This window comes from Delphinapterus leucas, chromosome 9, assembly GCF_059928025.1.
Source record: "Delphinapterus leucas isolate spDelLeu-1000000601 "Yukka" chromosome 9, BTC_Dleu_Yukka2, whole genome shotgun sequence".
NCBI lineage: Eukaryota > Metazoa > Chordata > Mammalia > Artiodactyla > Monodontidae > Delphinapterus > Delphinapterus leucas.
In genome coordinates, this window is record NC_143137.1 from 6,095,519 (window position 1) to 6,228,200 (window position 132,682).

Genomic DNA, 132,682 nt, shown 5'->3' on the forward strand with positions numbered 1-132,682 from the left:
CTAGTTCCTCTGCATCCCCATTGCTAAAGCTGTATGCAGTTCTGCTAGCCACCGCCCCCAACTTTTCTGAACGCCATAAGAGGGGGCATTTGCAGAGCACTGGTCCCAGCCAATCAGCCTGCCAGGGCTACACCCCGATGTCCTCTGGCACAGTCATCCCTTTTACATATCCTTCCACTTCCCAGGCCAAGCTGGGTCTTTTCCCAGCAAAAAGTTGCCCACCATTCAGCTACCTACACAACTCTACCCCAGTACCAACCCAGTCACCATTCCTAAGTTTCTTGTACCTTCCAAAGAAGCTGGTGCGAGCTAATCAACACCGGGGGCCTCCCAAACTCCTGAGGGATGTGGGTTCTACGTACCTGCTTGACCTTCAGAATGTCTTGCACCCTCTCTGGGCTTCATCTGCAAAATATAGTGGTTGAACAAATCACCTACCCTATGTTCTGTAAGTCTAAGAGCAATATCTAACATATCTTTTAGAAGCTTAATTAGAATTGACAGCAAGAAGTTGCACCAGGTACCTCCCAGTAGAGCTGTTGAGGGTAAAGAGTCCCTCAAAAATGTTGCCCCGGCAGCCAGCACATACCTGTTTTGGCACTGGGGGGCTACTTGTCTCCTTTATTAGTATATGAGCCACATGAGGGCAGGGATAGAGTCTGATTCACTGTACCCCCAGCATCTCACCCAGTGCCCAGCACACAGTATACACTTAAAAAATATTTCTAGAATAAATGAATAAATGGGAAGGAAGGAACTAGAAATAAGTTAGTTCTTTATATTATAAATCTAAACTGACTGTCCCAAGGCAACATTTGGAGTGCTTGCTCCCACAAGTAAGCATTTGCTATCAGAACACTAGGGTGCATTACTTTTAATCAAGACTGGTCTATACAATCTAGGATGTAAGATCTCTGTGCCTCTCTGTGGCTATAGAAGCCCAGAGGGAGGGAAAACCCATGGAAATTAACTGGCCCGGGCCAGGCCGAGGCTCAACATCCCCTGTACAGCAATACTCTAGGGACCTAATTTCTGAGGCCAGATTTGGGTGGAGGAAGTGTTCTAATACCAAGTGAACAAATACCTGCTGTGTGACAGATCCCCTACATAGTTTTCACGCTTGTTTAATAAAACACCTAATTTTTTCCTTACAATTGTCTTATGAGGTATGTTTTAGGAACGAAGAAATTTAGGTTCAAAGAGATTCAATAACGCACACAAGGTCATATAGTTGATAAGCACGGGATAAGGGATCAGCATTTGTGCCAGGTTCCAAAGCCCATGCTTCTTGCACAGTCTTACAGGGGCAAAGTGGAGAAGGGGACCAGGTAAATAAGGCAGCCCAAGCTGCGGTGGCCAGCCCTGAAGATGGATATCCTCAGCCAGCCTGGTGGGGCAGCCCAAGGCTACTGGGCTCTGGGCTGAAGAGTCAATTTGGAGGGTCCAGGATGCCTTCCGGCGTCCACTCTGACTTAAGAGTAGGCCGGGGTAGGATCCACCTGAGCTCCCCAAAGGCTGCATCTCGAAACACCGGTGCTCTGACACGCTCCAGCTGACGTTAGTTTCTGGAGTGATACATGCCCTGGCTGCCCGAGGGGGAGGGGGAGGATGCTGCTGCCGCCGAAACCTCTGCGGGCTGGAACAACCCCCAGATACGCCCCCACCAGCCCCTCAGCGATTTGCGGGCACCGAGACCGGGCAGCCGAGCCCGCACGTGGGTCCGCAGGGCGGAGGGCGGGGACTGCTCACCGCGCCGGACTACAAGACCCACAATACTCCGGGCTGCGGCGGCGGCGCAGCGGCAGCGGGGAAGGCGTGGGGGGGGGTGCCTTCAGGTGTCTGCGACCTCGCCACCTCCCGCCCGGAAGTGCCTGAGGGTCCGCTATGGGGCTGGCGGAGCCAGGCGGTGAGTCCCTGCGCCTTGACCGTACCCACCCCGCCGCCACCTCAGCTGGCCTCCGCTCGCCCCGCCCCGGGATCGCCCTCGCCCTCCCGCCACCCGGGGGTGGGTGTGGGGGGCGGGAAGATGGGAGGGGTGATAGAGGATCAGGGTGGGGAGGGCGAAGTCTCGGATTCCCGGCCGAGATCTGGGGTCCTGCAGCAGGCTGAGTTTGGAGAGGCTTCCAGAGGAGGCGCGGGGTCGGGCCGCCTCGGGGTGGGGTTTGAGTGCACCAGGAGGGGCCGAGTTGGGTGGGGGGTGGCAGCCCTCGGAGGTTCCAGTTTGCCAAAGGGCGCAATCTGACTTTTGGCGTGGAGAAGCCTTGGGAAGCGGTCCCGTGCCGCGGGTCGGGGTTTGGGTAAATGGTAACCGGGAGGTGTGTGTGTGGAGAGACCTTTTTCTTCCCCCTTGGAGAAACTTCAGCGACTGAAGAGTAGATAAGCTTTGGGTGAAATAGACGAAGGAGTAGATAAACTTTGGGATGACCTAGACGGGAAGAATAGGTAAGCTTTGGGGTGAAGTTTGGTGGAGGTTGAATTTAGGGGAGAGTCGCTTAGAAGGTCAAGGCCCTGACCTCGGAATAGGGTTTGGGTGAATTGGGCAGCTGGTTGAAGACCTGATCTCAGGTTACAAAAAGTTAGGACTTGGGATTTGGTGATGGGAAGGGGTACGTGGGGCAAGTTTGGGGTAACTGGGTGTCAGAGCGGTCCGTGTCCCACGGTGGGGCTCGGGTATGTGGGCAGAGGTCTGAGGACTGTGGGAGAGTTGTGGTGGGGTGGGGTCAGGAGCCCCCCCCCACGAAGTTCAGAGAGCTCTTGGCGGGTGAGCCAGCCCCTCATGGGTTCTTTGTGCCTCTCCAGCTCGGTAGCGCAGCGGGCAAGGCAGGTGCCATGGCCCTGATCGAAGGGGTGGGTGATGAGGTGACCATCCTTTTCGCGGTGCTTGCCTGCCTTCTGGTGCTGGCTCTCGCCTGGGTCTCAACACACACTGCCGAGGGCGCTGATCCACTGCCCCAGCCGTCAGGGACCCCAGCACCGACACAGCCCAGCGAAGCCATGGCGGTCACCGACAGCATCAGAGGGGAGGCCCCAGGAGCTGAGACCCCCAGCCTGAGACACAGAGGTCAGGCTGCACAGCCAGAACCTGGCGTGGGGCTCCCAGCAACACCACCACCTCCAGACTCCCCCCAGGAGCCCCTAGTACTTCGGCTGAAATTCCTCAACGATTCAGAGCAGGTGGCCAGGGCCTGGCCCCATGACACCATTGGCTCCCTGAAAAGGTAAGCCGGGAAGAGAGGACAGGAATAAAGTGCTAAAGAATAGGGTGGGAATGATCACAGACCTAGAAGGGCCACTGAGGATATCAATATCTGAGACTTATCCCTCCGTTTATAGATGAGGGAACTGAGGCCCCCAAATCACACACCGTATTGTTCCCCTGAAGCAGGAGGGGCCCCCTTAGAGGCCCTGACTTGGGTGGTAGGTGGAGGACAGAGGTGAGGGTGGGAGAGTTATTCCGGGCAAGGGGCCAGGATTGCCTGAGACCTGCTCTATTACCCAGGTCGCTCTCTCCTCAGGACCCAATTTCCTGGCCGGGAACAGCACGTGCGACTCATCTACCAAGGGCAACTGTTAGGAGACGACACCCAGACCCTGGGCAGCCTTCACCTCCCTCCCAACTGTGTTCTCCACTGCCACGTGTCCACTCGGGTGGGTCCCTCACACCCACCGTGCCCACCGGGGTCAGAGCCAGGCCCCTCCGGGCTGGAAGTAGGCAGCCTGCTGCTGCCCCTGCTGCTTCTGCTGCTGCTGCTGCTCTGGTACTGCCAGATCCAGTACCGGCCCTTCTTTCCCCTGACCGCCACTCTGGGTCTGGCCGGCTTCACCCTGCTCCTCAGTCTCCTGGCCTTTGCCATGTACCGCCCGTAGTGCCTCCACGGGCTCTTGGCAGTGTTGCTGGCCCCTCCGGACCTTGCTCCCCACGACACGGTGGGAGTTGCTGTCTGCCCAGGCCTGCCTCTCCGACCTGCCTCTTCCCACTACCCTGGAGCCCAGCCCTGCGCCGCAGAGCACTCCGGGGGCCAGCGGAGGCCCCTCCCTGCGACCTCCACGGCTCTGGGCCGCCCCCCGGGGCAGCTGGCCCTCAGCACCCACTAACAGTCGGCTCCTCCGGGTCAGACAGCTGCTGTCGCTGCCTGGGCCCTGGGCAGAGCCGGGCCACGCCCCTGGGCCCTTCTTAGTGTTCTGCCTGAGAATCCAGCCACCTCTAGTCCCTGACAGCTCCTTGGGCTGATTTAGGGACTCAAAGACTGAGGGGCTGGAGAAGGGGAGCTGGGAGGGGTGGAGGGGGTTCTCTGGAACATGTGCAGATTAAATGTGAAGTTTTCACCCTTGGTGTATGTCTGCGTGTGCGGGCCCGGGGGCCGGGGAGCTCTTGCCCACTGGGAGACAAGGCATGAAGGGCGCCGACCGGGCACTTCGCTCTGCCCAACCTGCCCAGCCCGGCCGCTGACTCCCCGTCACCTTTTCATCCCAGCCTCAGCCCCTAGCCCTTTGGCCCCGCCTCGGCCCCGCCCCATCGCCGCGCGCGCAGCTTCCCGGAAGCAAGGGGCGGGGCGCGCGGCGACCTGGCGCGCGGGGGCTGACGGGAGCCACGTCTTTGCCGGCCGAGGACTGTGCCGCGGTTGGCGTCTGGGCGGCGATCCGGGGGCTGCTGGGAAGATGGCGGACTCGGTGGCCCCCCGATGAGGAGGCCGCGGGGGGAGCTCGGCCCCCGGGCCCCGAGACCGACCGAGGGAGCGATCTGCGCGGGGCCTGGGGAGCCATGTAGGGGTGGTGCCTGCGGGGCGGGCCGCGGGAGGGCGGCGGGAGTTGGTGTTGGCGACCGTGCCCACGGTCTCCTGGCATCCCCGGGCCGGGTGGGCGTTGGGGGAGGGCCCTGACACCGCCGACTCCGCGCCATAGCAAAGCTGAGCCCTCGGGCTCCACGGGCGCCCTCCAAGGTGGGCCCTGCGTTCTCGTTTCACGGGCGAGGAGACTTGGGCAGAGAGACGAAGCCACTTGTCCAAGGTCACGCAGCTGGTAAGTGGGAGCACCCAGCATGGAACCCAGGACCGTCCGGCTGCGGAGCCCGCGCTCCACCCTCTGTGCCGCCGCCGCCTCCTGCGGGAGGGGGAGGTGGTCGGGAGGGCGTATCGTCGCGGCGAGCTGGGCTCCAGGCTGGGCGCGACCACTAACCAGATTCGTGACCTCGGGCTTAACGTAACCCCCTCGCCTCTCTGGGCCTTGGTTTCTCCACCTGTGAAATCGAGGTAATGCCAGCCCTGCCTCCCTCCTCATAGGCCTGTAAGGAGGACGAGAGGGGATAATGCATGTGGAATTGCTTTGTAAATAGCCCTACGCTGAGCACACTGAAGGATTACGATTGCTGTTTCAGAGGATGGAAGAAGGCAGAGAGGGGCGGGTTGGGAAGTGGAGCAGAGCAGTCACAAAGAAGGGTGAACATGAGTCAGGGTTGCTCTGACCCCAGGCTCCACCGGATGGGGAGCGAGGTGAAGAGTAGATAGCTGGTCTTTCTCACCGTTGGAGAATACCTCACCCCCTTTTCTGGGCCACCCCTCAGGGTCTCCATCACCCAACTCCATGCTTCGAGTCCTGCTCTCTGCCCAGGCCTCCAGTGCTCGGCTGTCTGGCCTGCTGCTGCTCCCACCAGTACAGCCCTACTGTCTGGGGCCCAACAAATGGGGAGACCGGCCTCCTGGAGGAGCCCTCCATGCAGGCCCTGTGCAGGGGTTGCAGCGGCTTCTGGAACAGGCGAGGAGCCCTGGGGAGCTGCTGCGCTGGCTGGGCCAGAACCCCACCAAGGTGCGCGCCCACCACTACCCTGTGGCACTTCGTCGCCTGGGCCAGCTCTTGGGGTCTCAGCCACGACCCCCTCCTGTGGAGCAGGCCACACTTCAGGACTTGAGTCAGCTCATCATCCGAAACTGCCCCTCCTTTGACATTCACACCATCCACGTGTGTCTGCACCTTGCAGTCTTACTTGGTGAGGACGGTGTCTGGCGGGGGGGTGGGCGTTAACGGAAGAATAGAGAAACAGCAGAGGACCCGAGATCGCTGACAGAACGCACCCCTCGGGCTTGCCGGGAACGGCACATACGCCGCCACACTTGCTGCTGCTCCCCTGTATCCGTGGCAGACACCGCGAGTCAAGCAGCAGGTGTTGCGCTTAGCTAGGGCGCCACCCCAGGTCCCTTCTAATACAGCGCTCTAGGAAGCCCCTGCAATTTGTTACCACTGGCAAGAGATGAGAACTCACTTGCCTTCTTTGTAAAAGGCCGTCCCCACAGACTGTTCTGATACCTTAGTGCACGTGATATCTCACATTTCTCTAGTGTTTCCACGTGCTCTGTAGCAAACCTTCCAGCCCAGAAAACAGAGATGAGAAGGATTGGGGATTCATTAACTAAACCAGGACTGGAGCAGAGCAGAGCGACTCCCTGTTGCTAGGACTGCCTCCTCTGACCCTCTCCTCCTCAGGCTTCCCATCAGATGGGCCCCTGGTGTGTGCCCTGGAGCAGGAGCAAAGGTTTCGCCTCCCTCCGAAGCCACCTCCCCCTCTGCAGCCTGTCCTTCGCGGTGGGCTAAGGTTGGAAGCTGCTCTCAGCTGCCCCCGCTTCCAGCGGCATCCACAGCATCACCTCATCCGCAGCCTGGCAGGTGCTGGAGGGGGTTAAGGTTCATGGGAGGAGGGGGAGCTGAGGCGGAGGCAGGTGGTGTCTGGTGGAATCTAGTTGAGGTCTGACCTGAGGGTCCGGTGTGATGAGCTGTTCTTCGCAGAGGCCAGGCCAGAGGAACTGACGCCCCACGTGATGGTGCTCCTGGCCCAGCACTTGGCCCGCCACCGGTTGCGGGAGCCCCAGCTTCTGGAAGCCATTGCCCACTTCCTGGTGGCCCAGGAAGCCCAGCTCAACAGCAAGGTGGGATTACCTCCCACCTTCCCATGCTCCTCTCCTACTCATCCCATCCTAAGACACCTGGCAGGCCTAACCCCCACCCAGCCTGATTGGCTGCTTCTATTTGCAGCAGACAACCCAGTTAGGCTCTCTGCTCTTTCCCGTGGGGTTCCACCTTTGCTCACACCCTCGCTGGCTTGTCCAGCTCCCCAGCATGTATGCCTGGGTTGTCTGCACTTCTCCAAACACTTTTTTTTTTTTTAAAGATGTTGGGGGTAGGAGTTTATTAAGTTATTTAATTATTTTTGGCTGTGTTGGGTCTTCGTTTCTGTGCGAGGGCTTTCTCTAGTTGTGGCAGGCGGGGGCCACTCTTCATCACGGTGCGCGGGCCTCTCACTGTGGCGGCCTCTCTTGTTGCGGAGCACAGGCTCCAGACGCGCAGGCTCAGTAGTTGTGGCTCACGGGCCTCGTTGCCCCGCGGCATGTGGGATCCTCCCAGACCAGGGCTCGAACCCGTGTCCCCTGCATCGGCAGGCAGATGCTCAACCACTGTGCCGCCAGGGAAGCCCTGCAAACACTCTCAGCCCGTCTTAGCTTGGTTGATCCCACTCTGCTAAGTCTTCAGGGACAGAACCCACAGCCATGTCTCCTCTGCTTGTTTGAAGACTAATCGCGTGGAGCTCAAGCAGTGCTTACACTGTTGAGCTTCTGGTGTGTGTGTAGAGGGATTGTTCTGCCTTTATGGTGATGCTGTAAGCTTGCAGGCCAAGCCTCCCTGAGGTCCAGCTTGTAAAGGATACTGGAGAACTGCTTCGCGCTGGGTGATGGGCTGCCCTTGCTCCGCAGGTGGTACAGAAGTTGGTCCTGCCCTTTGGGCGACTGAACTACCTGCCTCTGGAAGAGCAGTTCATGCCCTGCCTTGAGAGGATCCTGGCTCGGGAAGCAGGGGTGGCCCCCCTGGCAACTGTCAACATCTTGATGTCACTGTGCCAGCTGCGGTGCCTGCCCTTCCGAGCCCTGCACTTTGTTTTTTCCCCAGGTTTCATCAGCCACATCAGTGGTGCGCAGACTGGAGGGCTGGCTGGGTCCCGGGGAGCCAGTGGGCAGGGGAAGCAGGGTGGGGGTCTGCACCCCAGTAAGCCTTGTCCTGCTTCCCTGCAGGCACCCCTCATGCCCCGATTGTGCGGCGCTACCTCTCCCTGCTAGACACGGCCGTGGAGCTGGAGCTCCCGGGATATCGGGGTCCCCGCCTTCCCCGAAGGCAACAAGTGCCCATCTTCCCCCAGCCACTCATCACCGACCGTGCCCGTTGCAAGTACAGGTGGCTGGGGCAGCTTTGGGGAGGGGAGGGGAGGGGAGCGGCCCGCAAGCAGCACAGGGTAGGCCAAGCCGGGGGACCACGTTCTGTGCGTGCTGCTGCGCCCTAGGCAGTCAGAAAGAGCGGAGCAGCAAAGGCATTTCCCAGGACCGTGGAACTAGGCAGGAGGGAGCTAGAACAAGTGTCTTGGGGGCTTTCCTGATACCGGTGTTCCTCTCCCCCCTCAGTCACAAGGATATAGTAGCCGAGGGGCTGCGCCAGCTGCTGGGGGAGGAGAAGTATCGGCAGGACCTGACCGTGCCTCCAGGCTACTGCACAGGTGAGCTCCGGGTGGGCCAGCGGCTCGCCAGGACACGGAGCCTCCGCTGAAGGCCAGCAGCTCTCTCTCTCCATGCCCTGCAGACTTCCTGCTCTGTGTCAGCAGCTCTGGTGCTGTGCTCCCCGTGAGAACCCAGGACCCCTTCCTACCGTATCCTCCCCGGTCCTGTCCCTACACAACCCGTGACCCTGCCCAGAGGTAAGGGAAGAGGGTGGGAGAGCCTTGTCTGCCTTCATAGACAGCAGCTCTGAGCCAGTCACTTCTCCTCCAGGGTGGTACTGATGCTGCGGGAACGGTGGCATTTCTGCCGGGATGGCAGAGTGCTGCTGGGCTCACGGGCTCTGCGGGAGCGGCATCTGGGCCTGATGGGCTACCAGCTCCTGCCGGTGAGAGCCCTCCCCACGCCCACACACTCAGCTAGTACCCCTCCCCTGGCCGGCCAGGCCCTGGGGTAACCTGCTACCCTCTCCCCCTGCAGCTACCCTTCGAGGAACTGGAGTCACAGAGAGGCCTGTCCCAGCTCAAGAGCTACCTGAGGCAGAAGCTTCAGGCCCTGGGCCTCCGCTGGGGCCCTGAAGGGGGGTGAGGGTGTGCACATGGGTTCAGGATGGCCCCCCCCCCACCATTGGGGGATGGACAGTTTGCACTTTGGCTCCCTCTGCTTTGATTTGTCATTAAAGTTCCTTTCCTTCCCCATTGCACATCTCGTTTCTGGGACAGAGCGGGCTGGAATCCGTCACCTCTCTTCCATTCATACCCGGCTCACACACACACGCGGCCGGGGATAGGTGGGGGCCGAAGCACTTTATTGCGGGGGCGCTGGTAAGGGGACTTTAAATTATTCACTTAAATAAAAATGAGGAGGGAGGAGGACGGGGCGAGCACCCCCCAGCCCCTGTTCCCTCTGTCCATCTGTCCCTCGGCTGTCCATCCAGGTAGCAGCTACACAGGCATGGGCATCTCGTTGTACTCGTCCACGCCCTCCCGCTCATCGAACACCGGCTCTGCCTCGTTAGCATCCAGCTGTGGTAGGGGCAGAGTCGGAAGGTTGGTGCTGAGCGCGACCTCTTGGCAAGACCAAGGTGGGGGCCGGTGGGGAGGGGCGCGGGAGCCTTACGCATTTCATCTCTCGCTCGGTGAAGATGCGGGTGAGCACCAGCATGCGGAGCGGCACCGTGAGGATGAGGATGAAGGGGAAGGCCAAGGAGGCAGCCGTGGACATGACGGCCCAGAGCACGGCCAGGCAGAGCAGCTGCAGGGCTGTGAACAGGTGCATACGGAGGGTCCGAACCTGGGTGGGGGGGTGCAGGGCAAGACAGGTGAGCCCAGGCTTCTCTCCAGCCTCCGAGCGCCCCGGTCCCCGGAGGGCCATCAGGCCTGCCACATCCAGAGGACGATGACCCCTCTCCCCTCCACAGGGGTGGGACGGAAGCGCCTCCTTGGGTGCTTACCGGAGATGGGTCTGCACGGGCTGAATGGTGGCTGGCCAGGGTGGGCAGATGGGGGGCTGGAGGGTGACCCACACAGACCAGGAGGGGGCAGAGGCACAGGGCCCTTCCGAGCCGGGTCTCACCTTCTTGACATAGGTGACGTCTGGGTGGTGTTTGGGTGGCATGAGAAGCAGGTGCAGCCGCTCATAGAACTGGATCCCGTTAAGGGAGGTAACTCCCATGTACAGAAAAATTCCGAAGAGCACAGCCAGGGGGATCTGCCGGAGCAGATCCCCGATGACCAAGGAGAGGCCTGGGGGAGGAGGAGAAGAAACAGCTGGCCCCAGGGCTCTCTACCCCAGTGGCCCCAAGACCCCTCCGAGAAGGCTGGGCGCGAGAGGTGGACGTACCCACAAGCAGGGCAACCAGCAGCCCCGTCACCCGCTGCTCCTTGACTTCCTGGATCTTGGGCTTGTCCCCGGGCGCCACAGCCTTGCTCATGACAGTAAGCGCGTTGGCATGCGTGACGGAGCGGACGGTGGCAGCAGCCAACCAGGGCAAGCCAAAGAGGGCACAGATGCCGCCCATGGCCACGATGAGCAGCAGGTCCAGGTGGAAGCCGGAGCCCTTCTGCAGCATGCGCTCCTTCTTGGAGATGATCAGCCTGGGCGGAGACAGGCACGCACTGAGCCCCGGGCCCAGCCTGGCAGACAACTGTGTCTTTCCAGAGTGCCGAGTCAGTCACCTCTGTCTGTTTCTGGAACCTGATGGTCCCTGCCTCTTCCGTCAGGGCGAGGGTCCCATCATGGAACTGAGTCCTATCTGGCCCTCCCTACCCTCCTGGACAGCTCCCAGCCCGTACTGTGCCCATCCGAGCAAACGTCAGTGGGATTTTCTGCTGCCTACAAAGTCAACTCCAGCAGCCAGCCTGCCGGGGGCTCCAGCCCCTCCACGCAGCAGGCGGTCGCCGTCTGCATGGCACCCCGCCTCTGCCAGGACCACTCACGTGGTGATCTGTGTCTCCATGAAGATAAGGATGAAGACCAAGATGGCGGGCAGCAGGCTGGCGACCATCATCCACACGGGGAAGGAGCTGCGCTCCCCCAGGGGGTTGATGACCCAGCCCCGCTTCTCTGGGGCTGTCACTGAGAATCCACTGGGCACGCTCAGCTTCTGCAGGGCAGAGGGTGGGGCCGGGGGCGGGTGAACCTTGGAGGGAGTGCCCTGAGCTGCACTGGGCAGGGTGGACGCCGAAGGCGTGCCGTGGGAAAGGCCTGGTGTCTGCCCACTTTAGAGGCAGCTCTGGACTTGGGGGCCTGAAGGGGAATGTCCAGAGTCCAACACCGCCTCACTGCTGCGCGCGCTCCGCCGTACCTGGGTGTAGGTGTCCTCAATACTGTAATCCACAAGCACCATGATGAGGATCGCGATGGGTACCCCAAAGTCCCCGATCACTCGCCGCACCTGCGGGCGAGCGCCATGCTCAGAGGCCCCACACCTCGCTGCAGCCCTGACTCCGAGTCGCCCCCTTCCTGCCCCCAGATCTCGCCTCCCTCGGGCCCGCCAGCCCACACACCCGGCCAGGGAAGAACCGGCTGTTCTTGAATTTGCGCAGGAAGAAGGCGATGAAGAAGGTGCCAGCCATGAGCACCAGCGACAACAGGGCCGTGTTGGGCTGGCCACGGGGCCTCCCCTGCCTGGACGGCCCGGCTGAGCTCTCATTCCTCGGCCCCGGCGTGGCTGCTTCTGCCCCAGCCCACGTGGTGTTCTCGCTACCGTCTGCCTCGGAGCTGTTGGAGGCCGAACAGCCATGGAGGGGATGTTCCTGGAAGATCTGGGGAGAGGACAAAGGATTCTATCAGCTTAACTGGTGAGACATCCGGGACTCAGCTGTATGCTGAGTGGGACAGGTAGGGCTGGGGGTGGCTGGCCCGCCCTCAAGGAGCTTGTCTTGATTAAAAAAATGACCAAGGTGACCAGATGTGAGCACAAGACAACTAGGAATTAAGAGAGGGGCTGGTCTGGGACTTCCCTGGCGGTCCAGTGGTTAAGACTGAGCTTCCAATGCAGGGGGTGTGTGGGTTTGATCCCTGGTCAGGGAACTAAGATCCCACATGCCACCCAGCGTGGCCAAAAAATTAAATAAAAAAAAAAAAAAGAGGGGTTGATCTAATTCGGGAAAGCAGCTGCAAACGAGGCTCCAGCCAGGCCTGGAGGAGCAACACAGGGAGTGTGGTGGGCCTTGGGGGCACATCTCCTGATCCTGACACAGACACAGACGTGGGTCTGATGCCCAGACCGTGACCCTGTCTGTCATCTTGGGGGCCTTTCCCTTTGACATTCTGGATTGTTCGCCGCTTTAACAAAAGCACAGGGGCTTCCCTGGTGGCACGGTGGTTAAGAATCCGCCTGCCAGTGCAGGGGACACGGGTTCAAGCCCCGGTCCAGGAAGATCCCACATCGTGGAGCAACTAAGCCCGTGAGCCACAACTACTGAGCCTGTGCTCTACAGCCCATAAGCCACAACTACTGAGCCCGTTCACCTAGAGCCGGTACTCTGCAACAAGAGAAGCCACCGCAATGAGAAGCCCGCACAACACAGCAAAGAGTAGCTCCCCGCCCCCCCAAAAAAAAGAGTAGCCCCCACTTGCCGCAACTAGAGAAAGCCCGCACGCAGCAACAAAGACCCAATGCAGCCAAATAAATAAATATATTAAAAAAAAAAAAAAAAATCCACCTGCCAATGCAGGGGACATGGGTTCAAGCCCTGATCTGGGAAGATCCCACATGCCGCAGAGCAACTAAGCCCATGCGCCACTACTGAGCCTGCGCTCTAGAGCCCGCGAGCCACAACTACTGAAGCCCGCGCGCCTAGAGCCTGTGCTCCGCAGCAAGAGAAGCCACGCAGTGAGAAGCCCGCGCACCGCAACGAAGAATAGCCCCTGCTCGCCGCAACTAGAGAAACCCGCGCGTAGCAACAAAGACCCAACGTGGCCAAAAATAAATAAAGTTATTAAAAAAAAACCAAAAGCACATATTACCTTCGTTATTAAAGATATGTGAGTCATCCACCTAGATATTCAGCCTCACAGGTAATGGAATAATTGCAGAGTAAGCTCATAAGGATCCCCCTTTTCACATCTTAAATTTTTGAAAATTTATTTCACAGAAGATACTGTGAAATATACGTCTTATATGCTGTGAAGCATGTATACTACTTTTGCAAGAATATATTTGCAAGTTTAAAAAAAAAACAAAAACATGAGTCTTTAAGACTGATCTGAAGCTCTGGTGTATATGTTGGTGACAGGGAGGGAGGGTGGGCGGGGAAGGGGTGGGGGCAGCAGGAAGGACCAGCCTAGGTTCCGTGGCTCCATGGGGCAGCCCGGCCTCACGCTCAGAGAACAAAGGGGCAGGACGCCCCCGGCTCCCTCCAGTCCCAAAGCCCGGCCCCTCCTGGGCCAGGTTCCGTCAGGCCCACCCACCTTAACCAGCTTGTAGAAGGTCTCGTAGATGAAGATGAGGGAGATGAGGAAGGCGAAGATCTCCTGGGTGAAGCGGGAGACGAAGCGCACCAGGAAGCTCCCCTCCAGGGCCACCATGAGCAGGGCCAGCAGCACCAGCCAGAAGCCAATCCACACGCGGCCCACCAGGTACTCCAGGTCGTTGCTGCTGCAGAACTGGGGCGCGGTGGGCAGTCAGGCTCGGAGCCCGGGGGGGCTAACGGGGCGGGAGTGCTCGGGGAAGAGGACGGGGAGTTGAGCTGGGCAGGGAGGACGAGCCCGGGTAGCCCGTGGCCCCTCACCGAGAAGAAGGCTTCCTCGAAGACCAGCAGGGGCCCCGAGAAGCCGATCACCAGCAGTGGCTGGGCCCCCAGCAGGCAGAAGATCACGCCCTGGACTGCCGTGGACATGATCAGCTCCGATACTCCAATCAGGTCATGCGTCTTCTCTCCTAGGGCGGCAAGAGCCAGCTCAGCGGCTGGCGGCCGGGGGGACCCGTGCGCTCCCCACCACGACCTGAAGCCTCTCCTTACCCAGCAGCCCCCCGAAGGTGATGGCAGGAGACAGGGCCGCGAAGTAGATGAAGATGACGGCGGCCAGGCACTGGGGGTTGAGCGCGTCTCGGAAGTCGCTCAGGTAGTGGGGATAGCGGCGCCGCACATCTCGGATCAAGCCCCCAAAAGGCCGGCCCGTCCGCCGAAGGGGATCGTCTTCCACCACACCTGCCACCTCTACCATCTGCAGGAGCGCTGCAACCCGGGCCTCCATCAGGGCGCCCGTCACAGCCCTCTTCCTCCCGTCCCGCTCTCCTCCGCGTGCAACAGACCACCCTCCAGCCTAACCCCCAAGCCCCCAGCCGGCAGCCCAGACCTGGCCCCCGGCCTGCACTGGCCCGTACCCTTATCTTGGGCTGACTTGGGCTCCAGCCCAGCCCCCGGAGGCAACAGCCGGACCTGCTCCTCTCGCTTCTTGAGCATCTGCCGCTGGAAGTGAGCGACGGATCGTAGCAGCTCCTCGCCCTGCACCTCCGAGGGCGGCAGCACCACGCTGCAGTCCAGGAAGGCGTTGATGGCCGTCAGCAGGTCCTCCCGTTCGTCTGCCAGGTAGGCTGCCTCGTGGAATTGCTGCCAAAGCGGGACAGGGCTAGTGAGGACACGGGACGAGGGCCGGGGGCCTGGGGCCAGGCTCGGTGAGCTGGGTGGGGGCATCCCAAGTGGGCTCTGGGGCGCGAGGCCCGGCCGGGCGGCGGCTGACCTTGTCGGACATGAGGGTGGAGATGGAGCGGCCGATCTCATGGTAGTCCATGTTGGCACTGCTCGGGCCCAGCAGCAGGAAGAGGAAGCGCACGGGCACCGGCACCTCCAGCACCGCGTCCAGCTCCGCTGCCTCCCGTAGCCGCACGAAGGCCATGGTGGGGCGGGAGAGGAACTCCACGCAGCCTGGGGGCGTGCAGCCGGCATGGGCGCGGGAGCAGCAGTTGCCTCCCGGCCCCCAGCGCAGGGGTGCCCCCGAGGCAGGCCCGGCCACCCGCACCCTGCCCCCCGAGCTCGCCCCACATACCCACAAGGACCACCGTAGCCTCGGCGTTCTCAGGGATCTTCTCCAGAAGCTTCAGCTCATGCTTGGACTTGGAGCGGGTGATCCCAGCCGGAGGAGCTGCAGGAGGCAGCTCACGCTGGGGATGCAGAAGAGCAGAGCTCAGCCTGGCTACCCCCCACCCCCGGCCCCGCCCGTTCCCGCCCGACTCGCTCGGCGGTCCCGCAGCCCGAGCCGCAGTGGCGGCCGGACCTGACCCAGGCAGGGTCACTTTCTCCCCTCACCTCTCGCTCCACCTCCAGCCGGGTCTCGGGAACACCTCCAATGAGAGGCTCGGTGACGTGGGGGTCGCTCTCGACCCCCTGGCCGTGGTGATGCCCCAGCAGGGAGCCCAGGGAGCCGGCCGAGATGTTGCGGGGAAAGGAGAAGTCCTTCTCATCACTCGGGTGGCTGGTGGGGCAGTAGGCAGGAGGTGAGGAGGGCCGGCGGCCGGCGCTGGGCACGGGCGGGCGCTGGGCACGGGCGGGCGGGCGGGCAGGGTGTGGCGGGCGGTGCCTCACCTGTGTTTCAGCAGCAGGGCCCTCAGCACGTTGGCTCTGTCCTCGGCCTTGATCTGGTCAGAGATGACCATCTGCTCCACCACCTGGTGGGCCACGCCAGGCAGGGTCTGCTGGTCCAGGTCCAAGAGCACAGCCCCTGGAATAAGGACCACCGCGAGGGGCCCTCATCCCCAGGCAAGATGCAAGGGCGGGGATGGGAGGGAGGGAGAGCGGGAGCGAGGGCAACCAAGTAAATGCGGCCCAGGGATCAGTGAGCAGGGCCCAGCTCTGCCCGAGGCCCAAGTCCCACGGCCTCTCTGACCCATTTCTTCCAGCCCCCCTCTCCCCGCAGGAATGCTGTGGGGCTCAGCAGAGGCCAGGGAACCCCTGCCATCAGAGAGGCCACCGGGGCCGGGTCCTGCCCAGATGCCCCTTCCGGGAAGCACGCAGCAGGAAGTGCCCCGGGCCACCCCCTCGGCCTAGACTGCTCTTCACTGCCAGCAAGTGCCTCCTCTGACTTCACTCTAGGGTCCTAGTTCTGCCCTCTGGAGCACGACACAGCCGGTCTGCGTCCCCGTGGCAGCCCTGGAGCCATCTGAAGACGTCCCCCTCCAAGTCCAGCAGCTGCTCAAGGACAGTTTCTAGATCTCTCCACCCCGTCACTGCTCTGAGCTGCCATTTCATATAGAAATGAAGGTCCTTTCAAAAGTCACCAGGTCATTTTTCCGTCAAGGTCAACTCACAGGAACACAGAACTAAAGACCCAACAGAACCGAAGGCCCCCCGAGCAGCCGAAACCAAGATCGCAAAGCCCGGCGATAAAGCACCCGCACTTTGGCGCCTTACCCCAAGCCCTCAAGCCTCACTCAGAGCCTAGTTAGTTTCTGCTAGTTTGGAAATAATTCTGACAGCAGGTTTCTGAGTCCTCAGCTGCTTAGAAGCAGGCCTGCTGACAGCAGCTGGGAGCGATTCCCCAACAGGAAGGAGGAAACGAGCAAACAGCAGAACATCAGACACAGCGCTCGCGAATCCTGCATCCGTGCTCATGCAGTCGTTTACACAGCCCTACTACACGTTAGGTCACATTCCCCAGAGTCTCTAGAATTTCCCAAAGCGTTCCACTAAAACTGTTTGACAACACTGCAGCACCCGAAACATACCAGCTTCCGTTATCTGAAAATATCACTTAGAGAAGCTGTTTGCTGAAGATGCCAGACAAGAGGAGAGGGTCAGTCCTGCCCCGCAGTCACCCAATGACAGAGCCCGAGGAATGGCAGGCATCGTGAGAGGTGATATCATGACAGGAGATGCTCCTTCCTGGGCTCTGGTGACATTACACACCCTGCTGCTCAAGACAAATGTGGGACCGTGTGGTCCTCAGAGAACGGGCTCGGCGGGCGAAGGGAACTCCTGGGGCGATGATGGGCAGGGGGTGGGGCATGGATTACCGTGGGCCAGGGTCCGGCGCAGCTCCAGGAGGCTGCGGAACGAGAGGGAGGCCACGTGGGGCTTCCCCCAGCGCTCCGTCTCTTCCTCTACATCCTCCTCGAATTTGATCCAGCGCGCCGTCTCCCGCCACTGAGGCTCCTGGTTTTTGTCCAGCAGCAACTCATTCAGTTCCACAAACACCTTGGGGTGAGATGAGAGGGCATGGCAGGACGGAGGGCACAGGCATGGAGGCTGGGCGAGTTATTAACCCATCTGAGACTGTCCCTCGTCTGTGAAATGGGAGTAATACCACCCCCATTACTAGTGTACAACAGTGACCTAATGTATAGCACAGGGATCTATACTCAATATTTTATAATAACCTATGAGGGAAAAGTATCTGAAAAAAATAGATATATATGTACGTTTAACTGAATCACTTTACTGTACACCTGAAACTAACACAACATTGTAAATCAACTATACTACAATAATGATAATAATAAAAGGGCTCTAATGGGGGCTAAAAGGAAAAGTATACAAAACATTTAGCACAGTATATGACTCCTAGTAACCGTCTGATGAATGGTCACTACACACACACACACACACACACACACACACACACACACACACAAACTGGAATTTTTTTTTTTTTTTTTTGGCCTCGCCACGCAGCATGCGGAACTTCCCTGACCAGGGATCGAACCGATGGGAAGTGAGGAGTATTAACCACTGGACCACCAGGGAAGTCCTACATTGGAATTCTGTAGGATTCATTTATATGCGTTCAAGAACTGGCAAAACTAATTGAGAGTGACCGCCGAGCGGTCACCTCTGAGGGTGGTGACTAGGCAGAGGCCCGAAGGAACTCCCTGAGTGTGGGAAATGTCCTATATCCAGGTAGGGTCGGCCAGGTATTTACACGCGCAGAGTGTGTCACAGAGCTGTTTGCTTAACCCGAGTGTGCTTTACTGTCTGTTCGACCGCAATAAAAAGGTTACCAAAAATAGCCACTGGGAGGGTCAGGGTTCAGGACCAGAGCCCTGAAGTCTAAGGTGGGCAACATCACTACGTAACTGAGTGGCCTTGACCAGTCACTGCCCCTGATGTATGGCTGATGCCGCCTGGGCCGTCATCCTCACAGGTTACGGGAGGACTGGATGAGCACAGAGGTGACTGGATTCTGAAAAATGAAATGCGCTGCTCCACGGAGTTGCCTCTGGCCCAAACGGTCCTCAAACACCTCGCTGCCAGCTGCCAGAAAACGGGCATGAAAGGGAAGCCGACCTGTCTAAGATGTGAGCCAGAACCGTAAGGCCCACACCAGCAACAGCAGGTAATACCGTAATAACTGTCTGGGGGCAGACAGCTACTAGACTTACCGTAGTACACGTGTCGTAATATGTTTAAATGTTGAATCGTTATGTTGTACACCTGAGGCTAACATAATATTGTGTATCAACTATATTTCAATTAAAAAAAATCAGTGCTCTTTGAAGATGTGTATATTGCACTCTTGTGCAGTGTACAACCTTCAAAACCATACATGGCAACCCTGGTGCTCGAGATGACCGCAGGTCTGAGAAGCGACAGGGGCTGTGGTGAGAAGACGGATGGGGAGATGCTGCAAGACCGTGAAGCGGAGAAATTACCTCGTGGGGCTTGTGGGGGGCCCGGGGCCGAGACCGAGGGGTGGGGCCAGGCTCTCGCCCTTCCCGGCCACTCTGCACAGACGCTTTGGCATTCTTCCGCACCAAATGTCGCCGTACCCCAGGAACGTCCTCAAACCGGTGACCTGTGGGCGGGGGGTGGAGGGACAGGGTCAAGCGCCCCTTCCTCTTACCCCCACCCTCGTTCCCAGCAGCTCCGGGCTTGGCCCAGGCCCAGCACTCACTCTTCATGAGGTCTAGGTCGGCCGTGGCCAGCGTCTGGGCCTCGCTCTCGTCCGTCGGGACCCGGGGCAGCAGTGCCTGCTCAGCCCCAGTCATGCTGCCGATGCGTCTCCTCTCCTGCAGATTGTAGCTGCGGTGCCCAGGCTGCGCTTTGGCCAGGGGGCGCCCAGAGGCACCCCCATCATCACCTCCCGCTGTGACACTGGCCACAGCCGCCACCTCTTCCACCAGGGCTCTGGACAGACAAAGCAGCCGTGAGCCTGAGAAGGCTGGCCCCTCTCCCTCGGCCGGGAGCCACGCAGGAGGGACCCAGGAAGGGGACCCCGCTGGACCTCACCCCTCCTCGCTCCCCACTCTCGGTAGGTGCGGATGTGAAAGAGTGAGGATTCTGGAAGCAGACCGCCGCATCTAAATCCGGCTCGACCATTTACTGGCTGTGCCCCCCCCCAAGCAATCACACAAGCCACCCGGAACATCAGCTCAGCAGCAAAATGGAGCTGAGGGCAGCCTTCCCAGGTGTGGGGAGAGTGAAGTCCGGAAAAGTACCCAGAGTGGGACCTGCTTCCCCTCCCAGGCACACCCCTAACAATGGACTCGAGGTTCACAGGGTCCCGTGTTTCTAACCAAATGGAGTAAAGTACATGGAAATGGGCCTTTGAAACTGTAGACACCCCACCCCTACCCAACAGTCAAGGAGGATATGAACCCCTGTCCCTTACAGATTCCAGCTTCTGCTCCCGTCCCCCAAGCTGCGATGCCTCCTTTCTCTCTGCCACTGCCAGTGGGTCCCTGTCCCTGCCGCACCATTCCAAACCGTTCTCCCGGCATCTCACCTCCCACAGCTCCCAGCCCCCATCCCCTGCCCATGACCAGTCCCTCCTCTGCCAGGCTTTCTCCACCTACACCTACCTTCCGTGCCCTCGCTTCTGCTCACACCCCTGCCCACAAATCTGACCCACTTTTCCAGTGCAACGCCGTGCTCTCTCTGGGGCTCCGCCACCTCCTCCTGGCCGTCCAGCCACCTGCAGGCCTGCGTCCCCAGTGCAGACAGCCAGCGCGGACCCAGCTCCATCCACATTGTCCTATCTCCCCAGCGAGCCTGTACCGCCCTGGAGGGGCGATCCGCCCTTCACTTCCCCGGGTCCTTCACACTGCCTGGCACCCAGAAACCAACAGGGAGGTGACAGTAGTGACCTTGAGACCCAGTTCAAAGTGATTTCTTCCAAGAAGGCTTCTCTGGCTAACAACCCCAAACTCCTATCACCTACTGGTACCGACACTACACCTGAACCAGGTCGTCTGGCACAGAACTTGTTCTGATACCATTTCGTGAGACCACAAGCAGGGTAGACTGGCAGCTAGCTCCCCAAGAGCAAGAGGGGGTCTCCTGTTGCTCTCATACCCTTGGGGTCCCGGGGGTGCGTGGAGGTCACCCGTCCAGTCCCTGATCCGGGGTTTGACGCTGCTCCACCTGAAGCCACGGGCAGGGGGGGATGGCAGGGGGTGGGAGGAGACGGCTTAGACCACACATCTCTTCCGTGCCAGGCCGACCCATACTTAAACTTCCGTTCACACCACCCTTTAACCCCTACTACCACCTTGCAAGAAAAGTTCTATTATTCTTGGTTTATAGATGGGAAAACAGGCTCACAGACACTGTGACTAGTCCAAAGTCAAATCCCAGCGGCAGGATTGGGATTTCTGAACCTGTCTGAGAACCTCAAGGCTCCTGCTTTGTTCCCCACCTCAACTGGCTGGTGCCGGCCCGGGAGGTCCCTGTCTGGGGACACTTACCCAGTCTGGGCCCCTTTGGTGGCCTGGGGAGCTGCCTCGTGGTGGGGCAGCACTGGAGGGGGAGACGGACTGGTTGTTTCCGCCTTCCGGTCCGCACCTTCATCCTCCTGGAGAAAGAACTAGAACAGGGACCCGTGTGAGCAGGTGAGGCCAGGCCAGGGGTACCGCAGACATCCCCAGGAGCCCTGCCCCCGCTCACCTGCACGGAAGAGGGTGTGGACGCAGGGGGCTGGCTGAGTGCCCGGGCCCCCTCGGCCTCACTGGCCTCATCCTCCTCTTCCTCGCCCTCCTCGATGGTGGGGGTCTCCCCGGTCGGGGAGGCTGCAGGGCGCCTGCGCGGCTTCCGTCCTGAGCCCTGGGGTACCTTTCGGCGCCTGGCGTCGGGAGGCAGGTGGGTGGACAGCGGGTGGTGGATGTGGTGGGAGGACTGCCGGTGGTCTGCAGGGAGGAGGGCGCTTAGCTGCCGGCGGGCACGGCTCCCCGCTCAGCTGGCCGGCCTCCAGCGCCCCCCACCCAGGCCCCCGGCTCCATCCTGGCTCCATCCTGGCAGCCAGAGCACCCCTGCCCCCCGCTCACTCCGCCTCCCCGAGCCCCCTCACATTCAAAGTCTGCCTCCCCGTAGCTTCGGCCCGGCTCCTCCCCTCCTCGGGACCCGGCCTCCTGCAGGATCTCCTCAAACCGCTCCACGCCCAGGGTGCGGTGAAGTTCATCCTCGTCCTGCTCAGGGAAGCCTGGCGTCACAGGGCCCAGGCTCTCTGGCTCCGGCTGTGGAGAAGAAGGGGAGGTGAGAACGCACGCACGCACGCACGCACGCACACACAGGAGACGCTCCTCGAAACCCCACCCCGCCTAGCGGCTGAGTCCAGTACCACCCCCCGCCCCGGCTGCCCTCCCCTCGAGTGCCAGGGCCTCGGGACTCAGCACCCACCGCCCAGCGGCCCGTCCCCCGGGTTCCGGGCTCTCAGGACCCTGGCTGGGCGCATTCCAGTCAGTTCTAGGGCCTGTGGAAAGCGTCTGCCCTGGAAGCCTGAGCAGAAATCCTGTGTGTCCAGCCCGCAGGTCGAGGTCGGGTGTGTGATCTGGGCCGTTCACCTGGCTGATAGTAGTGAACGCAGCCCCTGTGCTCGGGGATGGCGACTGAGCCTGAAAAGTAACTTCTGCAGGCGCCTGCGCTACCTGACCCGGGCTTGGTCTGAATCGAACTAGAGCCCAGCTCCTGGACAGGGATGCAGCGCTTCCCCTTGGGAGTCCGGAGCCCGGGGCCTCAGCCGCTGCGGTGCCCCGCCCTGCCCCCACCCTCACTCCCCCCACCTGAGTCATACTGCAGGAGCGGCGGGACTGCGGTGGCCTGGCGCTTTGGAGAGCTCAGCCTAGCTAAGCAGCCGGCCGCCCAGCCCACGGCCTTGGTCCAACCCCCCCCACACCCCCTCCCCCTCCCCCCGCCGGGCGTCTCAGCTCCAGGCACCGCTAAATATTTGCTCGAGAGCTTCTGGACTTGAAGGGCATCGAGATCTCCAAGGGCAGGGGTACCAGAGCAAGGAAGAGCAAGGGGGAGGTAGGCTGGGAAGAAGGGCGGGCCTTGGAGAGTCTCGGAGGTGGGGTCACGAGCAGCTGGGGGTGGCAGGGATACTGGGCAGGAGAAGATGCAGGGGTGAGGAGTCTGCTTCTCCCCAGCCCACCTCCGCAGCTCTAGCCCGGCTCCCCCCGCACTGGGCCTCACTCTCACCAGAATTAGCACGCGGGCTAGCCCGGGGTGGGGGGAGGAGGGTCAAGAACCCCTTGCACCTGAGGCTGAAGGAGGAAGTCCATGGCCGGCAGGGGTGAACCCGGGAGGGAGGGGGAGGGGACCAGCCGGCGCCTCTTCCTGGTCACGTGCCCCGCTGGGCCAAGGTGACCAATAACGGGCTGATTAGGGCACTGGGGTTAATCATTAGCCTTCCCAGGAAGATGGGAGGGGGACACGTGGGGCGGTGGCCACGTGGGGGCCAGGAGGGGCGGGGCTGAGTGGCACGTGGGGCCGGGGGTGCAGCGGTCTGCCCAGAGCTACCTTGCAGCAGACGGGCGCCGCCTCTGAGACCCAGTCAGAGGGGGGTCGCTGGCTTAGAGACCCAGGCTTCCCAAAGTTCCTCTCTTGCTGAGGCTAAACAACAACCCGGGTCTTCAGGACACAGAGCCTCAACTCCCTCCCTGGGACCAGAAGCTGTCTGACACCCACCCCCGCAACCGATACCTGTCCCAGACCCAGTGCCCCACGCAAGGCCCGGAGCGGGGATGGCGGTGCCCCTCCCAAGTCCCTCCCAGGCTCCCCTCCCAGGCCTCTTCGGACACACACGCCCCTGCTTGACACAGACCCGCACCCTGGCCAGAGCCCCGGGGGTGATGGTGGAGAGGGACAGAGGGGCAGTGGGCAATACTCACAGTGCGGAAGGAATCTGCGCCCGAGGCGGGGCGCCGGGGGGCGCTGCTCATGGCCAAATCCTAGCCCTTCTCGCTGTAGCTGCGGCTTTCAGGGCAACAAGGCGGCGGCATAACCTGGGGGTGGGGGGTGGGGGAGGAGCAATCACTGCATGAGAGAGGTGCCAGGCCTGCAGGGGCACCCCAACATTGCACAGCCAGGGGAGGGCAGGGCACGGGGCTTCACGGAAGCCCGCCGGCCACGAGGGGTCTCCTGGTTGCACAGGAGACTATGAAAGGCCTTAGAGTGGCCCTTGGAGGGTGGGGGGAGAAAAGAGAGTTATTTATGGGAAGAAAAGAGAGGAACAAAGAGAGACAGAGGCAAGGACTGAGGCACAGGAGGCCACAGAGGGCCAAGGGACTAAGCGGAGTGAGGGGGAGAGAGCCGGGGGTGGGAGATGCTGGCGGGAAAAAAAGGCAGACAGGAGTCAAGGCCCAGACCCGGAGAGAAAGCAGCGGAGATCAGGGAGGGGAGACAGAGGAAGCAGGGAGGAGAGGCCGAGCCAGAAACGGGAGCGGTGGGAGCGGTGACCCAGCGGTGGCACGGCACACTGAGGCGGGCTGAGACCAGAGAGGGCTGTGCTGGGGGGAGTGAGACACCCCTTGAGGCAGAGACGACGGGTGGATGAAGGAAGGGAGAAAGAGAGCTCTGGAGAGAGCCCAAAACAGCAAGCAACGGGGCTGTTCATGGGCCCCCTCCTCTGAAAAAAGCCCAGCCCCGAAGTGGGGGGGGGGAGGCTCCCTGGGGGAGGGGCAGGAGCCGAACTCCACTCACTCAGTGGGAGGGAGGAAGGGAGGCTGGCAGGCACAGGCCGGGCACGACTTTATAATGGGGGAGGGGCACGTGACGACCAGAAGGAGGGTGGGCACAGAAACTCCGAGGTTCTGCCCTCAGGAACGGTCCAATCCCTCCCCTCCCCAAGCCTGGGGCCAGGAAAATCTGAGTGGCAGGGCTGACGCCCTCCTGACCGTGACTGTAGGGGTGTCTGGGGAGGACACCGTGCGGGGGGAGGGCAGAGAAAGAGCTGCGGTTAGGGAACCCGACCAGTGCCAACTGGGGTACCTATTCCTAGTGGGGGCAGTGCTGGGGACACCCAAGGCTCTGCGACGGCAAAAGTACCGAAGCTCCCCAGTGTGTCACTGGGGGGTCAGGGTTACCGGATTTAGGGCCAACTCGGGGGTAAGACAGGTCAGTGCAGGGTCAAACAATGTAGGTCTGGGGGTCAGTCCGGGGTGGGGAGCCGGGAGCGACACATTCCTGGCCGGCCTTCCAACTCAGCTGACTGCCCTCTTCACCTCCCCCTAGCAGGCCCTCCGCCAGGGCAAGTCTGGTGCGGGGGAGAGGGGTGCTGGGGGAGGAAACCCGGTCTGGGAAGGAGTGCCGGCACCTGCCGGCGCCACACGCCCCGCTCCAGGCTGTGCCCTCAGTGCGCTCCTCCATCCTCCCCTCCTCCCTTTACCTCCGCCCCCCCCTTCGCCCCCGCCCCCACCATCCCAGAACACAAAGCAGCCTCTGTCCAGAGCATCGATGCCGATAATCCGGGCTGGGGGCACATTCCGGGGACCAGCCCCGACCAGCCCGGAGGATTAGCAACTCTCCCCTGCCCAAGGGATTAGCACTCCGGACCCCCTTGGGGGGCATTAACCACCCCCCAGGTGAATTCGCACATTCCACAGCTCTTCGATGTGCGCCTGGCGGGAGTGGGGAGCGAAGGGAGGAGGGAAAAGTGGACCCTGGATTTCAGGCGGCGCCGCCCCCCACACCCAGCACAGAGCTCCCCACCCAGACAAGCCAGCCCCCCAGGAGCTAGGTCGAACTCTCCGCGCTCGCCTTTCCCATCCCCACCCAGCTGCTCCCTCTTCTGCCTGACCCCTTGTCCTGACCTGACCCGCCAACCCCTTCCCGGCTCCGCCTCCCAACCCCGAGATCGGGGGCAGAGGCTTGGGGCAACCCCTAGGCAGGGCACCCTGGACGGGCATGAAGGATAGAGTAGGGGACCAAAGGGGAGGGGTGTCGTCTTGGAGTCCATCCAGGAGTTGGGAGGGCCGGCGGCGCCTCCCAGAGAGTACCCCCTCCTGGTGGCAGGGGGCGCGGCACCCTCGCTTTAGGGAACTCTAAGAAGCGGACCCTGGATCCCGCTTCCTACCAGCAATCACTCCTCTCGCCTCCCCATCCTTCTCCCCAAGACCTCGCTTCCCCGCGCCCCAGTCTCCGCCCTTTCCTGCACTTCCACTCCCTCCCAGCTCCGAGTGCCGAGTTCCCCCCTTTCCTTTCCCCTCCCTTCCTCCCTCCGCGGCCCTGGCCCTCCCCCTCCGCCACCTCTCCGCTTACCCGCTTCCTCTGAACTTCGTGCTGCAGGGGTCTCGGGGTCTCTCCCCCTTCTCTGGAGCCCTCGCGCGCTCCCGACGACTCCCCCGTGCCCACCTTGGGGCGCGCCCCCGTCGCTCCCAACTTCTCCCAACTCAACTTTCCCCCGCGCCACAGGCAGGCCAGCCCCCTGCGTGCGCGCCCCCTGGCGCACCGTGCGCGGCCCCGCCGCAGCGGGCTGGGAGGCGCGGAGTGGGGGCCGAGACCTGGGGGCGGAGGCGCGCTCCCAGGCACGGCCCGGCACTGGGAGCCCAGCGCCGAGGAGGCAGCCCCGGCTGCCTCCTCGGCGCGGCCCAGCGAGGTTGCCGCCCCGGGCTTCCCCGCACGGACGCCCCGGGGACGTCGTTTCTTGGCCCCATTAGGCACCTCTGGGCGGAAAGGGGCCTGCCTCATGCTGGGGATCCCAGGCAGGAAAAAGGAGGCACAAAGATGATCAGGAAATTCGAGGCGGAGGAAGTTGAAATATAAATGCATCGGGGTCAAGCTTCTCTCGCGGCCGCGGGCGTCCCCCGCCTCCCACCCGCAGTTTCCCCAGTGCCTCCAAGAAAGCCCCTGTCTTTGCCTGGAGGACAGGGACGGGGGGTGGGGGGAGGGCGAGAGGGGTGATGGCGGGGATGGATGCCCATTACCCTGAACTTAGACTTTACGAACCGGGGAAATTCTGCCTCGGAGAGATTCCCTGCGGTGACCTTCCTTCTCAAACCCTATTCATAGTCATCACCTGTCATTTAAAGATCTCTGTGTGTACTTCTGGTTTTCTAATAAATTATAACTTGTTCCAGATAAGGAATATACGTTTCGCTTCTTTAGTCTGCCACCGGCTGAAGCACTGCAATGTGCATGCAGAAAACGTTCAGATATAAACGAGTTAATTAACCAATGTTTAGCACCAACTTTGGTTCCGGCGCTGAGGAGTGCTGTTTGGGGCAGTTATCATCCAGGTCACATCCCTCAAGAATGCAGTCATGAGACAGAGAGAAGCCGCAAGAAAAATCTACAATCAACTCCTTAAGGGATGAGGTCAAGGCTGCTTCAAGTGTAGCTTCTGTCTGTCCTTCTGTCTGTGGAGGGCAGTAACCAACCTGCCAGCCCTCGGCCACACCCTGGCCGACTCCAGTGGGCCCGGGCTCTGCAGGGGGTGGGGACACCCTCCCAGTGTCCAGCCAGCTTGCCTCGGGATATCAGAGTGCAGCGAAAGGCTGGAGTTGGGTGGGCTCCGAGACGACAAACGGGGCTCACAGGAGAGAGGAGTCTCTGGCGTTTGGTGAATCCAGTCTCCACTGGGGCACACCTGCCTCTCTTTCCAGCCCTGCGGTCAGCTGGTTCCTGTGAAGTCATCGTCAGCAAGATATGGCTCAGAGCCATTCCCCAATCAATCCTGAGGTCACCAGATGGCCTAGGGAGAGGTGGAAACCCGTGCTGGGATTGTCAGGGAGTCGATGGAACCTCAGTATCATCAACCGGGGCAGAGCAGGGCCACCTGGGCTCAGGATGCAGGCCGCCAAAACCCAAACCTTAGAAATTGCCCTACCCCCACCCCTGCTGCCTTCTGGAATGTGTAGTCCCGGAGAGGTCCTTCTCAGAAGAAGGTTGTAAGCGCTGAAAAGGAATAACACTAGCAGGGAACACTGGGAGCCGCGCGCGACGGCGGGGAGCCGGGAAAACGGACACGCGATGCTTTCTGGGACTTGAAGTCCAAGGGTTGACTCCGCGGTCGAACAGGAGTCCCGGGAGGCAAGCGCTGCAGAGAGCCTGAGCGCGGCCTGCTGGGGGTTGTAGTCTTCTTGTTGCCTAAGGCCCCGGACATTACTGGGAAACCTGGCACCCTAGGACTACAAGCCCGAGAAGCCCATGCGCAGGCAGTGGGGCGGGGCAGGACCGGAGGCTGGGGTGCCGCCTCCTCTGCAACGCCGGGCCCGGAGTCTTAGAACCCAGGGCCCGCAAGGGTCCTCGCGCGGCTGCCGCGATGCAGAAATACGAGAAGCTGGAGAAGATTGGGGAAGGTAATGGGACCACGAGATGTTCCTGCAAGATCTCTTTCTGCAGACCCTTTAGCATTCCTTGCATCCCGGGCTGCTGTACCGTCAGCAATACCCACAGACTCCAACCTCAGCACTTGCTGCAGCCCTGGCCCTGAGCTCAACACTCCTTGCAGACACCAATCCTCCCCCGTTAGCATTTCCCATAGACGCCCCCCTCCCAACCTTAGCACCCCTGTAGACCCACCTGCGACCTCTGCACGTGCTGCATTTCCTACCCTTGTCCTCAGCGCCACTTGCAGAACCTCACCCACAGTTCTCGCAGCAGACCTCCAACCTCAGCGTTCCTGCCGGCCCTCATTCCTCTCCCAGACCCCTGCTCCCTATTCTCAGACCCTCCAGAAGCTCGGCCTTTATTGTAGACCTCCTCACCCAGCAGCTGCAGCCTCTCCCTGTTGCAGACGCCCTTGAGCCATCTGCAGGCTCCTCCCTGCCACATCCCCCACTCCTCCAGGCGTCAGAAGTAACACACCCCCACGCTGCTTGCTCTCCCGGCAGGGACCGCCTGGGTTGGGGAAGGGTGCCCCATCCTTTCCCTCAGCCCTGACCTCCTTCCTCTAGGCACCTACGGAACAGTGTTCAAGGCCAAAAACCGGGAGACTCATGAGATCGTGGCTCTGAAACGGGTGAGGCTGGATGACGATGATGAGGTAGGACGGGGGCACTGGGGCCACGGAGGGGTTGAGGGCCTAGGCTGGGCGGGACGTGACTGTGGCCCACCGGGCCCCCTCCAATGTGTAGGGAGTGCCGAGTTCTGCCCTTCGGGAAATCTGCCTACTCAAGGAGCTGAAGCACAAAAACATCGTCAGGTGTGTAGATGGGTGGGGTCCTCCTTGCCTGTGTGGTCTGGTGGTGGGGGCTTCAGAGATGGGCTGGGCTGACACTGGGATAGTAGGTGCAGACTTGCGGCGCTGCCCGGCTGAGCACTCGCTTCTCCCTAGGCTCCACGACGTCCTGCACAGCGACAAGAAGCTGACTTTGGTTTTTGAGTTCTGTGACCAGGTGAAAGGGGGACTTGAGGGACAGTAGCCTTGGGAGGATATAGGGACCCAGACTGAGGTTAAACTCTATCCCATCCCCCACCCCATCCCTTTTTTAGGACCTTAAGAAGTATTTCGACAGCTGCAATGGTGACCTAGATCCTGAAATTGTGAAGGTGAGGATACTGGTTTCCTGGGAGCTCACTGGGGCTGGGGTTGGCGTCCGGATTCAATGGACATGCTCTCAGGCCCTGCACGGGGACACTCGGGGCACGAGGGGAGGAGAAAACCCTGGTTCTGTCTCCGAGAGCTTCCATCTTAGCAAAAGCACTTTCACGTGATCGCTTTGACCTGAAGGGAACACTCTGATGTCAGTGATAGGATTTACATTTGAGAGGCAGGAAAATGAGGTTCAGAGAGATTCATTCATTCAACAAATACGTACTGAATGCTTTGCAGTGTGCCAAGCACTGTTCTAGGCCCAGGTTCCAGGGCAAAGAAGTGCTGAATGATAATACAGCACAGCATATGCGTTGTTGGTTATGATGTTCGTGTTCAAACGAGGCCAGGTAGGGGGGAGATCAGTGTGGGCTGGAAAGGTAGGAAGGCCCACCAAGTTGTCAGTTCTGGAAAGGTGGGGACGGGGGCCCCCGTTCACCTTTCGAGTACCCAGCAAAGAACGAAGTAGATCCTCGATAATGAAGGGGTGATGCTGGGCCGAGCTTGGTGCTGAAAGACTGCTGGGGTTTCAAGGCAAAGCAGAGGGGAGCGTGACCCATCGTTGGGCCCGCTTCCAGACGGTTCGATGAACTCCTCCCTGCCCCTCCCCCAGTCGTTCCTCTTCCAGCTGCTAAAAGGCCTGGGATTCTGTCACAGCCGAAACGTGCTACACAGGGACCTGAAGCCTCAGAACCTGCTCATAAACAGGGTACCTCTGGGCGAGAGGACGGGACCTCAGGGAGGCTGGCGTGGGATGAGGGGAGCTGGACGGGAAGGCGGGAGCGGGGGGGGGCTGCCCTCAGACTGTGGAAGAGCCCCTCTCCGTGCCCCTCCCCCTCCCCCTCAGAATGGGGAGCTGAAATTGGCTGATTTCGGCTTGGCTCGCGCCTTTGGGATCCCTGTTCGCTGTTACTCAGCTGAGGTGAGCTGCGGGGCCGGAAGTGGGGGTGAGGGAGGAAGTCCCCAGCCAGCATCCCTCAGCTCCTCCGGGACTCCTCTCTGAGCGCTCTCCTCCCCAGCCCTCAAACTGGGGGTCCCTGTGGTGGGGTCCTTTCCAGGTGGTCACGCTGTGGTACCGCCCACCGGATGTCCTCTTTGGGGCCAAGCTGTACTCCACGTCCATTGACATGTGGTCGGCGGGCTGCATCTTCGCAGGTGACACGCCGGGATCTGCGGGGGCAACTCCGTCTCCCGTTTGAGTGAACAAAGAGGGTCTGGAGGGTCCCCTCTGGGGAAGGGAGTGGGGCCCCTGGGTGGGGAGGAGGCAGGGCAGGGCTGTGGGGGGGGCTTCTTCGCCTGTCACCCCCGCCCCCCGCCTCTCTCCCAGAGCTGGCCAACGCGGGGCGGCCCCTGTTTCCTGGCAACGACGTAGATGACCAGCTGAAGAGGATCTTCCGATATTCTTCCATCTCCCTTCACCTCAGGCCCCCTGGGAGGGGATCTGGAAGGCCCTGGAGCTCAGAGTGCAGGCAGGGAGGGCGGCGGTGGGCTGGGCTAGGCCTGGGGGTGCCTCAGGGCTTCTCCTGAGGGCAGAGGGTGCCCGCCGCCAGCTGGAGAGCGCGCAGCCTGTAGGCAAGGAGGGCTCACTCCTCCAACTGAGAGCCGAATCCTTAGGCTGAAGGAGCCGAAAGGAGCAGGGGGACGATTAGTGAGAGTGGGGGACTGCTGACCGCTTCATCAGGACCACGGACCTCAGGGTTTAGGTCAAAGTCGTTAACGGCTATACAGAACCTGGCCTGCAGAAAACGGCACGCAGCTGGGACTGCGTATGAGGGTCGCGTGGGCCGGGGGCCGCCTTCTGTCGTGAGCTGGGGGATAAAGTGAGGGGGGCAGGGGTGGGTATGAGGAATCCCCCTTCCCCAGGGGAAGAGCCCCTCACCTGCCCCTTTCCACCTGAGTGATCCTTGACCCCGTGGACACGCTGCTGGGGACACCGACCGAGGAGCAGTGGCCCGCCATGACCAAGCTGCCGGACTATAAGGTGTGACGGGTAATGGGCTCATGCGTGGTTCGTCAGTGGCGCCCCTTAGGTCCTGGCCCTAGCAGCCTCCAGGCCCCCGCACCCCTGGCTGACTCACCCTGCCCCCCACAGCCCTACCCGATGTACCCAGCCACAACGTCCCTGGTGAACGTCGTGCCCAAGCTCAGTGCCACAGGGAGGGACCTGCTGCAGGTGACCAAGGGCAGGGTACGGGGGCTGGGGCTGGGGCACTTGTCGGGAGGGACCCGGGGAGCGCGGGGCTCTGGGCGTGAACCTGCCTCGCCTTCTTCTGTGCGTCCAGAACCTCCTGAAGTGTAACCCGGTCCAGCGCATCTCAGCAGAAGAGGCCCTGCAGCACCCCTACTTCTCCGACTTCTGCCCCCCCTAGGCTCCAGGCCCCCGGCAGCCAGGCTGGGGCCTGGCCTATTTAAGCCCCCTCTGGGGAGGGGAGGAAAGGCAGGGATGCACGGTGTGCCAAGCTCCAGCTGTGCTGGGCCCAACCAGGGTGGAGGCGCCCTAACCCGTGTTCTTCACTCCCTCCGTGGACTTTATTTAATTTCATAAATTGGCTCGTTTCCCACAGTCTGGCTGATGTGCTGGAAAAGTGGCTCTGGGTGGGGGGGGCGTGGTGCTGGGGGGGCCTGAGGCTCTGTTTCCTTCCCCACCCTCTGCAACCCTGCTTCCAGCTCCAACACAACCCAGCTGTCCAGCCCTGGCTCTGCTACTCTGAGTGGCTGGAGGCTGGGGGTTGGAGGCTATGACCCTTACCCTTAGGTCTGCACCAGACCCTTACCCTTAGGCGCTGCCACCACACGTGTGCGTATGTGCTCGTGCCCTTCCCTTTCTCTGCCCAGGAGGCGTTAGGCTCCCAGTGTCTGAGAGCAAGGATGGGCTTCCACCAGAATGGGGAGAAAAGAGCCGGGCCTTTCTTTATGGTTCTTGTCCCACGTGTACCCGCCCTGCCACTTCTCTCTTCATGCCCCCCACACCCAGGCCCTCAGGCTGGGACAGGAGGCACCCAAAGCAGTGGTTGGGAGCGCCCCCTCCCCGGTTCCCTTATTTGTCATTTTCCAGTATTTAGGGTGCCGAGAAGGAGCTGAGAAAGCGGGCCTGGGCGTGTGCTTACTGGCAGGGGTGGGAAGGGAGGGCCTGGGCTCCCCCCCCCCCAAGCTGGGGCCTGCAATTCTTGTGCAAAGGCTGCGGAAGCAGGAGCGGTTCCTGTGCGGGGCGGGCAGGCTGACACTCGGTCCCAAGTGTGAGAAAGTCACAAATGCCTAAGACAGGACAGCAGCTTGTGTTCTTGGAAGCGGGCTAGCCACGCCAGCTTCTCCCCACCTGCTCCGCCGCTTCTTGCCGGGCTCTGGATCAGAGCCTTCTGCCAGCCCTTCCCTGATCGGACCCCAAGTGCGGCTGTCCTAGCACCGCCGCCTCTGCCTTCACACCCAGCTTTGGGCTGCGTTCACTCTGAGATGTCGGTTTGACAAACTCATTCACACTGAGGTTCAAGTGACCCATGCCCGCTTACTATTCTTCTCTCGTCGAGAGATTTCTGGAGGTTAACGTTTCAGACATCACGTCTGCTGGGTGATGGCTGGCAGAGGTCTTGTGCCCGAGTAGGGCTGATTGTGGCCTGGCTGGTCTGCCTGTAAGTGGAACAGCTGAGGCTGAGGCACTAGAACTTTATTTGGGGTGAAGGTGGAAAGACACGTGCGGGCTGGCCACGTCCAGGATGTCAGGGTGCGGCCGTGAAGACGCAGACGCCCCATCTAGAGCTGGGTGACGAGGTAGCAGGTGCGTTGAGAGGAAGAGAGCGTCTTGGTGACGGCACAGGGAGGGGTGGGAGGCCTGGGGAGACACGGACCATGGCCCTGGGATGGGAGGCCTCTCACCCACTGCCCTGCCCCTGCCCTCCAGACTGGAACTGCCCCATCTCCCTTGACCTTAGGGGGCCATTTCTTGTTACCTGGAGCCCAGGCTGAGGTGGGGAACTGGGGTTCGTTGGCTGCCCAGCCCTTCCTGAAGCTGTGGGAGGAGGGTCAGAGATTGGGGGTGGTGGCGACGGGGATCCTCCCTCCCAGAGAGCAGCCAAGGTCACTGCACGCCCCTCCCCCATCACTTTTTCTCAGCTGGGTGGGGGGGTGTTCTACACTTAGGAGGAGAGGCTCAGCACCCACAGTGGAGACGGCAGGGGAGGAGGAGGGGGCTATTACCAGGTTGGCACTGGAGTGCCTTTGGGAGCGCTTTCGGTTCCAGAAGTATCCCAGGACTCTGTCCCGGAACACCTGGGGGAAGCAGTGCTGGAGGTGGCCAGCGCATACCTGACCCCTGGATCCTGCGGCTTGACTCTGCCCGCCTCCCACAGCTGGAGCCCAGGCCCACCCACCTCACAGAGGTAGTCCAGGATCTCAAGGACAGTGAGCAGGCTGGCACCGATGAACAGCCCCATCTGGCCCCCAATGTCACCTGTGGAGACCGGGTCACCTGTCAGCTCACCGCTACCTGCTCTGCCCACACCTCCCCAGGCCGCAGGTTGCCTGCACGCGCACGCACACACGCACGCACACACGCACCGAGCAGCTCCGACATTTCGTAGGCCTTCTTCTGCTCCACCATCTCGTAGTTGAGGGCCTCAAAGAAGATGTCCAGCATCAGCACATTCTCCCTGGAGGAAGAGAGACCAAGAGTGTTCGCTGGACGCCCCCAGTGCCAGCTGCTGGCAGGAACAGGTGCCCCATTCTCTGGTCTCTGAGTCCTTTGATGAGCCTTGGGGAGGGGTGTCACCGTCCCCATTTTCAGAAGAGCTGGCGTCAGAAAGGTTAAGCAGCTTGCCCAGAGTCCCCGAGCCTGGTAATGATGTGTAGCTTGGTGTCCCATCCCTGGGCGCTGCACACGGAGGCTCGGCCCGGAGGCTCGGTGCTCGCCTTAACCCCGGGCCCCCGGCCCCCTGCGGGGCTCACGCGATGTAGGCCTCGCTGCGGTTGTGTTTCCGGGCCAGGTAGCGGGCGGCGGCGCGGCTCGGCATCCGCACCATGGAGAGCTCCTTGGCGTAGCGCGTGCTGGCGCACGGGTTGGGACAGGTGCACGCGTCCTTCTGCAGCATGGCGTCTGCGGGCCACAGGCGCCTGGGTCAGGGCCGCCCGCCCCACGGGGTCGGGGTCGCGGGTAGAGCGGGGTGGGGACGGGATGCGGGAGAGGCTTGCCCCTTACCCAGCGCCGGGTGGGCACAGTCCTTGTACTGCGGGGGGCTGCACACTGGCGCGCCGCCTGCACGGGGCGGAGGAGACAGCTTCAGGAGCGGCACCCCCCAGGCCTCCCCGCCTCCCCGGACCCCCTCCTCCGCTGCCCCCAGCCCCTTACCTGGCATATGCATCATTCGGCAGCCGCACTTCCGAGCCACATAGCGGCTCTCGCAGGCCAGGCGACACCCTATTAGACTATAGGGAGGGCTGGGGCCTAGGCTGGGCCTGGGGGGATCCAGAGGACCAGAGGGTTCTGGCTCAAAGTCAGGGTCCAAAGAGACAGAGCTGCAGTCACCCCAGGGTGGCGGCAGGAAGCTCAGCTGTAGGCAGACAAGTTAAGGAGGCTCTGGGAGAAGTGGAGGCCTGCGTAGAACGCGAGATCACTGGGACAGTTCTGAGGAGCTGGGGCTGGGGTCTGAGGTGGCGTGGGCTCAGGAGGGAGTCGGAGCCCGGTTTCGGAGGCACCAGAGAGGATGCTTGCTGCTTCTGGCAGGACACAAAAGTCTGGTAGCCAGGGGCTGCCCCAAAGCCCAGCTGGTCAATGAGCGGCGGCTCCTCCTGGCTGTGGATCTGCACTCGGATCCCCACCTCAAACGGCGTCTCCTCTGTAGGGAAGGGGGGACCCTGAGTCCCAAGAGGCCCCCTCCTGCAGCCCCCTCTCCCCAGGGCTGTGACCAACTAAACCCACCCACTTCCCACGGGAAAGGACAGGCCTGGGCCCCCACACACACACACCTCCACTTCTTCCCAGGGCCTTCTGCACCCCACCTGCCACTCCCCGGCCTCGCCCGTGTGCCCCCGCACCCGTGTCCCTCCACACGGGCAGGTACTCATCCTGCTGCACGTCCAGCAGCACCTCCAGCCCGTTGCCCATGCCGCCCTTGGGAGTGGTGAGCAGCTCTGCCCCTTCGGCGCCAGAGTTAAAGGTGTAGCACTGCCCCATGCGGGTGAAAACCTGGGGCAGGGCAGACAGATGGCAGACTTCACCAGGGAACCAGGAGCTCAGGCGGCCCTTTCCCCTGGGCCAGTGCGAGGACCGTGGGACCCCTCCCCCCCATCCTCTATCTGGGTCTCTTCTTTGAACACTGAAGCCCACATCTTAATGCCCCGAGACCCTCCCTCAACCGGCACATGTAGCTGGACCCTCGCTGCACTGTGACCAGCTAACCCTGCCCCTCTCTCACAGGAAAGGACAGGCTTGGACCCTCCAGTTCCTCGCTCCCACCTCCGCCCCCAGCCCAGGGCACAGCCTGCAGGGCAAGTGTTTCTTTGGAGACTGGCATGAGGAAGAGGGGCCCAGCTGCCCCCCTTCAGGTCTGGCAGCATGTGGAAGAGGCAGCGGGGAAACCAGCACCCTCCCCCTGGCAGAGAGGAGGGTCTCCTGCCCTAGAACACCAGATCCCCCCACCCCCCAGGAGCAGGCTCTCCACAGACCAGACCTTGGGCCCAGAGCCAGCCTGGGTGAGTGCCCCTGGCTGGGAGGCGTGACCTTGCATGCTGCAGTCCAGCTGAGCAGCAGGGAGGGGCCCAAGGAGGACAGCTTCCTGGCTGAACAGAAAGGCACTGGTGGGGTGGGGAAGGAAAGGATCCCCCAGCATGGCTGTTAAGGTTCCCTGGCTCTGGGGGAGTGTGGGTCGGCAAGGCCCGGCAGGGACCGCCTGGCGCTCCCGGGCCCCTGGCTGGACGGATCGGGCGGCCGGCTCACCGTGGTGAAGTTCTCGGGCCCGCACAGCCAGCCTCGGTAGCGGCAGGCCAGCAGCATGTCCTCGAGGGCGTGCCCGGCCCGGGCGTAGAGCCTGGCCACGTCGAAGGTGGGGCTGGGCATGAAGCCGGGCGGCGCAGGGGGCTGGCCCAGGGCACGCAGGTAGGCAGCGTGCTCCGTGGGCTCCAGGCCCAGCAGTGCGGGCCCGGCCCAGTGCAGGTCATTGGGCGTGAGGCGTGAGCGGCGCAGCGGGTTGATGTTGCACAGGGTGACGGCCGGGAAGGTGAGCCGGCGGCTCTCACGCTCCTCCAGGGCCGTCTCGTGGTGGAACTCCCCGTAGTAGCGCACCCTCCCAGCCACCTGGTAGAGGAGGGTGGCCAGTGCCAGGAGCACGGCTGTGGTCCACAGCCCCCGGCGCGCCATCGGGCCCCCCGGGCCGAAGACGTGGCCCAGGCCGTGCATCGAGCAGCTGCTGGCAAACACGCGGATGTCTGAGGCCGGCGACTGGGCCTCCTCCAGCCCTGAGGGGCGCTTCATGGCCGGAGCCCAGGGTGTGGGGGAGAACCAAGCTACAGAGGCTTAGGAGGAGGAGAGAGGGTTGGTCCGAGGACTGGGGGGGCTGAGAAGGGGGTTCAGAGGGTCAGGCAGGGGTCACGCGGGTGTTGGGCCAGGAGAGGAGAGGGTGGGGAGGTACTGGCCTGGCCGGTCCAGCTCGGCCTCCTCCAGGACCTGGCTGTGGCTCTGCTGGGCGCGGTGCTGGGCTGGGGGCTCCGAGGCAGAGACCAGGTAGGGTGCAGCCGACAAGGCCAGCAGGGCGGCTCTGCTGGAGGCGGTTCTGCTGAGCCGGAGCTGCAGAGGATCGGCTTTCAGCGGCCTGGGGGGCGGGGAGGTCCCTGGGGCCCCAGGCGGAGCCATTAGTGCAGCGTTGGGGGGAGGCCTGGCTGTGGAGACCAGAGGCGCCAGCAGGAAACCACAGCAATCCCGGGTAGGCTTGAGGGGAGCCGAGAGAGAACTTGGGGCTGGGGGTGCCCTCGGGGCCCTCTAGGTCCCCAACTGCAGCCCCCGTATGTCGGGCCTGAGGGTCAGTCGCTGACCCTTGGCCCCGTCCCCGTCCTCTGCCCTCTCCTCCCTTCCCCTAACCTCACGCGAGACCATCTGCCCTTTCGCAGAGCGGAGCTGGCTCCTGACCAGGCTGGAAGGTGGTGGGGAGTTGGTATCAGCAGACTCTTCTGAGCCCCCAGCGGCCCGGCCTGCTCTGGGTGCCAGGTCTCCTCCGGCCCCACGTGCAGAGGTGGTCTGTCCCCAGCGACCCTGTCTCCCAGCTCCCCATGCTCAGGCCCTCGTGTCTGGGCGGCTGGCCTGTGCCACAATGACTGTGGGCTCACCTGCCGTCCTTCAAGTATAACACGGGTGCCCGTGTGACGCCCTCCCAGGTAACGTGGATGCCCTATGATTTCACATCTTTTTTCACTTGACAACATATTCTGGAGACCATGTGGTATCCAGTACCTGGAAAACGTCCTCAATTTTTAAATGGCTGCGTAGCATTTCATTTATGTGGATGTACCATCATTTATACAACCACACCCCTGTTGATGGACACTGGGGGTTTCCAGTCTTCCATTGCAAACAGTGGAGCTCTCAGTAGCATCGTACAGACATAAACTCCTAGAAATAGAACTGCTGGGTCAAGAAGAGGCAACTGCACGGGTAATTCGATAGCAGAAAATTCCCCACCGTAGGCGTTATTACACCAGTGTGCGCTCCCGTCAGTAAGTCAGTAACATGGAGTGTGCTGGTTTTGCATGGGGGCTTTTCTAAAGGAGGAGAGACGCTGCCCCCAAACCGGCTGGAGTGCCCTGGGCCACAGTGCCTAGCACAGCATGGCGACGCTGGCCTTGAGGGGGCGGAGCCGGGGCATTTGACTGAGATGCCGAGGAGACGCTGGGCCGGGCTGGGGCAGACTCCCAGGGGCTAGAGAGGACATCTCCGAAAGGCAGAGCTGCAGTGTGCAAGGCCTCAAGCGGGACTCGGGGGTCTTGCTAATCCAAGGCACAAGGGACGGGAGGTAGCTGCTGATCGCTGCCGCTGTCGCGGAGGACTGTCAGGGCTGCTCCCCGCTGGCGTCAAGCCCTGCGTTTGGTTAAACGCTCACCTGCCCCCGTGGAGCTGGGAGTTGCACTGCAGGCCTGAGAGAAAGCAGATTTAGCTCCACTAATTTATTTACTGCAATTTATCTCTACTCCATGCCCCTCCACAAAGCATTAGAGGCGAGGGTCCACGGGCTCTCGGCAGTGAGTGGAACGTAGTTCGCCAACTGAACGTGATCACGTCGCGCTGTGATCGCCTGGCCTCCTGTCCGTCCTCCTGATGAGACCGCCGCAGGTCTCACGGGGGCAGGGATGTCCTCACCGCCCCCACCCCGGCAGACAGGGCGGCACATAGCAGGTGCTTAATGAACACACACCTTGAAGGAGTGAATAACATGGTTTATTGCACAGATGTAACCAGCTTCTGAGGCTAAGTACTTTACCACAGATTATTCTAATTAAACTCTTAAAAGAAGCTCGCGAAATTAAGTGCAGCTAGGTTTACGGTCTGCGTGGAATAGCTGCAGGAGCCAAGGCTGAGGTTAAGGCTACACAGCGAGTGTGCAGTTGACCGCAGGGCCTTCCAGCTCAGGGCTCGCCATGGATCTCACCACTTCCCTAAAGAGGGGATGCGGCGGCGGGGGCAGGATTTGGAGAGGCCACCCTGCAGAGGTAAGGAGAGACCTAGAATCTGGTGTTAGAAGACGTCTGGGTGGCTGGAGGCTGCGGCTGGTGCTGGTAGAGCACAAGCTGGCCTCGGCCGGGAGGGGCCAGGCAGGCCAGTGTGGACTCGGCCGGGGAGTTGAGGCCTGCCCTTGGCTGCCCTCACTAGGGAGGTGTTTAGTGGCAAAGCGACCTGGAGCTAGCCCGTGCTCTGCTTCCCGGGCCAGGCCTGCCCTGGGGTGCGACCTCTCAACATTAAGAAAGCAGCGCATGAAATCTGGGTGGCTTTGGCCCTGGGATATTTCCCTAAAGTAGCACCTGGTCCTAAACCACACCCAGAAGAGGCTGTGGGCACTTTCACCCTGGCTCCTGCACTCACACCTGAGCCGCTGCAGCCTCCTCCAGGCTGGCCTCCAGCCACAGCTGCCCCTGCTGGTCCTGCCCCTGCTGCCAAGCCCTGAAACATGGCATCGTCCTTCTATGCCACGGGATAAATCCAAAAGGTCTGGCTGGCCTTGAAGGTCCAGCATGGGCGGCCCCTCTTCCTCAAGCCAGGGCGCAGGACTCATGATGGAATCCTCAGCCCAGATGTGGCTGTGAAGGGGGAAGGTTTCCTGGTGGGATGTGACACGAGCAGAACCAAGGCAGGAGGGGTGCCCAGTTCTAGGAGCTGACCAGGGCTGGGGGCAAACCCTGGCTGCTCTTAGGTCCCCAGAAGCGGACAAGAGTCCAGCCCCACCCCATTCACAGCTTTGGGGTCACAGGGCTTGTGCCACCTGGGCAGCTGGCCTATCCTCTTTCAAAGTGAGGCTCTGGTCCCACCTGCTCCAGAGACCCTGTCTGACCATGCCAGGGAGGCCGGTCGGGCAGTGACCGCTCCTTGTCGGACGGATTTTGTATTCTGTCAGCCCAAGGGGCTTAGCATCAACCGCTCCTCAGTGCTGTGGTGACTGTTAGCACCGGACGTCCCCCGTGGCTGGAGTCTGGGGTGCATGTCCTCTTCTGTCCCTTTCAGAGGTAAGTGTCCTCACATAGAGGGTGGCGGTCCACAATCTCACCGGGTGACGGGCTCAAGGCGCACGGGGCTGGGGCAGAACCTCTTGTGGATCAGACCACAGCTGCCCGCCCCTCCTCGCCCTCCCCAAGAGCCAGGGGGCCTGTTAGGCCCCCGTCCTGTTTAGATGGGGGGAGGGCAAAATCTAGAGAAAGGACTGTGTAAAGGCACAAGGAGAAGGAAGGGAAGTTGTTCCCAAGATGTGGGCTGAGAGTTTGAAGGGCTGGCTCAGTGGGTGGGCGCCTTCTCGCAGGGCCCTGAGAGGCCTGTCGGGATTCCGCAGAGGAGGCCGAGGTCCTGGTACGGGTGTGGGATGAATCCTGGGGCAAGTCCCTACTCCCACCCCCAGTGCTGACTTGTGAAAATTCCCTGCAGCTGCGGCCTGCACACCTTTAGCCTGTCGGGTACAGGGGGAGGCTCGGCAGGGCTGGGAGAGGGGTCGGGGAGGCCTTGGCAAAGGGAGGGGACCGAGCAGGGGCCCGCCGTGCAGCCAAGGGCTCTCAGCTCTGGCAGGAGGAGTGCGCCCAACCTCCCCCAGCCCGGCGCCTGGCCCAGGTTTCGCTGCGAGCAGGGGAGCGATGGCAGTAGCCCCCACCCCAGCATGCTGGCCCTCCTGGGGGCTCGGTGCCCGGGATCCCCCCCCCCGAGCTGAGCCCTGGCCCTGGGCACGGATGCACGGCGGTGACCAGACCTCTCAGGACTTGGAGTGCTGCTTCCCATGGCCCCTGGGCGTCTCAGGAGGCGGGGCATCTAGGGCCTGTCTCCGGATGAGCTCCGAATAGAGCCTGCCCTTCTTTAGGAGCTCCTCATGGGTCCCCACCTGGAGAGAGGAAGAGGGGCAGACGGTCACCCCAACCCAGCTCAGAGTTCAGAGCCCTTGGAGGGCCAGCTTCTTATGAGCCGTTGGGCACGGCTTCACCTAAGCCAGCGTCAATCCTGAGGCGAGTATGAAACCAAAGCACAGCTGATTACGGATTGCCGCTGGCGCAGCTGTATTTGTCAACTGAGCTAGATCGTGGAAGAGCATCTGGGTCCCTCTGTCTTTCTTACAGGGCCCAGTGCCCCTCGCCCAGCGCGAGTGGCCAGGGGGCTGTGAGCCGGGCCCCATACAGCCCCCAAGCCCTGCTGCAGACACAGCCTCTGGGCTGCTCCTGCCTGGGCCCTGATCAGGGTCCCTGGTGCGGCCTCTTCTGTGCCTCAGCCCCTGGGCCCCTCCCCCAGCAGCGAACGCTTCTCTGAGAACTTTCCCCTTTGATCCTGGGAGCCACGCTGCAGCTCTACTCACTGCCCCACCCCAGGGGACAGAGGAAGAAGCTGGGGCCCCGAGAGGCCAGGGCTTATCAAAGGGCAGGAACTCCTGAATCCACACGGGTGCTGCTTTCAGACTATGAGCCCAAGGCCCCAGGGCCAGGCCAGACCCTCACACAGCTCAGCTGAGCCGCCCGTTCCACTGTGTCCGTGGCTGAAGCCGTGCCAGCCCCCTGACCTGCTCCCCAGGCCCCAGCTGACCTCGCAGACCCGGCCGTGGGCCATGACGACGATCTGGTGGGCCCCACGCACGGTGCTGAGCCGGTGGGCGATGACCAGTACGGTGCGGCCAGCGCTGGCGCGGTCCAGGGCCTCCTGCACCAGCCTCTCAGACTCCGAGTCCAGTGCGCTGGTTGCCTCATCCAAGATCAGCACTAAGGGCTGCTTGATGAGGGCTCGGGCGATGGCCAGGCGCTGCTTCTGGCCACCAGACAGGGTTGCGCCCCGCTCGCCTGGGAAGGGAGGGGATAGGGCGGAGGCCTGAAGTGGCGCTCAGCTCTGCACTCGAGGGCGGCCCTGCAGATGGTCACCGGGGCCGTCTGGCACTTCCCACCTGGCCCCTCAGGGCCCTGCCCTGGCCCTGTGCGCATTCGTCCTGCCTCTCTGAGGGTAGGGGTGATGCCTGGCGGCAACACAATCCCACATCCCCGTGCAAACGTGCACAGGCACTCACACGATGACGGGTCGTGAACGCAGCGGGGCTCAGTGATGCCCAGAGGTGTCGCTGAGCTCCACCCACACACCAGGGCAGGGGCTCAGAGCCATAACGGGCCTGGGTCCCACCCCCTGCCCTGGCCCTGCAGCGCTAGCTGCCTTCTCCTGGCCTCCTGGCTCTCTGCTGCTGTGGGGACATCCAGGATCCAGATGTGACTCCTGCGGTGGGGTAGGGGGTGGCAGAACAGTGGGATTCAAAACCCACCTGGGCATTCTGGGAAGACCATATTGGGGTCCAAAATGCCCACAGAGAACAGCAGAGGTGGCAGCCTGGTTGCCAAAGAGAGCCTCAGGTGACTCTGCAGTCACAGAGCAGGGGGGCAGGCTGCAGCCCCGGGCAGCCCGCGAGTGCACGGGGTCAGGGGTACAAGGCGCGTGCGCGAGAGAGGAGTGGGCCCGGCTCCTCCCGTCAGGGCGGGGTCCGCAGGAATCTGAGCAGTGAGTAACATGGAGCACAAAGGACGGCTACCCACAGAGGGGGCGCCACTTGGAAGGCTAAGCTCAGCCAGGCTCAGGACTAGGTTTCGAGAGGAGTTGGGAACCTTGGATATGCCTGTGCTGTGAGATACGCTGGAACATTCTGCAACAGAGCCAAGAGACCCTGGACGATAAACATGAGCCCAAAGCCTGAAAAAAAGGCCTCTGAGAGGAGCACACGAAGCGCAGGCCGCACTGCGAAGACTCCAGTGCGGTGCTGCAACACTGCAACGGTCCAGAACCACCAGAGCCCTCTTCTGGGTAAGTCAGCAGACAGACTGGCTCAACCAAACCCACCCCTACGGAGAGCCAGGGGGAGCACCTTTCGTTGAAGAATAAACAATTACAAGGAGGTAACACCCCCTTGCTTCTGGTCAGGTCTTGGGAGCTGACGTGGCGAGCTCTGAAGAGTCCCCACGTCACGGATCACTTGTGCCCCTGCCCTCCGTCACGCTCCTGTCCCCGCAGCCTGCCTGTGCCTCGTCTCCCCTGTCCCCACAGAGTCGCCTCTGTCCCACTCGGCCATGGTTGTTGTCTGGTCTTCCCCGATGCTGTGACTATGTTCCTGCCCCCCGGATCCCAGCCTCGCATGTGGGCCCCGCGGACCCCAGCAGGATGCTGTCTCTGAACTCACCCACGACGGTGTTGTATCCCTCGGGGAAGCTGGTGATGAACTCATGTGCGTTGGCTTCCCGGGCAGCTGCGTAAACCTCTTCGTCGGAGGCGTCCAGCTTCCCGAAACGGATGTTCTCCATGATTGTTGTTCCGAACAGGACTGGCTCCTGGGGGTGGGAGGTGGAGGGTCCACCGGAAACATTCTGATTTTGCCCTGAACCTCTGAGGGGCGCATCAGGAGAAGCTGTTTCGGCCAGAACAGGACCACTTGGAGGGCAGGTAGGGGCAGTTCAAAGTTACAGGTCAAACACAGAGAGGTCCATCAAAGGGGGGAGAAGCCGAGCTCCTGCGTGGCACGGAGCCCCTCGGGAAAGGGAGCGGGAAGGCGGCTGGGAGAGCAAGGCCAGCTGGCCCGGCAGGGTCCCCCCTCTCTGGGGAGATGGGTAGGGAAGGGTTTTACAATTTGGCTTTCTCCTGCCAAAAGGGCGCCCTCTATCCACATGTGGGGGGTGGGGGGAGGTGGACCCTCGCTGGGAAAGCAGTGGGGCTGAGAGCTTCAGAGCGGGGCTGCAGGGCCTCGCTTGGTGGGTTAGCCACCAGCAGTGCCCGGCAACACCGTGTGGGTGTCCAGACCTTCTGGACACCACAGAACCCAGGGATCCTAAAACGGCCACCCCATTTCCACCTGCTTGGGCCTTTTACATCGAGGAACAGAGTTCCAAGGGCAGAGCTGCAGTCGCTGGGACTCCAGTGAATGCTGGGGACTGGTGAAGAGAGCCAGCTCGCCCCCAGTGCCCCCAGGAGGGCAGCAGGTGACGGGGCTGGGAAGGGGGAGGGGCCCAGGCCGCAGGGACTGAGAGAAGCAGGCACCTGGCTGATGAAGCCGATGACCTGACCCCGGAGCCAGGAGGGGTCGAGGGTACGCAGGTCCTGCCCATCCAGCGTCACCATGCCCGCCGTGGGGTCGTAGAAGCGCTCAAGCAGGGAAGCCACAGTGGTCTTTCCTGGGGGTTCGGGAGGGGGGCATCGGTTTCTGGAGCATGTCCGGGACAGGGACGCCCCCGGTGGCAGTGGGGGCCCCTCCTTCCACACTGAGTGGCTCCCACAGGGAGAAGTCACAGGTGGGACGGTGGCAGGCTCCTCTTACCTCCCCCGGACTGGCCCACCAGGGCCACAATCTTGCCCGGGGGCAGCGTGAGGGTGAAGTCTCTGAGCACCTGGAAGCCGGGACGGCAGGGGTAACTGGGAGGAACCAAGAGACCCTCAGTCAGACCGGGTTCCTGGCCCCTTGTTGCCCGGGTCCCTCCCAAAGTCTCCCTGTACCCGCAAGGGGGGCTTACTTAGAGGGAGACATTGACCCACAGGTCCCCAGACAGGCTCCCTCTCCTGCCCTCAACCCGCAGAGAAATACCCCTGCGCCCACCACTGATGCTGACCTGAAGCAGACGTTGTGAAAGGTGATGGAGCCGCGCAGGTGCTCCCTGGGGATGCAGTGGCCCCCGGACAGTGGGATGCACGGGCTCAGGGTCATGTACTCGAAGACCCGGGTGCCTGCACTGAGCCCCCGCACCACCTGGGGAGGGGGGTTAAAGTCTGTGTGAGGGAGGCATGGGGTCCCAGGGAATGGGCAGCACCTCCTGGACTCCCACTTGGCGGCGGGGTAGGGGCTCGTCGTATCCCCTCCGCCGGACACCCAATTCCCACGGCACACAAGTGACATCAGTGGCTGACGGGACTCCAGCCCAGGTACCGCGTCCACATCCTTGGACCCACCCACCTCTGCCACTCACCTGACCAAACAGGACAGAGAGGTTGGCCATGGACCTGCGAGTAAAAGAGGAGGGTTGAAAGAGGGGGACGAGGAGGGCCTGAGAGAAGGTGGGCCGGCGCCAGAGGGGCAGGTCTGGGTCTCAGCCGCGTGGGGGACGTGTTGGGTGAGGCGAGGAAACAGGCAGCCGGAAGCCAAACGCAGAGGTAGTTCCCGAAACCTGGGGCCCTAGGTGCCCTGGAATCCGGCACCACCGGGGAGGTCTCCTGGCAAGTAACTTCTCCTTTCAGGGCCACGCTCCCTCCTGGCCCGGATGGGCTGACAGTCATCAGTACCTGAGGGCCGGGCTCCAGGGAGGAAACAGGGAAGGCAGGCGCAGAGCGCAGTGGGGCTGGACTCCACGCTGCCCGCAGCCTGCAGGGAGGGGCTGTGAGGCCCACCAAGGGGGTCAGACCTAGCGCTGTCCACTCCCGGGGGAAGCAAGGGCTAAGGAAGATGGAAAAAACCATGTTACTCCTTCTAGAGAAAGAAGGAAACAGAAGACATTAGACCACAGGGGGAACTCAAAATTCCCTGAAGACATGTCATCACGGGCTCCGCCCTGTGTGAGCAGAGGGGTAAGTGTCCATCTGTCCAGACGGTGGGTCACCTCCTCATCGTCGTGCGGGGCTGCCGGCTGCTAGGAGGACGGTGAGTCACTACTCCTGAGTCACCGGCCCCCGGCTTAGTCACGGGCCAGGCCAGCCCGTGACTGTGCGTCTCCGATTGTGCATGCGGGTTCTTCTCGAAGAGAAGAGGAGGCAAGACTGACTCCCCAGGATCTCACTTCTCCCAGCACCGGGGGTGGGGGAGGGGGGGAGCCCGCAAGGAAACGCCCGGAGAACTTCCCAAGAAGAGCCAGGACAGCAAGTTAGTCCGCGCCTAAGGCCTGTGGCTGGGGAAGCCGCCCCACCTAGCACCTAGCAGCCTGCGAGAGAGGCTTTCTGAAGTCTGTGACACAGCTCTGCCAACTGGCTAGGCAGTGCAGCGGGGAGGAAAGGAAAGGGTCTGGACGCAGGCCATAAAGGCGGGGGGGCCCAGGGCAAGGCGAGTCTGAGGGAGCGGGGCCAGGCCTGGGACAGGTGGCTGCCATCGGCCGGGGGAGACTTTCTGCCCCTGCCCCGTGGAGCACGGTGGGGTGACCGTGAAGGGAGCCAGCGGTGCTCGTCCGGGTCAGCACCGGGGGAGGGGCAGCAGGGGGCGGCCCAAGTTCCACCTCAGAACAGCCAGACCTTCTTAGTCCCAAGGCCACCAGGGATTAGTTCCTGGGCCTGCGGGAAGGAGGGGTGAGGCTGCCCAGGACAAGAGAGGGTCTGAATGGGCCCAGATTAGGAAGCACTGAGCAGAAATGGGTGGTATCTGGTCTTTGTGGAATGCTGGGTCTGGGGCTGAGAAAGGGAGTCTTTTCTACCTGCCTGCCTCCAGCTTAGCTCCATTCTGCCCAGGACAATATTAATAAGGCCGATGGTGAGGGATTCTGGAAGAAACGGCTGACACTCGCACAGGTGGTAAGACACGGGGCAGAGCCATGACACAAGGACCGTCGGCATCGGGAATAACGAGGAAGGGACCCAGAGGGGCGTCTGAGCTGATGTTCTATTTTCTGGACGTGGCTGGTTGGTAACACAGGTCTTCACTCTTCAATTATTTATTCCACCATATTTACTGTAATTGTTTATCTAACGTGTCTTTTTTTTTTTTTTTTTTTTGCGGTACGCAGGCCTCTCACTGTCGTGGCCTCTCCCGTTGCAGAGCACAGGCTCCGGACGTGCAGGCCCAGTGGCCATGGCTCACGGGCCCAGCTGCTCCACGGCATGTGGGATCTTCCCGGACCGGGGCACGAACCCATGTCCCCTGCATCGGTAGGCGGACTCTCAACCACTGTGCCACCAGGGAAGCCCCCCACTTTTCAATTATTTATTTTATCATATTTACTGTAATTGTTTATCTAACGTGTATTTATGTTTTATGTGTTTTGGTATACGTGGTATATGGTGGGGAAACAGTGAGGAGAAACAGCAGAAGGAGCTGCTAGGAACTTAGCTTGGAAGGGACAGGAGAGGGGAGGAGGCCCACCCTGGGCACTCTTGTGGCAGAGCCAGCGGGGAGCTCTGGTGCCTGCAGGCATATGGGATCTGCGGAGCCGCGGACACAGTGAGCCAGCAGGGTGGGACCTGCAGGGGAAGGTCAGGCAGAGGGTGGGAGGCCAGCTCTTAAAAAGCGTGTCGGGCTTCCCTGGTGGCGCAGTGGTTGAGAGTCTGCCTGCCGATGCAGGGAGCACGGATTCGTGCCCCGGTCTGGGAGGATCCCACATGCCGCGGAGCAGCTGGGCCCGTGAGCCATGGCTGCTGAGCCTGTGCGTCTGGAGCCTGCGCGTCCAGAGCCTGTGCTCCGCAACGAGAGAGGCCACAACAGTGAGAGGCCTGCATACAGCAAAAAAAAAAAAAAAAAAAAAAAAGAATCCTCCTGCCAATGCAGGGGACATGGGTTCGAGCCCTGGTCCGGGAAGATCCCACATGCCGCGGAGCAACTAAGCCCGTGCGCCACAACTACTGAGTCTGCGCTCTAGAGCTCGCGAGCCACAACTACTGGAGCCTGTGTGCCTAGAGCCCGTGCTCCGCAACGAGAAGCCACCACAATGAGAAGCCTGTGCACTGCAACTAAGGGTAGCTCCCACTCAGCAACGAAAACCCAACACAGCCACGAAAAAAAAAAGAAAGAAAGAAAAAGGCTTGGGACTTCCCGGTGGTCCAGTGGTTAAGACTCCGTGCTTCCACCGCAGGGAGCACGGGTTCGATCCCTGGTCGGGGGACTAGGATCTCACATGTCACGCGGTGTGGCCAAAGAAAAAGAAAAGAATAAAGGACAAAAAAAAAGACTCATTGAAGAATTGTCTGGAAGGTGAAGATGGCAACTGCGTTTCTGAGTGTACGGTCAGCGAGTTAGGCTGCAGGGGCTGCTGGGAGCCCCGAGCGGGCTCTGGACGAAGGCAGGGGCTCCCCATCCCCAGCCCTGAGCTTCTCCAGGGGACCTGGTAGCTGTCCCCGCAGCAGACTGGCACCCCCGGCCCCTGGCCCAGCTGGGCCCCTTAGGAAAGGGAACGGCCCCACACTCACCTCTGCACTGTCTGGGAGGCCACCAGGAAGGACATGAGGTCTCCCCCCGTCAGCTGCTGTCCGGCCACGAGGGAGCCCCCAATAAACAGGGTGCCCAAGACCATGCCTGAGTGGGGCAAGGACAGGGTTCAAGGAGGAAGCAGAGGAGGGCAGAGGACAGAGCCTGGCCCACGTGCTGGTCCCCAGTGCCAGTCCCTGCTGTGCTCCCAGCTGACTGGCATTTGGGTAAGTCACTTGAGTGGCCTCCGCCTCTGTCTCGTCATCTGGCAATGAGTGGGTTGGAGGCACCTCCACGGCTCCCTTGGGGGCGGCCCAGCAGCGCGCTGTACACGGCTCGGCTGTGACACTGGGCCTCCCTGCCCACTGCCTGCCGGAGGCAGCAGCCTCCAGAGGCCGGCTGACTGGCCCTCGAGAGACATGCGAAGGACCTCGAGCAGGTGGAGAGCCGCCCGTCGCCCGCCCTGCTGGGACCCGTCCTTCGCTCCTCCGAGCTCAGCCCAAGCCACAGCCCAGGTCCCCCGGCGGGGCCTCGCTCACTCACAGTTGAAGGCGATACTGGAGAGCCCCTGGAACAAGGCGATGCCTCTGCCCAGCTCCTCTGCCTTAGAGCGGGACCCCCCCAGCTCCGCTCCATAGCGTCTGTGACAGAAGCCGAGCCCAGCCCTCAGGAAGCAGGCAGGCTGGGACGCGGGGTGGGGGGAGGTGCATCTGGGGAGGCCGCCCCCCTGCCACCGCTTTGGGCTCCACCCCCGCCCGGCACTCACTCCTCTTCCCGCTGCTCCATGGCGAAGGCTCGCACAGTCCGGACGTTGCCCAGGGCCTCATCTGCCACACCCGTTGCCCTGGCGACCTGCGGGGAGTCCAGGAGTCAGGGAGCCGGGATGGAGACACGGAGGGGTGACAGAGGAGTACAGGGCAGAGAGGAGGATGGGTGGGAATGCTGGTACCTGCTCCTGACACTGGCGAGACAATTTTCTGAGAGCTGAGCCCATCAGGGTGCCAGCACCCATCAGGGCAGGCGTGGCCACCATCAGCAGCAGGGTGAGGCGCGTGGAGAGCATGGACAGGGACACCAGGCAGCCAGCCACCTGCGTGAAGCTTCGCAGCCCCTGGGGAGCGGACGGGAGGGCTGTCTGGCATCAGCAACATGATGTGGGGAACTCAGCAAGAGTCAGCTGGCTACAGCTAGCTCTCTACTCACAAGGCCAAGGCCATAGGTCTGACCCCGGGGAGGCCAACCGACAGTCCACTGGTCACAGAGCATAACCCCTTCCTGATGAGCAGGCGTGAAGAGAATGCCTGCGGACCGAGGCATCCTCCCCCGGGACAAATCCCACTTTCATTCTCTTCTGCTCTAGAAACTGAACAGAAGGAGAATCGCCTGGGGAATTCCCTGGCCGTCCAGTGGTCAGGACTTGGTGCTTTCACTGCGGGGCCCGGGTTTAATCCCTGGTCCGGGAACTAAGATCCCACAAGCTACGAGGTGAGGCCAAAAAATAAAAAAAGAGAGAATTGCCTGGTGATGCCGCCCAGGGACGGCTAGGGGTCAGTGACAACGTGGGGGGAAGAGAAGAGGACATCAGGCACAGAGCAGAAAGCCATCACTCCCCCTCCTGTCAGCGTGCCCGGCATTCTGGGGGCAAGGTGGTGATTCTGCTCTGGGCAAGCTGGGCCAGGAAAGGCTCTTGTCTGAGCCTTCCTTCTTGGGACGGTTTTCCGGGGAGGTAGGATTTCAGAACGGGAGAGAAACAGCCTGTCCCGACCCCGGACGCTGCCGTGGCACCTCCTGCTGTGAACGTCCCTCTTCCCTCACCCGCACCCTCACCACACAGCAGGCTTCTCGCTTCGGCATGAGCCTGGGTGCAGGGCCCAAGGGTGGCGGGGGGTGGGGTGGGGTGGGCAGGACTGGCCTGCTGCATCCGCACTAGGGAGCGTGCACGTGTGAGTGAGCGTGGGGGGACCTGGGCGCTGACCTGGGAGATGACGAGTTTGAAGGATGATTTAAACTCCTGCACGTCAGTCGTCAATCGGCTTACCAGCTGCCCTGTCTTTTTAGCATCGAAGAAAGCAATGTCTTGTCTGGCGGTGGGACACGGGGGCAGCGGGTGGGGGAGAAGAGGGAGACACGACCTCAGGATGAGGCCCCGCCCCTAGACATTCACCAGCCCCCACCCCCCGCCCCGTGGGCCGCTTGGTCCCCGCCACCACTGCACCCCACAGCCCGAGGCTGGCAGTACCGGAGCAGGTTGCTGAAGAGGGCCCTCCGCATGTCCGCAGCCATGCGCTCGCCGATGCGGGACAGAAGCACCAGGTACCCGAAGGTCAGCAGGCCCTGGGAGAGAGGCCAGGACCTCAGGGGCGCCCGCGCGGTTCCGCTGGCGGCCCCCGGGCCCTCCCTTCTGCTGTACCTGGAGGCCGTAAAGGATGAGCAGGTGGGTGCTGAGGTTCCGGGACTCAGTCAGGAAGCTGCCCACGTGGTCCCTCGTGTACTTGGCCACGATCTCCACCAGCTGACCCAGAAGCAGGGGGATCTGCACATTCACCAGTGCTGTGCCCAGTGCCAGCTTGGGGGGTGGGAGACAGACGTTTACAGGGGGACCACGCTCTTCCCTAACCCCTGGCCCTTCGTCTCCCAGTACTGCCCACGCTTTGGGGGCTCCTGTGTCTCTCGGAGAGTTAAAGCCCAGCTGCCAGCCCCAGGGGACCCCTGGACCCTGTTCACCCAGCTGCCCTGTGCAGGTTCTCCTGGTGACCCCCAGCCCCGCTGCTTCCCGAGGTCTCTTCTGAGATTTGGCCAGGCAGGAAAGCTGTCCCTAGGCGGCTCTGGCGGGGGCTTCCGCGAACCCCTGGCTGGGCTCTTCCCTGTCCCTGGCGTGGGGTGGGGCGGGAGAAGACCTCACCACGACGGCTGCCCCCAGGACCAGTAGATGGGGGCGTAGAAACTGACAGAAGAGCTTCCAGTTGAAGCGGGGCTCCACGGCACCGGGTCCAGAGCGGGCCGGAGGGGCCGCCTCTGCCTCACAGAGGGCCACAAGGCCGCGGCGGGGGCACTTACTCAGGATCACGGGGCCCAGGAGGACTCCCCCAACCCAGAGCCAGGCAGAGGGTCTGCGACCGGGAGCTGCGGGGGCTCGAGGGAGGCCGGCCCGGAGCTGGGGCTGCAGCCGGGCCACGGCCCCAAGGAGGCAGGAGCTGGGGCGGCCATCGCGGGACCTGCAGGGAGAGAACGGCACTGAGGGCTCGAGGGCCCAGCTGACCCCCAGCTGAACAACAAAGCGGCCGAGCTCTCGGCTCAGCCCTCTGGAGAGCAGCAGCTCCTCTCCCAACGGCCCACCCTGCCCTTCTCAGGGCGGCTCTTAAGCAACCTTGGTTTCTGAGATGAACACGCCCAGTGGAAAGCAATCGAGTGGTAAAGGTGTTCTCCCTGGCTCGTCTCTCAGACGGCGGGCCCCAGCCAGTAACCATCTCCAACCCCTGCTCTCTCAGAATCACAGGACATCAGAGCTGGACGGCGCTCCTCTTACAGTGGAGAACACAGAAGTTCCCAGTGAATGCAGCTCAGAGAGGGACAGTGCCCCCCCACCTCACCAAGTCATCAGTCCGCTCTGTTTGATCCTCACATCCCTGGGAGGCAGAGGCCAGTATTCTCACTTGATAGATGACAAAATCCTGCAGGGCTGAGAGCTGAAATCATTTGTCCCCAGGCAGCAGAACTAGGACAAGAGAGGAGCCCTGCTGTCTGACTCCAGAATCCAGGCTCATCCTATACTGCCATGTGTGATGAGCCCAAGGATATGTGTGGCAGGGCCAGGCCTGCACCCGAGTCTCTGACCACTGGTCGGAAGCTTATTATATACCCCATCGCCCTGTCTCCTTCCTGGCCTTGAGTGCTTACGTGACAAGGCAAGGAAGGAAAGGGTGACAGACTCCCTCTCTGTCAGCTGAAGGAAGAAAAAGAAATAAAATCCAAATAACGTATCTTGTCATCTTGGGATAGGCCAAGATCACCCCTTTCCTGCAGTTTCGGTACCTGCAGATGGCAACGTAGGGCCGCAGCCTACTGTGCATCAAGTGCTCTGCTCTGAGGAACAGGAAGAGGGGGTGAACGGTACAGACCGAGTAACTACGCTGCGGTAGTTAAGCTTTAGTGTGAGTGTGGATACAAACGACTAACGACAAAGCTTGCCGAGGCTGGAGGCTGGGGGTGGGGGTGGGGTGGGGGGAGCCATTACTGTCCTTTTAAAACACCTGGACTTGAGAGGGCAACGAGGACCATAATCATAATTGCATTTTTTTAATAAAAAAATTTTTTTTTAATTTATTTATTTTTGGCTGTGTTGGGTCTTCACTGCTGCGAGCGGGGGCTACTCTTCCTTGCAGTGCACAGGCTTCTCATTGCAGTGGCTTCTCTTGTTGCAGAACACGGGCTCTAGGTGCGCGGGCTTCAGTAGTTGTGGCTCGCGGGCTTAGCTGCTCCGCAGCATGTGGGATCTTCCCGGACCAGGGATTGAACCCGTGTCCCCTGCATTGGCAGGCGGATTCTTAACCATTGCGCCACTAGGGAAGTCCCCATAATTGCATTTTAAAGATCACTGCAGAGGGGAGTGAGCTGGAGAATGACAGGAGTGGCTATAGGGAGGCCTGTTAGAAGCATAAGTTATCTGGCCAAGAGTATATGGTAGGACGATCAAAGATCCAAATGAGATTATTGATGAGGAGAGGCTTTTAAAAAACAAACAGATGAAAGGTTTCTTCTTTACTATGATGGCCTTTCATATTTCCAGACCCTCCTAACTACACACTCCATCTCATCCTTCCCTTGTTTCAGGGAGGCCTGGGCTTCTTGCCAACTCTATATTACACCTCCCCCGACCCCATCCACCTGCCTGTCTTCCACTGTGTACTTTATATCTATCCAAAATATAAACGGAGAAGCTCAATGTCCTTCTGCCCTGTGTAAATGCCCCTCTTCCTCATTAGACCATATATTCCTTGATGGCGGGAAGCCCTATCTTATTCACCACTGTATCCCCAGCACTTGGCAGAGCTCTGGTACATAACAGTGTTCAGCAAATGGTTATGTTTCTTGAGCACATGCTCTCATTAGAAATGCAGAACGAGCTGCCCTGACTCGCTGCTGCAGTGTTTGCAAAGCTTTAGACTTACTGTGGATAACAGTAACAAATATGTTTTACTTTGCGATCCGGCACAATGTCACAGAAAACTGAAATGCTTCACAAAACAGTACTTCCCCTCATTTTTTTTTGGCTGTCCTGTGCGGCTCGCAGGTTCTTAGTCTCCCCACCAAGGATTAAACCCGGACCCCAGCAGTGAAAGCACCAAGTCCTAACCACTGGACCACCAGGGAATTCCCTCCCTAATTTTTAAAATTAATATATTTATTTTTGGCTGCATTGGGTCTTTGTTGCTGTGCGTGGGCTTTCTCTAGTTGCGGCGAGCGGGGGCTGCTCTTGGTTGCGGTGCGCAGGCTTCTCATTGCGGTGGCTTCTCTTGTTGGGGAGCATGGGCTCTAGGCATGTGGGCTTTAGGGCTCTAGGCATGTGGGCTTTCTCTTGTTGTAGAGCATGGGCTCTAGGCATGTGGGCTCAGTAGTTGTGGCTCACGGGTTCTAGAGCGCAGGCTCAGTAGTTGTGGTGCAGGGGCTTAGTTGCTCCACGGCATGTAGGATCATTCCGGACCAGGGATCGAACCCATATCCCCTGCATTGGCAGACGGATTCTTAACCACTGCGCCACCAGAGAAGTCCCCCTACTTTGTTTTTAACACGTATTCCATTATATTAACTTTTAAATGATTCAGACTCACTAAATTCACTTTATGAACTATTGTGTTGTGACCTGACGTTTTAAAAACACTACACTATGAACACACAAATGGTAAAACGTTGTTTGATGTCTTTTCTGGAGTTTCGCTCTGGTTAAAAAACATCGACACCCTTACTCTTTTCCTAAGGACTGTTTTCAAGCCTTTTAATAATTTACCATGGCCACTTTCCAGCTTTTCTCATCTTCTCCAAACTAAGGTCTAAGCAGTGCTTGGTCACTGCCAAGAACTGGCAGATTACTTCCCAGCACCGGTACTTCTAGCTGCAGCTCCGCCCATCTCGCCCTCCATCAGTCAGACGGGCTTTCCAAAGGACACAAGTCCACATCCACCCGCCCCTACGAATCTGCTGCCTGCCTGGCTCTCGGGTTCTTCACTCCAGGATTAGAAAGGCATCAGTCTCTTCTCATAAAGCATTTACAGCGGAGTGGCAGTTTCAGGGTACATGTTCGTTTCCCACCTGTGTCTTTCTCTCTTGAGACGAACGTGTATAGAGCATACAAGAACACATACATACGCGTTACCAAATTGACTATCTCTGCTGAAACTATCCCGATTTAGTAACCATTTTTGTTCAGTTCACACTGAATTTTTGGAACGACAGCAATACTAAATGTCTCCGGACACTAATAATTTTTGTCCACATCGCCAGACCAATTCCAAGAACGAGGACTGGGGCCGGAAACGGGGGCCCGACACCTGTGCAGCACGGCGCCCGCTGGTGGGAAGAGACCTAGCGTGGTCACCGGCCAGAGCGCCCCCTCCGTCCAGCACACATGCAGATACAGACGCGCCGAGCCTCCTGCTGGCACCTAGGTCTCGCTCTAAATAATTGAGGCCAATCCCCGGGGGAGTGACATTCAACCCCGGGCCGGGCCGGCCTACAACTCCCAGCAGGCGTTGCGCGAGCCCGGGACTCCATCTCCCGGCGGTCCCCACGCCCTGCCGGCAGGTCAATGGCCCGCGCTCCCAGTAGGTTTGTCCCTTTTTACCTGACGGCCGAGAATGTCTGGAAGCGGAGGGATAGTAGTGGCTTGCCTGCGACGGGGCTACCCCGAATCCCGACCCGAAATAAGTGCACCAACATGGTGGGGGTAGAAAAGGAGCAGCCGGCAACAGCACCTTCACCTTTACTCCACTGAGGGCTCCATGTTGGCTCCGGCCCCCATCCCGACAACCCCCTCGCGACTCGGCGATGATTGGTGGAAAGAAGCATCAATTTCATTGCAAGCTGTGATTGGAGAAAACCTTGTTAGCCCCCCTTCTGGGACTGTGATTGCAGAGAGTCGCCTGTCTCCCGCCCCCAGTTCCGGGCGGGCCCTGCCCTGTGCACGCCGTCCGAGTCGGCTCTGGGGTGACGTTTTGAGGGTGTGCAGAGTGCGTCCCCCCGCCCTGGGGTATCCATAGTAACGCGTCAGCTGCTGACCTCCGGGTCATTCTCTTATGGGCGCTCCTGGCGGACTCTAGATGTTCCGGAGTCTCCAGGGAGTGTAGACCGCTGGTTCTGGGAGACTAAGGGACAAAAACCGTTTGGAGTTTTTTCAAAACATGTGCACGTGCTTTGCCACCCACCCCGCTCTCCTAGGCGAGTCAGAGCTCCGGGGACGGCAGCCACATATATTTTGGGGAAAAAAACCCCTGGTGATTCTGATAAGCTGCCCCTACTCAATGGTTTAGAACCGCTGGCGCGACCCTAAATCCATCTCCCCCACAGATGCCTTCCTACCGCAGTTAGGCTGACTGCCTGAAGCTGCCACCGCACAGCTCTTACACCTCTGTTTCACTCTTAGTTATTTCTTCTGTGTAATTACTTGTTTGCATAGCTGCCTCCCCACTGGGCTGTGACTTCCTTTTGGGTAGTGGCTCTGTCTCATTCATCCGTCCCCTCCTTCCCCTCCAAATGCCTGGCAGGGAAAAGTGTCCTTAATAATAAATTGACGTGAATTGGGGCCGGTGGTAGGGAGGCTGTTCATCGATGAATCTGGAGTGAAACTGGGTAGGAAAACGTGTCAGGATTAGTCTGATGTTGGGCTGGGTGAGGAGGCTGTATGGGAGGGTCCTAAAGTGAGTATGGTGGAATATCAGGGTGAGTGAGGCTGGGGAGAGACCAGAGGAAACCCCACATATCTGATTTTGACAGGTGTCTCAGAGAGATCATGGGAATTTCCTAGCCCCTCTGCAGTGTGGGATTCCATTTTGGGCACCAGGAGTCTTGTTTTCATAGCTCTGCCTCCTGCTCGGGGATAAAACTATGCAAGTCCTGAGCTACCATGACAATTCCCCTCCCAGGAAGGAAGCACAGGTTCCTGCTCTAAGTTCCTCCAGTGGGCAATCTGGGATGTACTCTGTTCCTCTGTTTCCATGTCTTGGACACTGGTCCCTACATCAGCGCTTGGGCTTAAGCCCTGGAGGCCCTGACACATGGGTGGCTGAGTCAGCACCTCAGGAATGGACTTCAGTAGGAAACCTGATGATTCAGGGCCTCAAGAATGGCATTGGACAAGCTACCATACCAGCTGCCTGGGCCTCCGCCTCCTCCTTGAGGTGGCAACAAGGAACTCAACTCAGTCAGCTCATCCCTGGGGCACCCAAATTACCTGCCCTTCCAAATTCCTGACCTTCAGCTGCCCTCTGCTGGGTCAGCCCTGATGCATCTCAGGGGGCTCCCAAAACTGGATCAGAACTTGGTAGAGAGGGTTTCAAGAGGATAAGTAAGCAAACATACTGGAGCTTCCAAGGAACCCCACTTTCCTACTGTAAAAGCTCCGAGAACCACCTCTCATCCAAAATAATTGCCTCTCCTCTCTTCACTTGCTCCCTCTCAGTTTCCCCCACCCTGGCTGCAAAGTCAGACGGTCTCCCCTTTTCCATTCCTTAGCACTGTCATACAAGCAAAACATGCAGCCGTTTTCTTTTTCTTTTTTTCTTTTTGTGTTTGGTCTTAAAGTGTTTCTCTGTGGATCACTCTGTGTGTGTGTATATATAGGGAGGGGAGATAAGTTGTTTTGTTTTATTCTGAGATAAGGTTTTAAGAAACTAAAGATGTATATCTTGGCCCCATAGCCCTATAATCCTAACTAGGATTCTTTCTGTCTTTGTTCTTGGCTTCTGCTCTCTGGCCTCCCGCTTTAAGTCCGCTGGGGGTCTGAAGGTGGGACCGTGGGGATCTCCTTCCATCTGCTGCTAGTCTGCTCCTGCCTCTCCAGGTATTGCCCTGCCAGGCATGGAGGCGGGGCCCTAAGAGGTCTGGCCGCGGGTTGTCCTGGAAGGGGTGTGGGTGGTCGGGCTGGTGACTGCGAGTTGGGACGCCTGAGGCCTGCCCCAACTGAGTCACCGGGCTGTTGTTGTCACCGTCCTGGTTGCTGAAGTCCCTGCTCAGCAACGCAGACCTCTTCGGAAACAGCAGCAGCTCCCATCTTTCCAAGCTTTCAGGAGATGCCGCTGGCCTGATGGTGAGGCAGATGGGCGGGGGGTGGGGACCAGGGGACAGCTGGGGCGTGGATCCGTGCCCCTCCTCCCCGTGCCACTGCCTCCTCTTTCTCCTCCTCTGGGTCGGGGACCTGGGGGAGGGAGGGTCTCCAACTTCTCTCTGGCCCCTGCACCTCACACAAAAAGCACCCCTTCCTCAGCTCCTCCTTCAACCCCGGGGCCCCCCTACCCAGCGGTGCAGGCCCTAGCGGCTTCTCAGCCTCGCTATAGTACCCTCCCCACTCCCGCTACCCCCACCACGCAGCCCCGGTCCGCGATGATGCCCATCTCTGCTCCCCATTCCTGGGGTTCCCACTCTGCCCCTGCCCCACGCCGATGCCCCCAGGACCCTCCTGGGCTGCGGATAGGCCCTCTGATCCCTGAGCAGGATTATGAGAGGCTGGAGGACTGTGACCCTGGGGGGTCCCAAGATTCAGCCCTCCATGGGGAGGGGCAGCAGCCCCTGCTTCGTGTGCCTGAAGGGCTCCGAGGTGAGGGGCTGGGGAGGGCCTCAGGGCTCCGGAGTGTCCCCCGGGCTGGGCCTCTGGCAGAGGCTTGAGGGCACGGAGGCAGGTGAGTCCCAACGCTCTCCCCTCTGTGCCCAGCCTCCTGGCACCACGTCCAGAACCCGGACAGCTTCTTCACCAAGATATCCTTTTGTGCTCTGCCTGGCAGAAGGGGCACGGGAGGCAGGGAGACAGGGATGCAGTGGGCTGGGGACTTGGGGGCTGAGGAGTCGGCGTCCTCAGGAAAGGCCCATGATGCGTCAGGCTTAATTCTTGACGCCCTGCCGCATGTACAGCTACCACCAGAGGAGTGGCTTTGCCTGTATCCTGCTGGAGGATGGCTTCCAGCTGGGGTGAGATGCTTGTCCCAGACCCCAAGCTCTTCCCCTTGCTTGCTCAGTAGTGCCTGCTGCTTCTGGGCCTCCAGCGCCTTCCCAGGCAACCCAGGGGCTCAGCAGGATGGGTTAATCCGGGGCGGGGGGGTGCCCGGAGGCTGGGGCAGGAGCCCTCCCAGCCCGCAGGCCTCATCACTGCACTCCCTCCTGTCCCAGACGATTCATTTTCATTGTCACCTTCACAACCTTCCTTCTCCGCTGTGTGGATTACAGCGTTCTCTTTGCCAACCAACCAAAAAACCGAACAAGACCTGGGTCGCTCCACAGCAAAGTGACCTTGTCAGATGCTATCCTACCCTCATCCCAGTGTGCCCAGCGGTGAGTGACAGCTGGTGGGGGAGGTGATGGGGGAGAGCAACCGACAAAGACAAAAGCCTCCCCTCCTTTTGTTCCTTGGTTTAGATCAGCCATTCTCCAAGTTTTTAGTCTCAGGCCACCTTTGATACACTTAAAATTGATTGAGAACCCAACTCCCAAGACCTTTTGTTGATGAGAATCCTATCTAGATTCACCTTGTTAGAGATTAAAGCTGAGGACAGCTTAAAGCTGTTCCTAAGAACGTACAAACATACATTCCATCGACTGTGACCGTGAGGTCACATAGCCTCTGGAAAAGGCCACTGCATACTCTTGGGAGAAGGAGAATGAAAATGGCAGAAAACCTTAACTTTATATGAAAACTTTTGACTTTGCAGACACTCACAAGGGTCTGGGGACCCCTAGGGCCCACATTTTGAGAATCACTGGTCTGGCTGGGTCCCCTCTCCAGGACCCCCATCGCTCCCCAAGCCTGGTCTCCCTTGCTATGGGGCCGCTACTTTCTCTCTTCCGTCTGTCCCACCCGGCACAGGATCTGCTCCAGCTGGTCTTCCTGCTGATCCTGGCGGCTGCCTTTTGGCTCTTCCAGCTGCTTCGCTCGGTCTGCAAACTCTTCAGCTACTGGGACATCCAGGTGTTTTGCAGGGAGGCCCTGCACATCCCCCCCAGTGAGTTGGGTGAGCGTGTCTGTGGAGGCATGCCATGTCAACGGGTGGAGGGTGGGAAGGAGTAGGGAGCTGTACAGACAGAAGGATCCACTGGGAAGAGGGGAGAAGCCCTTAGAGACACCTACCCTTGACCCCGAATAATGTTAGGAGGTGAGGTACCACCCCTTAGAACACAAGGTCCTTCCTGTTGTGGAGCTTAGTTGATGTGGATGGTTATGGAAGATGACGCACACTCACGTGCTTGTGGTCCAAACAATGGGTCTTTAGAGGAAGGGCAGTCACCTGACTTTCCAGAGCAGGAGGAACTGGGCTTGGGCTGGGGAGGCATTCCAAACCCCAGGCAGGAAGGGGGCAGGGGAAGCGATGCGCATCTTTGGGCAGCAGTAAGGAGACTGGCCCACCAGCCCGCAACTGAGTGTCCAGGCCCCTGTCAGTGAGCCCACCCCCCTTTCTGGCCCCTGTTTGCAGGAAGCTACTTCGTCGGCCCCTTCACTGTCCCTGGTCACGCTTTGTTCTTTCCTCCCCATCTCGCTCATGCTCCTTCTGGCTCTGTACCCACGATCCTTCTTTCTTTTTTTTTTTTTCGCGGCCCTCTCACTGTTGTGGCCTCTCCCGTTGCGGAGCACAGGCTCCAGACGCGCAGGCTCAGCGGCCATGGCTCACGGGCCCAGCCGCTCCGCAGCATGTGGGATCTTCCCGGACCGGGGCACGAACCCGCGTCCCCTGCATCGGCAGGCGGACTCCCAACCACTGCGCTACCAGGGAAGCCCCCCAAGTTCTTTCTTTAAGGCACAGCGCAAAGGCTACCTTCAGCAGCCAGCATTCCCTGCTCCTCTCAGAAGTGCAGAGCCTTTTACACAGCCCTCCTGCGCAGCAAAGGGGAGAGGTTCTCGAAAGCCCACCTGAGTACAGAAGCACAAGCCATAGCACAGGAAAGAGTCGCGAGGGCTGGGGATGGAGGCAGGGAAGCTGAGGAGCTGGACCATTGCTCCTCCAGGAGGTGCCTGACCCCTCTTTCTCCTTCCTTCTTTCCCCTCTTCCTTCCAGGGGAAAGGGAGACCCTGGGATAGACTGGAGAGGCTGGCCTGGAGGGACTTGACTAAGCTGGACTGGGGAGGCTGGGTGAAACTGGGCTAAAATGAGGTTTGCAGATGAGCTCCAAGTGAGATCTGACAGCCTCCACCCCGATGGGGACAAGGCCACTGTCTTAGGAAGGTTAATCTGTTGGAGTGGGATGGGGCGGGGTGTGTGTGTGTGTCTCAGAGCATGCTGAGGTAAAAGTTTGGGGGCTTCCGGGCCCAGCGGGCTGGTACCCCAGGAACGGGAAAGAGACTGCCTTGTTACCTGCAGCTCTGATGTACCTTGTATGTGTAGGGCTGCGGGCATGGGAGGGGCGAGCGGTGGCCAGGAAAACCTGCTCTTACGGAGGTGAGCTCAGATACATGTAGAGTTTGGTTTATGAGCTCTTCCTGGGAAGCACATGACTCACGGCCTCAGGAGGGGCAGGGGCCCGAGGAACACAGTTCAGAAGAGGGTGAGGGGAACTAAGAGGTGCCCCTTGTTGGTGGCAAGGCGAAGGGAGGGCGAGGGGGCAGAAAGCGAAAGGTGGCAGCTTTCGTGCCCGAGAGACACTGGGTGAGGACGACGGGGATGCCTCTCTGGTCACGAGGAGTTTGGGCATCGCCATGGAGAGGAATCCAGGTGGCTGGCGCTCAGGCGTCCCCTCTCCGCAGGAGGAGCTCAGCTCGGTGCCCTGGGCCGAGGTGCAGTCCCGCCTCCTGGCGCTGCAGAGGAGCGGGGGGCTGTGCGTGCAGCCGAGGCCGCTGACGGAGCTGGACGCCCACCACCGCATCCTGCGCTACACCAACTACCAGGTGGCGCTGGCCAACAAGGGCCTGATGCCGGCCCGCCGCGCCGTGCCCTGGGGAGGCAGGGCGGCCTTCCTCAGCTGCGGCCTGGCGCCCAACGTCGATCTGCTCCTCTCCCGCGGGCCCTTCTCGTTCTTCCGCGGCGGCTAGGAGCTGCCCGACGCCTACAAGCGCAGCGACCGGCGGGCCGCCCTGGCCGCGCGCTGGCGGCGCACGGTGCTGCTGCTGGCGGCCGTGAACCTGGCGCTGAGCCCGCTGGTGCTGGCCTGGCAGGTGCTGCACGCCCTCTACAGCCGCGCGGAGCTGCTGCGGCGCGAGCCCGGCGCGCTGGCGACGCGCCGCTGGTCCCTCCTGGCCCGCCAGCAGCTGCGCCACTTCAACGAGCTGCCGCCCGAGCTGCGCGCGCGCCTGGCCCGCGCCTCCCGCCCCGCCGCCGCCTTCCTGCGCGCCCCCGCGCCCGTGCTCGCGCTGCTGGCCCGCCAGCTCGTCTTCTTCGCCGGCGCGCTCTTCGCCGCGCTGCTCGTGCTCACCGTCTACGACAAGGATGTGCTCTACGTGGAGCACGTGCTCACCGCCATGACCGCGCTCGGGATCGTGGCCAGTGGCCAGGTGCGATGGGGGAGATATCCGGGGAGGGGGCATTCCTCTGTCCTGGGGCTGAGCCTCCCGCGCATCCCTACCCCTCCCACCGCTAGTGGCCCCCCAGCCCTGCATCCCAGCCGCACATCCTCTGAACGGCAGGCCCCTTCTGCATCCCCATCCCGCCCTCTAGGTCTTTCATTCCGGGTGGGCAGGGCCAAGGTCGTCCGCCGCAAATCCTGCTGCCGGCGGCCTTGGCGCACATGCACTACCTCCCGGAGACCGGCCCTGCCGGCAGGACCAGCTCTTACCGGCAGATGGCGCGGCTGCTGCAATACCGAGCGGTGAGGGTCACGCCCGTAGCGGGGCTGCGGAGGAGGCTTGGCTGCCCGCGGTGTCTGGGGACAGGGGGGGCTCAGGGCTGGCCCTCCCGGGCGTCGGGGAATGACTGCGTTGGAGGTTTCCTGCTTGGCGAGTTTGGTTGCCCTCAGCAACCCCTTCTTAGCCTCAGCCCTGCTTCCCCAGGTCTCCCTCACGAAGGAGCTCCTGTCCCCTGTCCTCGCCCCACTGTTTCTGCTCTTCTGGTTTCGCCCTGGCGCCTTGGAGATCATTGACTTTTTTCGTCACTTCGCTGTAGATGTGGCCGCGGTTGGGGACATCTGTTCCTTTGCCCTTATGGATGCGAAGCGCCATGGCCACCCTCAGGTAAGAGCCTGTCCCTGGCTGTGCGGGGCTGTGGTTTGGTAGGAGTTTGCTTGCCTCACTCAAATCAGAGCTGGGTTCCACCCCCAGCTTCATTGCCTGCCACCTGTGACCTCGAGCTAGTCACTTCACTTCCCCTTAGGGCCCTCATTTGTCAGATGAGGGCAGTGCGTGGGACTCTTATGAGGATTACGTGAGATGACATGTGTAGAGCCCTACCAGAGTTCCCGGCAAGTCGTAACACCTGTAAATGGGAACGTCTCGGTCAGTGGACGGGGCTGGAGTCAGGCCAGCCCTGGTATCCAGTGTGAACAGGTTTGGCAAAACACTGAGGTCACGCCGTATCCTAGTGCTGAGTCTGGACCCAGGTCCAGTTCTGCGGCTGTGTTTCTGGGTGTTCTTGAGCTAGTCCCCATTCTTTCCAGTTCACCTGGAAAGAAAGAATGGGGGGCTAGTGTTTCCTGTCCTGCCTACCCCAGGTGGCACCCACTACAGCTATAAAAGTGGTGTTCACGGGAGTTCCCCAGTGGCCTAGTGGTTAGGATTTGATTCTTTCACTGCCAGGGCCCGGGTTCCATTCCTGGTAGGGGAACTGAGATCCCGCAAGCCACATGGCACGGCCAAAAAAAAAAAAAAAAAAGTGCTGTTGGCGGCACCTGAAGGACCGTCGTTGTTGCTTTCAGTGGCTCTCAGAGGGACAGACAGAGGCCTCACTGTCTGAGCGGGCTGAGGACGGGAAGGCTGAGCTCTCATTGATGAGGTTCTCCCTGGTTCATCCACAAGGGTGCCCCCCGAGCCACAGCTCCAAGTTCCTGGGGCACCTTCGAGGCCGGGTGCAACAACATGCAGCCGCCTGGGGCGCCAGCTCGGTTCGCAGCCCCCCCAGCCCTGGGATCCTCAGCATCTCTTCCTCCCCTCTGGTGAGTCAAGCCTGCCTGCCCTGCTGCCCTCCCCCCCCGGCCCCTCCCCCCTCTGCCTCACCTCTTGTATTAACCCACTCACTAGCTCAGCCTGCTCTCCTGCCTTCCTTAGACCTCCGCCTCCCCTCCTGTCCTCTCTTCTGACCCTCTCTTCTCTTGCGCCCAGCTGGAGGCCTTCCCGGCCAACCTCTCGATGCAGCCCCTCGTGCCCCCTCAGGACCTGAGCCCCGTAGTCCCCTGCCCAGCTGCAGCCACGGCCAGCCTCCTGGCCTCCATTTCCCGAATGACCCAGGACTCAAGGTGAGGGGTGGGGGCCTGAGACGCAGGGAGCAGGGCTGGTGGGGCTGATCCTCCAGAAGAAGGGTGCAGGGGCATGGGGGCAGGGGTGATCAGAAAGGGGAGGTGAAGCCTGGCCCTCCCTGGGGCATGTGGGGACGGGGGGACCTGTCAATTTTTCATCCACTGTGCCCTCTGTTCTAGCTGTGTGTCCCCAGGAGGCAGTGGGGGCCAGAAGCTGGCCCAGCTCCTAGAGCTTGCGTCTGCTGAGTCTCCACCCCATTTACCTGCACCAGGTGAGTAGAGGGGTGCCAGAAAGACAAATGCGGGGAGGAAGCAGCTGAACAAAAGGGAGAGTGTGGAGGGGCTGGAGTGTAAGGAATTACCCAACAGGAAAGAACACAGTTCAGAAGAGGGTGAGGGGAACTAAGAGGTGGCCCTTGTTGGTGACAAGGCGAAGGGAGGGTGAGGGGGCAGAAAGGGAAAGAAAGGTGCAGGTTTCGTGCCGAGGGACACTGGATGCGAGGACACGTGGGTGTTCGCACTCCCCTCCTGGGATCCTCTTAACAGCCCCACCCACTGGCTAGTCACTGCTCATTTTTTTTTTTTTTTTGCGGTACGCGGGCCTCCCACTGTTGTGGCCTCTCCCGTTGCGGAGCACAGGCTCTGGACGCGCAGGCTCAGCGGCCATGGCTCACGGGCCCAGCTGCTCCGCGGCATGTGGGATCTTCCCGGACCCGGGCACGAACCCATGTCCCCTGCGTCGGCAGGCGGACTCTCGACTACTGCACCACCAGGGAAGCCCCGTTGTCCTCATCTGACAAATGAGGGTCCTAAGGCTAGGGGAAGTGAAGTGACTAGCTCGAGGTCGCAGATGGCAAGCAGTGGAGCTGGGAGTGGAACGCAGCTCTGCTTTGAGTGAGGCAGGCAAACTCCTACCAAACCACAGCCCCGCACAGCCAGGGACAGGCTCCAAGCTGAGGGTGGGGGAGGAGATTTCAGCACCCTCTGCACCGAGCCCGGGGGCTGGGCCTCAGGCTGCAGGGCCGGAGGGAGCCCTTCATTCTTCTCCTCTCCATTTAGCTCCATCGGCAGCAGCAGCAAGAACTGTGGGGCGAGGCTTCAGCTTTCTCCCTGTCCAGGCCCTGGGCCAGCCCGCCGCAGACACTCTCGCCGGATGAGGAGAAGCCATCCTGGTCTAGTGATGGTGAGGCGGTCAGGGTGTGTGGGGGACAGACCCCGGGTGAACCGCAGGTATCATGGCACTGCCCAGCTGATGGCTTTTCTCACCAGGCTCCAGTCCTGCTTCCAGCCCCAGACAGCAGTGGAGAACCCAGAGGACCCAGAATCTGTTCCCTGGAGGGTTTCAGGAGCCCACAGACACCCAGAAGGAGCCTGGCCAGGCCACTAGCACTGACTGAGAGGGCTGCTCATGGCCAGTATTGTCTAACTGGGGTGGAGGCAGGGCAACGAGTAGGACACTGGGTGGACTCAGACTCGGAGGTATGGGAACAGTGGTGGGAATTTGGGGTGATGGGGATGGTCATCTCTGGAACCTAAACCACTGGACTGCTTGTCAAGAGTTTTTCCTCCCCCAGGTTCCCTGGCTTCTTCTCCAGCCACAGGAGATCGGACGAGGTAGAGTGGAAGGGCACGCCGAGCCCTCTTTAAAGACCCCCATGGATGCTTTAGCTGGGCGGAACTTGGGAGTCAGTGACGAACTCGCCCCGGAGAAGAGAGAAAGGGTAGGAGAGGAGATGCCCAAGGCATCGGGAAACATGTCTTAGAGACAGTCCTCACACGGAGGGGCTAAGAGACAACTCTCTGTCCTGGAGTGGTCGCCTGGGAAGAAGTGCCCAAGTGACCTCAAGTGAGGGCAGAGCCAAGATGGAGGCCAAGCTACACATAAGGGAGCCATGAGGGGCTGGACCTGAAAGGCAGTAGGTTCTTTTTTTTTTTTTTTTTTGCGGTACGTGGGCCTCTCACTGTCGTGACCTCTCCCGTTGCGGAGCACAGGCTCCGGACGTGCAGGCTCAGTGGCCATGGCTCACGGGCCCAGCCGCTCCGCAGCACGTGGGATCCTCCCAGACCGGGGCACGAACCCGCGTCCCTTGCATCGGCAGGCGGACTCTCAACCACTGCGCCACCAGGGAAGCCCCAGTAGGTTCTTTAGACACATCTGGACTTTAGGTTCCCATGGGACTTGTGGAAGGGCATGGGGACTGGGGGTGGGAAGACTAGAGAGGCCTGACGTTTTCGGAGTTCACGTTGGTGTGACATCTGAGGAAGCGGGTCTGGCCCCTCGTCCTGTCTGAAACAAGCAGTAAAGTTTGCTCATGGCTGTGCTGCACAGCTTTGTGACCTTAGTCCTGGAATCCCCACTCCTGTCAGCTGACGACTGCACCTGCTTCTCAGTCCAGATCAGGGAGCAACACAGAACTGCCCGTGATTGGCTGGAAACCACCACTGTTCTCCAGGACTCCCTGTCAAAGAATTACCACCTCCACACTGTCTGCAAGAGTTCAAAGACAAAGCTTGTCATTCATTCTGTAACTGTGATTGACAGCGCTGGGTTAGGCATCTTAGTAGCTCTCATAACTTCTGATCTGGTCTCTTACGGTGAATCTTCAGTAATAAATATTTCAATGATTTAGAGATCAGGCTTCAAGATAAGATACTTCCGAGAGAGGTGAGGGGAATCTAAAATTCACCTAAATAACACAAAAGGGCTCTGGAATACCACTGCTGGGAGACGGCCTTCCAGATTTACTCAGACCTAGGGTAGGGAAACAGACCTAGACAAAGAGATATTCCCGGGGAATCAGGCCAGTCTCTGCAGACTCTGGACAGAGGTGGGGCGGCACCTCGGAGGGGAGGGAGAGGTGGCTGGTTCCGGTCTGACGGCCCCTCTCTCCGCGAACTGAAGCGGAAAGCAAGAGGGCTCTCAGGGACCAGGGGTGTCTGGGCCGGGCGGGTCGAACGCCCAGGGCACTGCGCCCCGCATATGCCGCTCCTGCAAGGAAAAGCTCTGGGTGCGTATGCGGCTTGTCACTTCCTGGGTGCGCAGCGTGAGCCCGAAAATGTCCTCGTGATAGCGTTGCTGATCCTGGCGGGGGAAAGAGGGCGGGAGATCAAAACCCAAGTCGGAGTTGCCATCGGGAGTGGGGGCGGCCCCCGGCCCCGCCCCTCCGCACCCGCAGCACGCCGATGACGTCGCCGGCCTCATCCAGCTCCATGTCGCCCTCTGTCGCCAAGATGCGCTGCACCGTCTGCAGGACGCTGGTTGCCATGGTGACATCGCCGCAGACAAACATGTGGCCCCGCTCGAGGCACAGCACGCGGTGCACCTCAGCAGCCAGCTCCGTCCGCAGGATGTCCTGCACGTAGGTCTGAGGGGAGGCGGGGTCAGGGGCAGACCCCGGCGGGGCACCTGGCAGGGAAGGGCAGGCCCCGGGGGGAGCGGGCAGGGCGGGTCCTGGGTGCGGGAAAGATACCCAGAGCACCTGGTGGGGCCTTGGTGCGCTGGGGTGGGGTCTCAAGGGACGGAGACAAGTAAGGGGCGGGGCATGGGTGAGGGTGGGTGAGACCCAAAGGGGCCTTGGTACGAGGGTGGAGCCGAGTGGGGGCGGGCGTCTGAGCGCCACTGGGTCGAGCGGAGGGTGCGCACTGCAGGGGGCGGGGCTGGTCTAGGCCTGGGCCTAGGCGCGCCGGGTTACCCCTGCCCCCTCAGGGTCCCGCACCTTAGGGCTGTTGGGTTCCCGGGAGAAGGCGGTGAGGACGCGGCCAAACACCCCGCGCTGCTGGGCATCCTGCACCTCCTCGCGGTAGAGATGGTCGAGCTGGGAGCACCGGCAGCCGAACACCAAGGTCATGGGGGCAGGCTGCAGCCCTGCAAGCATCACTGCGGCTTGGGAGAGCCCCCCAACTCCCTCCTGGGGACACAGCCCTAGTGACACCTCCCACTGGCTACCCTCACCCAGGCTGAGGGGCCCACCCTTTCCGGCAGAAACAACCACTCAGCTGTTTGGCCTCTAGGAGAGTTGGGATGCTTTCACAGAGATCCTGCCTGACACTGATTTACAGAGAAGCCGAAGGTCACAGGAGATGGTGACTTCCCTCTGGCGGCATGGACAGTAGTGACGCTGTGCTACGCCTGGGGCTTCTGACCCCATGCCCTTTGTACCATCCAACACTGCAGTCTGAGACTGTCTGGCCCCTTCCCTGCTCTAAGCCCATATTCTCCCACACCTTCAGTTCCTGCACTCTACACTTTCCTCTTAGTCACAAGCTCCCTTCTTTTGATTTACCAGCTCCCCTGGGCACCCCATGCCCAACCTAAACACCCTGTAGCTTCCTTGGGTCTCAGACACACCTAGGTGACCTCTGACACAGTCCAGAGTCCACCTGGGGCATATCTGTCTTCTGAGTCCCAGCCCCATCTTCTCCAGACATCCGGGTTCCCTTTGTTGCTAATCCAATCCAACACTACTTTGTGCTGGGCACCAGGAAGCCAGACCAACAGGGCACTGCCCTTGGCTCTAGGCCCCCGACCCCCTGGTCTAATAAACTTCTTTTCACCTTTGTGGCCCTGTTCCTTGCCCTCTTTCCTACCTGGTTCCTGCCTCCTAGCCCCCTGCTCTTTTGTGCCCCTAAGTTGTGTGACTCCCTCCTGCCTTCCAGTCCGTCCCTTGGGCCCCAGCCTCACCTTTGCTCTCGATGTCGTGTAGCCGCTCCTGCCAAAATCCCCGGAAGGGGGCGATGCCAGTGCCCGGGCCCACGAGGATGCAGGGCAAGCTGGGATCAGGAGGCAGCCGGAAGGAGGGAGCCCTAGCCAAGAGACCCTCCATCAGGCCCACTTTGTTTCCCCACATCCCCCATTCTTATCAACCTCAGCAGGGTTGAGAGAGGAGAACTCAACTTCCACTGAAAATGAGTTAATGCTTGTGTCTAGCTCATAGTAAACGCAAAGTGTTTAATAAAAGAACTCTGCTGATTGGCAGAAACTTCCTGGACCTGTGGTTTCTGGAGGTTGGATCAAAGGAAATAAAGCTTAAATTTGAATTGAAGAATGCTTTGATGTCTCAGTTCAGGAGATATAGAAAGTATGGGGGAGGGAAGGACAGACAGCCTTTTAGTTCATAATGGGTTCGCTGAGTGTCTTTGTTTTAAACCATAGCCTCAACATTGGCATTTGGTTTGTACTCACTAGATTGGCAGTTTATCTGTAATTTAGCCTGCTGGATGGGTTTGGGTCACTAGGCCTAGCTGGTGCCATCCTGGGAGCACTTCTTTGTCCCACCTGAGACTTCCAGCTCCTGGGCGCTGGATGGGGCAAGACTTCTGAACACAGCAGGAGGGAGGGGTACCCTGAGATCCTTCACTTTCCTCCAGTGCTCAGTGTTACTGTGGTAACCTAACCAGTTCTCCCCGGACTAAATGCGGATGGGGCACAGTTCCCAAGCACCCTGCCTGCCAACATCAGACTGACCCCAGAGATGTAGGGAGGGACACCGTACACCGTCTAAAAGCAACAGGGCCTGCTGGATCGAATCCCAGCCCCGTCTCTGGGAACTGCAGTTTCAAGATAGGACCCTAAGTCCAAATTAGTGAAAGGCCCCAAACTTAGCCAGAGTTGTGAAGTGGGTGCCCCGTCCTGGATATGTTAAGTGGGGCGTCCCTGCTCCCAATCACACCTTCACCAAAGCTTCTACCCTCACCCTGTGCAGCTGCCTGCCAATCCCTGCACCTGTCCTCGGCCATCCGTGACGCACTCTGCCACCCCTGCTTGGTGCCCCGCCTGCCCCCCTCCCCCGCAGTGCTCACTTACCCCCTGATGAAGCAGGGTACGGGGTCTCCAGTCTTGAGTTGGCTCAGCCACGTGGAGCAGACTCCATAGTGCAGGGGACCCAGCCCATCTAGGGGGTTGGGGAGGGAGGGGGCCAGTGAGGGGTCCATCCCGGGGTCACGGTGTGGTCCTGGCCCTGCCCCTGCTTCCCAGCCTCACCTTGGGTCCTGTATGCCAGCACAGCTACTGTGAGGTGGATCTCTCCTGGATGGGTGCTGGGTGCTGAGCTGACCGAGTAGTACCGGGGCTGGAGCAGGGGCAGCTGGGTGAGAAGCAGCGGGGCAGGCAGTGCCACGGATGGAAACTGCTCGAGCACCTCCAGCAGGGTGGGGCAGCGGAACCACTTCCACTCCTCGTAGCGCCGGGGGTCCTGGTGGGGGCAGGGGGCAGTGAGCTTGGAACCTGCTAGCCCTGCCTGATGACCTCCCTTCTTGACCCCTCCGGAGCTGAGCCTCCTGGGGTTTCTCCCTGCTCAGTAGTTCAGGCCAACAAACATTTCTTGAGCACCTTCTCCGTGCTTTTTTTTTTTTTTTTTTCATCCTTTTGGCTGTGCTGTGTGGCATGTGGGACCTTAGTTCCCCAACCAGGGATTGAACCCGCGCCCCCTGCTGTGGAAGCGCAGAGTATTAACCACTGGGCCGCCAGGGAAGTCCCCTCTGTGCTTCTTTAAGGCGAGAGAATTCAGAGATGAGTAGGAACTCCAGAGCTGGGTCTTAGAGCCCCAGCACGATAGCCAGGTGGGCTCCCCTCCTGGCTCGTCCTGCCTCACCGGCCCCTGCTCCCCACTGGGGTGGCCCCCACCTGGCTGAGGGTCTCGAGCTCTTGCTGTTCACTAGGCTCTTCAGCCAGGGTGCTGAGCAGTCGAAGAAGTTGAGGGCTGGGCGGGGAGGTGATGTCCAGGAAAAAGGTGAGAGCCTGGCGCAGCGTACACGGGGGCAGCCGGGGGTCCCGCACCCAGCCGGGAGGAGGGCCACCTGCGGGGGGGGCACGGGGAGCTCTGAGGAAGGGGCCAAGCCGGAATTGCATTGTCTGGGGAGTACAGGGGGACTAACCACCTCACGGTGTCTCATCAGAGGCCTGGCCCTCGAACAGTGGTGGTGGGCCTGTATGGGCAGCCCCTGTGAGTGTGAATGTGTGAGTGTGTGTGTGTGTGTGTGTGTGTGTGTGTTTGAGGGCCCCTGCTGGACTGGGGTGGTCTGGGCTTCTGCCTTTCCCCACCCAGCTTGTTTGAACTCCAGGAACTGGTGCAGCATAAGGTAGACCTGATGCCAGCTACAGAGCGGGCTAGGCTGTCGGGGGTGGGTGGAGTGGGGAAGCCTTTGAAAGGAGCCCAGAGGGAGGCGTGGCCTTCTGCGGGGGGGGGGGGTTGTCAGGGAGTTCTGAGAAGGGAGCCGCCCTCAGTGGACCTTCCAGCAACAAGGCCAGCCCGTCAGGAGGTGGCACAGCGCCTGTGAGTGGAGGTGGCCACCTTCCACCAGATCCTGAACCTGAGGGGACCCTGGGGACCAGAGGGATGGAGCCCCCTCACCTGGGCTGCCCTTCTCCAGCTGCTCCACTGCCACAGGCTCGGTGGGCGGCGGCGGGTCCTCCACGCGGCTCATCAGTGCCTCCACGAGCCCCGGCCGGTTGGGCGGGCAGATGCCTATGTGGTCCCCCGGCTGGTACTGGAGCCCCTCCTGGCTTCCCGTGTCCAGGCGCACCAGGATCGTGGCCCGGCTGGGGGTGGGGAGAGGGGGCAGTTACAGGAGGGCTGGGCAGGAGGGGGGCGGAGCCAGGGTCTGGGGCACGAGGGGCGGGGCCCGGCGTGGTGGGGCCGATTGGTCCTCCTCACGTGGACTTGCTGCTTTGCAGGTTTTCCACCAAGAGGACTGTGGCCTGGAACATCTTCCGCCTGTGCACGTGGATCAGGCCTGAGGGGCGGGGGACAGATGAGACAGAGCTGGAGCCGGGGACCCTGGCCTGGCCCCCGAGTGAGTCGGTCCCGGGCCCAGGGGGAGCTGGGGGTCCAGCAGAGTCAGGGTGAAATCAGGGCCGCACCTGGCAGCAGCTGGAGGCCCTCGGCCTGGGCGCTCAGCCGGTACCTCTGGCGTTTCCAGCTCCGTTTGGGGCTGAAGATGTCCTGGGCCGCGGCCTGGGCATCCTCCCCCACGCAGAACGTCTCACAGGAGGCCTGGGGGGGTGAGGAGGTGAGGGCGGAGGCCCTCCGGCCACCAGGGAGGGCCTGGTGGCGGGCAGCTCAGCGGTGCTGATGTGGGAGATGGAGCTGGGCCTGCTGGGGCCCCAGGCGCCACCTCCCATTGCTGGGGCTGCCGGAGCAGAGGCGCCCGTCTCAGGCTCGCACCTGTGGGACAGGCAGCCCCGGGGGCAGGAGGGAGAGTGGAACCGAGACGGAGGTTGAGACTGATGGCATCACGTCCTTCAGCCCATTTAGTGTCTTGGCCGCTGTGTTAGCTATTCCTTTGCATGTATTTTTGTCACGTCCACTCGTTAGTTAACCTGGTGAATGTTAATCTTGTGTCCCAAGGAGCACAGAGCTTGGCACACGGCAGCTTCAGCGAACGCATCTGCGCGTTCAGACCTGTGTTCACATTCTCACCCCTAGACTTAACAGCTTGCAGGCCTCCGTTTCCCCGTCTTCACACCTCCTTAGGGTCTGCTGAAGATTAAATGACATGCTAATATAAAGCCCTGAAGTGCTCCCGGAGTGGGCACGGAATTCCGGCGGCCTTGGGAGGGGTCTCCGGCTGGTCTGTCTTCCCCTGCACTGCACACCAGGGGCTAGAGGGGGCCCCTGGGGCAGGCCCCCTGGGAGGGCGTGTATCCTATTTGTTTCTGCTCAGGTGCAAGCCTGGCAAACCGCTTGGCCGGCCATCAGCTTGAAATCTAGGGCTAACCCATGACGGGTTGCTCCCATCCGTATCACCAGTGCTGTTAATCTTTCTTTTGTGTGTGTAAAGTCTTATATCTCTTCCTTCCTTCCCTGGCCCCCTCCCTTCCTTCCTACCCCCACTGCTCCCACCCTGCTGAGCTCAGAGCCTTCCTGCTCTGGCTGGATGCTCCTCCCGTTGGCCCTGTGTCTCTAAAGTGGTGTCCCCAGGCCTCATGCCCTCTCCTCCCTTCTCCTGTCCCACTCGCAGCTTCCTGCCGATTCCCTTGTCTGGATTCTTTAGTCTTGTTTCCCATTCCCTCTTCTTCTCCCCAGCAAACACTTCACCTGTGCTGGCCGGCCCTCCTGCTGGGATGCCCGCCTCCTTGCCATCAGTCCAGACCTGCTGAGCTCAAGCCTGGGGACCTTGGCGGGGCCAGCGCTGCCCTGGAGCAGTGTTAGGACTGCGAGAAGGAGGCCCGTTCAGCTCCAGGCGTGATCCCCAGACCAGGCAGAGCTGCTCTGGAGGAAGCCCAGGCTTAGGAAGTCGTGGCCCTGGGCTGGCCCCTCCTGTACTCCCCTAGCCTAGGACCCCCTCCGGTCCAGGTGCGGCCCCAAACCTGCCTAGCCTCTGACTTCCTGTAGTTCCTCAGCTTCAGCCCTCGCCTCTGACTAACCCTCTCTTGATCCTTCCCTTCTCCCTCCATCCTGCCCTGCACCCCTCCCTCTGTGCCCATGGGGGAGGGGGCGGGCAGCCCGTGCCTGCCTGAGGCTCCCACCTGCGCCTGCAGGGGCCCCTAGCTGTTCCACCCGTGCTGTCAGGGCCATGTCGTCCCTCACCACTCAGGACTCAGCCAAAAGGGCTGGCTGTGCAGTGGCAAAACGAGGGTGGATTTTGGAGGAACAGGAAGGGGCGAGAGAACCCAAAGAGTCCGGGCATCGGTGAGGGCCCCGCCTCCGTAGGTATGGCAGGTCTCGGGAGCAGATGTCCAGGCTGAAGTGACTCAGAATTGCGGGGGCAGGGTGGCAGGAGCGAGACGTCGGGACGGGCCCGGGGGCTTACCTGGAAGGCAGCCTGGGCCCAGCCGCGGAAGGCCTCCTCCTGGCCACACAGCTCATCGCCCTGGCCCAGCTGAAGCAGCCGCTCCCCTCCCAGCTCTTCCAGCCGCGTGTCCACCGCACGAGCAAAGGCGCAGAAATGGGGGTACGCCCGGGAGCCCAGCCCAAACACACAGAACCTGGGGTGCAGGGAGCCGTCAGCGGAGGCCACCTCGTCCCCCGCTCCCTGGGGCCCAGGCAGCTTCCCTCCCCCGTGGCTCCCCTCGCCGAGCCTCTCCGGACCTGAGGGTCCCCAGCGCCCCCGCGCTGTCGGTATTACTGGACTCCTTCCTCTTCCGCCGCCAGGAGGACACCAGCGGGTCTGAGCAGGAGACGCTGTTGAAGCGGATTTTGTAACTCCTGCAAGAGAGGAGGGAGATGGGGTGTCACAGGGGACTGGAGACCAGGCGGGGCCCAGACGCGGCCAGGGGACAGCCTCAGGGTCTCCGGAACAGGCTTGGGATCGGGGCTGCGGCCCCAGGGGGTCTCTGAGCCTCCAGGCCCTGCCTCTCCTCCTGTCTCTGAAGGAAACCTCAGGACTGGCGGCCCCTTAAAGCCCCGGGGCCTGGAGTTGGGGGGTCACAAGGAAGAGGGTGTCCTGAGGCTGCGTGAGGGCTGAGGCCTCCGCTAAGCTGTCCTCCAGCTTGTTGGGAAAATGAGTGCGGAGCTGTGGGTTTTTCTTTTTTTTTTGCGGTACGCGGGCCTCTCACTGTTGTGGCCTCTCCTGTTGCAGAGCACAGGCTCTGGACGCGCAGGCTCAGCGGCCATGGCTCACGGGCCCAGCCGCTCCGCGGCATGTGGGATCTTCCCGGACCGGGGCACGAACCCGTGTCCCCTGCATCGGCAGGCGGACTCTCAACCACTGCGCTACCGGGGAAGCCCCCTCCTTTCCTTTTGTGTCTCCAGATGCCTCCCTGTTCCCCCGCCCCCAAAACTCCCATCCCTACTCACTTGTGTTGCTCTGGCCGAGGGGAGCTGTTGTAGGGGCCCGACATCTCCATCAGGGCTGCTGCAAAACTCTGGTGAGGGCAAACATTGGCATCACGATTAGTTTTGTTTTATTTCAAACTATACAAAATTTCATACTACACTGGGCTGGCCCTTGTTATTATTATTATTTATGACCTTAAATTTTAATTTGTTTTGAACATTTCAAAAGAGAGGTATTGGCTTTTTGAAAACATTACAGAAGCGTGTAAAGTAATAAAAGAGAAACTCTACCCTTCCCTTCCCTCCAGTCTCATCCCCCAAGGCATGTGTACCACGGACAGATGTTAAACTTCCTAAGTTTATTTTTTAAAGTAAAAATGGGATCATATTATGTTTACCTGCTTTTTGTCAATAACCTATCATGGATATCCTTCCAGGTCAACACACCAAGATTGACCTCATTCTTTTTTTTTTTTTGGCCGCACTATGTGGCTTGTGGGATCTTAGTTTCCTGGCCAGGGATCAAACCCGGGCCCCCTGCAGTGGAAGCACAGAGTCCCAACCACTGGGCTGCCAGGGAAGTCCCAGACCTCATTCTTTTGAATGATTACATAGCATCCCATCATTTGTAGGTACCATGGAGACTTCCCCCTGCCTGGGGATATCTGGATGGTCTAGGCACAATGCTCGAACACTCATATACGCCTGTTTCCTCCTTTGCATATTTCAGTAGGGTAGTCCTTAGAAGTGGAACCGCTGAGTCAGAGGGTTTAAAAGCTTGGTGGCGTGGTCAGACGGTCCTGTAGCATCAGGATAGAGGAATGCTCTTTCCTCAGTCCTGTCCACACTGGATGTGACCAGTCCAATCTGATAGGTGGGAAATGGCTCTCAGTCTCCCTGCATTGCCTCGATCCCTAGTGGCACTGATGCCTTCTAGAAAGCTGAGTCTTATTATATGCTACCACGGAAATAGCTTAGAACCACACACGACAATCTTTACACAGGAAAAACCAAAACGCAGCAAGTTATCCTAGGGTTAACTGCAGATGCATTTAGACGGTGAGTCTACAGGTTCACTGTAATTAGCACGTGCTACCTTAATTTTATTTCTTTAACATTTTCTTGAAGTGTAATGTACATACAGAAAAGCACCCACGTTGTAAATGCACAGCTTTACAGATTAGCGTAAACTGAACCTACCCGTGCAATCAGCATCCCAGCAAGAAACGTCACCAGCGTCCTAGAAGTCACCTTGGTGTCGCCCCCCCCCCCGTTACTCCCCACCCCCTCTCTGGGGTAACCACCCGCTCTCCTGATTAAAAGCCCACGGAATTGTTCTGCCTCTTCCTGAAGCTGATACAAAGTGAGCCCCATGGTCTGATTCTTTCGTGTCTGGCTCCTTTCCCTCTGCGTGATGTTTGAGATTCATCTGTTTTGTTGGGTGTGGTTGTATTTTGTTGTGTGTGGTTGTATGTTGTTCACCCTCATGGCCGCACTGCATTTGAATAGACCACGATGTATTTATCCATTCTACGGCTGAGAGTCATTTGAACTGTTTCCAGTGCGGGGATATCATGAACAGCGCTGCTATAAATATTCTTGTTTGTGTTGTTAGTAAATATATACCATTTTCTGTAGGGCAAATTCCTAGGCTTGCTCCATTTAGAAACATGTGAGGTAGAATGTACACACATCGAAATGCACGGAACTTAAGGGTGCAGTTCAATCGGTTTGGCTGTACGCAGTTTCATTTAAAAAAAAAAAAAAGTTAAACATAACATCTACCCACTGACCTAGCAGTCCCACTCCTAGGTATTTATCCAAGAGAAATGAAAACATAAGGCCACAAAAGCCTTGTACAGAAATGTTCATAACAGCTTTATTCACAATAGCCAAGCGCTGGAAACGGCCCAGGTGTCTGTCAGCAGAGAAGGAGAGAAATAAACTGTTCATGCCATGGGCGTGGCTCAGTCATGGAGAGGAATGAGCCACTGAGTCACTCAGCAGCGAGATGAACCTCCAAAGCGGGGGGAGTGAAAGAAGCCAGAATACCGTGCTCCCCTCTCTATGATGTTCTAGACCAGGCGACAGGAATCAGGATGGTGGTCGCCTTTGGTGGGGAGATTGAGAGGTGGATTGACTTGGGGAGTTGACAAGGGGGACTTGTCTAAGTGATGGAAGTGTTCTCTGTCTTGATGGGGTTGTGGGTCACATGGATGTAACTATTACTTTTATACTAAAAAAACTTAGTGACTCTAGTTTCTTTAAAAGGCAGATCAGAAGCAGGGCTGAATGGGCAGCGAGGCAGGGGAGAAGGCTTCCATGAGCATTCTGCTCTAGGGGACTTGAGGAGGTACTTAGCGCTAAGAAGGCATTTAGAAACAGAAGCAGATAGGGGCTCCAGAAATGAATGTTCCTGGGGGCGGCCAGAGACAGAGAAGCAGGAAGGACAGTGATTAACAGGAAAGGATTCAGTGGTGGGACTCCAGTTTGTTCCTTTCAAGATTTGTTCAGAAAGTGAAGTTGCCTAATCTCTGTTGGCATCTGAGCAGTGCTCTTTTCTTTTGTGAAGAGAAGAAGAAATGACAAAGTGAGATCTCGCTTTAAGTGCCGTCTTTCCCATTTGTCAGTGCCTGGCCAGCCAGGAAGTGCCTTCCATGTATTAAACACTTGCTCTGATAATGGAAATGACTTGGGGACCCAGCTAAGCAGATGTGTCTGTGTGGGGGGGGGGGCAGCCGCAAGGGTGGGCCTGGAGTGTGGCGTGTGTAGGCCCTTGGGTCCCAGTGGACTGTCCATGCTCCTACTCTCACGGCATCTCCGCTTTCCATCATGGGGTTGGGGGTCCTGCCCAGCCATTCCAATTCTGAGTCTCCCTTCGTTCCCAGCGGCCCCTTTCCTGGCAGTCCTCACCTCTCCATTCTCTGGGGGATCGCCGTTCCCAAAGGTGCTGGTCACCACCAACACCAGCGTCTCGTGCTCCAGGGACACCACGTCATACTCATCCATGCACAGGACCTGTGGGCAAGGAGAAGACCATGTCCTGGGGACCTGTGCTGCACTGCTCTGGTTGTTTTTTATTCTAGTCCTCCCGGCAGGGCAAGATTCAGGCCCCGACTCGATCCCTGAATCCCTGAGGATCCCGGGGTTCCTCGTGGGCCCTGCCTTGTGACCCTCTCCTGTTCTCCAGGCTGTGTCTGAAGGTGGGGGCAGAACCCCCCCTTCTTTTCAGATCCCTGCCCTCTGGGCTCAGTCCTACCCGAGGGTCGAAGGCCTTCCGGAAGAGCCTCCCCAGTTGCTGTGCGTAGCTCTGGGCCCGGCCGGTCTCGGAGGCGTACAGAATCGTCGCCTTCACTCGCTTCGCCATCACGGTGCCCATGAGTGAGGCAGAGATCTTCACCGCACTGTGGGCAAGGGTGGGGTGAAGGGGTCCCAGGCGCACAGAGACGGGGCCTCCCCAGGCGCGTGACCCAAGCAAGGTCTTGGTGGGTGTGGAGGGGTGGAGTGCCCAGACCACTGCTGGCGATGGGGGGAGGGTCTGGGTATGTGGGAGGGAGGGCAGCACTCCCAGGGAACCTACTTGGCCACTTCCTTAAAGGTCTTCTTCCTGGTGATGCCGGTGCCCTTGGCTGTGCTCCCCTTCCAGGGGTCTGGCTACAGGGAAGCGATGGGGGGGGTGGGAGTGGAGGGAGAGGTAAGGAGAGAGAACAGAAGGTTGGAGGCCCCTGGGGCTGCTCAGTCAGAGCTGGCATGGTGGGCAAGAGCCAGTGGGGTGGGCACCTGGTAGCGGAAAGCAGGGGACAGGACATAGTTGACCATCTCCTGATGGAAGACTGGGGTGAGGCTGCCCGAGATCGGGGGCACGATCCAGGCCCAGTCAGCAGGGCAGCCCCCCCTGGCCTTCTGCTCGTTCTCCAGGTGCTTCATGAAGGAGGCCGTGGCAGCGTGGTGGTCCACAATGGTCACTCTGGCGAGCTGGGGTGAGGGACGGGCTTAGACTCAGCCCACAGACCCTGCGCTTCCGTCACCCCAAACCTAACATCTACCGTCTTCCCTGAACCAGTGTCGCCCCTAACTGCGGCACGCGTGGTCAGCAGGCAAAAGGAGCTCCAATCTGTGTTCTCGGTATGCCTCCCACACCCAAATAGCCGAAACTCTCGGACCACACAGAAGTACTCAGCAGGCACTAGCTTCCTCCAATGACAGTGCTCAGCATGCCCTCGTCCTGGAATTAGAGTTTCCAGGATCCAGTGGGTCCCACAAACTGCAATACCCAGTATGCCCTGGGGACCAGAATAACCGAGCATGCGCTCATCAGTTAGGTTCCCATAGTTACAGCGCCTGGGACAGCAGGTCCGGCGCCCCCGTGGCGCTCAGACTTGGGAACTCCTTCCAGCTTTCTCCGACCCCCGGCCCAGTCTCTAAGTGCCTCCCTCTCTTCCAGCCCCGATCCCTTGTGCTCCTGGCCAGTCGGGGCCTGTGTACCTGGTAACTGTGCAGCACAGCCAAGTTGATTTCCACGGCTGCCTTGTCTTTCCACAGGGATGAGGTGGTCCGGGTATCCAGGTCCATGCAGACGGCCACGTCCTGAGAGCAGGGGTGCGCGGCAGTGGTTGGCAGGGGGCGGGGGAGGGTGGGTGAAGAACATCTTTGTCTCCGGCTCGTGAGTGGAAGGGGTGAGGGCGGGTGGGTAGCCAGCAGGAGGCCTGAGTGCTTCACTTGGGGCTGATTCAGGTTCCTGCCTGCAAAGGCACCACAGGGCAGAGAGGGACCCTGGGGCCGGCCACATCTCAGCCCCGGGACTTAATTTCTCATCTCTAAAATGGGTTTTACCATGTTTTGAGTCAAAATATGCTTTGAGAAACTGACAAAAGCTACAGTTACAGCACCTATCCCCAGAAAAATAACTGCATCTTCGCACGCAGGCACATAGCCCCCTTTGCCCTGACCTTGGTGGTTCCAGAGCCCTCCTCTGCAGTTCTAGATCAGGAGGCCGACCGGACCTGACCTTGTTCAGATTCTCCATGTTGCCGACATCCTATACGTGCCCCCAAGACCCCCGCCCCACAGGTCCTCACCTCCAGGATGTTGTAGCGGTGGGGATCACACAGGTTCCGCATGCCAATCTCCGTGCTCATGTACCAGCCGCTGAAGGGGGCTGCAGGGAACTCCAGGCCCCCAATTTCCAGCAGCATGTTGGACACTGCTGGGAGGGCGTACCAGCGCAGGCCCAGGGCCGAGAACCACTCCAGCCTGGGGGCGTGAGGGCGTGGGATCAGCCCTGTGGAGCCTTGCCTACCGGGCCACCCCCTGGGCAGCCCTCTCCTCGACCCGTCCCGGCCCCTCTCGTGCTCACGTGGGGTGCTCCAGGGGGACCTCGAGGACCAGTTCGGAGGGCAGAACAAAGAGTTCTGGAGCCTCATCTGGGGTCTGGAGCAGCAGGGGTAGCACATCAAAGCGGCCGTTTCCTGGGGTCCAGCCATGCTGGATGCAGAGCTGCGGGCAGAGGGGCCGGAGATGGGAATGAGGGGCCCAGCCTTGTGCCCTCCTCAGGGACCTCCTTCTTTGGCATCTCCCATCCTTTGTCTCAGTGAGGTCTCCTCTCCCTGCTGCGCTGACCGCTCTTTGGCTGGACCCTTTGTCCTCCTCCCAGAGCCCTCGGGCTGGCCTCCCCGTTCCCACCTGCCCACGCCCACCTCGGTGACCTCCACGTTGGCCGGGTCCCCCCTCACGGAGCCGTCCTGCTGCCTGTAGCCCGCGTAGCGTACCAGCTGGCTGTTCCAGATGCGGAAGTCTCCGCGGCCCGGAGCGCGCTGGGGGAACACCGTGACGGCCGAACTGACGTGGGGACGAGAGCTGGTCAGAGCCCAGGTTCACTGCCTGTGCCTGGGGGAGGGGGTGGGGTCTCGGGCAGGGCGGGGGGCACTCACCGGAGGTTGCCCCGGTTGGTGGCGTACTTGATGTGGTTGCAGATGTAGGTGAACATCTCCTGTGCAGAGCTGCAATCCCGCGCATCAAACACCTGAGCCATCCGAGGCAGGGAGACAGGAGGGAGATGGGGGTCTTGAGTGTCAGCCCCAGGAGAAGGCAAGGACGCAGGGCAGGGACTAGTGACCTTGTCTGCAGCCTTCGAAGGCTGCGGGGGGTGGGTCACAAGCTGTGAACCATGGTTCTTTCTCCTCTCGGGAGCCTCCCTGACCATTTGCACCCACACTGACCCTTCCTGCCCTGCACCCCACACACCCGGTGTAGTCTGGCCTGTTCCTTATCTGCTTGCCGGGGTAAGGGTCTCCCCATCCCTACGGAAGCTGACTCGGCACCTGGTACAGAGGAGGGACCCAGTCACTGCCAAGCTGATGATCGGGGTAGGGCACCAAATGACGGGGATGCTGCCTGGGGGTGTGGGTGGCGAGTTCCCCATTTCTCATGGTGCTCAAGCAAAAGCAGGTGACCCCAGCCAGTCTTCTGACTCTCCCTGAGCACACTGGTGATGGGAAGGGGGGTGGCTGCAGTAGGTGGCCTCTGGGGACTCTGCCCATCCTGACATTCCGAAGCAAGGAGGAGCCATCCTGACTGGTGGGGTGGAGGCCCCAGCAAGGGGCTGGGAGGTCCCTTTCCTGCTTCAGGGAGGAGGGGACTCGTGTTGGTGATAGGGGCAGCGGTGACAGTGGCTGGCCTGGGGCCAAGAGCAGGGTCAAATACGGAATCTCTGATGGGTTCAGAGTTGAGCTGGAGCTTTGAACAACTTAAAGCGTTTTGTTAAGTGTCAGACAGGATTGTTCTGATTTTATTTGAGCCTCCTTTGGGATTTACCCCGCACATGGCTCTCTTCCAAATTCTCTGGTGTCCGGTTACAACTAAGGAGGCCAAGGTCATGGATCCATTTCCCCTGTGGGTCAGCTCGCTTCTGGTAGAGCCGGGCCACAGGCTGTTCCAGTAGCCCACGGGAGCTTGAGTCACATGGCGGGGTGTGTGAGGCCCAGGCTCTGGGGGACTGGGAGGGAGCAGTGTGTTTGGGGTGAGGACGCTGGGCTGGGCAAGCAGGGGTGTTTTTTTTTTTTTTTGCGGTACGCAGGCCTCTCACTGTTGTGGCCTCTCCCGCTGCGGAGCACAGGCTCCGGACGCGCAGGCTCAGTGGCCATGGCTCACGGGCCCAGCCGCTCTGCGGCATGTGGGATCCTCCTGGACTGGGGCATGAACCTGTGTCCCCTGCATCGGCAGGCGGACTCCCAGCCACTGTGCCACTAGGGAAGCCCGGGGGCCTTTTTTGGAAGACTCTCTTGTTGCTCTGACCATACCCCCCCGGGATCACCGCTCAGCTGTCCTCACCTACTCAGTGCGTCCCTCTGTCCATCTGGGTGATCCTCCCCCCCCAGACAGCCAAGGCGCTGCTATGGGGCTTAACGACCAGGTGGTAGCTGCTGGGCTGTGGGCTCCCCTGGGCTGGAGGGAATGGGCGGGGTCTCCCCACTGCTCGGGAACCCCCCGGGAAGCCTCAGGAGCCGTCGCACCCCATGTTTTCCTCTCCTGTGTCTCCCTGTCCCCACATTGGGTGCTGCCTAGCCAGCCACACCTGCAGCTTCCCCCACTGGATCCGGCCCACGCAGCGGGGGGCGTTGCGCCAGGCCTGCTTGGCCCCGAACACCAGCTCGCTCTCACGAAGCTGGTAGGTGCCCGTGGCCGCCACCTCGGCTTCCACTTCCTGAAGCCGCTCCTTGTGAGCCTGGGAGCCGCTCCTGGGGAGGAGAGGGGAGCAAGAGGAAGCCGTGGGCGGGGGAGGGCCCCCAGGCTTGGTGAGGGTTTGGCGAGGGTGGCGGTGTTGAGCTCCGGCCCCACGTGGTACCGGGATGGGGGGAATGCGAGGGGCCCCGGGGGAAGGGTCACCTGCCTCTAGGTCTTAGCAGGAGTGGGCTGAGGGTGGGCTGCGGGTCTGGGGGAGGCTTGCCTCTTGATGGAGCTGTAGTACTGGTTGATGAAGCCCCTGGCCTGGCTCAGCAGCTGCTCCGGGGGCGGAGGGCCCTGGGAGGGTCGGCTCTGCAGTTTCCGTGGAAACACCAGGGAGCCCAGGCAGCGTCTGGGGGTGCAGGGCCCGTCCTGGGTCGGGGTGGGGGGTGGTGGCCGAGAGAGCAGGGAGCATCAGATCAGGACCAGATCGGGGCTGGGGGGCAGGGCCTGGAGGCAGAGTCTGGGGCAGAGGGAGGGAGGGTCCTGGGAGGTGTGCGTTGGGCCCCCCCACCCCCCAAGACTGGACATAGCCAGGAGGTTGGGCTGGGTTAGGGAGGCTGAGAGCGCACGTTCCTTAGCTCGTCAGGTTCTTCCCGGTCTCCTCTCCCTTTGAGGGGACGGGCCTCAGCCATGTTGACCTTGACTTGGGAGACGGGGGCGGGGGGGGGGTGCTCCAGGCCTTACCTGCTGTGACTGCGCACACAGAGTGTCGTAGGTGATGCTCCCCGCCTCCCAGTTCTTCACGCGAGGGAACTTGGGCCCCTCTGGAGGCCGGGTTAGCTGGGGGCTGTTGGGAGCCGGGCTAGGGTCATGGGAGAGAAGTGTGTGACCCTTTGGACGTGCCCCAGAGACCTCTCCGACAGCATTGATCATCCAGTGATTGCTTGCTTGCTTGCCACGTGCTATCTCACCCTTCCTCCCAGCCCTCGCAACAGCCTTGGAAGGTGAGCAATATTGCACCCCGTTTACAGATGAGAGATCTGAGGCTCAGCGAAGTTAAGGATCTCGCCAAGGGTGGCACAGGCAGAGCTGCCGCTTCTCCACCCAGGCCCGCCGCACTCCTCTGGATGCTCAGCGAGACCCTGGGCTCCCGGGGCTGCGGCGCTGGGATCCTGAGGCCCTGGCCCAAGGCCGGGTCCTCATCCCCACTGCCTCCTCTGGACATGGGGTGTCCAGCCCCCTGAGGTTGAGATGAGCCCGGCCTGGAGGGGATGGAGCCCCAGGAAGCCCCTGCAGGGATTCCTCAGCCCAGATTTCCCTCCGGCCTCAGAGGCCTTATCACTTCCTCCCAGGGCTGCCAGCCCAGCCTCAGGGAGGAAGGGAGGGACGCAGGCCTCCCCGCGTGCGCCTGTGCGGCCAGGCCCCCGGCCCCTTCGCCCTTCTGTGCAGAGCTGCCTGCAGCCCGGCCACCCCGGCTGGCCTGTCACCCCACCTGGCCTCGGGCTGCGTCCTTACTCTCTCCAGGGACCTCTGTCCCGGGGGCGCCCCTGCTGGGGTCTGGGGCTGCAGGGTCAGTTTGGGGGTTGATGGCCAGTGGGAGGAGGGGTCTGGAGCAGGGGAAAAGGGCCTAGCTGTTCTCTCTTCTCAGTTCCTCCCGAGGGCCTCAGTCTCTCCCCCGTCCTCTCATTCCCTTGTACCTACCTCTCCCCAGCTCCTTTCCACTCCTGTTAAATAATCATGGCTGTTTGTCGGTCTTGCCGTGAACTAGAAACTTAACAACAACTCCATGGGGTCAAGTACTGCTATATCCATATTTTGTATAAACGGAGGTTCAGAGAAGTTAAGTAACTTGCTCAAAGTCAAACAGCTCTTGGCAGCAGAGCAGCATTCAGACCCTGGCCATTCACACCTGGGAAGCTGGCACCCTTACCCTCGACCTTCACCTGTTGCCTGCCGGCCCGGATCCCGGTCTCTTTTCTGAGCCTCCCTGACCATCTTGTTCTGTCCACGCTGACAGCCGTTTGGGTTGGCGACCTGGCCCTCCTGACTGGGCTGCAGGCTCCAGCCCTTCCAAGCTGGGCCTTTAGGCCTTGACCTGCCCCCCTGCCACCTGTTCCTAGCCTCCGCAGCGCTCACCTGTGGTCTGGCGCGGGCGGGGGTGCGGGTGCCGGTGCCCGGCTGGGCTCGGGTGCTGGGGAGGCCGGGCCCTGTTTGCTGCACAGCCCGAGGCCCAGCCCTAGCCCCAGGCCGCAGGGTGGCCCGGGCTCCTGGCCCACGCTCTTCAAGTTGCCCATGTCGGCTTCGGCAGCGTCTGCTCTGTGGCTCCCGGCAGAGCCTCAGCCTTTTCCTTAGGAAGGGGAGGGGGCAGTGGGAGGGGGCTCTCCACTGCTGGCCCTCGCCCCGCCCCTGTCCCACACACAATGGGACAGGAACAAGTCCGGCTGGGAGGCTCGAAAGCCTCGGCTCCGTGCCCGCAGGCCCGGAGGGTGGAGGGCCGGACGCCTGGGTTCCGCTCTGAGGACGAGGGAAGATAAGTGGGAACCCAGGTGCTGGCAGACCCCTGGGGCCGGAGTGCAGGAGCTGGGGTGCAGGGGAACGGTGGGGTGGGCTAGCCAGAGCGCCAGCAAGACCCTTCTGTGGTATCTGACCAGAGGGCAGGTCTTCCACCTCACCCTTGCTGGCCTTGCCCTGAGGGGTCAGACAGAAGGGGGGCACTGGGGCAGTGGCCGGCGACGAGTCCCTGCTCTTAGTGACCACAGGGACCTCTAGGGTCACCCCGGTGCCCTCCCTCACCACCTTCCCTACATCTAAGGGCTCCCGGACCCCTACCTTTGAGTCTTTGGGGGTTCTTGGGGGTACAGGCCCAGCAAGGATACCGTGACCCTTTGTCCTTGGGTCTTGCATTAGGGTATCCCTTTCCATCCCAGCCCCAATTTCCTGGAACCCCCGCCCCCTGTGACTCAAGTGGGGGACACAAAAGGGCAGGAAGCTGCCATCCAGGGCCTCCACGCCCACCCTGTCATACAGTGACGCATGCTTCCCTGGGGGAGGTAGGTCAGCAGACAGACCCAGCCGTCAGGGCTGGGGCAGAGACTGACCACTGGGGAAATCTTGGGGCCCTAGCAAGAGCCGGGTGTGTGGGGGGGTGGGGGTGAACGGAAACTAAATTCCCAGAATGCAAGTGGTACACATGGGCACTCTTCAGGCACCTCAAGGAGTAGTGCATGCTGGGGTTTGTAGTTTTTAGCCATCTAGGGGCTGGAGAAAGGCCATGAGCTGGGGCTTCTGGGTCTACAGGGATCCAAGTCTGGCGGATTTGAGACCACAGAGACTAAGAGAAACTGTGAGAAAGAAACGGAAGTTGAGAGACTGGGATAGGCAGAGACAGGGAGAGGCAGACCGGCAGACAAACAAACATGTAGATTTGTGTTGGCTGGACTACTTTGAAAAGCAGTGGAGGATATGATTGGTGTGGGCCTGGGTGGGGGGCGGGCAGGCGGACCAGCCGGAAGGAATGGGCCGTGCTGGGAGCTCTGGGATCACACCAGGAAGGTGGGGTCTGCCAGTTTGGAGGCAGGAGGGTGAGGGGGCTTTGTAGACACGGACAAGCCTGAGCTCCTGGGCTTCCAGAAAACTTTGCTGCCCCTCCGTCAGCCAAGGGGCAGGTGAGATGCAGAAGCACAGGGCCTGTGCTCATCCCGGCTTTTGCCCCCCATGGCCCTGGAGCCCAAGGCCCCACCCCGCTCGCCTTCCTTTCTCAGGGAGGCGCCTAGCTCTCAGGTACTTTTCCCCACCATGGCTGAGGCAGACAGACCCCACTTCTGGCTCCCATTCAGCCACCACCTAACATGCACATGACTGAGAATGACTCCTTTTTCCGGATTCCAGTTAATGGAGCTGTGGCTGGCCTCCCCTGGGACAAGGTGGCAACAAGCGTCAGATGCTAAGGCTTTACGACCTCTCGCCTGTGGCACTGACCACAGCCCTTCCCTGTGGACTCCGGAACTTGGGGTCTCCCCTCCCATCCGCGCTCCACACTATGGCCAGATTCATCTCGAAATCAGGGCTAACGTCATGCTTTGGCTCCCCCTGAGACCTTCAACCCAAGGTCAACACACTGGCCCAGCCCTCCATTTCCCAGATGTGCTACTCACACCCTCTGTTCTAGACAAATGGGCTTCCTCACAGATTCTCAAACTGTCCTTGTGTTTTCTTGCTCCTGGGCCCTTGCTTATGCCACCCCCTCCTCCTCTCCCTTAGCCTTCTGACTAAAGGAGATCTTTCTTTTCCTTCCTCATAGCCCAGCCTTGGCAGCCCAGGAGGACCTGCTGCAGGAGATGCAGGTATAATGCCCTCAGACTCTGCCCAGCAGCCAACCCAAGACCACATGCTCCCCCAAGGCTTCAGAAAGCCCCTGAGCCCCCGAGGTACGTGGGCTCACGTCGCTGCCCACCAGTGGCCTCTCCAGGTGGTCTTCCTGCGGCGTTCCTGTTGGCCCGATGAGACCATCTCAGGGCTCCCTGTGGTATGAGGCTGTTCCCATCCGGTCCTCCCCCAACCTCTCCTTTCACGGGTGTCAGACCTGCATCCTGTTCCAGAGGCGTTCCCTCCTTCCCCGTTATCTTTCGCAGGCATGAATCTCCTATGCTTCCAATTCCTTCTTGGTGCACTTCCTGGAGGATCCGACCAGCACACGGCCCCGCTATGTTTCCTCTGTGAGGCCTTCCTCCAGCCCCCTTCTCCAGGCTCCCCGGGCCACGGGAATATCTCTTGCTCTGGTTCCTCCCAGCGGCAGTTCTCGGGCAGCTTGCCCTGTCCGATTTCTCTTCCAGATGAACTTGTGTGCTCTGGAAGCACAGGGCAAGTTCTGCTCATTTGCTCTCTCGGGCCTGCGTCTCCTGCACCAAGCAGGTGTTTTGTGAACATTGGCTTGTTCAGCTGCAGATGTGTGCAGCCCCCCAGGGGCCCGCAGCTGTGTTCCAGGGGCAGTTGGAGAGGGGCGGCTGAGAAGGGAGTCAGCGAGGCTGGCGGGTTGCGGTGGGCAGAAGGCACGGGGTGGGCTGGTGAAGGAGGCAAGAGGGGCCCTTCTCTGGCCACAGAGAGGCTGGGGACAGTTCAGTGCAGCTGCACTGATGGCGGGGACCGGGGGCCCTGAATTTTTGGTGGGGATCTGGGTAGAGGGAGCCACAGCAGGGATTTTAGGAAGAGAGGGAGAGAAAGTAGAGCTAGAGAATCAGAGGTGAGGCTTTGACCACAAGGAGGTTTCCCTTTGGCCGCTTTTCCTGGAGTTTTGGCGGGCGCTGCCCCGCGTGTCTTTACTTCCATCAAAACGGACTCTGGCATGCCCGACGGTTTTTGACTCTTCCACCTCTGGGATGGGGCCTTTCCCATCCTTCCCCAGGCCCTGCCTTTCTCTTTGCCAGCCATCCCCACTGGGCATTAAGGCTGACTGCTCTTCTTAGCTATTGCATTTTAAAGAATAACTGCTGGACTTCCCTGTCGGTCCAGTGGTTAAGACTCCGCCCTTCCACTGCAGGGGGTGTGGGGTTCTATCCCTGGTCAGGGAACTGAGGGGAACTAAGATCCCACATGCCGCATGGCCAGAAAAAAAAAAAAAAGTAATTGCTGAAAAAACAATAATTTCAAAACCCGCAGAATTGAAGTTTCCACCGGTAGGAAAGAATTTTAAATTAATTAATTAATTTTTTCTTAGCCATGCTGCACGGCTTTCAGGATCTTAGTTCCCCGACCAGGAATCAAACCTGGGCCCCCGCAGTGAAAGCACCGGGCCCTAACCACTGGACTGCCAGGGAATTCCCAAGAATTTTAATTTCAAATTATGGCATTTCAAGCTGGAATCTGTTGAAAGGAATCCAGCAGAGGATCTGTTTGGGAATCCAGCCCTTCGGTCTCTGACAGTGGCGGTGTTTTCTGCCACTGCGGGGGCGGGGGGCAGCCCAGCCCCCAGCCCCATCAGTCCTGGTCCGGGAGGGTGACAGACGTTCTGTGGGTGAGTAGCCAGGCCCTTGGCGCTTCCTGCCCCCTCAGAAGGCAATAAGCCTTGCTCCTGACTTCCCTCTTGGAGCAGGAAGCCGCGCAGGGCTTGGGGGATGCGCTGACCTTGGGGGAGGGAAGGGCCTGGCTCCTGGGGTGTGTGCAGGGGCTGTGGAAGGTAGAGGGTGGAGGGGGAAGGAGCGGAAGGCCCTTGCTCTTTATAGCCCAACCCGGGGTTGTTCAGTGTGAGCTGGAAGTGCCCCACCCTCCCCACTATGAACAGCTTCCTTCCTGCCTGCTGGCAAGCCTGGGTGGGAAGCCGGGGGAAGGGGGGCCGGGAAGCAGGCAGAGGGGAGTGGGGTAGCCCTCTGTGGCCCAGGAAGGCCCCTGTCCTCCTCAGGATGTAACTCCTGTTGGGAGCAGAGAGGTTTGCTGAGCTTCCAGACTGCAAGGCGGAGGCTGGGTGTTTGCGGAGGGGCTTTGGACAGGGTCTGGGGTGTTCAGGGCTCAGGCTTCGGAAGACGTTGCCTGTCGGAAAGGGGCTCCTGGCTGGCACTGGGGCAGCGTCAAGCAGCCCGGCCTTTCTTGAGGAAGCCACATGGGGGCAGCAGAGAGCTGGAGACAAGAGGTTGGAGCAGAGGCCTGAGCTCAGACACCCAGACCCTCAGACGATGAGACCCAGCGTGCTGGAGGGACAGTGGCGTGTGCCTCTGGCCCAGCTCGGGTGGTGGGTCCACGCTACCCCCCTGGGACCCTGAAGTGGTTCGTTTGCGTAAGCCTGAAGTTCCTGATGATGACTCTGACCAGCCCACCCCCAGACCTTCCCTTGGGAACCCCCCTGCTTCTGCGCAGACCCCAGGGGTGTGGTGAGTTGAAAGCGCAGGGAGCACGTCCAGCAGGGCCCGGGGTGTGGGCAGCAGGTGCCCCCTGGCTCCCGTGAGAGGACGCTTGTAGATGCCACCCCATCCCACAGGTGGGCTCCCTAGGGCACATGGGCCCTGTTCTGGAGACTTCTGCTTCCTGGCTCTCAGACTGGTAAGAAAGTCATGGGAGAATCCCAAGACCTTGCCCTGGGAGTGACAGTGACCGTCGACCTCTGGGAGCTCCTGGGGCTAGGGCACTAACTTCCGGAAGGAAACCTGGGTGTCTCCAGGCCTTGATTCTTCTTGAGGTCTAGACTCTTGCTTCTGAACTGCGGCCCTGAGTGCATTCTGTGTGTGTGTGTGTGTGTGTGTGTGCATGTACCCTTGGGCAGCATGACCTGGGGCTCAGTCCGTGACCTGCCTCTCCTTCTGGTCCCTGACCTTCCAAAGCTAATTTGGAACGAGAACATCGGGGTGGATATAAATGTTTTCACATCCTTGGAGACTTGAAAATGTCCTTTGTTCCTGGGATCCAGAGTGAAAGCGAGGAGTTTTTGGGGCCAGGCTGAGGCTTCTCGGTTGATGATCATGGGGTCCCCTATGTCAGGCCACGGGGGCCCTATGTAGAAGGCCATGGGGGCCCTATGTAGAAGGCCATGGGGGCCCTATGTCAGGCCATGGGGGCCCTATGTAGAAGGCCATGTGGGCCCTATGTCAGGCCATGGGGGCCCTATGCAGAAGGCCATGGGGGCCCTATGTCAGGCCATGGGGGCCCTATGTAGAAGGCCATGGGGGCCCTATGGAGAAGGCCATGGGGGCCCTATGTAGAAGGCCATGGGGGCCCTATGTCAGGCCATGGGGGCCCTATGTAGAAGGCCATGGGGGCCCTATGTCAGGCCATGGGGGCCCTATGTAGAAGGCCATGGGGGCCCGATGTAGAAGGCCATGGGGGCCCTGTGTAGAAGGTCATGGATGTCAGGGCTCAGTCTGACAGGCCCTACCCCCTTCCCCTCTCCTCCTCTCCTTCAGTCCCTCAGTCTGGCCCAGTTTGCTGGTGTGGTTTGCTGTGGTGCTGGGTCTCTCGGGAACTAGGGCTGTGAGCAACAAGTGTGCCCAGCATGGAAATTCTGTAGCAACCATCACTGGGGATTGGCTGGGCAGAATCCCTTCCCCCTGCCTCTCAGGTGCCCGGGGCTGGGGCAGGCACTCTCTCCAAACCAGTGTGGGAGGAGAAGACTTTATATCACTGCTACTGATTTGTGAGATAGAGAGACCCTGAATCCAAACCCCAATACACCTTCAGTCATTGTGTTGTCTTTTTTCCTATCCTCCCAACCAAATTATAAGCCCCCTGATGCCCAATGACCAGCAAACGAGCCATTCCTGGTATATTTGCTGTCGACGGTGATCTGGGACTCTCCTGGGTCCTCATTCTGTTGTCTGGCTTCCTTAATTCTAGTCTAGGCTGCTGCAGGAATTGGTCCACCTCTGATTTAGAGGAGCCTGATTTAGATGGTGTTCTGCCCCTTCCCCAGAAGGGGAAGCGCTCCAAGCCCTTTTTTTTTCTTCCCCAGGGGAGAAAGACAGAACCCTGGCTTCCTGGACATTCTGCATCCCTGCCCCATGACTGGCCTCTGCTGTCACTTTCGCACCCTCACCAGCTTTTTCTTCCTATAAGAAGGCCCCACGCTGGACTGATATCCTTCAGAGGGACAGAGATGAAGTGTCCTGACCGCTGTTCTTAGCTCAGCCAAATCCCTCTCAAGCCCTCTCCTTTGTGAAGACTTTCCTTCCCTTTCCAGGCTGAAAATGATCTCAACCTGTTCTGAAGTCAAAGTGTTCATTGTCTGAACCATTACTTGGCGCTTGGGGTCTAGGACCATGTGACTCATCGTATTGGCTGCCGTTCTTCGTATTTGGCTGCTGTAATATTGTCTATTCACGTGTAAGCATCTTTTCTTCCCAACTAATTGCAAACTTTTTAAGGCCCGGGGGCTGGATTGTATGCCATGTATTTCTCTAGGGGTCCCTCACATCACGGGACACATAGAAAGTGATGGATGATTGTTTGTGAGTAGATTGGGGAGATGATGGAGTGAGAGACCTGGTTGGATGTGAGTTCTCTTCTCTGGTCCTTCATGTTGGCTGATGATTCACGGGGTGGAATGGATACCCTTCAGGATATGGAGCTAGTGTTGGGTTAGCATTCCCAAGCTCATCTCTCCCACCCAAGCTGGGGTAGGCTCTAAATTCTGCCTGATGAGTTTAGCAGAATGAACAAGGAATAGTTCTGGAGAGCTGACATAGCCACCTCTGTATCTAGAGGTCTCTGGGTCTTGTATCTTCTCTCTCTCTCTCTCTCTCTCTCTCTCACACACACACACACACACACACACACTCTTGAATTCTCAATTTCTTTTAGCTCTTGTTATATGTGGCATATGATCCCTGACTGGGCCTGGGGTACGCGATGGGGAAACCGCTTGACTGAGAACTGGGGGACCTGCTTCTGTTTCTCACTTGTAGCACAACCTTGAGGAAGGGCCTGTGCTGGTCCGAATCTGTTTTCTCATCTAAAATATGAAAGTGTTTCTTTCTGGCTCTAATATTTCATAAAGCAACAGAAGCCTTCAAGGGAAAGAGGTGCAGGCATCAAGGTCAGAGGAGGATTCATATCTTTTCCTTGATGACTTGTGTGGTGGTGAGGGAGGGAGGCACTTTCTGGACGTTTGGAAGAGAGACTTGAGGCTTCCCAGCACCGACTGGCAAAGCCAGCTCTTGCTTCACCAGATGCTCCCTCCTGGAGCTGCTATCCAGTTCCAGAAGCATTTCCATGGGTCGGGGTGACTATCTAATTCACTGTGTCTGGAGGAGAGCCCCAGTCTTGGTCACCTGAGCTGCCCTCCCTAGTTCCCTGCTGAGCCTGGCATGAAGGGCTTTCAGCACCTTGGACAGAGACAGAGCTCCTGGGCAGCCAAGAGCGCTTGGGATCGCCTGCCAGGCCAGCTTCCCTGGCGGAGTGGCACCAAAGCGTGGTTTGCTCCCTAATTTTTTTCAGTCTCTCAAAGACACTCTAAAATAACCCTCCAATCTACGTCAAAAGTGCACTTGTGCCCCAAACTGAGGGCATTATTTAACAACCACCACCCACCACAACTATATCCTACAACAGTGTCAGGTACATAGTAGGTGCTTTGTAAATACTTATTTTTAAAGAATATATGAAAAATTCAGCCTCCAGACAAGTGTCCTAGTCTCCCTTCCCCCCCCCCCCGCTTTATAATCAGGTTGTTCCTCCCCACCAGTACCTATATAATAATTCTGGAGTTTCTGCTACTTGCTGTGTTTTGGAGCCTCGCTTAAGTTCCTTCTTGTGTCTGAGAAGGCTAAGTCCCACCCTTAAATCAAAGGGACAGATGGCTGTTAAGCTCTCAGTCAGAGTAAACTTAAACTGGCCCCTCCTCTTTGTCATTTGGGGGTAAGAAGATGGATGTGAGAACTCAACACCTGACTCCTATGGGATCTCGTTTTACGAAGATGTTCACTCCTTTCCTCTGTGCCTGAGAAAACTCTTACGATCCAGGAGGGCCCAGTACTCCCAGGAAGCCCTCCTGGCTGCCCCAGCCCACTCAGAGCCCTCCCTCCTCTGGACTCCCTTGCACATACTGTCAGCAGCCCAGTGTCACACCAGATCGTTTTCATGACACTTCATGCCCATTGGTTCTCTCTCCCCAGTTAGATTATGGTGGAGTCCGTGCCGTATGTCTGTCTGTTCTCAAGAGACCCTCCAGTGAGGAGGACACAGCAGGGTGGAGTGGAAGATGGATGGGTCTGTGGTTCTTCTCACCTGCCCTTAAGGTGTCTCCCACTCCACTTATTTTTAGTCTGAAATAAACATGTAGGATGGACCAGGGTCCTATCTGTGGAGTAACCACTGGCCTCAAGGGCACCTCGATCAGAGAACAAAGGTAGGAGGGGGAGGGGGAGGCAGGTATCGAGGGAAGATGGAGAGTTGGCTGATGGGTGGAGGACGTGGTTGTGTAGAATTAAAGAATCACTCACTGTTGGGGCTGGAAGGGATCTCAGAGATTAGCTTGTTTGGTCTCCTCATTTTACAGGTAAGGAAAGTGAGATTGAGCGATCCTCCTACAATGACCCAACAAATGGGCCCCTTTCCATCACCTCTGACCTCGTTCACGTCTCCCACATCTCTCCCTGGACTACTGCACAGCTTCACATAGCCGATTATATTTTTCCAAGATGCTCACGCCGGTAGATCACATTGCACATGCTTTTCTTACGTCAGGGACACTCCTCCATTGAGAAGTAGGTCTATGTTCCTCTCGTTGAATCTGATGGGCCATGATTACGGCAGAAGTTATCTCGTGTGACTTTGTAGGTTGTTATTAAAGGCGGTACAGCTGCTGCCTGGACCTCTCTTGGGACACTTGCCCTTGGAACCCAGCCACCACGCTGTGAGGAAGCCAGGCAGCCACGAGGAGAGGCTTCATGTAGGCATTCTGGCCCCGGTCCTGAGAGCCCAGCTGACAGCCAGCATCAGACACCAAATGTGAGTGAATGAGCCTTTCAGTCCCAAGCTGAGTGGAGCAGACACAAGTGGTCCTGGTGGAACTGGCCCAAATGGCAGACCCGTGAGCAAAATAAATGCTGTCATTGAGGGTTGGCATGATTGAAACACCTTATATCTGCCTCAGTCTCTCCAAACTACCATGCACACTTCATTAATTCAACAGACCTTTATTAGACACTGACCACACGCTAGGATCTGTACAAAGACAGACATGATTTCTATATTCAAGGACAATACATTTCAGCTGCCGCCACCGTTCCTTTGCACACAGAAGAAAACCCATACTCCTCAGCCCTCTGCTCATGGCTCCAGCCTATCACCCACCGACACCACACCAAACTGTTTTGTCCCCAGATCTGATCTCCATCCTCCGCTCTCTATGCCTTTGTTCATGTTGTCCCCGCCCCTGCAGTGCTTCTGCCCTGTCCCACCTCAACCTTCAAGGGCCTTCGCTCTGAGACCTTGTCCCCTCACAAGGCGCCCCCCCCCGGACTCCTCCAGCGCAAAATAATCGACGTCCCCTCGCACGCCCACGGCACTTACCTCAGATTGCACAGCTTCTGTCAGCACAGCACCTCTCCCGAGCTTCAGTATTCTGTGAACCCCTGGAGGAGGGGACCTGGCTTGTCCCTCCTGTCCCTCACAGCATCTCGCATAGGGCCCAGTACATATGAGGCCCCCAGTAAACATCTGTGAATGCGACTAGTAGCAGAACCAGAATTGAAAGTTAGGTGTTCTCCAGTGCCTTACTTGCTTCTTTGGCTATTACCACGGCAGGGGAAAAGCCCCATCAGTGGAGGGTATCAGGTGGGTGGGAGAAGCCCTTGCCTATGGCTGGGAGTTGACACGATCACTGCACGTGGAGCTGCAGGTGGCCACGAATGGACAGAGCTCTGGCTCCTGGCCAGGGCTTTGTGGTGGGTCCCCCCCCTCCCCGTCCCTTCTCTTCTTCTCAGCAAGCCCTGAGCACCCACTTCTGGAGGGGAAACATGCTGTTTCTTTGATCTTCCTCTCCTCCAACCCCGGTTCATTTCTGAGAACATCTTCCTTCTCACAGGCCCCGCTGTGCTGTCTAAGCCTCCCCTGGCACAGCGAGGGATGGTCCCACGTTCTTCCCCATGGGGTTTCTGAGGAGCCATTCCATGAGCTGTCTTTCCTGCGCCCACCTGACTGGAACTGCTTCCTGGCCCCGTGTGATTGTCACTTGCTCTCTTGGGTCCCATTCTGGCTGCATCTTGCCTGGCCCGTCCCTTGGGGGTACACCGGCAGGGTCAGGCTTCAATCCCTTTTCACTTCCCAGGACAGGATACCTCACACTGAACAGGAGTGGAGAGTGGGGTGGGCAGGATGTTTTCCAAAGGCTTTTCTCCCCAAACTGTCTCTTTCTAGGAGCTGGGAAGTGCCTCTGGGTCTCACAGTTGGTACAGCCTCCCGCTGCCTCAGCATAGTCACATCACAGGCCACAGTCACATCACAGGCCGGGTGGGGGCAGCTCTTCCTAGGACTGATTCCTGCAAATGGCTCACTGAGCCCCAGCGGGGCCGGGGCGGGTTCTGGCGGCTCAGGTATTAAGGTTGAGCACTTTCCTCTCTCTGAGGGATCTGAGGTTAGTGGAGGTGGGGAGGGGGTGGCAGGGAGGCTTCTCTATCAGCTCCTCTGTTGCCCGTTACCTCTTGGGGGCTGGTACCTGTGGCCCCACGAAGGATGCCTTTGGGGGAGCTCATCCCCATCTCACAGTCTCTCTTGCTTGTCCCAGGCTTGGCTGTGGGAGGGGCTCCGTGAGGCTTCCTTCAGGCTCTCTCCTCAGCCTCCAGGAAGGCAGAAATCTGCATTCAGCTCTGACTTCTGAGGTGTGTGCGTGTGTGTGTGTGTGTGTGTGTGTGTGTGGGAGAGAGAGAGAGAGAGAGAGAGAGAGAGAGAGAGGGAGGGAATACACAGGACGAGGGCTACTCTGTGTCCAGTCTCCTCTCTGTTGGGAGGATCAGTGGTCCCTCTGATTCCTTCATCCCCCCTAGGGATAAGAGCAGAGGCCTGTCCTGGGAACATGGGAACCTCAGTGTGGACAGCTGTCCAGGCTAGATGAGATGCCCCTCTCTACTGCCTCTCTTCCCAGGCCCCTTCTCACTGTCTCAGTCCCTTGACCTGGAGGGGAAGACACCCCAGTCTTAGGTTAATCACCTGGACTTAGTGCAGTCAAAGCAGCATCCAGGGGGTGGTCCCGGGGTGGGGGAGGAGCTGGACCAGTCATCAACTAGGTTCCTCCCAGTACCCAGACGGGTGATGTGCCTGGTGCCAGGTCACAGAGGAAGGGGAGTCTGTGCCACAGAAGGCCTGGGGCATCTTGAAGTGTGAGAGAGGAAGCTGCGGGAGGTGGAGAGGGCCGAGGGGATGACTGTACAGATAAGAGCCTCTGGTCTTTTTTAGCATCAGCTGGTGGAGCCACCCCCTTCTCTCCCACTGGCTGCCTCCCTGAGTCACTGCCCACCCACCAGCAAATTAAAAAGGGGTGTCATCTGCTGGCCAGTCACCCCATCTGGCCCCAGGGTTTGGCTCTTTTTGCTCCTGGGTGGAAGGTGAAAGTCTGGGTAGGGTGGTCTCACCAAGACCTGTTCCCCTGGGCCTTTCTCTTGCCAGGCTCTGCTTCCTTCTCTGCCCTTTGTTCCTCCCCTCCCCCCCGCATCCCAGGATGGTTCTCCCCGGTGACAAGACCCACCCCCTTGCTCCAAGGACAGAGGCAGCTGCAAACCCTCAGGGGCCCCCACATGGCCCCATCCATCTGGCCCGTCTCTGATCTGGGCTGCAGGGGAGGGGACCCGCAGGGGGCAGCTCAGTTGCCGACTACGCCCCACCGGCCAGCTCAGCTGTCAACACTCGCCTGCCGGCCCTGGCCGTCCTGAGGCCCCGCCTGGCTGCTCAGGCCGGGGACACTGCGCCCCGGAGACCCTCAGTCAGACCCAGGCAGGCGGTGGGCAGGCAGCAGGCAGACACCCTGCCTGCCCTTGAGCATCCTCAGGCCTCCTTGCCTAAATAAGGGAGCTGTAGCTGGAGTGAGCCAGCCGGCCGCGGGGAGGGGCCTGCGGCTAGGCCAGGGTTTTCCGAGGGGCTGGGCCGCCGCAGCGCCGCAGGGCCCCGAGCCCGCCGATTGGGCCTGCACCGCTGGCCCCGCGCAGCAGAGGGAGGGCGGGCCGTTCGCACAAGGGGATCCCCAGGCTGGAACCTCACGTTCAGAGGCCTCTCTTTGATCCCGAGGCTAGGAGGCTGAAACTCCTGTCAGAATGTCCCGCTCTGGGCAGAAGGGCCTGGAGTAACCCCAGGGAGGGCTCTGTGTGTGTGCGCGCGTTGGGTGGCGGGCGCCCCTGCTCTGGGTGCGTGCCCCTCCTAAATCTCACCCACCCTTATTTCAAATCTCTGTGGCCTTAGGCCTCCAGATTGTCTTGCCCTTCACATTTCTCGGGTCCCCCCTGACCCTGGGCTCGTCTTCCCAGGGCCCAGGCCTCGCCCGTGTCACCTGCAGCGGGCACTGAGCGCAAGCTGTGTGTAGGAGCCCGTGCTCGGCGCGGTGGGGGACCAGGGCATAAAGGACCGGCCCTCTCCCTTCAAGTCAGGTCCCTCGGTCCTTCCAGCGGGGAGGGGGGGGAGGCGGGGCGGGGGCGGAATCCCCAGGCTCCTTGGCCGCCTCAAGGCCGGCCGTCGCACCTGTCCTCACGGTTCCCCTACCTAAGGGCCCCTTCCCCCTCTTGGGGCGCGCCAGTCCCGGGGGCTCCTGGGCTGAGCGAGGGGCTGGGGTGGGGGGAGCCCTCGGCTCGGCTCAGCCAATGGGAAGGGCGGGCGCGCGGGTTGTGTGGGGGGAGAGGGCGGCGCTGCGGGCGCGCGGCGGGCGGGAGGGAGCCGGGAGGCGGGGGCCGGAGCTCGAGGGGCGCGCGCCGCGTTAACCCTTCCGCGGCCGGGCCGAGCAGCAGGCGCAGCCCCAGCCGCTGGCGCCGGAGCGGCTGTCGGCGCAGCGGGCGGGAGCCGGGAGCTCGGCGCTCGGGCAGGCGGAGCGCAGCGCGGAGACGCGGCGGAGGGGGGCCCGCGGCTCGGCTGGGGCCGGCAGACAGGTGTGCGGGCGGCCGGGCGGCCCGAGCTCAGGCAGCTCCAGGCCGGGCCCACGGTCCGGAGCCGGCGCCGAGCGGAGACCCCGCGCCCGCACCCCAGTCCGGGCCCCGCCCGTGCTCTGCCTGGCCGCGGGGTGCGGGGACCACGGCCGGGCCGGGCCACCGGAAGCCTGTGTTGGGCCGGGCCGGGCCGGGGTGGGTGGGGGTCCGCCCGGCCCGCCCATGGGCTCAGGATGCCGGTGCGGAGGGGCCACGTCGCGCCGCAGAACACCTTCCTGGACACCATCATCCGCAAGTTTGAGGGCCAGAGTGAGTGGGGGAGGGGGCCGGCGGGGAGGGGGCTCTGGGGGCGGGCCGAGCTCTCCAGAGTGTGAATGGGGGGGCGTGCCCGGGCCGTGTGCGTCCTGCTAGTGAGTCTACGGGGGCTGGTGACCCCAAGGCGCTGGCCAGGGGTCGCGGGGTCAAGGCTTGGTGCTGGGTGCCGTGGGCTTGGGGCCAAGGGGCCTGGTGTTGGGGAGCGCGGCAGGAAGCTCAGCTTAGGTTTCCGGGATCGGGGAGTGTGTGTATGTGACAACCTGAGTGTGCAGGGCAGGGAGGTGGGATGGGAGTGTGCAGGTATCCTTAACTCTGGGTGCCTGGATGTGTGAATGGGGCTGTGTGGACGCAAGAAAGGATGTATATGGCCCAAACTGTGGGCCCCGAAGAGTACCGTGCATGTGCCCGTCCAGACTGTGTTGCTGGAGACTGGAAGCCAAGTATGTAGGGTCAGAGCCTAACACGCTCTTGGGTGTGTGTGGGGTGTCTGTGTGTCACCCATGCGTTTGACCCTGCCTGGGGGGTGGGGAGGTATCTTTGACAAGGCTGGCAACTGTGGGCCCTGGGGTGAGAGGGAGCCAGGGCTGAAGCTGGGCTTTGGGGGCCTAACAGGCTCCAGGCGATGACCCTCTGTTGTTGCTTTTCCTGTGCTGAGCCCCTTTATGGGGACTACAGCAGCCCTAGTGCTGGCCTGGTAGGGGAGCCTTCCAGAAGTGTCCCAGGCTAGGTGAATGTTCTGTGTGTGGGTATTTGCACCCTCCTGGCATGCGTGTGTTTGTCCCCAAGGCTGCATGTGCCCTGGTGGGTGTGACTGCCAAGGGCTCTGGGAGGGGGTGACATTCCTTGCCCATGACCCTGTGAGCACAGGACAACGTGTGCTTGTGACCGTGGTGGGGGAAGGGAGGGGGCAGTGCGCTGGGCAGCATTGTCTGAAGCAGAGGGACAGGGTGATCCTGAGGGGGAGGAGACTGCGGTGGTGGAGGGCAGTGAGGCCGGGGCTTTCACTCCCACAGGCTCGGGGAGGCTCTGTAGGCTGGAAGTGGGGGGCCTGCCTCTGGCCCCACCTTGCCACTGACTGCTGCGTGACCTTGAGTGACTCTCTTCCGAATCTGGGAAGGAGGGGGCGGCCAGAGGGGCCTTTCAGGTCCCTTCTGTCTCGCTTATTCTAGGAGCTCAGGGAAGGAGGCGGGGTGGTGGGGGGGTGGCAGGGGTGGGGCCTGCCTTCGAAGAAACTCACTCTCCTCTCCAGGCCTGGGAGCGGGGCCCAGGTGGTTTTTCCTCTCTGAGGATGGTGCGTGCGTGGCTGGTATGTGGCTGCTACGAGGGACTGCCTCGGGCTCAGTCAGGAGTCTTTTCCTGTGACAGGGAGCCCTGCCTTGTGGGGCTGATGGCTGCCTGAGAGTTCTGGGGGGCCTGGGGAACTGACCTAAAGATGACCCAACTTCAAAAAAGTAATTTCCTGGAGGCCAGGGTAAGGGAGGGGAAGGCAGGACGAGGCCAGATCCTGGCGCAGCAGCCTGGGCCTTGCACATGTGATTGCCCAGGGCTGCATCCTGAGGGCTATGCCCACTAGGAAGGGGGAGGGCAGCGTTCCGACTGCTACCCAAAGCCCCAGCGTGAAAGGCCAAAGTGGCCGGAAACTTCTGTGTTTATAAAAACCTCTATCCTCAGAGCATCTCTCCTGGCACAAGCTGGGGCTGCCGCCCGCCTGCTGCTCACCCACCAGCCTGGCTCTTGGGGCATGTGTGGAGGGAACGAGCCAAGTCTAGCTGCAGCGGGTCCATTGGGGCCTCCCCTTGATGGGGCCGAACTGAGGAAGGCCTCACATCCCTGGAGAGCCGCTTTCATGGGTCTGTTTACAAGTGGGCCGCTCTCTCAGGCCAGGCTGGGCTCCGGGTGTTGCCAGGGTTTGGAGCTGCAGGTCCCTCTCCTTGCTCCCTATGACCTTGGGCCTCCACCAGTGCCCCACTTATTCCTCACCGGCTGCCGGGCCTAGGTTCGAAAGCGGGCTCTATCTTTTACAAGCTGCAAGATGAGGGCAAGAACTTCTTCTGAGTCTCAGTTTCTTCATCTACGAAACGAGGATAACGATGGGATTGTCAGAGTATTAAATGAGAGAAAGGATCGTAGGTGCTCACGTGGTACTTCTTCCCTCATCCTCTTTGACGCGCCCACTGCCCAGCTCCTGACTGCCCTTGGAGGGGTCGCAGAAGTCCCAGGAAGTACTGACCTGGCAGGGTCCACAGATACTTGGGGGAGTGGTTTCCTAGGGGTCCCCGGGGTAAGGAGTGCCCAGGGAGCGCCCCCCAGTCTAGAGAGCGGGGGTCAGGAAGAGAAGCCGGAGCGGTGCAAAGGGAATGCTGGCCGCCATCTCTGGCCCTTCTCAGGCTCCGTCTCCAGGCCCAGTGTTTATCCCTCCGCCGCGGCTGCTGACACGCGTTGCTGACACCCGCCCAAGGCTGGCCTCGGCCTCGGGCGCGGAGGGGGCGGCGGGCCGCTGGCAGTCCGCCCGGGGGAAGCCACGCAGCCAGCCCGCGGGCCGGGCGGGGGAGGGGGCGCGCCGCCGGGCCGGGCCGGCCAAAGCACCTGTGTCGGGGCACAGCTGCGTTCGTCCCCTGCTGGGGACCCCAGGCCCGCTGTGCTTCCTGGGGCGGGGAGTCCCCGGGCGGGCGACTGTGTAGGACAAGAGAAGGCGGGGAAGGGCTGGGAACCCGGGGGGCAGGGGTCCCGCTCACGTGCCTGCTTATCCCCGCCCCCCAGGCCGCAAGTTCATCATCGCCAACGCTCGGGTGGAGAACTGCGCTGTCATCTACTGCAACGACGGCTTCTGCGAGCTGTGCGGCTACTCGCGGGCCGAGGTGATGCAGCGACCGTGCACCTGCGACTTCCTGCACGGGCCGCGCACGCAGCGCCGTGCCGCCGCGCAGATCGCGCAGGCCCTGCTGGGCGCGGAGGAGCGCAAAGTGGAGATCGCCTTCTACCGGAAAGATGGTAGGCGCGGGCTGGCGGGGCGGGGCGGGGCGGGGCCGAAAGGCCGGGGGTGGGGGTCGGGGTCGGTGGGGTGGGGGCGGCCGGCGATTGGCCGGAGCCCCGGCCTGTTGCAGGGGGGCGTGACCTCAGCAGGGACCTATGGGGTGCGCCAGGTGGGAGGCGCGGGCTGGATATTGGCTCTCTTTACCCCAAGCACTCTGGTGGGGTGGTTTACGGGGTGCCCAAGGGGCTGCTTGGTTGTGGTCTGGAGTCTCTGGTTCCTTCCTCCCTGGGCAGATGTGGGCACGTTGAGCTAGGTGGGTTGGAGTTTGACGGCAGCACCGGGATGGCAGGTACGTGCATGGATGGAGGTAATGGAAGTCCAGGCCGGTGGCTGGGCGCCGACCTCCGCCCACAAGGCCTCTAGCTACCCTCGCCTCTGCCAGGTGACTGACTGGTCTGGGGAGTTGTCGCTGAGGGCGAGGCGGGGAAGGGCTGCAGGACTCTGGCTGGCTCTCTGCCGCCCCTCTCCTGCCCCCTCTCTCTTCTGCCCTTCAGCTGCACCTGGCGGGAGGTGTGTGCCTCTCCCCACAACCTCAGTTCCCTTTGTCCCATCTTTTGAGCGCCCCGCCCGCCACCCCTTCCTGCGCCAGGTGTCTCTGCTCAGCCACCGCCTCCCCGCCCAGCTGCGCTGTCTTCCGGCGAGCGGATAAACAGAGCCATGGGCGGGGCTGCTCCCACACCGCCCCTGCCCTGGTGGGGTGGCCTTTGCTCAGGGAGGGCAGTGCCGCAGGGCTTGGGGGGACCTGCAGGTATCAGAAGGCTGGGGAGGGGGCTCTGGAAGGTGCCGCAGGGCTGCCCACCGGTGCCCAAACCCTGTCGCTCACCAGTGTGTATCTGATGAGCATTTACCGAACCCCTGTGAGCCAGGTGCAGCAAGGTCTTGGAGATGGAGCAGTGTTCAAGACAGAGGAGGTTCCTGCCCACAGCAAGCTTACCTGCTGTAGACAGCGCTCTCTGTCTCTTCCTGGGGGCAGTGAGCCAGCAGCCCCCGTATGCCTCTGGCCCTGTCCCTTGGAACCTCCCCTGTATGCTATGCTCAGGGTTGGCTGCAAAGGATTACATGCCCTGATGACCCTGCTTTTGCAGGGGTGCCCAGCTGTGAGATCCCTGGACAGAATCAGAGTCGGGGACAGTCACCGGGGACCTGTGGAAGAGGGTTTGCTCACAGCAAATGGGCCTCTGGCTGGGAGATTAGATGCAAACTCTGAAGGCAGGGCCTCCTTTCTGGTTCTTCACTGATATCCCCCCAGAACCTTCATCAGAGCAGATGTGCTTTTATATCTGCCTGGCTATCTAGTACTAGCTAATATCAGTGGGCGCCTTCTATGCGCTGGACACTGGGCCGAATGTTTCACTTGCATCATCTCACGGAATCTTCACAACCACCCTGGGAGGTAGATACTATTTTTTCTGCATTTTGTGGTTGAGGAAACTGAAGTTCAGGAAAATTAAGAAACTTCCGTAGAGAGGGCAGAGCTGGGAATGGAACCCTGTCTGTCCGATCAGAGCCCTGTCCGCTCTGCTCTGCTGTCATGTATTAAAAAGGAGGCAAAATGGTTGCAGGTATGTCTCTAAACTGCACGTTACTTTACGCGCACTTTTATTTTGAAAGTTCGCAAACCATTGGTGTCATGAGAAGAACGTGAATACACACGTCCTGGGTTCAGGTCTAACACCAGAAATTCTGTGATGCGGATCAAGTTGGTTACTGCCTTGAGCCCGTTTCTACTTCTGGGATAGTGTGCCCGCCGGACCCCTCGGCAGCAGGGGCCTGGGTGATTCTGTCTTCCCTGTAGTGTGTGTGAGGAGCTGCCCTCCCTCCTTCCTGCCCCAGGCTGGCTCCTTTGGGAGAGGATGGCCGTGGAACCCCTTCTGCAGAGGTGCTCTCATGGAATCTTGGTGACCTTGAGGGTCACTTAATCCAGCCCACTCAAGTTACAGATGGAAAAACTGAGAAGCAGAGGTCAAGTTACCAGCGAATCAGTGGAGGGAGTGTGGGACTAGAACCCAGGCCTCCCACCCAAGTTCAAGCTCTTTCCCCACCCCAGGTTACTGCTCCAAATGGTGCTGTGACCCAGAAGGTCCTGTGCCAGCCATCTCGGCCTGCCCCCTTCTCTGCTCTCACCTAGGTTCCATGGGGATCAGGTGTCTCCTGGTGGCCAACAGGCTGGCCTTGGCCCTCAGGTTATGTGGGCCGCTACTTGTCCTGGTACTTGAGGCCTCGGGTGCAGACAGATTTCCTCTGCCTCCCCTCCCTCTCCCTCTGCTCAGTCCCTTGGGCAGATCTCTGTGCCTGACCCGGGCGGGGTGTGTGTGTGTGTGTGTGTAGATGTGAGGGTGTGTGTGTGTGTGTGTGTGTGTGTGTGTGTGTAGATGTGAGGAAGGCCAATGCCACCTCTTGTTTCTGTCCAGGCCTTTCTCAGGGTCTTTGCCTGGGCCGGCCACGGCAGAGCAGGTCCCTGGGCTTTAGCCCCAGGGAGATGGGTGGCTGGGAAGGAGGCGGGGCCTTTTGCTGGCAGGCACCACCGTGGACAGCTGTGCTGTGTCGGTGCCTCTAGCCTGGCTCTGTGCAGCCTCAGGGCCTGGAGCCAGACAGCCCCATTATTTAGCTGCTGGGACTGCTGGGAGGTGGGGAGGTCAGACTGGGGCGTGTGGGCTGCAGGGAGAGACACGAGGTGCCAGGCCCTCACTGGCCCTGTGTCCATGCTCCTTCAGGTCAGGCCTGGGATTAAGGTGCAGCGGGGATCAGGGCCCAGCAGCCTGGGGCTGGCAGGTGGTGGTATCCCCTTGGGGCTCTGGGCCGCGCCTCGGCAGCAAGTGTGCTGGTGCACACCTGCATTCCCACATTGCCCTGCGGAGGCTTCGGGCCCTTCCACCATGGCTTCTCCTCACATGCTCCCCTCCTCTTCCAGGCCTCGGGAGGTCCCCTGCCCTCTGGCCCTCGTGTTCTCTCTGCTCTTTGTTCCCGCCTCTCTGCCCCGCCCCTGCCATGCTCAGCGGCTGCCTGTGCCCATGGTCTCTGCTTCAAGCCTCCCTGCCGGCTCTGTCCCCCGCGGTCTGTACCTCCCTCTCCCTGCAGCTGTCTCTCTTCTTCCCCCCCTTCAGTACCCCCGAGCCTTCCTCCCTGCCTCTCTCCCTCTGCCCCGGTGGCCCCCGCCTCTCTGGGCTCCATCTCCAAGTCTCTGTCTGGCTCCCCGTACCTCTGCCTGTCCTGGCCTGCTCTCCATGTCCCTGTGTCCCTGGGAGCCTGTGCGTGGGTGGGGATGGGGGTGTCTCTAGAGAAGAGTCTGTTGGCTTCTCCACTCCAGCTGCAGGCCGGTTGTCATGGTAACAGGGTCAGAGGGCCCCCCCCCCCGCTGCAACAGCTGAGCTGTGGGCTGGGGGAGGGGTGGGGACAGAGGGCCAGCGTGCTCCCCAGAGCCCATGGGGAGCCAGAACCCCAGAGGTGACCCCACACCCACTGGTCTGTGGTCCCCAGACTCGGACCTCAGCCTCCCAGGTGCTTGCGCAGGTACTCCTGGCACCAGTGATTCTCCACACACCCCAGGCCATTTCACTGCCTCCTCCCTGGTCGCTGAAATTTGACTCTGTACTGTGACCCTCCCACACCACCCCCTTCTCCATCATGGCCCCAAGCTCAGACATCCACTCCTCCCCTCCCAGCCCTGTCCCCTCCAAGCTGTGATCCTCAGGTCCCCAGGCCCCCATCAGTCAGGGTGGCTGCTGAAGGAGCCCTTGGGTATTTTGAGGCTGGCAGGCAGGTCAAATGGAGGCTGGTACCTGGGTGTGCTCTGTGTCCTTGAGATGGAGCAGGCCGGGGTGAGCCCCGGAGGAATGAGGTTAGACACAGGTAGCACTTTACTTAGGGGTGGTGGGGAAGCCATCGAGGGGCCCCCTCCACCTCGGGCCTTCTGGTCAGGACCCGGGGCAGCTTGGAGTCCGGCAGGTGCGCACACCTGCACGGTGGTGGCCGGGAGCAGGGCTCAGGGGCTGCGTCCGAGCCCAGCCTCGCTTTCGCTCCGTGGCTCCAGGGAGGGCAGCTGAGCCGGAGCAGGGTGCCCTGGCCTGCATGGGGGCTTCCTGTCCCAGCCCCACCCTGGGGGCCGGGCGGGCCTGCCATGACCGAGGGTGTGGGCCACTCCTGGCCTTCTCTGGGGTCTGGAGAGTGTCGGGCGGGCGGCTCCTCTGTGTGGTGTCTGTTGTAGCCCCTGAGAGGAGCTATGTAAATATTTGTGCAGACGCGTCTGGGATGGGAGCAGATTTTGACAGTGGCCTCGGGCTCTGGGGAGGGGGGCCGTGGGCAGCAGGAGGGCCAGCATGGGAGTGTGAGACCGGGTGAGCCTCAGCCTCTTTTCTGCCCAGTGGTGGCTTCCAGGGTGGTGGGACTTCAAGGGGTCCAGGAAAGTCCTTTCACGATGAAACATCTTCCCCAAGGGTGCTTGAAATGCCTCTATTTGGGAACCTTTAGCTTGGGTGGAGAACGAACCTTTTTCTTTAAAAAGACATTCTCTTCTCATCACTCCTCCCCTGTAAGCAGGGAAGACTGTGGAAATAGCTCGCCCTCAGTGTGAAGGAGTTTCACAGAATCATTCCTCCCTGACATGGGGAGGGGCCCATGGGGTCAGGGCCAGAAGAGGGGGCACAGAGGGACACCTGGGACAGGTGGTGAGTATGGGAGAGGCTCTGGATGAACCGCTGTCCCCCTGAAGTCCCTTCCTGTCCTTAGTCCAGGGGCCCATAAAGATCTCCACGCTGTGCACTGTGGTTGGCCTTGAACGGACTTCTTTCCGTTTTGGTCGCGTGTCTACTGGAGTAGAAGCACCTTGAGGGCCGGGCAGCGTCTTCTCTTTAACCCACCATCTCCCTCACATACAGTTCTGGGCAAGGCTGCCGTGTCTGACTCCCCCACTAGATTGGAAGCTCTGGGAGGGCAGACAGCGGCCTCCTTTGCTCTCTGTTGTATCTCTGTGTCTGCTGCATGGCAGTTCATGCTCCCACTGAATGAAGGATTGAATGAATGTGGTGGGCAGTGTGCTGTGTTGCAGAAACCCTATACCAGGAGTCAGAGCCTTGGGAGCAATTTCTGGTTTAGTTATAGACTTGCTGTGTGACCTTGGACAAATCACTTCCCATCTCTGGGCCTCGGTCCCTCCCTCTGTGAAAAGCCTTAGAATAATAGAATGCCAGGGCTGGGAGGGGTCTTAGAGGATGGGGAGGCTACTGGGGCCAGAGGAAGGTGGCCTGAGGTGGCCACTGAGAGAGCTGCAAGTCTTCCACCCCTGCCGTGTGGGGGACATTGTGGGGTACAGGGAAGGCATCTGGGGATTCTCAGCCTTCCCGCCTCATAGATGGACGGAGGAGGGCTGGATGGGGGAGCAGAGCTGGAGGAGGGCGTGGTGGCAGCTGCACTCATTGGCACCCTCACTGTTGTGACTGCACTTTTTTTTTTTTTTTTTGTGGTACGCGGGCCTCTCACTGTTGTGGCTTCTCACTGTCGTGGCCTCTCCCGTTGCGGAGCACAGCCTTCGGACGCAGAGGCTCAGCGGCCATGGCTCACAGGCCCAGCCGCTCCGCGGCATGTGGGATCCTCCCGGACCGGGGCACGAACCCGTGTCCCCTGCATCGGCAGGCGGACTCTCAACCACTGCGCCACCAGGGAAGCCCTTTTTTTTATTTTTGGCTGTGTTGGGTCTTTTTCGCTTTGCGCGGGCTTCTCATTGTAGTGGCTTCTCTTTGTTGCGGAGCTCGGGCTCCAGGTGCTCCGGCTGCAGTAACTGTAGCTCATGGGCTCGGTATTTGCGGCATGAGAGCTCAGTAGTTGCGGCTCGCGGGCTGTAGAGCGCAGGCTCAGTAGTTGTGACGCACGGGCTTAGTTGCTCCGCGGCATGTGGGATCTTCCCAGGGCTTGAACCCGTGTCCCCTGCATTGGCAGGCGGATTCTTAACCACTGTGTCACCAGGGAAGTCCCTGTGACTGCACTTATAGTTTGCAAGCTGGGACGCATGCTTTGTGGCAGGTGGTCCTTAGATGGGGCCTCCTCGCCATCATTTTACGGGTGCCAAACTCACTTAGAAAGGCTAAAGGGTCTTAGCCAGCTGGCAGGTACCTGAGTGGGAACTCCAGTCCAGTTTTCCTCTTTCCACTCGAGTCCTGCCCAACACGGAACACCACTGCACAGGCTGTCTTGCCCCAGAGGGCCCTTTGGGGTCATGATGGGCTCAGAGCCCCAGGAAATTTGGCTTTTAGCTTGGGTTCCCAGAGCTGCAGTTCCTCATTCGCTAAGTGGGATCAAAACACCTGTCCTCCCGCGTACTGCTGGGAGAGGTTCGGCAGATAAGAGGATAGGTGCAAAGCAGTGTCGGGTGCCGAGGCTCTTGGCATTCTACTTGCCATTAGGCAGGGCGTCACCCATGTGGCCGCAGGTTCTAGTCAACCAAGGAAGTGAGCTGACCAAGGGTCTCAGCATCCCTGTTCCCTACGGCCACCACCTTGTGCCCTGCTCCACCCCGGCCTGCCTCTCTGCCTCTCTCCACTGGCTTCTGCTGGGCCAGCTCCTGCTTCTTCCACAAATCATAGAAACCAGGGGTGTTTGTGTTACGGGTTTCTTCTTTCTCTTTCATTGGTTTTTCTCCTTTTCCTTTTTTCTCACTCCCCAGTCCCGTTACCCTCCCCTTAGGCAGCCATTCAAATGTACTTTCTGTGAATGTGTTGCTTGCATATGTTCTTGCAAAACGTGTGTTTTGTCTGACTGCATATGGGTTTAATTTATGTAAATGATATGTGCTACATATTGTATTCTGGTGTTCACTTTTGTTGCACAGGAGTCTGCCTTTAAGTCCAGCCAGCTTGTTCCTTGATCTTGAGCCTATAGCTCCATGTTCTCTGGTGTGCTCCCCCCTCGTTTTACCTGTCCACTCTCCTGGGGAGGGCCCGCCAGGCTGTCTCTATAAATGATGCTGCAGTGAACATCCTCATGCATGGCCCCTTTTGGACTCATGTGAGGATGTCTTTGGGATTTCTCCCCAGGAGTGGAACTGCTGGATCACAGGGTATGTGGACACTTAATTCAAGTAAGTACTGTCCGGCTGTGCATGAGCAGGGCTGCATCTGTTGCCACCCTCCTAAGCAGAGCATGGGATTCCCCTGCAATCCTGCCACACGTGGCGTTATCCACCTTTCTAATTTTTGCAAGTTTAATAGGTGGAAGTGATATCTTTCTGCTTTAATCTGCATTTCTTTGATTTCATGCGAGTCCGAACATCTTGTAGGCAGCCGTTCAGGTTTCTTTCCCGTGACTTCCCTGCTCATATCCTTTGCTCACTTTTCCATGAAGCTGCTGTCTTTCGTTCTTGTTGATCTGCAAGAGTTGCTTCTTGATTCTAGAAACACAAATGCGTACAGTTAAATAGCCATTGTGTGTGCTGGACACTAATCCCCGTTGAGTCAAGATTTTGTAAACATCTGTTCCCATTCAGTGGTCTGTCAAATTTGTCCAACAAAAATTCTTAATTTTGATACAAACAAATTCATGGATTTTTAGCTTTCTTCATGCTTTTGAAGTTTTGTTTGAGAAATCCTTCACTGTCCTGAGGTTGCAAAGGTCTACATTTTCTTCTGTTACCTTAATTGTTTTACCTTTCTCAGTTGGGTCTTTAATCCATCCTGACCCTACCTTTGTCTGTGGTGTCAAACAGGGATGAAGGTGTGTTTTTTTCTGTGTACTGAGCCAATTTTCCCAACACATCTAGTAAACAGCCTATTCTTCTCCGTTGACTTGTGGGGCTACCTTTACCACTGGTTAATTTGCCATATATCCATGCGTCTGTCTTTGAGCTCTCTGTTCTGTTCCAACTATTTATTTGTCTGTTCCTGCAAACCATATTGAAAATATACGGCAGTTAGTATGTATTAGTATCTGGAAAGGCAAATCTTCCCTCTCTGCTCTTCTTTTGAAAGGTTGACATACATATTTGTGGACCTCTCTTCTCCTTTGCAAACTCTAGAGAAGGTTTATCAAGCTCCTGGGAAGAAAAACCCCACTAGAATCTTGACTGGAACTAGATTGGTTTTATGGGTTAATTTGGGGAGAATTGACATCTTTCTAATATTTGTCCCATCTGAGAGTCTGTAGCGTCTCTCCATTTATCAGATGGTTTCTGCATCCTTTATTAGTTTAAGGTTTTCTTTTTTTCTCCCCCATAGAGACCTTGTGCATTCTTGGTCACTTCCTAGACACTTCATAGTTTTTTTTTTTTTTTTTTTGGCCATGCCATGTGGCATGTGGGATCTTAGTTTCCCGACCAGGGACTGAACCGGTGCCCCCTGCATCGGGAGTATGGAGTCTTAACCACTGGACCACCAGGGAAGTCCCCACTTCATAGTGTTTGTTGCTATTATGAAAGAGATCTTATTTATTTATTTTATTTTATTTTATTTTTTTGCGGTACGCGGGCCTCTCACTGTTGTGGCCTCTCCCGTTGTGGAGCACAGGCTCCGGACGCGCAGGCTCAGCGGCCATGCTCACGGGCCCAGCCGCTCCACGGCATGTGGGATCTTCCCGGCCGGGGCACGAACCCGCGTCCCCTGCATCGGCAGGCGGACTCTCAACCACTGCGCCACCAGGGAAGCCCGAAAGAGATCTTATTTTTGACTACCTACTCTAATAGCCTTCTGCTGGTGGAGAGGGGGGCTGATCTTGTATTTGGCAGCCTCACTGGATGAAGTCTCTCATTAGCTAGTTCTAATTGTTTATCTGTTGATTTTATTGGTTCTCTAGGGAGATGATCCTATCGTCTGCGAATAACGCTGGTTTTCTCTGTGTATGTTTGGGTCATTGCCATACGCGTTGATGTTGGAACGTTCCATCTGCCTTTTCAGCAGGCTTTCACATGCACTTGTATTTATTTGCTGGAGTCCTGTGAGGTGGGTGAGTCAGGGAGGGATTGCAAGTTTCAGATTAATGATTGAGAAGCTGCGGCCGACTGGGTGACCGATGGGACAGGCCCTCTGGGGTACGCCGGGAGCCAAGGTGGGAGCGGCACTCCAGAAGCTTGCGGGGCCCTGGAGGAGGGCAGGGACCCCCACTGTCCCCTAGCGGACCTCGGCCCTTTGTGCCCTTGCTGCCCATGGCTGGCTGTGTGAGGGTCACAGAGAAGAGGGCTGGTAGGGGTCTGAGGCTCAGAGATGCCCCAGCCCGCTTGCCCGGATTCCCGGGCCGTCAGCCTCCGTGTTCCGTGCCGTTGACTAGACTGAATAGTGCTTCAGCAGAAGACGCCGCCTCGCTCCTCTGAGGGTTCTGACTGCTGTCCAGACTCAGGGTGGGTTTGAAATGGGCCAATCCTGTCCTGAAAGGGTAGTCAGTCAGCGCCCCTGGATCTGAAATGGAGCTTAAAGCGTGGGGAGATGACCCTGTCCCCATCTGCCATCCGGGCAGGTCCCTGCCCCAGTCCATGATCGACTGGACACCTGTTCACCCAGTTTGTCCCGTGAAGCCCAACGCTGGCTCTGGGCAGAGGGAGGAAGCTCCCCCAGAAGCCAGTGTACAGTTACCTCTCTCATTAGGAGCACAGTGTTAGAGGAGTTTTCAGTGAGAGACATCCCTGTGGCCAGATGGAGCTGCCAAGAAAATCTTTGTAGAGGGGGTCCTTCGGGGGCCTAGAGGGACGGGAGGAGTTGGAGAGAAGCGGGGTGGGGCCGTGGGGAGTGGGAGGGCCTGTGAAGCTGGGGTGCACTGGAGGGGGCACTGGGACCAGCCTGCGTGTCCGGGGATGGGAGGCTAAGTGTGGAGGCCTCAGGGAGGTGGGGAGTGCGATCGTGCCGTAAGAGAAGCTTTCCCCGAATAAACATGGCCTCGTTTCACCTTCCCGGGGCTTCTTCGGAACAGGGCAGGGCTGTGACTCCCAGTGTACAGACTGTGAGGCTGCAGCCCCGAAGGAGGTCGAGTAGGGCTGAGCCCCAGAGCTTTTCTAGAAAGAGCTCTTCTCCCGAGGCCATCACAGTGGCCCCTGGGAAAGGTAGCACAGACAGGCCACATGCAATGGGTTTGGGCGGGCACCTGGATGACCCACAGAGGCCCTGGGGCCCTCCGTATGGCCCTATAAATCTCTGGGAAGGTGTTAGGCTGGAGGGGCTAGTGGAGGGTCTGTCTGGAGATGCTCCTTCTGTGTGAGTTGGGGTCTGGATCGTGGCTCCCCAGCCCCAGCCCTGAAGTGAGTATTCCTGGGGAAGTCTGTCCCACTCAGCTCCTGGAGCCATGGGGATGGGATTGGCTTCTCTTTCTCTCTCACACACTGACACACACACGAACACACACGTGCACACTCATTCACTGGCTGGCCTCTCAGGCTCTCCCGCTCTGTCCCCTGGGCCTGTAGTGTCTCTGGCCTTCCTTAGGCCCCCACTGCCCGAGAGAGCGACGTTAGCGACACGGTGGCCCCTGGCCAGGAGCAGCTCCTGCTGCATCTTCCTGTCGCCGCCACCAGGCTAAATATAACCTGACACTGCACAGCCCTGGGCCGCCGCCGCCGTCGGAGACAGCCTCTGCCTGGGGGCGGACAGGCCAACTGGAGCCCCAGCCTCCTGCCCCAGCAGGGCAGGACAGCGACCGGGGCGAGGATGGCTGCTTCCCCGAGGTCACCTTCCCTGCAAGGACCCGGCACCCTGCCTCGTTACAGCTCTGAATGCTTCCACAAGGCCATCTATCATCTCATCTGGCACCCAGAGTACGAGTCACTTGTCCCTGCAGTACCCACAGGGAGTCTGAAGCTCAGAGAGGTGGCTGACCTGCCCACAGTCACACAGCGATTGCCCAGGTCTCCTGAGGGTCGGGGCAGATCAGCTCGGCTCAGCTCCCCAGGACCCCTCTCTCTGCCAACTCATCCCGGACTCCAAACTGGGGGTCCTGTTGACTCCCCGGCTCAGTGAGGGTGGGTGCCACGCCTGTCTTGTTCATGAGGCCCTGAACGCTTCACGCGCGTGTGCTCAGTGAATACTCCAGGGGGATTAAGAGCCACCTGCAAAGGAGCTTGATGACACCTAGTATGCAGACGAGCCACTAGAGATTCTGACCTGGGGAGCTTGTCCAAGGACACGCAGGTCACCCGCAGGCCTCCCTTTCCCCACCTGCCCGGTGCTGCCCCAAGAGATAAGGCCTGCCCCCGCGAAAGCCGATGGCGGCTCCTGCCTGGCGACCAGCCAGGGGTTCCCAGAGGTGGGCAGTTGGGTTTGGGATTGTGGGTGGGGCCCCTGGATGGGTTGGGATGCAGGGCAGGGACGGTGCCCCAGGTGCACTGTTGGGTGTGGGTTGGCACCAGGTGAAAGCAAGCCAGTGTTGCGTTCTGATGAAGATGGCTCCCTTCCCCGAGGTCAGGAGGAACTGGACCTGCTGCACCTGGAAGGTAGCCAGACCTGGTCCCCTGGGGCCCTCCCACTGCCCCCCTGACCCTTCCTCAGTGGCCTGTGGTGAGCTGCATGACCTCTACGGCCCTTAGGATCTGAGGCGCAGAGGAGCCTGTCCTTGTGTGAGGCTGTCAATCCATGACTACCTCTCCTCTCCCGGTCTTCATTCTCACAGGGCCCAGGGTGCCCCAAGCCCAGGAGGCAGGCCGAGGCTGGGTGCCCGGATGTCTTCAGCTGGGGCTGGGGTCGGCGGGTGGGGGTGGTGTGAGTCGGGTGTTCTTCAGCACCAGCCACGTGAGCCAGGCTGGCCGAAGGGCCCTCTCCCTCTCCTCCTTCTCCAGTTACCAAGATGTCCCTTTGGGGACTTCCCTGGCGGTCCAGTGGTTAAGACTCCGCGCTTCCATTGCAGGGAGCGCAGGTTCAGTCCCTGGTCGGGGAAACTAAGATCCCGAAAGCTGCGCAGCGTGGCAAAAAAAAAACAACCCCGCAAATAAACAGAAGCAAAAACAAACAAAAAAACCTCCCTTGGGCCCTCCCGCTTCACAGTGTTGTGTCATTCATCCCTCCAGCCCAGTGGGGCATGGCCATCGTCCTGTATTGCAGATGAGCTCCCTGGGGCCGGAGGGGGGCAGGTGACTCGCCCAAAGTCATTCTGATGCAATGAGCGAAGGCCACTTAACTCCATAGCCTGTGCCCCGCCCTTTCGCGCCCGGGAGCCCCTCAGCCGTTCTGCGGGCAGGGCAGGGGCCCTCCGCTCCCCGTTCCCTCCTTCCCCGGGCGCTCCAGACTCCGGCTGTCTCGGGAGCGCGGGCCGCTCCTGCCACAGAGCGGCTCTCGGCGGAACTGCAGCCTCCACCAGCTCTGGGCTCAAGTCAGCCTCTGCTCCGCGGAGCTGCTCTGGGGGGGTGGGGCAGGGCGGAGGCAGGAGAGGAACAGAGGGATGAGCGGGGTCTGGGGTACGTAGGAGCAGGGCTCATGGGGGGCGAGGCACTGGTCCCGGCGTGCGGTGCCAGCCCAGGGCTCCGGGGAGGCGGCCCAGACACTGACTCTGAACATTTCTTCTCTGCTGAGAAGTTGTGTGAAGGTCACAGCCCCGCCGCCTGCAGGCCGCGATGTGCCTCTGCTCAGTTCTGGCTGTCCCTGTGCCCCACCCCTGGCCTGCTGACCTCCAGCTGCCCTCAGGGACCCCCCCCCACCCCCGCCAGAATTCCAGCCAGTGATGGGATGGGGTCCCCTGGCAGGTCTGGCTGAAGAGCTAGGGGTGGATGATACGGCAGCTCATGGAAGACCCAGCCAGCCAGGCAGGATGGGCGGGAGGCAGAGCCTCTCGGAGCCCTGGCTGACCTGGGGCTACCCGCTTTCCTTCCTTCCGTGGCCCCTCGAAAATAGTAGCTGGAGCCTAACACCCCGCCTCCCCCCAGCCATCAGGCAGGGCTCCAGTTCACATTTTCGGAATAACAAGGGCTTTTACAGGGTTATTTGAAAGGGAAAATTCCTTGAATGTCGACAAAGGGAGAGGACCAAGGGGGCTCCGTGTGTGAGTGTGTGTCTGTGTCCAAGGGCCGGGGGTGGGCCTGTGCTGTAAGGGGGCTTATATCTGGAGTTTCTGCGGCCTGGCGTGAAGGGGGGCACAATTTGCGATGTCAGGGTCCTGGGCTGTCCAGGCTGCAGAATGCAGGTCTGGCCTCTCTTGCTGAGAAGCTGGAACTGAAGTGGGCACGGGGTGTGGAGGCCTCAAGTTCAGAATCCTGAGGCCGTGCCCTGGGGGCAGGATCCCCAGGCCATCCTACAGGGTTCTGCTCATCAGGGTTCCAGACTCTGGACTTATGTGAGACGAGTTTCCCAGCGAGGAACCAAGACCAGGGGCCTGGATCGCTGGGCTCCCAGGGGGTGGGTGTTGGGGGGGGTCTCCAGGGCTACGGTTTCCTGGTCTCTGGCCTCTCCTTAGTCCCTATGAGGGCCAGTCCCTGTTCAGGCTGCTGCCGGCCATCACCATATTAGGGCATAAACTCTAGGCGGGCTGTCTAGGTGCCAGATGGTCTCCAGCTGGGCCCGGCCTCCTGCAGCTCCCAACACCACGGCAGTGTTTCAGCCGGGCCATGTCAGAGGCTGGAGGTCAGGGGACAGGAGCAGCTACTGGAAAGAGACCCTGAAAGAGACCCCCAGCTCAGGTCCCGTGGGCCAAGCCATGAGGGCCTGGGACGCGGTGAGTGGAAGGGCTTTGGGGTAGGGCAGAGAATTCTTGGCCAGCCCCTGCCCTGGCCCAGCTCCCCTCATCCCAGTGCCATCCTGTTTCCTTTGGTTTCAGAGGATCTCCTTCCACCAGATTAATCCCACAGCAGTTAGAATTGCTCCCCTGCCGCTCCCTCTCGGCCCTGTCCCTATAGCAATCGCCCCGGAGCCTGGCCAGCACCTCCTAGGAATCAGGCCCTTTACGCCTGGCCTTCTCAGGTCTGTGGAGGAGCTGCGGCTGCACTTCCCAGGGCTGGCCCACAGGGCTCACTGGCCGAAGGCCCCTCCAGCTGGTTGGCCTTGACTCAGTTCACCCCAGCCATGTCCTCTCCACCAGCCCTGATCCTTGACTCCTCCCCCGCCGTTAGCCCCACCCCATCACCAACACCACTGGCCAGCGCCTGCTCCCTGGTGCGTTGTTCTGGGTGCTAGGCCCTTCAGAGGGGACACAGACGCTGGTGAGTTAGGACCCGGCAGTTCAGAGAAGACAGATGAGCATCAAGAAAGAAGTCTCTGCCCTGGGAAGAGAAGATGAGGAACATGCTTGGTCCCCATCAGGTCCATGGAGGAACAGAATGTTAATGCGCCTTCTTGTTGCATCAAGGAGGGCTTCCTGGAGGCGGGGGTTCTGAGCTGGGCCTTAGGCAGAGCCTGAGAGCGCACCAGGGTCTCTTTCAGAAATCAGCAGAGAGGAGGGTGTGGGGGCCGTGCGCTGGTCAAAGGCAGAGGCGGAACAGGTACATTGGCCTGGTGAACTGACAGCAGCTGGAATAGGGGGCCTGGTGGCCAGAGAGAGACATTGGGAGGGAAAAAAAAAATCAAGAACAGAGAAGAAGACGAGAGACAGATGAAAGATCTAGAAGCAGCACCTCTCAACTCTGGTGAAGGATCAGTTTTGTTTCTAATGTGTCACAGACCAATACTTGTGTGAAATACAAAAATCACATGCTTGGGTATTGTGGCAATGCCCAATTGCTGTAAAGGTTTTGAAGCTCTTGCTCTCAACTTCTGAACTTATCTTCTTGTGGATGACACAACAGTTGGGTACGAACGAAGAGGAGCAAAGACAGAGACAGAGGGTGATGGCTAACCTGTCTCTAGTGTTCGGCGCACGCCAGGCACTGCCCTAGGTAGCTGGCACGTGTTGACTTATTTAATCTTTACAACTCACGAGGAACGAATTATCATCGTTCCCATTTTATAGATGAGGAAAATGAGGCACAGGGAGGTTAAAAACGTAAGAAAAATGCATCAATGACGAGGCAGCAGAGCTGGGATCCGAACCCTGAGATCCTGGGCTTAAAGTCTGTGGGCTTAACCTCCAGGCTGCACTGCCTTGCATGAGGAAAAGCAAAGACAGAGTGCGAGAGGATAGGGAAAAAGGTGAAACAACCCAGGAAGAAAGGAGCAGAAGGCAGTGTGAGGAGAACGCACGTCGGGAGAGAGGGCTGGAGAACCAAGGCAAGCAGAGAGGGAAAAGGAGAGCTTTGAAAGCGGAAAGCTGGAGCGGCCAGATTGGGGAAGCAGCTCTGGCCGGCAGGTGGCAGGAGGAGGGGGTGGGGCAGGAGGCAATGGCGAGAAGGGGCAGGACTGTGTGTGGGAGCCGTGGGGGAGGCAGAAGTGGACAGGCCCCTTCAGGTTCCGGGGGCCCGTTCCGCCTGGTAGCACAGTGGCCGTGTCTCTGCTCTGCAGGGAGCTGCTTCCCGTGCCTGGTGGATGTGGTGCCCGTGAAGAACGAAGATGGGGCTGTCATCATGTTCATCCTTAACTTTGAGGTGGTGATGGAGAAGGACATGGTGGGATCCCCAAACCGTGACACCAATCACCGTGCCCCTCCCACCAGCTGGCTGGCCCCCGGTAAGTGCAGCTGTGTTCTTGGGCTGGCTCAGGAATACACGGTTTCCCTTCCCTGGGGCCGTGAGGCCGCCCGAGGGCAATGCTCTGCAGGAAGGGATGCGGAGGGGATCCCTTCAGGGATGGGGGAGAGAACATGGACACGGCCGGTCCCCTCCAGCTCAGCATGGACAGATGCGGTGGAGTGACTGAGCCCAGATTCACAGGTCCCTGGGGCAGGAGCATGGCTGGTTTCATAGCCTTACCCGCTTGGGGTCCCACCACAGCATCCCCTGGGAGTGATCCTCTCTCCAGCCCCAGGGATGGGGGATTCACCCTTCCCAGATGGCCCTGGCCACTTCGGGGCAGCCCCCTCTGCTCATGAGAAGGCTCCGTCTCTCATGGACTCAACTCTGTGAAGTTTCTCTCTCTGGTCCTTGTTCCCGGACGGGTCAGCTCCCTGCCGTGGCCTTGGCTACTTGAGAAGAGGATGTGAGGGGACTCCTCCCTGTGGCTGGAGGCGTGGAGGCCTCACCTCATCCCCCCATGACTCAAAGGCTCAGACACCTCCTCCTCCCCCTGTGTGGCTTTTTTGGGTTTAATTTTTTTTTTTTTTTTTTGGCGGTACGCGGGCCTCTCACTGCTGTGGCCTCTCCCGTTGCGGAGCACAGGCTCCGGACGCGCAGGCTCAGTGGCCATGGCTCACGGGCCCAGCCGCTCCGTGGCACGTGGTATCTTCCCGGACCGGGGCATGAACCCGTGTCCCCTGCGTCGGCAGGCGGACTCTCAACCACTGCGCCACCAGGGAAGCCCCATTTGGGTTTAATTTTAAATGTTCCCTCAGAGTCATGGCGAAAGAAACCACCTCTTGGTTTCTCAAGCTCTAAAGTGGCAGCATTAGTAACACTGGCCCCACCTGTTCCATGGGTGCCACCTCCAAGGTGGCAGGGTACGGCGGGAACCCGTGGCATCACTCCTCCATTTGGATGCAGGCCCTGCCGTTTACTGTGTGACCTCCAGCAAATCACATAACTCGCTGACGCCTAAATTTCCTCAAGTCTAAAATGGAGGTAATGATACCCAATGGGTGCAGTTGTGAGAGCCACGGTGGTGTATGTAGAGACTGCCGGTGATGTGAGGCTCAAGAAATGGTGGTTTATTATTGGCGGAGTCTTAGATACGACTGCATTCTAGACTTTTTCTGGACACTTGAGTTCTGTGCAGTAGGAGTAGGGGTGGAGGGGTGCCGGCGGCTCTCGGGGCTCCCACTTTCCCTCCTTCCTCCCCTTGGTGACTGGGCTCCAGCTGCTAGGCCTGGCCCTCTCCCGGGCTGCTGGCGCCACGCACCTCCCCTCTCCACGCAGGCCGCGCCAAGACCTTCCGCTTGAAGCTGCCCGCGCTGCTGGCCTTGACCGCCCGGGATTCGTCGGTGCGGCCGGGTAGCGCAGGCGGCGCCGGTGCCCCGGGGGCCGTGGTGGTGGACATGGACCTGACGCCCGCGGCGCCCAGCAGCGAGTCGCTGGCCCTGGACGAGGTGACGGCCATGGACAACCACGTGGCGGGGCTCGGGCCGGTGGAGGAGCGGCGCGCTCTGGTGGGCCCGGGCTCGCCGCCCGCCTGCGCGCCCGGCCCGCACCCGTCGCCCCGGGCGCACAGCCTCAACCCTGACGCCTCGGGCTCCAGCTGCAGCCTGGCCCGGACGCGCTCCCGAGAGAGCTGCGCCAGCGTGCGCCGCGCCTCCTCGGCCGACGACATCGAGGCCATGCGCGCTGGGGCGCTGCCCCCGCCGCCGCGCCACGCCAGCACCGGTGAGGGTCGGCCCCACCCCTGCAGGAACTGCCCGGCTGCGTCCTCACCCGCGGGCCTGTCCATTCCAGGCCCTCAGCTTCCTCCCTCTCCGCCCTGTCCTGTGTGCCTGGGAGATGGAAATCCTATTAAGCGCTTACTTAATCCCATTAAGTAGCCTTTTATTCCATTAAACGTGCATTCATCCCGTTGCATTCTTCCACTCTCAGAGCAGGTGCTGGCCCCGAGGAGCTGGCTCTCCCAGGCTGGCCTGGAGCGGGGATGCCCACGGGAGTCGGGAAGGCGGGAGAGGCATCTGGGTCCCTGCCACCACCTGGGCCTCTGGCAGGCTCCCAGTGCCTGCTGAACAGGCCCGTATGGAGGCTCTTTCCCCTTCGTCATCTCATAGCTGCATCAGGCGTGCTTCCTTACGGTGGGGAGGGGTCTGCCCTCACTTGTTTCTCAGGGACTCCACTCCTGTTTCCTGAGCTGGCCTCAGTGAACCCCACGGCCTGGCTCCTACAGGGCCCGTCTCCACCTCAGCTCTGTGTTGTTGACCTGACGGCCTTTGCCCCTGCCTGCCTGCCACCCTGACCCCCTTTCCCCTCCACCCCAGGGGCCATGCACCCCCTGCGCAGCGGCCTGCTTAACTCCACATCAGATTCGGACCTCGTGCGCTACCGCACCATTAGCAAGATTCCCCAAATCACCCTCAACTTTGTGGACCTCAAGGGCGACCCCTTCCTGGCTTCGCCCACCAGCGACCGGGAGATCATAGCCCCCAAGATAAAGGAGCGGACCCATAATGTCACTGAGAAGGTCACCCAGGTAGGTGTCCAGCTCGCTGGCTCTCCGCTCACGTGGGAGGAGCTTGGAGGGAGTGGAGTGGGAGTGGACTGTGGTCAAAAGGGGGGGTGGAGGGGTGCAGTCAGTGAGGGCCTCCTGAAGGTGGCGGACGTGCCGGCTGGGGGTGAGGGTGGCGTTTCAGAGCTGGGACGAGAGAGATCCTGGAGCAAGGGAGACTGGAGGGGGGTGCCCACGGGAGGGGCAGATACAGAGGACAGGTGGATGGGGCTCAGGGAGGACAGGGCAGTTGAGGCCGGGCACCTGGCAGGGTGAGGGTGGGTGGGAGAAGGGGGCCACGGGGCACAACAGAGTCCTGGGGGCAAACCAACGGGAGGTTTCACGTTAGAAGGGGCCACAGAGGTCAAGGTTGGGGGTCCTGATTCTTCTAGGCCAATGTGATGAGCCAGGCAGAGGGTGGGAACCCGGTGCTAGGGCCAGGGTGGCCTAGAGGTGCCCACCCCTGTCCCCAGACCATGGGAGAGGAGAATTTTCCTTCCCAAGTCGGGAGGGGAGGGTATGGAGTTGGGCGCACAGATACAAGAGGGGCCAAGTCCCTGAATTCCAGACCAGAGAAGATTGCCAGCCTGGGGGGGGGGCACTGCCCAACACTGCCCAGTGGCAGGGCCAGCCTGGTCTCCTGCCCCCTCTTGGCAGCAAGCCACCCCCACTGCCCAGTCCATCCCAGCTCCTTCCCGTCCTGGCCTGGGGGTGGGGTGGGGGAAGGTCAGGACTGAGAATCCAGGGACGGAGGGGGCTCCCGGGCCACACCTGGCTCGCCTCAGTCCCACCGCCCCCTCCAGCTCCTTCGGGCTCCCTGAGCCGCCCGAGTGAGGGAGCTGTCTGCGCGCTGCCCTGGGCCTCCTCAGCCCTCCTCCTGGCCCCGCTCCGCTGCCGCCTTGGCTCTCTGGGTCCCTGCCAGGTCTCCGGCCCCTTGGCCTTGACTCCAGAACGTTCCCCCCACCCTAGGCCCCATATCTGGCTGCCTCGGCCTCACCCCCTCCCACCTCTGCCTCTCTCGTCCTCACCTGGAGCCCTGCCGGCTGCCCTGCCCCTGTGCCCACAGCGTGTGCTGTCGTGTTGTGGTCTGTGCGCGCCAGCGTGAGCCTGTGCTCCTGGCTCTTTGGTGGCCGGCCGGTCGCTCCATCTCTGGGTGTCTGTCTGACTCTGGCTGGCTGGGCACTGGACCGGCGGGGCGGGGGTGTCGGGGAGACCATTAATCTGCGGTGACAGGCCGGGCTGCCGGGGGGGAGGGGGAGGGGCACGGGCCGCGGGAGTGGCTGCGGCGGGAGCCCGGAGCGGGCCGCGGGGGAGGGGGCCTCTGGCCGGCGGGCGGGGCGCGGGAGCCCGGTGCCGGCGGGGCGGGGGTGGGGACCTGGGAGGAGGAGGGGCCGGCTGGAGGAGCCGAGGTTCCTACCGCGGTGCCCTGCTGCTGCTGGGCTGGCAGCTGGCAGAGCGCAGCACCCTGGCAGCGGGGCCGGCACCAGGGGGCCATGGGCGGCCTGAGCCAGGCGGGCTGCTCTCCGCGCTCACTGCCAGGGTGACCCCAGCCCCGAGGCCCAGCCCCAGTGACCCTGGCTTCGTGCCAGAGGCTGCCCTGGGAGCCAGGCCGCCAGCGGCTGGGGCGCAGCCTGGGCTGAGGCTGCTGTTGAGGTGCAGGTGAGGCGCTGGCTGGGCCCTTGGGCCCCGGGCAGGCAAGCTGGGGGGAGCCAAGTCCTCCATGGCGGCCCCAGCGGGGAAGGCGAGCAGGACAGGGGCTCTGCAGCCCAGGGCCCAGAAAGGCCGGGTGAGGCGGGCCGTGCGCATCTCCAGCCTGGTGGCCCAGGAGGTAGGTGACCCCCCCAGCCCCTCCCCCTCCCTCCGGGGCGGGGGCACCGAGATGGATGCGGCCCAGAGGGCTCTGGCTCCAGGCCCGGAGAGGGCTTCTGAGATGCAGGATGGTTTGGGAGCGCTGGGATCTGTGGCCCCGCTCATCCCATTCCTGGCTCCGGCTTGCTCGCTCTTCTCCAGACCCGCTGGGCCTAGGTGGACAGTGTTTTTCTTGCCAGCGCTTCCCTTCTCCTTGGGCTTCCGTGGCCCAGCCTTCTAGCTCGAAACGCAAAAGGAGGAGAGGGGAGAACAGGAGTGAAGTGGGTGCGCGGAGAGGATGGCGGGGAGACAGGGGAGGAGAGGATGGCTCCCACTCCCACCCCACCTCCCCCAGCCAGCGGGCAGCAGCTGGGCCTGGCACAGAGGTGCAGGGGCTCCACCCCTCCAGCACTCTGTGTGTTGTGAGTGGACCCTGCGGCGGGCGAGTGAGGCGTGGGCTGCTTCAGGGGTCCAGGTTGGGGGGCTGGGACCCGAGGAGGCTGGGGTCAGAGGCCACTGGATGAGTGGTGAGGGCAGGCTGAGCCGGGCACCTGGTCCACCTCTTCTGGGGCAGCCTGAGGTGCTGGTGGCTACGCTGTGGTCCGCCAGGCTGCTGACTCTATAGGCACCTCCTGGGAGCCACGTCTCCAGCCCCTGGGGGGCTTCTGGCAGAGAGCCAGAAGCCAGCTCAGGGAGGATGGCCCGGGGAGTTGGAAGGCTCATGGGTGGGTCTGGGTCTGAGAATCCCACCCCTGTCGCCACCACCAGCACCTAAAGTCTCTGCCGTGGCTCTTGTGACCCTCCCAGCTGGGGGACAGGTATGGGAGGGGATTCTTCCCGGCCACAGGTGAGGACCTGGGGTTTGGCTTAAATGAGTTTTAGTATTCTGTGTGACAACAGGTTATGTAACAGGGGAGGTTATATACCGGCAAGGCCGTGTGGCGAGCTGGTGGTTGCAGAGCTGAGCAGCCCGGCCAGCCCCCACAAGAGGAGGTCTGCGGGGCCGGGCCTCGTGCCCTGGCCTTGCCCCCGGCATATGTGCTTGTGTCCTGGGCGGTGCTGGTCCTGCTGTGGGCAGACTCAGGTAGGGGGCAGGATCCCATTTGTCAGGTGTGGTTGAGCACAGCCTCCGGGGGCCTGGCCTCTCAGGTGTGGTGAGGAACCCCATCCGGGAACCTTCTTCTGCCTCCTTGTCTCTGAGGGCCCTTTGCAGTCCCCACTTGACCCCTGAAAGTTCACCGCCCGTGTTTTCTGCCTTAAGGAGCAAGGGGCTCGGGCTGAAGGCAGGGCAGAAGCGGGGGCCTGGAAGCCACGTGCCCCTTCTCCTGCCCCAGGCCCCAGCTGCCCACCCCACCCATCCTGTGCGTCTGGAGCCCCTGTGGCCAAACCCCTAACTATGGCCCATCTTAACTTCCGGTCCACCAAGGAGAGGCTCTCCACACAGGCCATCTGGTGAGGGTGGTTCCAGGGGGTCCCCAGCTTGAATATGAATGGGAGTCTGCGGCTCCACCCACCACAGCCCTGCCCAGCACAGAGGCCTGAGGATGCGGGGCCCAGGCACCTAGTACTGCTCCCGCAGGGCCGGCAACCTTGGCTCTCAAGGGGGCGGGTGAGGCCTTGGGTTTGGCTGCCCAGGGATGGCAGGGCCAGGCTGGGAGAGTTTGGGGATTCTGAGGGGCAGGAGGAGGCCGCAGGGGGACAGACAGAGGCTCCTGGGACAGCACGAGAAAGCTGGTCTCAGCTCTTTTAGTTTGGCTTGGGGGGAAAGAGTGGTGTGGCTTGCTGCCACCTGGTCTGGATGGCGAGCCTGCCTCTGCCTGGGTGATGAAGGGGCAGGACAGGAGGTGAGCCGGTGCGGGGCTGGGTGGTCACTTCTGAATGGCTGCCCTGGGCCAGGGTGAGTAGGGAGGGGGAGTGAGTGTCATGGTCTCTCTTTCCGGGATGCCAAAGGGCCTGAGGCTGGGTGGCTGGTATCCTTGGGCCAGAGGCATGAAGGGACATTTAGGCCCTCAGTCCCTGGGCCACCAGCAATGGGACTCGTAAGGAGCTGGAGTGACCACCACCATTTACATCGCCCAGGCCGGAAGCTGTAGTCCTTGGAGCATTATCTGGACAGAGACTGTAGTATATGTGGGACGTGTGTGTGTGTGTGTGTGTGTGTGTGTGTGTGTGTGTGTGTGGTGTTTGGGGGTGTGGGTAAGATCTCACGGTGGGAGTTATATCCATAGTTATCGGTCTGTATTGCTGGTGGGGAGCAGTACTTGTGGGTGTTACTGCTTGGTGCCCTGGACTCAGCCAGCCAGGAGGTCCCGTGCCACATGGGGAAGGAACTCTGGTGAGTGGCCGTGTCCGCTTGTCTGAGGGTGGGCTTCCCCGCTTACTCTGCGTGGCCTCTTCTCTGGAGGGCCCAGCAGAGATGCTACCTGCTCCTACCCTGGAGGGCCCCATGGTCTGTCCTCCCTGCCCAGACCCTGGCTGGACATCATACCCTCACCTGCACCTTCCCCGCCGGCTCAGGTCCTGTCCCTGGGGGCCGATGTGCTGCCGGAGTATAAGCTGCAGGCACCGCGCATTCACCGCTGGACCATCCTGCACTACAGCCCCTTCAAGGCCGTGTGGGACTGGCTCATCCTGCTGCTGGTCATCTACACGGCGGTCTTCACGCCCTACTCGGCCGCCTTCCTGCTGAAGGAGACGGAAGAGGGTCGCCCGGCCCCCGACTGTGGCTATGCCTGCCAGCCGCTGGCTGTGGTGGACCTCATCGTGGACATCATGTTCATCGTGGACATCCTTATCAACTTCCGCACCACCTACGTCAACGCCAACGAGGAGGTGGTCAGCCACCCCGGCCGCATCGCCGTGCACTACTTCAAGGGCTGGTTCCTCATTGACATGGTGGCCGCCATCCCCTTTGACTTGCTTATCTTCGGCTCTGGCTCTGAAGAGGTGGGTTGGCAAGGAGGCAGGGGCAAGGGGAGGGCAGCAGGTGGTGGGGTGAAGGGGTGGGTGGAGACAGAGGGAGGGTGGCAGACGCGTGGCAGAGCCCCAGCTAACCCGCACCTGCTCCCCTTTCCATATGAGCCACTCCCCAGCTGTAGCGGTCCAGAGGGCTCACCTTTTCCTAATGTGTCTGTGTCCAAAGTGGCCACTGTCTTTTAATTCACATGGAAGTGCCCTGGAAGCTAGTGGGAGCTCTGGCCGGGCACCTGAGGGTAGGTGCACCTTTCCGAGCCCCACTTTCCTCATTCTGGCCCTGGGAACTGCGAGCCCTTTGTCACAGAGCTGTCACGAAGGTGAATGGGCTCCGTGCTGCGCCCAGTGAGCGGGAGGCGCTTTTATTTTGAGGAGGTTCCGGGGAGAGCTCCTCTGGGAATCTCACCTCCGATGCCCCGCGAGAGCTGCAGCGGCCCCACTCCTCGTTTGCTCCCCTCCCCCACTGAATATCCGCCGACCCCCATAGCTGATCGGGCTGCTGAAGACGGCACGGCTGCTGCGGCTGGTGCGCGTGGCACGGAAGCTGGACCGCTACTCCGAGTACGGGGCGGCCGTGCTTTTCCTGCTCATGTGCACCTTTGCGCTCATCGCGCACTGGCTGGCCTGCATCTGGTACGCCATCGGCAACATGGAGCAGCCGCACATGGACTCCCGCATCGGCTGGCTCCACAACCTGGGCGATCAGATCGGCAAGCCCTACAACAGCAGCGGCCTGGGCGGCCCCTCCATCAAGGACAAGTACGTCACCGCCCTCTACTTCACCTTCAGCAGCCTCACCAGCGTGGGCTTCGGCAACGTCTCGCCCAACACAAACTCGGAGAAGATCTTCTCCATCTGCGTCATGCTGATCGGCTGTGAGTGCGCCCCTGGGGCAGGCGCGGGGGCTAGCCGGGGGCCCGGGGTCTGGGAAGGGCCCGAGACAGAGGAGAGGGTGGGTGTTAGAGGAGCCAGAGCGGGGCCCTGGGCCTTAGAGACCCCGGGGGCCTCCACATGGCATGTTTGGGGCTGGGACACCAGGGCAGAGGCGCGGGGCAGAGCCGAGGGGTGTGTGTGCCTGGGCTTTTGTGTTTGTGCATCTCCCGTGTGTGCTTACAATGAGATGTGCCTGCATGTGCTGCTGACCCAGTACAGGGGCGGGCGGGGTCCCTCAGACGCTGACGGCCCCACTCACCCCGCCCCCAGCCCTCATGTACGCCAGCATCTTCGGCAACGTGTCGGCCATCATCCAGCGGCTGTACTCGGGCACGGCCCGCTACCACACGCAGATGCTCCGGGTGCGTGAGTTCATCCGCTTCCACCAGATCCCCAACCCGCTGCGCCAGCGCCTCGAGGAGTATTTCCAGCACGCCTGGTCCTACACCAATGGCATCGACATGAATGCGGTGAGGCCACTGGGCTTGGCCTCTGGTTGATGGTGGGCTGGAGGGAGCAGCGTGATGGTAGGGACTCCTCCTCATGTAGCGGGCACGTCTCAGACCGCCAGAGTCACCCTCCTCCATGGTTCAGGTGGTCCCAGTTAGCGCCAGGCAGGACCCTGAGAGGAACGTGACCCTCCTTTTGCCCATGGAGCTCGTTTACTGGGTGAGCGGTCACTTTGGGGCAGGTGCTAGACCAGGCTCTGGGTGATCGTGTTTAATCCTTATGACAGCCCCAGACGGGAGCTGGTCTCCGAGCCTCACGCGTTAGAACGTGGAGGTTAGAGCAGTGAGGCGTCGTCCCCAAGGGTGCACGGCTGGAAGGGGTGGAAGGGGTGGAGCTGGAGTGGGCACCCAGGTCCTCCTCCCGATACCGGACGCCCTAGTGCTCCCCGCTGGATCTCCGGGTGGGGCTGGGAGTGGGGTCCCGGGAGAGGGCATGCTGAGCTGCCCCCTGCCTCCAGGTGCTGAAGGGCTTCCCTGAGTGCCTGCAGGCCGACATCTGCCTGCACCTGAATCGCTCGCTACTGCAGCACTGCAAGCCCTTCCGAGGGGCCACCAAGGGCTGCCTGCGGGCCCTGGCCATGAAGTTCAAGACGACGCACGCGCCGCCAGGGGACACGCTGGTGCACGCTGGGGACCTGCTCACCGCCCTCTACTTCATCTCCCGGGGCTCCATCGAGATCCTGCGGGGCGACATTGTCGTGGCCATCCTGGGTACGGCAGGGACCGGGAGCTGGGCCCGAAGTGCCTGCCGAGGCCTGGAGGGGTCCCACCCAGCCCGTTAAGGACACAGCCCTAGGGGCTGTGGCCCTGGGACCACCCACAGGGACCTTGAGCTCCTTTAACTCACCCAAGCTCAGGCCTTCCAAGGGGTCGGTGGAAAGGACTCTGGGGGTTTCCAGATTCTGCTTCCCTTCAGGGTCTCCTCACGGGCAGTGACACTCTTGTTCCTTAAAACAGGACCAAATCCAGATGCTCCAGGGTAGACAGTGGAGGGAGGTTTTGCAGCCTCAGGCAGTACAACCAAGCCTTCGCCTCCAAAGCAAAGGGAGTCCTGCTCCTCTTCCCCTCACGCTCCTTCTTCTCTGCCCTACCTGTGCACCTGGGCAGGTGTACCTGGGCACTGGGACTCCCTGCCCTCTGCCTGTCCTTCCTTTGGCCCTGGACACCTCAGGGCAGATGTGCCAACGGGGGGGGTGTTCATTATAGATTTCAGTTCGGCATAAACACATGCTTATGCCACAAACACCCCCAAACTCAACTGGAACCAAAGTTTTGCCAAACAACAGTCGTCTTAACTACTTTCTGGTGTTTCCTGCTCTATGCTGTGCTAAGCTGTGCTATCCTGTTTGCTTTGAGTAAACAGAATGCTGGTCTTGATTCACTACTGTGTTTGATCTGTAGTTTGAAGAACATTGTTTATGGGGGTGCAGTGTTTGGCCAGGAGGGTGTTTGGGACGTGGGCTTTGGGGGGTACCAGAGGAGTTAGAACCCAAGGAGGAAGCCAGGGCCACGGGCAGCTGCTGGCTGGCCCACACGCCCTGCCTTTGCGAGCTGGGGGAGGATGGGCTGGTTGATGCTTCCCTGGCCCTGGGGGCTGGGGCCCGACCAGGGTGAGAATGCCTGGAAGTCAGGTGCCTGCTGCCTCTGCTGCCGCCCCAGGGGCTGAGCCCCCCTCTTGGTGGCCTCCAGGGAAGAATGACATCTTCGGAGAGCCTCTGAACCTGTATGCGCGCCCTGGGAAGTCCAACGGGGACGTGCGGGCCCTCACCTACTGTGACCTGCACAAGATCCACCGGGATGACCTGCTGGAGGTGCTGGACATGTACCCCGAGTTCTCTGACCACTTCTGGTCCAGCCTGGAGATCACCTTCAACCTGCGGGATGTGAGTGGGCCGCGCGGCTGGCTGCATGCTGGGTGGCTGCCCCTTCCCTGTGTGACCTTCTCTCTGGGCTTGTTTCCCTGTCTGTCAGATGGTATCTGGGTCAGACCAGGTTGTGAACGTCCCAGCCTCAGCCCCGGTCCTGGGGCAGAGCTCACACCCCCAACCCCACGTTCTCTGTTCGGGAGGGGGTCTGGCCGGGACCGGGCAGGCTGGGTGGGCGCGGAAGGGCCCTGACACCGTTCTCGGTTCCAGACCAACATGATCCCCGGCTCTCCCGGCAGCGCGGAGCTGGAGGGCGGCTTCCACCGGCAACGCAAACGCAAGCTGTCCTTCCGCAGGCGCACTGACAGGGGTGAGGCGGGGGGAGGGGAGAGGGCGGGGTCCAGGTGAGCCGGGAGGCGGGTGGGGGGCGGGGTCTAGAGGAGGCGGGGCTGAGGGCGGAGCGTGGGGTCCGGCGGGTCAGCTCCCCCCAGGCTACACAGACCTTCCGGTCCTACCTTTAGTGTCCCGCCCCCCACCCCATCACCCCATCCTTTCAGGCCCACTTGAAATGTCGCCTCCTCCAGGAAGCCCTCTTCCACCCTCCAAGGCAGGGCCGTGCCTAAGTTTCTTTGGTCCTTGCAGGGCTGGTGTCCTGGTGGGCACTGCTTTGAACTGATGAGGGGAGGAAAGACAGGACAAAGGAGGGCAAGGAGGCCAGCACGGGGGCTGAGGGCCCGGGGTCCCAGAGAGCCCCTCCCAGCAGTGCCACTGCCCGTGCTTGGGCAGCCAGTGGTCACAGACGACCTGGTCCCGCCCTCGAGTTCTCAGTCCCCTTGAAAGTGGGGGAAAGAGAGCGGAAGAAACAACTGGGGACAAACCAGGGCGTCCAGCCACAGTCATCTCCCAGACCTCCTCCAGCCCTCCCCTCCCCTCCCCTCCCCTCCCCTCCCCTCGCCTCCCTTCTGTGCCTCCTGCCTGCTCTGAGGCCCCTTCTCTGTTTCCCACAGACCCGGAACAGCCAGGGGAGGTGTCGGCCTTGGGGCCGAGCCGGGCGGGGGCAGGGCTGAGTGGCCGGGGCCGGCAGGGGGGGCCGTGGGGGGAGAGCCTGTCCAGCGGCCCCTCCAGCCCTGAGAGCAGTGAGGGTGAGGGCCCAGGCCGCAGCTCCAGCCCCCTCCGCCTGGTGCCCTTCTCCAGCCCCAGGCCCCCCGGAGAGCCGCCGGGTGGGGACCCCCTGACTGAGGATGGAGAGAAGAGCAGCGACACTTGTAACCCACTGTCAGGTAGGGCGAGGGCCCCCTGGGCAGGCGGGCGGGGCGGGGCCTCTGTCCCAGCCTCAACCCAGCTCTCTGGCTCCAGGCGCCTTCTCAGGAGTGTCCAACATCTTCAGCTTCTGGGGGGACAGCCGGGGCCGCCAGTACCAGGAGCTGCCTCGCTGCCCCGCCCCCGCCCCCAGCCTCCTCAACATCCCTCTTTCCAGCCCTGGCTGCCGGCCCCGGGGCGATGTGGAGAGCAGGCTGGATGCCCTCCAGAGGCAGCTCAACAGGTGAGGGTGGTCCCTGGGATCAGCCTAGGCCCGGCTGTCTGTGTCCAGGGGCGCGGGCTAGTAGGGGTGGGGCATGGGCATACTGCAGTGTGGTCTGTGGGTTTCGGGCAGTGTTGTAGGGTGAAGTGGGTGTCTGCTCTGTCTAGGCCTGTCCACGTGTCCAGCAGCTTGACCCTCTCCTTGCGTTCAGAGCCGAGCCAGGGGCTGCCACACCTAGAATGAAGAGTGGACCTGGGGTTGACCAGTTGGCTGTCCAGAGGGTGGTCCTGAAGTTGCAGTCACTGGTGTCTCCACTTCCCTGAGACCCAGGGCGTCCTCCTCCTTCTCGCCCCAGGCTGGAGACCCGGCTGAGTGCAGACATGGCCACTGTCCTGCAGCTGCTGCGGAGGCAGGTGACGCTGGTCCCGCCTGCCTACAGCGCTGTGACCACCCCGGGGCCCGGCCCCACCTCCACCTCCCCTCTGCTGCCCGTCAGCCCCCTCCCCACCCTCGCCCTGGACTCGCTTTCTCAGGTAAGTTCCAAGCACCCCAGCCCTGCCTCTTCTGCACCGATTCCACCCCAGACCGGCTTTGCTGCCCTTTCTGCTTGGCCTTGGGCCCCAGCCGCCTCCCACCCTGTTCCTGCCCTCCTCCCAGGCTGTACTCCTGGAGGAGGGCTGCCATAGGAGCTGCGAGCACAGAGCACAGCAGGAGAGCCCCCAACTAAGCCCCCAGACAGCTGGGCCAAGGAAGCCAGCAGGCCGAGTGGCATTCGCTCCCCTAGTGTCACCTGAATGGCCGTATCTACTCAGGGTGCCTGTGTCATGGCTGTGGGTGGAGGGACTGTTGAGCCAGGGGCCTGGTGGTGGGTGCTGGGTGCCAGCGTGCCCTTGGGATAGGGTCCCAAGCCCCTGCTGCGACTGATACCCCCTGGGTCAGGTTCTGCTGCCAACCCTTGACTCTCATGCTCAGTGCTTTGCGGGGTTGTCCTGAAGGCTCTGGCTAAGCCCCAGGGTAGCACTTCTGGCCCGCATCTCTCCCCTCCTGCCAGAGATGGGCCTCTGTTGCCCTTTGTCCTCTCCTAAGTGGACACGTGTGTTCCTGGCCTCCTGACGGGACAGCTGTGTCTGGGTCTCAAGAATGGGGCTCCTCTGGCGACAAGAGGTGGCCTGGGATCTGCTCCCCCCCCCTCTGGCATCTGCTCCCCCCTCCCATCTGCCGCCTGCTCCTGTTTGCAGACACCAGGGCCCACGTCAGCCAATGTGCCAGTCTCCCTTCACAGCCTCCTCCGCAGAGATCTCACAGCAGACTCGTCAGCACCCACAAAGCCCCTCCTGCCTGCCCTGGTACTCTGCCTGGCCTTCCGAGGCCTGGCCGCCCGCCTGCCTCTGTTTCTAGGTCCCTGAGTTCTAGATTGGAGGAAAGAACCCTGTCTCTCTCTCTGTACAGCTTCTGTGCCAGCTCAGGGCCCCTTATTCTGGATTGGGTTTGAATCCAGCGGCCATGTTCCCTGGGGAGGGGAGCGGCTGTGGCCTCAGGCTCTCCCCGAGTCAGGCAGAAGCTCCCGAGGCCCCCAGATGCCCGGTCTGGCTCTTGCCCACCCAGAGCGCGTTTCTCCCAGAGCCGGTGGGAGTCGTGCTCTGTCTGCCTTGGCGCTTCCCCTGTGCCCTGCAGGCCTCTTCTGTCTGTCACCAGGGTCTCCTGACCCTCTCTATCCTCTGCCCCTCCCCTGCCCCTTGGCTTCTAGCTTCTCACACTCTGGTTTCTTTGCAGGTTTCCCAGTTCATGGCGTGCGAGGAGCTACCCCAAGACGGCCCTGCTCGACGCCTCTCCCTGCCGGGCCAGCTGGGGGCCCTCACCTCCCAGCCCCTGCACAGACACGGCTCAGACCCGGGAAGTTAGTGGGCTGCCCAGTGTGGACACATGGCTCACCCAGGGTTCAGTGCGCTGCCTGGGCCCCTCCTGTGGAGGCCCTGCCCGGGAGGCCCTGGCCGCTGACGGGAGAGGAATAGGAAGGCACAGCTCCTCCTCCAGCCCTTGGGACCATCTCCTCCTGCGGTCCCCTGGGCCCCGTTGCGGGGGGGGGGGGGGGGCAGGGACAGGGCCGGGCAGTGGATGGGGGTCTGTGGTCCCCTCACTGCCCTGGGGGCAGTAGCTGGTCTAACTGCGGGAGCACCCGGCCCTGGGCCTTAGGCACCTCAAGGACTTTTCTGCTATTTACTGCTCTTATTGTTAAGGATAATAATTAAGGATCATATGAATAATTAATGAAGATGCTGATGACCATGAATAATAAATAATTATCCTGAGGAGACTCCAGGGGTGCTGGGAGGGTGCAGCCATCAGCACGCTGTACCCCACGTTCACGTTCATAGTGTCCTGTGCACTGGCCTCTCTGAGGGAATCCAGGCCGATGTGTCCGTGTGCACAGGGCCTGCAGGGGCAGCTCCGACGTCTGGGTGTGGAGTCTGTGCAGTCGGGGTGCTCCCTCGGGGCTGACACAAGTCACCTCCAGGACCTCTGGCCTCCGGAGGGCCCTGCTTCCATGTGGTCCTGGATTCAGGATGGCAGAGAGCCACCTGGACTCTTTTACATATAGAGATTGTCCTAATGGGATGCCAGGCCTGGGGTCCCGCCCCTCAGGGTCATGGTGGCTTGCTGGGTGGCACACTGGCCCCCAGAGCTGGCCCCAGGCTGACTGCTGGCGGCTGTACTCTTCCCTCACACAACTCGTGAGCCCAGCCCGTACTGATTTTAACCTGGGGCTGTATTTGGCCAAGCCCCCAACTTGGCCTTCTCTTGACCTTGACTCAGACTCACACGGATCCTATATAATTGGCTCCCCACAGCACACCAACTCTGGGCACGCTGGTTTTCTCAACCCTGACCAGAGCCCCCGCCCCCTGGTGTCTGGCTCCAGACGGGCCTCACCTCCGTCACCTCTGTCACTTGGTCACCTGTGATCCCCGACCAGCGGAGCTGCCTGAAGAGGGTGGAAGTTTCAGGCGGCTCATTCCCAGTATCGGAGGGGCAAGTCAGAACGGATGTCCTGGGGCCAGTGAAGGGCGGTGGCTGTGTGCGTCCGTGTGCTCGTGAGTGTGCGCGTGTGCACGTGCCATGCTGGTCTTGCGCGAACACCCAGCGTCTCAGAGGAGCTGCCGTGCAGTGGCCGTGTTAGGGCGGCTGCCAGCCAGCAGGAGGGGCCGATGGGCAACAGTGCTGCCCAAGGCCTCCAGGGTCGCTTAGTCCTGTAATCCCTGACCCTCCGAGGTGGGTGTGTTAGCCTTGCTTTGAACAGAGCCCATTACTGCCCGTGCCCGGGATGGGGAGGGTGTTGGCAGGAGACCCTGGTCTCTGAGCCACCTGGAGGGTGCTCTCTTTCCAGAGCGGGTAGGAGAGAAGTTCCTGGTGGTTCTGCAGCAGGGCCTTGGCTCCCCTACCAGAGGGTGGGACCAGGGAGGGGTCCCTGTGAGTTCAGCCTGCACTGGGGGACAGGGCACGGAAGATGGGCACGGGGAATAGAGATGGGGGAATAGACCCGGGTGGTGGGGAGGGGTGACCCAGAGAGGTGGGCCAGGCAGAAAGGGCAGCTCTGTGCAACGGGGTCTGGCACGTGTGTACGCAGGTGTACACGTGAACGTGAGTGTGCATCTCTTCATGGTTTGGGAGCGCACATGCAGGCCTCCCTGGTGGATTGATGTGCGTGGGCGTGGGGTGGGGTTCTAGCTGGGGGGATGCCCTAGATTCAGGGTCAGCTCACGGATTACGGGCGCAAGCAGACACCGTCAGGATCTCAGCCCCGGACACCGGCAGAGGCCCCCGTGAGGTTGATGATGAGAAATAAAATGACAGACGAAGCTCGCTGCACTTGGCACGCGGGGGCTGAGGTGCTGGGCCAAGTCCCCGCTCTCCGGCACTCTCTCCATCCTTCTTACCATCTGTCCCGTCCTTAGAGCATCTTCATCTGGGAGCTCAGCCCTGATTCGCAGCACTCTGTCCAGGTGTGGCGGTGAGGGCTGGGGGAGCCTGGGACAGCCTGCGGGAGGGGCTGAGGACCGGCGCAGCGAGTCAGGGCCCTGTGCTGGTGGGCGTGGGGAGCAGAGGAGGTGAAACCCGGGCCTGCACTCCCTAGGCTTTGTATCACGTTTGACACTGGTTATTCTCTGGGGCACATGCCGGCGTCCACAGTCAGCTGCCCGCCACCAGGCAGGGAGTGCCCTGCCTGGGCCTGGAGGCCTGATGTGTGCGCTTCCAGGGGTGTGTGTGTGTGGGGGGGGTGTCTGTGCTCAGGGTGGGGGCTGGCCCAGCAGAGGGGAAACCTCTCCGTGCTTGTCCTCGATGGAAGCACATGGGTGCCCAGGGGCTGGTCCGCTCAGTCCGGTTGAAGGAGCTTTCTGCATGGCCAGGACACCAGTGCCAGGTCCCTACCAGGAGCCACCACTGAGATCTGAGAGTGGGCGGAGGCCAACGGTCACAGTGGCTCCATTTACGATGGTTCCACCTGCCCGGCTGTGTCATTTGACCCCTAACACCCCGCAGAGGTGGGTGTCGCTGGTCCACGTGAGGAGGGTAAGGCTCAGGATGGTCGGCAACTGACCAGTGTTAGTGCTGCGGGTGGGTGGC

General features: G+C 60.6%; 9 protein-coding genes across 24 annotated transcripts; 5 read left to right on the forward strand and 4 right to left on the reverse strand.

Annotated features, from left to right (window-relative positions):
• Window positions 1-1,819: 1,819 nt before the first annotated feature.
• On the forward strand, window positions 1,820-4,327 carry TMUB1 (transmembrane and ubiquitin like domain containing 1). Its single transcript, XM_022577645.3, has 3 exons — window positions 1,820-1,906; window positions 2,800-3,218; window positions 3,516-4,327. The coding sequence occupies exons 2-3, from the start codon at window positions 2,830-2,832 to the stop codon at window positions 3,865-3,867; spliced, it is 741 nt and encodes a 246-aa protein (XP_022433353.1). The 5' UTR covers window positions 1,820-1,906; window positions 2,800-2,829; the 3' UTR covers window positions 3,868-4,327.
• A 243-nt stretch (window positions 4,328-4,570) lies between these two features.
• Window positions 4,571-9,226, forward strand: FASTK (Fas activated serine/threonine kinase). 6 transcript variants are annotated; one of them, XM_089917199.1, is made up of 11 exons: window positions 4,573-4,773; window positions 4,972-5,019; window positions 5,561-5,983; window positions 6,478-6,657; window positions 6,778-6,917; window positions 7,740-7,953; window positions 8,055-8,214; window positions 8,439-8,530; window positions 8,614-8,728; window positions 8,802-8,916; window positions 9,009-9,226. In XM_089917199.1, the coding sequence occupies exons 1-11, from the start codon at window positions 4,683-4,685 to the stop codon at window positions 9,114-9,116; spliced, it is 1,686 nt and encodes a 561-aa protein (XP_089773325.1). In that variant the 5' UTR covers window positions 4,573-4,682; the 3' UTR covers window positions 9,117-9,226. The 6 variants fall into 6 exon arrangements, with proteins under 6 accessions (XP_089773324.1, XP_089773325.1, XP_022433407.1 ...); XM_022577684.3 differs by lacking the exon at window positions 4,972-5,019 and having other exon boundaries at window positions 4,574-4,764; window positions 8,055-8,208; XM_022577678.2 differs by lacking the exon at window positions 4,972-5,019 and having other exon boundaries at window positions 4,575-4,764.
• An 89-nt stretch (window positions 9,227-9,315) lies between these two features.
• On the reverse strand, window positions 9,316-27,047 carry SLC4A2 (solute carrier family 4 member 2). Of its 2 annotated transcripts, none has more exons than XM_022577665.3 (23): window positions 26,129-27,047; window positions 23,074-23,187; window positions 21,255-21,420; window positions 20,855-21,093; window positions 20,656-20,774; window positions 18,864-19,096; window positions 18,622-18,764; window positions 16,987-17,167; window positions 15,560-15,695; window positions 15,284-15,449; window positions 15,024-15,138; window positions 14,718-14,902; window positions 14,362-14,587; window positions 13,997-14,212; window positions 13,766-13,914; window positions 13,446-13,640; window positions 11,537-11,794; window positions 11,335-11,424; window positions 10,967-11,133; window positions 10,371-10,624; window positions 10,104-10,273; window positions 9,648-9,821; window positions 9,316-9,553 (listed from the first exon to the last, which is right to left on the reverse strand). In XM_022577665.3, the coding sequence occupies exons 2-23, from the start codon at window positions 23,122-23,124 to the stop codon at window positions 9,473-9,475; spliced, it is 3,714 nt and encodes a 1,237-aa protein (XP_022433373.2). In that variant the 5' UTR covers window positions 23,125-23,187; window positions 26,129-27,047; the 3' UTR covers window positions 9,316-9,472. The 2 variants fall into 2 exon arrangements, with proteins under 2 accessions (XP_022433373.2, XP_022433364.2); XM_022577656.3 differs by lacking the exon at window positions 26,129-27,047 and adding an exon at window positions 25,442-25,595.
• A 312-nt stretch (window positions 27,048-27,359) lies between these two features.
• On the forward strand, window positions 27,360-31,278 carry CDK5 (cyclin dependent kinase 5). 2 transcript variants are annotated; one of them, XM_022577714.3, is made up of 12 exons: window positions 27,360-27,480; window positions 28,078-28,166; window positions 28,258-28,325; window positions 28,458-28,518; window positions 28,616-28,672; window positions 29,329-29,424; window positions 29,563-29,637; window positions 29,774-29,870; window positions 30,043-30,112; window positions 30,636-30,696; window positions 30,808-30,888; window positions 30,998-31,278. In XM_022577714.3, the coding sequence occupies exons 1-12, from the start codon at window positions 27,444-27,446 to the stop codon at window positions 31,082-31,084; spliced, it is 879 nt and encodes a 292-aa protein (XP_022433422.1). In that variant the 5' UTR covers window positions 27,360-27,443; the 3' UTR covers window positions 31,085-31,278. The 2 variants fall into 2 exon arrangements, with proteins under 2 accessions (XP_022433422.1, XP_089773326.1); XM_089917200.1 differs by having other exon boundaries at window positions 27,363-27,480; window positions 28,078-28,142.
• Window positions 31,279-32,366: 1,088 nt separating this feature from the next.
• ASIC3 (acid sensing ion channel subunit 3) lies at window positions 32,367-36,211 on the reverse strand. Of its 2 annotated transcripts, none has more exons than XM_022577735.3 (11): window positions 35,641-36,211; window positions 34,740-34,890; window positions 34,413-34,540; window positions 34,054-34,255; window positions 33,904-33,960; window positions 33,654-33,801; window positions 33,267-33,358; window positions 33,080-33,159; window positions 32,907-32,978; window positions 32,660-32,718; window positions 32,367-32,541 (listed from the first exon to the last, which is right to left on the reverse strand). In XM_022577735.3, exons 1-11 carry the CDS (start codon window positions 36,172-36,174, stop codon window positions 32,463-32,465), a joined length of 1,602 nt encoding a protein of 533 aa, XP_022433443.3. In that variant the 5' UTR covers window positions 36,175-36,211; the 3' UTR covers window positions 32,367-32,462. The 2 variants fall into 2 exon arrangements, with proteins under 2 accessions (XP_022433443.3, XP_022433433.3); XM_022577725.3 differs by having other exon boundaries at window positions 32,367-32,564.
• A 1,900-nt stretch (window positions 36,212-38,111) lies between these two features.
• ABCB8 (ATP binding cassette subfamily B member 8) lies at window positions 38,112-56,538 on the reverse strand. 5 transcript variants are annotated; one of them, XM_022577784.3, is made up of 17 exons: window positions 54,318-54,848; window positions 51,070-51,194; window positions 50,382-50,694; window positions 49,890-50,045; window positions 49,719-49,813; window positions 49,455-49,560; window positions 48,429-48,590; window positions 48,246-48,331; window positions 48,023-48,120; window positions 47,482-47,587; window positions 44,349-44,382; window positions 43,995-44,131; window positions 43,706-43,800; window positions 43,429-43,562; window positions 42,578-42,725; window positions 40,954-41,204; window positions 38,112-40,264 (listed from the first exon to the last, which is right to left on the reverse strand). In XM_022577784.3, exons 2-17 carry the CDS (start codon window positions 51,075-51,077, stop codon window positions 40,139-40,141), a joined length of 2,055 nt encoding a protein of 684 aa, XP_022433492.1. In that variant the 5' UTR covers window positions 51,078-51,194; window positions 54,318-54,848; the 3' UTR covers window positions 38,112-40,138. The 5 variants fall into 5 exon arrangements, with proteins under 5 accessions (XP_022433492.1, XP_022433464.2, XP_089773320.1 ...); XM_022577756.3 differs by lacking the exon at window positions 51,070-51,194; XM_089917194.1 differs by lacking the exons at window positions 43,995-44,131; window positions 51,070-51,194 and having other exon boundaries at window positions 43,706-43,775; window positions 54,318-56,515.
• Window positions 55,396-64,629, forward strand: ATG9B (autophagy related 9B). Its single transcript, XM_089917963.1, is given in 15 exon segments — window positions 55,396-55,411; window positions 56,751-57,284; window positions 57,399-57,445; window positions 57,591-57,652; window positions 57,851-58,012; window positions 58,364-58,680; window positions 60,397-61,149; window positions 61,311-61,471; window positions 61,653-61,832; window positions 62,513-62,749; window positions 62,916-63,049; window positions 63,230-63,295; window positions 63,297-63,321; window positions 64,109-64,232; window positions 64,319-64,629. Coding segments are annotated over 15 exon segments (2,946 nt in total). The 3' UTR covers window positions 64,447-64,629.
• A 981-nt stretch (window positions 64,630-65,610) lies between these two features.
• NOS3 (nitric oxide synthase 3) lies at window positions 65,611-83,806 on the reverse strand. Its single transcript, XM_022577796.3, has 26 exons — window positions 83,566-83,806; window positions 82,174-82,291; window positions 81,710-81,858; window positions 81,338-81,500; window positions 79,695-79,786; window positions 79,461-79,602; window positions 79,121-79,260; window positions 78,843-79,017; window positions 78,250-78,351; window positions 77,545-77,739; window positions 77,345-77,418; window positions 77,024-77,168; window positions 76,678-76,782; window positions 73,786-73,853; window positions 73,078-73,194; window positions 72,800-72,974; window positions 70,908-71,040; window positions 70,702-70,780; window positions 70,399-70,586; window positions 69,672-69,844; window positions 69,030-69,240; window positions 68,853-68,940; window positions 67,731-67,852; window positions 66,766-66,914; window positions 66,220-66,414; window positions 65,611-66,131 (listed from the first exon to the last, which is right to left on the reverse strand). The coding sequence occupies exons 1-26, from the start codon at window positions 83,721-83,723 to the stop codon at window positions 65,970-65,972; spliced, it is 3,618 nt and encodes a 1,205-aa protein (XP_022433504.2). The 5' UTR covers window positions 83,724-83,806; the 3' UTR covers window positions 65,611-65,969.
• Window positions 83,807-97,175: 13,369 nt separating this feature from the next.
• Window positions 97,176-130,071, forward strand: KCNH2 (potassium voltage-gated channel subfamily H member 2). 4 transcript variants are annotated; one of them, XM_022577809.3, is made up of 15 exons: window positions 97,176-97,280; window positions 100,047-100,277; window positions 115,641-115,805; window positions 117,146-117,589; window positions 118,183-118,394; window positions 122,775-123,203; window positions 123,718-124,105; window positions 124,434-124,633; window positions 125,131-125,383; window positions 126,362-126,555; window positions 126,808-126,907; window positions 127,545-127,817; window positions 127,894-128,080; window positions 128,415-128,592; window positions 129,833-130,071. In XM_022577809.3, the coding sequence occupies exons 1-15, from the start codon at window positions 97,205-97,207 to the stop codon at window positions 129,959-129,961; spliced, it is 3,459 nt and encodes a 1,152-aa protein (XP_022433517.2). In that variant the 5' UTR covers window positions 97,176-97,204; the 3' UTR covers window positions 129,962-130,071. The 4 variants fall into 4 exon arrangements, with proteins under 4 accessions (XP_022433517.2, XP_089773328.1, XP_089773329.1 ...); XM_089917202.1 differs by lacking the exon at window positions 97,176-97,280 and having other exon boundaries at window positions 100,075-100,277; XM_089917203.1 differs by lacking the exons at window positions 97,176-97,280; window positions 100,047-100,277 and adding an exon at window positions 100,328-100,609.
• Window positions 130,072-132,682: the final 2,611 nt, after the last annotated feature.

Bases quoted from the DNA above. Each gene is read 5' to 3' on its own strand.
- KCNH2 (XM_022577809.3), top strand. From the start codon at position 97,205: ATGCCGGTGCGGAGGGGCCACGTCGCGCCGCAGAACACCTTCCTGGAC. The intron at 118,395-122,774 runs GTAGGTGTCCAG...CCGCCGGCTCAG, and splicing joins TCACTGAGAAGGTCACCCAG to GTCCTGTCCCTGGGGGCCGA. The intron at 123,204-123,717 runs GTGGGTTGGCAA...CGACCCCCATAG, and splicing joins TCGGCTCTGGCTCTGAAGAG to CTGATCGGGCTGCTGAAGAC.
- SLC4A2 (XM_022577665.3), bottom strand. From the start codon at position 23,124: ATGAGCAGCGCCCCCCGGCGCCCCGCCTCGGGCGCAGATTCCTTCCGC. The intron at 14,588-14,717 runs GTCAGCCGCCGC...CCGCTTTGGCAG, and splicing joins CCACCCTCATGTCCGACAAG to CAATTCCACGAGGCAGCCTA. The intron at 11,425-11,536 runs GTGTGTGGGCTG...GCTCGCCCGCAG, and splicing joins GCCGGTTCTTCCCTGGCCGG to GTGCGGCGAGTGATCGGGGA.
- CDK5 (XM_022577714.3), top strand. From the start codon at position 27,444: ATGCAGAAATACGAGAAGCTGGAGAAGATTGGGGAAG. The intron at 29,638-29,773 runs GTGAGCTGCGGG...GGTCCTTTCCAG, and splicing joins TTCGCTGTTACTCAGCTGAG to GTGGTCACGCTGTGGTACCG. The intron at 30,889-30,997 runs GTGACCAAGGGC...CTGTGCGTCCAG, and splicing joins CAGGGAGGGACCTGCTGCAG to AACCTCCTGAAGTGTAACCC.
- TMUB1 (XM_022577645.3), top strand. From the start codon at position 2,830: ATGGCCCTGATCGAAGGGGTGGGTGATGAGGTGACCATCCTTTTCGCG. The intron at 3,219-3,515 runs GTAAGCCGGGAA...CTCTCTCCTCAG, and splicing joins ACCATTGGCTCCCTGAAAAG to GACCCAATTTCCTGGCCGGG.
- ABCB8 (XM_022577756.3), bottom strand. From the start codon at position 54,550: ATGAAATTGATGCTTCTTTCCACCAATCATCGCCGAGTCGCGAGGGGG. The intron at 48,121-48,245 runs GTGAGTGCCGGG...CTTCTGTCACAG, and splicing joins ATGGAGCAGCGGGAAGAGGA to ACGCTATGGAGCGGAGCTGG. The intron at 43,563-43,705 runs GTAAGAGGAGCC...CCGAACCCCCAG, and splicing joins GGTGGGCCAGTCCGGGGGAG to GAAAGACCACTGTGGCTTCC.
- NOS3 (XM_022577796.3), bottom strand. From the start codon at position 83,723: ATGGGCAACTTGAAGAGCGTGGGCCAGGAGCCCGGGCCACCCTGCGGC. The intron at 70,781-70,907 runs GTGCGGCCCTGA...CCCGCCCCTCAG, and splicing joins GGGCCTCCAGCTGCTGCCAG to GCCTGATCCACGTGCACAGG. The intron at 68,941-69,029 runs GTGAGGCTGGGA...CCAACCCCCTAG, and splicing joins GCTGGCATACAGGACCCAAG to ATGGGCTGGGTCCCCTGCAC.
- FASTK (XM_089917199.1), top strand. From the start codon at position 4,683: ATGAGGAGGCCGCGGGGGGAGCTCGGCCCCCGGGCCCCGAGACCGACC. The intron at 5,984-6,477 runs GTGAGGACGGTG...TCTCCTCCTCAG, and splicing joins GCACCTTGCAGTCTTACTTG to GCTTCCCATCAGATGGGCCC. The intron at 8,917-9,008 runs GTGAGAGCCCTC...CTCCCCCTGCAG, and splicing joins TGGGCTACCAGCTCCTGCCG to CTACCCTTCGAGGAACTGGA.
- ASIC3 (XM_022577725.3), bottom strand. From the start codon at position 36,174: ATGAAGCGCCCCTCAGGGCTGGAGGAGGCCCAGTCGCCGGCCTCAGAC. The intron at 34,891-35,640 runs GTGAGCCGGCCG...GCCCTGCCCCAG, and splicing joins GGCCCGAGAACTTCACCACG to GTTTTCACCCGCATGGGGCA. The intron at 32,565-32,659 runs GTAACAAGAAAT...CTCCCATCCCAG, and splicing joins CACCTCAGCCTGGGCTCCAG to GGCCATGGTCCGTGTCTCCC.